The sequence below is a fragment of the Argopecten irradians genome, chromosome 9 (assembly GCF_041381155.1).
Source record: "Argopecten irradians isolate NY chromosome 9, Ai_NY, whole genome shotgun sequence".
Taxonomy (NCBI): domain Eukaryota; kingdom Metazoa; phylum Mollusca; class Bivalvia; order Pectinida; family Pectinidae; genus Argopecten; species Argopecten irradians.
In genome coordinates this window covers 22,596,570-22,730,616 of record NC_091142.1, presented here as the reverse complement: position 1 = coordinate 22,730,616, position 134,047 = coordinate 22,596,570, and the positions used below count along the sequence as shown (strand labels likewise).

At 34.5% G+C, this 134,047-nt stretch overlaps 6 protein-coding genes and 1 pseudogene across 9 annotated transcripts in view; 3 read left to right on the top strand and 4 right to left on the bottom strand.

The window, feature by feature from the left end:
* Positions 1-13,855: 13,855 nt before the first annotated feature.
* On the top strand, positions 13,856-15,702 carry LOC138330644 (acid-sensing ion channel 4-like). Its single transcript, XM_069278194.1, has 3 exons — positions 13,856-13,986; positions 14,683-14,758; positions 15,499-15,702. The coding sequence occupies exons 1-3, from the start codon at positions 13,904-13,906 to the stop codon at positions 15,700-15,702; spliced, it is 363 nt and encodes a 120-aa protein (XP_069134295.1). The 5' UTR covers positions 13,856-13,903.
* A 3,122-nt stretch (positions 15,703-18,824) lies between these two features.
* LOC138330643 (degenerin-like protein asic-2) lies at positions 18,825-31,459 on the top strand. Its single transcript, XM_069278193.1, has 12 exons — positions 18,825-18,997; positions 21,883-22,075; positions 22,708-22,750; positions 24,133-24,283; positions 24,696-24,790; positions 25,391-25,563; positions 26,281-26,352; positions 26,879-26,963; positions 27,599-27,668; positions 28,186-28,296; positions 28,843-28,918; positions 30,790-31,459. Exons 1-12 carry the CDS (start codon positions 18,825-18,827, stop codon positions 31,006-31,008), a joined length of 1,461 nt encoding a protein of 486 aa, XP_069134294.1. The 3' UTR covers positions 31,009-31,459.
* Positions 31,460-43,150: 11,691 nt separating this feature from the next.
* Positions 43,151-57,282, top strand: LOC138331800 (mesenchyme-specific cell surface glycoprotein-like; annotated as a pseudogene).
* Positions 57,283-57,383: 101 nt separating this feature from the next.
* On the bottom strand, positions 57,384-87,833 carry LOC138331801 (degenerin mec-10-like). Of its 2 annotated transcripts, none has more exons than XM_069279579.1 (8): positions 87,670-87,833; positions 86,981-87,072; positions 85,684-85,856; positions 83,431-83,502; positions 82,200-82,269; positions 81,386-81,496; positions 58,294-58,369; positions 57,384-57,492 (listed from the first exon to the last, which is right to left on the bottom strand). In XM_069279579.1, the coding sequence occupies exons 1-6, from the start codon at positions 87,759-87,761 to the stop codon at positions 81,471-81,473; spliced, it is 525 nt and encodes a 174-aa protein (XP_069135680.1). In that variant the 5' UTR covers positions 87,762-87,833; the 3' UTR covers positions 57,384-57,492; positions 58,294-58,369; positions 81,386-81,470. The 2 variants fall into 2 exon arrangements, with proteins under 2 accessions (XP_069135680.1, XP_069135682.1); XM_069279581.1 differs by lacking the exons at positions 57,384-57,492; positions 58,294-58,369 and adding exons at positions 77,390-80,297; positions 80,807-80,882.
* On the bottom strand, positions 61,776-72,562 carry LOC138331799 (acid-sensing ion channel 1C-like). Its single transcript, XM_069279578.1, has 9 exons — positions 71,860-72,562; positions 67,904-68,096; positions 67,699-67,741; positions 66,261-66,405; positions 65,124-65,218; positions 64,406-64,572; positions 63,189-63,260; positions 62,570-62,654; positions 61,776-62,039 (listed from the first exon to the last, which is right to left on the bottom strand). The coding sequence occupies exons 1-9, from the start codon at positions 72,030-72,032 to the stop codon at positions 61,966-61,968; spliced, it is 1,047 nt and encodes a 348-aa protein (XP_069135679.1). The 5' UTR covers positions 72,033-72,562; the 3' UTR covers positions 61,776-61,965.
* Positions 87,834-121,913: 34,080 nt separating the features above from the next.
* On the bottom strand, positions 121,914-125,060 carry LOC138331797 (uncharacterized). The gene is made up of 3 exons (XM_069279577.1): positions 124,916-125,060; positions 124,066-124,157; positions 121,914-123,760 (listed from the first exon to the last, which is right to left on the bottom strand). The coding sequence occupies exons 2-3, from the start codon at positions 124,104-124,106 to the stop codon at positions 122,284-122,286; spliced, it is 1,518 nt and encodes a 505-aa protein (XP_069135678.1). The 5' UTR covers positions 124,107-124,157; positions 124,916-125,060; the 3' UTR covers positions 121,914-122,283.
* Positions 125,061-126,388: 1,328 nt separating this feature from the next.
* The window catches only part of LOC138331796 (RPA-interacting protein B-like), a 13,902-nt gene continuing 6,243 nt past the window's right edge, over positions 126,389-134,047 (bottom strand). For 2 of the 3 annotated variants that reach the window (XM_069279576.1, XM_069279575.1), the window contains exons 6-8: positions 132,365-132,432; positions 128,360-128,493; positions 126,389-127,740 (exon numbers count right to left, since the gene is read on the bottom strand). In XM_069279576.1, coding sequence (XP_069135677.1) covers positions 127,711-127,740; positions 128,360-128,493; positions 132,365-132,432 — 232 coding nt within the window. In that variant the 3' untranslated portion in view covers positions 126,389-127,710. The remainder of the gene's footprint in view (positions 127,741-128,359; positions 128,494-132,364; positions 132,433-134,047) is intronic. The other variant, XR_011209724.1, reaches the window with a different exon arrangement.

The window sequence follows — 134,047 nt, the reverse complement described above, 5'->3', positions numbered from 1 at the left end:
TAGTTATAGGTTAAACGTTCAATATCATTAATATTACTATTGTTGGTTCACATCTTTTTTTTTTTTTTTTTTTTGTTAATATTATTTTATTCAGTAATACATATAAATAACAATACATTTCCCATTCGCATATCTAGGGCTCTCATTCAATTTCCATATTTGTTATATTTTAGTTCAAGTTTACCTCACTCTTCTCTCTTACCTAATAACAGATGTATTAAGAATTTGCGCTTGCATACATTTCAATCATTTGTCGCATCCTCTTAGTTCACATCTTTATAACAATCGTGGTTGCATAACATGGTTGAACAAGCTGGTTATGTTAAAAATTCATCTTATCCATATAGATCATTGGGTTATCGATCGACAGGCTTATACTGGAAGTCAATAAATCAATAAGACACAAATTCATACACACAAACATAGACATATCTATACAACATTAATGTCGTCTCCTCCGAATATCAAATTGCGACGGGACGGACACACATGGGCAGCAATTTATGTCTCCAAGACATCCCTGAAGATCATGTCAATAAAACAAACCGATTCTTCAATTTTTAAAGATGTCCAATGGGCATGTGCCATTCGTGAACTAGCTTTTGGACTCATATATCGATCCAAAAGTATTGATGGTATTGCATGTTTTTATTCTATGACTTGTGGTCATTTGGAGTTTTGTAGTCAATCATCCAAGCATAGGAAGTGACCGTCGGATAACCTTTTGTCAGGCAAAATACATTATTTGAGAATAACATTTTAATTATAAAAGTTGAAGCTCTTTTTCTGCACCGAGCCGATGATAGAGAGATATGTTTGTCTTTGTTATTTCGTGATAGTACTTTTTATGTAGTCAAATGTCACGTCATCTTTTGGGATAAACCATACTTCGATTAAGTTTTAACATTAATGCATAATTTCAAGGTATCAATATCAAATGTGTCAGTGTAAGGAAAACACTTGTTCCAAATAAGTATTAAACTTTATATACTTTACTTTTTAGTCACTTGTGGAGGCTGTTTAAAAAATAGTCTTAAAATTAATCCTTACAATTACAAATTAATATACCGTCGCATTTAATATAAGATTCAATAAGAAACCCCTTGTTAGCCATTAATATTATCATGATTTTCATAATGAAAATATTACAATATAGTTTCGAAAGTTATAATTATGATGATCTTATTAATGAACTATGCAGGATTTATTATTTTATTCAAAGATTTGAGTGGATGTACGTTGGATGTATTCCGTGATTTCAACATACAAACAATAAAAAAACAGAGGCCTATTTGATATATACTTGTGCATACAATTACGAGAACATATCCTAGGAGAAAGGGTTCCCCGAAAGAAATGGCTGAATACTGTTCGTATTAAACAAACGACATCGGATTACATTTTGTTGTTCCTTTCGAGATGATCTTGTTCTGTTTTTCTATCTCATCCAACAGTTATTTCGAATATTGTTTATATTTTCTTTACATAAATCTAATGGAGAATTAGTCAGAACAGCTCATCAATGATGCATTATGTTTAAAGTTCAAGAAATTAATTAAGATTAAAAGTCTGAATTCGACGAAATATCTATCTAATGTTGCTAAAGAACTCTGAGTGAAAACACACGAGAATACACACCTTAGGATTGTGCCATATTTTCGTTTATCTGTTAGAAATAATTCGATCACCTATGAAGACCCAGAACTATAAAAAGTATGAAATCATATTTTATTGTTATGACAGTCCCCGATTTTACATACCAGGGGTCTCTAAACAAATATATGAAATGGCGAAATATGTATATACTGATCAATACATAGGAAATTTATTAGGTCATAAACGTTACACTTGACTTAATACTCTCATTTGATATAATTTGATATTGACAAAAATGAATTTTTGGACACAAGGTTCAAAGAATACTAAAATTATGGGTTTTTTTATATCTACACGATTTGTTTGTCGCTCAGCCGTAGCCAATTTATCTACGCTCACAGGCGGCGTATTGGCTATACCTGATGATGAATCATTAAATAATCATTGATTCTTGGTTTTACTATAAGGAATTCATAAAATATAAAGATTTAGATCAAAATTATTTGACGAAGCAACACAAACATCAACGGGATATATAAACAATCACTGGCCACGGTGGGACACAAAACCATGATCGAATGGCATGTTAGTTATTGACACCAACGGAATCCGTATTCTTGGATTCATTTAAATGTGTAAACTATCGAAATATAGCATGGCTGTCAGAAAGTCTGTGTCAATCATTGATCTCTATTGAAATGTTATCAGCTATTGTAATAAAACTCCTTTGGATAAGCATCTTCAAAGTTACAAACTATCTATATGGAATGAAGTGTGCATAGCAAGGTGAAGCACTAGAACCATAAGGAAAATTAAAAAAATATTCATATATATTATACACAAGAGTGTTTAAAAATGTTAAAGTGTATTTGATAATCAAACAATTATAATTGCTTACAAAAATGTGTTACATTATGAGAAATATTTTTTTTCAGAATGTTGTCTTAATTTTGATCACGATAACTGATAAGAGACTAAAATAAAACAATAATTATGGGTTTATTTGATGTCTTACCATACAATCGATATATCAAGGAATAATTACAGTGTGAACAATCACGAATCATACGACGAATCATAAATTTACTACCAATTAAGTGTAAATCGATACTCGTACACCTGAAGACATTTAATACATTACACAGATGGTATGTAGAGGAACCATTAAAATAATGTCCTGTATTACTTAAGATGGACAAATTGACGGTGAACTTAACAGTATTAACATCGATTGTCTTTCTTATGGATGGTGACCAAATTTAAAGCAAAGATCTATTTGATTATTTGACATGTGGCGTTGGCTTGAATGCATCTTACTTAACCGTAAACATGCAATTTTTGTTTGTGAAAATGACATTCATCATTATATTATATTAGATATGCTCGGATTATCCATTATTACCAATGGCTAATACATTGTCGCGTGCAGGGCGATATATATATATTAAGCATATTGACTTGGAATTTCCTTTTATAGAAACACTGAGACAGCATTCCTGTTCTGATGTCACACTTCAGTCGATATTGCAAAGCAGTCTACTAGGGCAGTATAACAACACATTGACTTCAGTTAGATCCATGATTGATAAATATACCACCAGTCTGTCATATATTTAGTGGTTACACAACGAGTGGTTGTTGGATATGGAACTTATTTCATAGGAGTGAGTTATTTATTTTTAAATAACAAATTACACGAGCTTTTAAAAAATATCTTATGAGTGTGAAACAAATTCCAAGTCCAATAAGTTGTGTAATCTGTTTCTACCACAATGATATCACCTACAAGAAGGCCAAAATAAGATATTATTTTTTGCGGACATACAAATTGTATGCTAATAAGGCATAGGTATATCACCATAAACAAATGAATTATTATTCAAATATTTAAATTGCTTAAACAATGTATAAATAACAAATCATTTTAATTATTAACAACTAATCCATGCATACCTATTCACCGAACGTCTTTTTAATCTAGATTGCAATAGGTCTTTGAACCTTCGGACATATTTATACCTCCCCCTAAATTATCATTAAACAATTGTAACCAAGTTCAAGTCCGGTCTAGGTGGATTGATTCTACTGAGACCACCCCAGGGTTCTCGTATGGCAAATAATACTACTAAACAAAAGACAATTATCAATATTGAATGACGTGACAATGAAAAAAATAGTGTTTATCCAACACACAACACAAATATATAATGGCCTGAGAGTGGAATAACACGACGTATTGCGGTAGAAACATGTATAGCGTATAGTCATTTTAACACCAACAAAACAGTTTTACGTTCCCGGGGATTTTACGCTTACCGTCTCTAATCAGAGGAATTGAATATTTCTATATACCCGAGGAAAATTCATTTTTGCAATTGTTGTTTTTGTTTTGTTGTGCTTTTTTATTTGACACATTCCTTTCTAATCTATTAAGCATTTCTGTGTGCTTGAACTTCTCGATACTATTCCTTTCATTCTTGTACTTTCCAATTATCCCCAAAAATCATTTTGTCAGCAATACATTTGGACCCTGAAAACATTTTTTGCATCGATCCCGAAAATGGTTTTGGCAGAAACACCCATATACATTTTGGGATTGATCCCAAAAATCATTAATTTCGGGAGAAATTTTGAAAAGAGGCATGCTGTCTGCTGGTTTTCACAGCAGTTCTTAAAAACATATTTCATACAAGAGGAAATGCAGTGCCATCAATAAAAAGTTTAGGAGTATTTAGCTCCTTACACATGTATTAACCACTTTTTACAAATGTCTATTCCTCGAAATGCACACCAAAACAAGAAAACCAAACTTTTTTCCTTTTTCGTAATATATTCCGTTCCACTTGATTGGAAATACAACAACACAATTGTATGCGCTAGCCCATTGAACCAGGCAATTGCAAATGTCCCATGTCAAAGTTTGCCTTAGAATCCATCAAAAACTTATTTTCATGAGATATTCATTATTCAGAAATTTTAATGATTTATCGATATCTTCGTAGACAGGCATCCATTGCAGTAGTCGATATCCAATTGACTCGGACAGAAGGTGAAAAACAGTTGAACTGGTGACATGAAACAATAGTGTAACACGAAATCATACTGTAATTTAAACTTGAGCTGGATTAAGTGTAAAGTAAAGTTAATGTTAACAATATACCTGAAATTTCAACCTCAATCTTGGATTATACTTCCTAACAGCTCACATTGCTTTTGAATTCGTATCAAACCTGGACATGATGGTGAGTGAGGCAATAAAAGATTTTGCCGGCTACACTACCATACACGAGTGTGGTCGGCTAGGAGATTCCAAATATGTTATGCTGAAACTTTTCTGGTGTTTTGCAACTTTGGGCAGCATCGGGATAACTAGTTACCAGATTTACACTCTGTATCGTCAGTACACCGCGTGAGTATTGTATGTTGTACATGTATTTATTACATATATTTATATTTATATTGCCATGTAACATCTTACACTATATATAAACATATTTTAGAGATGATTATTTCCATATCAATTATTGCTAACAATTTCAGATGGCGCTTTATATGTAACTTTTATTTCATGTATAGTGATTTGGAATGCTGAAGATGGCCCATTGGGCTTTTTCTAACAAATTGGATTCAAACACACTGCAACCACCCCATAGTTTACAAGCATATTTCAATACTGGTAGAGTGAAAGCTTTATGAATGTTTAACAGTGTATCTCGTTTCAGCAAGTATTTCGATTTTCGGAGAGCGTTAACCTTTTTCAAAACAGATATTTTAAATTTTCTATATGGTCACCCATTTTCCTTTGGGATTGAACGTAGCCCCCAGATGTCTATGACAATTACTTCAATTCCAGAATCCCGTCAAGCTCATTTGAACTTGAAAAAAAAATCTGTTTTGCCATGATTTAAATTTACCAGCCACATTTTACATCAAGTATTTAACGATTCCAAGTCATGGTTAAAGGTAGTTTCTCCATCGATACAAGAAGACGATACTCTCATAAGTGATGTATCGTCAGCAAAAAGACAAAAAAGCTGAACTTAGATAGTCAAAAACATCGTTTATATAAATAAAAAAAAAACAGTAAAGGACCAAGTACTGAACCCTGAGGAACCCCTGCTTTAATAACACCCATGACTGCATATGAATTCGAAACAACACAAAAAACAAAACAAAAAGAATAAAATAAAATACAAGTAACATATCTTCTGTGTAATTCTCATGTCAGAAAGGGAAACGATGTACACATGTACATATGCCGGAAGTATGTCACTATCAGGGTCACACACGTGCGTATACAAACTCAAAAACACTCAGTCGCGCCGATGTACACGGTATATATACGTGAAAAATACCATAGTGATGAAAACGGAAGAGAGTAATTTGATGTAAAGTATTGTGCACATGTTCACGTGACGACGGTCTATCAAAATTACAAAACATTCATTTCAAAATATAAAAAAAATGGCTTTTATATTCAGGGATAATCGAAGGGTAAGAAGATATCATAGCTCGGGTACTGTCCTAAACGCAGCTTTTGGCTGTGTTTTGGAAACATAAGATATCAGTTTTGCCGGATTCAAATACTTCAAATGTTGACTCTTTAATGCTTCTATGTTTTGTTTGTTGCCTTTCCAGAGTAATGTGAAAAAATACAAGTAAAGAAAATATAGACAACAGGGAACAATTGTAGATATTACCACTTCTTTGGATGTGACACAGTGTAAAAAAACACAGTAACAATGCGAATGATACATAACAATTTCTTGTTCTTTGTGTTTGAAGGTTTTTAAGAACTGTATTATTATTGATGTTCTTGAATGTAGATACTACGCCAGCCTTCGTTCTTTATATTGGTAGAATAGAATTAAACTGAGTGATCAAAATATAAAATGGGGAAAAAATCAGAAAGTTTGTTCATTGTTATTTACGTTGATAAACAGATTATTAAAACAGTGTATTTCTAAATAAAGATTATATTCAGAGAATAAAATTTGACAAATTTAAAATCTATTGATATGACTTTGGGCGAAAAAAAAATGAAATATATAATATTTCTGTGATCATATAATTGTACTGCAAAATTATACCCTCAAAAAAATTCCTGGATACACGGAATGACCAACCAACGCCAACAACTAGTCTATTGCAATTTAACTTAAGGATGTACATGTATTCCTCTGAGGTTTCAATTCCCTTGAAGTCTCGTTTCGACATAGATCAAAGAACTTATGATATTTTCAAATAAAATCTGTAGCAAGGTACCAGTTGCAAATTTTGTCAAAAATTACATTTCTATTTTTAGTAGATTTTTTTAGACAGGGATTTTAAGAAATGGCCCATTTGTCTTTTTTCGCTTTGAGGTGAGCCCAAGTTTTACCATTTTTTACTGAAATTGTTTTTACTCAAATCACCACTGCGTCAGTTTTTTTAGTTGTTTCGAGCTAATTTTGCTGTAAATCTTTACTGGGTTCGTGGTAATTAAAATATTGAGCATTAATGTGTGACCTGATACGCTTTTGTCACTTTATTTTTACATTGAATGGTAAATTGAGCACTTTAATTTTTTACTCTAAACACTGAAAAGTAACAAATATTCAAATAGGACAAAAAAGTAAGCACACGGACCCCCCATTATTCTGTCTGATTTTGAAAGAACAACCCTATCCCTGTTGATATGAAAAATATTAACAAAAAATTTAATATCAAAACTTTCCCTATACATGGTTAAATCTGGCAAAAATGACTGAAAATGGTGAATTTTGTAGCTCAAAATTAAGGGGTAGGGGTAGCATATGTCGTCATTCTGAGAAAAAAATATAAGTCTTATTAATCAAAACTGGTATATTTTTAAAGAAGACTTCTGGAAAATGAATTCTACAAACATCCATAAATATCAAACATCTCATTAACAAATTGTGGCTTTAATCTCGTGTGAATATGGTCAAAACGGCAAAATTCCCGTAAAATCCAATATTTTGTCAACTAGGTATCTTTGAGTGACAATAGCTCAAAAACGAGCAAACGGACATATGTTTTTCTTCCATTTTCTTTTATGGTATGAACTCCTATTTCCAAAAATCTATATGAGAAAAAAAAGTTTAATACAAGAAAATTTTGCCTTCTCAGAGGAGTACATCCTTAATATTTTTGTGCGAATAAATTTCGCGTATTTCCAGCTGATAACAATTCGCAAAAAAAACCCAAACAAACTGACGCTAAAAATGTTTGTTTTCGTTTTTTTTTTTTACTTGTTCATTTTCGTGTTCTTTTTTGTATTCTTTGTCTCATTTTCAGAGGTCTCATGACAACGTCTTTGGAAGTACGCAATGAACAGCTTTCCCCGTCATTCGATTCTGCAATCTAAACCCAGCTCCGTATTCAGCCGTAAAATCAACCACTGAATTAATGGTCATTCTATTTGCTGTACAAAACAAAGTTGGAGTCAGTCTGTCGGAATTCGACCCTCCTGGCAAACCCACCATTGTAGGTAGCACTTAAATGTATAAGGTAGCTCCATACGATTGGGAAAATCCATGTCATTTTATTATACTTGTTTTCGTCGTGCATTTTGTGTGTAGATGTTTCATAAATTTCTAATGAAAATAAGCTTGGTTTTATATTTTCAGATATTTGCGTTTAAAATATACCATCTGTGGGGATTGCTCGCCAAAACAAGAAAATTATGTAATGTTAGGAATATTGGAGATTCCTTTCAGAAGTTCTTTACTTGTCCTGTGACAAACGTTACTGTCGATTTTTGAAATCCATTCAGAAACATAAGATATACATCATCTAACTTTCACTTCATTTTTTTGTATGATTTATATAAAAATTCAAGGCATTCGTTATCATGTATAGACAATTTTTATTTGTTGAACAAATAGGTAACTATTCCGGAGTTCAAAATAAGCGACGCAGCTTTTACGTAGAATGCGAAGCGGCGCGATTTTGTATAGACCTACCTGAGATCTAATAAAAATGTACTTTATAATTACTGTAATTGAATTTAGACTGATATTTTTCATTCTTCAGATACTATTTTTCTAATAAATATTGATACACATCAACGTAAGATTTAGTTTATTTGAAATTTATTAACTTTTTTTTGCAACCTATTATACCATTTCAGATATCAGATGCTGTAAGGAACGCGTCTAAAGCATACTCCATAAGTAAGCGCAAGAGCTAATTTTGATCGATTTTAAGAGTTTAGCGTTTCATTTCTATTGCCAACCACACTGCATATTTCTCTTACCTAGTATTTATACTAACGTGTCGGTGTGATATAGATTGATATTGTTGTCAAGAGCATTCGGCATTGTATAGTGACTGTATGCTAATGATCTGATATAGTTAGGTTATTTTTAAAGCAATAGCATTTTGGTATATGATTGTGATTGTTTTGCTGATTTCTGTTTGGTCGAATTAAGGCGGACAAGCCTGATAGATATTATGTCAACTTGAGAGCGATGATCACCTATTCAGAGATCGAAAGCACAGATCAGATAATCTGACTGTAAATTAAATCACCAGGGAATTATTTTCGCCTTTTTGACAAATCAAAATAGGATATTGCCGATCGGATCTCAAAATGTTAAAATTTACACAGTTTAATTCTCGTACATGTTCATTAATGCGTTGAATATGGCACAAACGCCTAAAATGGTGTATTTTTCTTAAACAGAAGGGGATAAGGGTAGCACATTTTGCTATACTGAGGAAATTAAAAGTCCTATTTAACATTTATGCTATACTGTAAGCATTCTTACATATTAAACAGCATCATAATAAAAATACTTCTATCTTTCGCGTATCTAAGGATTAACTTGAATATTTTTTTATGTTATATCTCCATAACATAAAACAATTATTCAAATTAATCCTTATACTTCAATTTACTTAAGATAATCTCTTCAATACTCAAAATTCATTTTGGGACTCTTTTGTCTATGAAATCATTACGCAGTCATCTCAGCCAAGCAGAAGCAACGTCACAAACGTCGACGGCATTTTTCCCTTTATGGACTGATAAAGTAAATGTTTAAGCCAATGAAAATGCTCGTAACAAGCAAAATTGAATTATATAGTCATAACGTCAAAAGTCCCATACAATCAAATATTTTGTCAAATAGGTATGTACGACTTACCTTTTTTTTCTTGTCTTATATTGGACATTATCGCTACCTATAAATAGTTGGTTTTCTTTTTGGCATTCCAAGGTGACCTATCGAGCGCCAGAAGTGTGTTCGGAGCGAGTCTCCAAACTGTGATGTCTGGGAAAGGGGGCACGGATAATAGTACACTTACTCACTCCATCGACAATATGATACTAAAATGTAGGTTTCAGGGTGAAGATTGTCAGCGAATGGGGTACGTTATATATATATATATATATAAAAACACCACTATATCAGCTCATTAATATAATGCATAATCGAAAATTGAATTCAATCATGATCAGTTGAAACATACATAATATCATATCATTAATTTGATATATGAATTCATTGTTTGCGAAAAACCGGAAGTAAAGTATGAGGAATTATTCCAAAAGTATATATAAAAAAAGCAAACGGTAAATAATGATTGTGTTTATGCTGCAAGTTACGTTATGCATAAACTATTAATACAAAAATCATAATTTATATACAAATCAAGAAAACAAAGGATTGGTATCACTTTGGGCCGTTTTGGGCTGCTTAACTAGGTCACTGTGACCTATATTTTGAATTTTTCATCATTTTTTTCTGAACTGAACTTCACAAACCCAATATTCACTGGCAAAACTGCAAAAAAAATGTTATCTCTATTCTAATATTCGGATATTCTGAATAGTATACAATATGCAGCTGACCCTAATGTATTTTCATGCAAAAAATATTTTGCTTATCACTGAGTGGCCGTAAAACAGCCCAAAGTGATACCCCTCCTTTAAAATGTTGTCTATAAATAACAGTTAATTTTTGTGATTTGTTTTAGTTTACAGTATATAACCCAACAGGATCAATTGTATGTAACATCAACTGTTTCGAAGTTAAATCTGAAAATGCTCGAGTTTACCAAGCAGGGCAAGACCAAGGTAAGATGTTAACGACAGGTATCCTCGTGAGAGGAATATTATTGTTCTGGGAGGTTAAGGTCTCAAATATATATTTCCACTTCCCATACACTACTGGGTTTTTAATTTGAATCTGACGTGGGCCGGTTGTCAGGTACAATGTATGTGCGTAGGGCGGTGGGTTTTTTCTTGGTATTCAAAATTGTCTCCGTCTTCTTTGCCCCATTATGACTTTAAATGACACTGGCTATAATTAGGACCTGAAACATCATACGAAACATGAATATAAAAGATATTCAAGACGGTTCCTTGAAAGATATGTTAAACACATTCACAATCATCTACATTACGTATACTTAAGCGTATTCAGATAAAGTTAATGATTGTATGAATTTGACAACTCTCTATAGGCCACTGGTAGTACATCACAATTACTGTCAGGTGTATATACACTATTATATTTTGATAGAATTTTAATTAACACATGTTATCATACATGCATTAAGCATGTTTGTAGCACTGACTTACTGCATTGTTTTGAAATTAACGATTGACACCCTCGGATGTAAAATCAGTAATATGCCTTTATTTGTATCAATGCAGTCATATACACTTAAAAACTTGTTTTTCAGGAATTGAGTTGACGCTTTTTTGGAACATGGCGAGTTCGTGCCGTTTATTGCGGAGGCTGTTGGGATTAACACGCGAATATATCCCAGCGACAATCAGAATATCTTCTTGGAGGAGAGCAGTGACGATATCAAACTATCGGCAGGCTTTGACATTCATATCGGATTGACACTGGTAAATAAACCTGAAATAGTTACATTGAGAGTACATGTACATTCATTGAAGTTGAGGTTTTTGTTTTAATCGAGAAACTAATCATAGGTTAAATGTATTATTTTCATATTATTACAAACGTCTAAATAGCAATGGTCGTTTAAGAACCGTCATATTTTAATTTGGAAGTGGCGTTTTGTACGTGAGTCTTTGGAAACTAAAAAAATGTGATAAAATGGAATACCCGGTATTAAAGCAAAATGTGCATAAATATTTCATCATAATTGTTACAATTGACTGGCATCGTAAAAGCAATTTAGTCAGACTATCATGATTGCAAACTCACCAATATCACTATGTCTTGATTATATAAGTCAGCTTCTATGACGTTTGACGATGATTTATAGTTTGTATGTGTCAGGCACATCAAGATAAATGCTAGTCCAAATCATCTTGCAAATATCTATTACATATATAAGATTTAAGTGTACAAAATTTATGAGTATCTTATTTTTTTTGTGCCGACAGAATATAACAGACAACCAGGAACAGACAATGCCAGATGTGATAGTTCGAAACAGTGTCCAACTTTATTGCTAATAATGAATATTCAAATATAAACTCATGACTCATAACAACATAGAAATATATTGGAAATACTATATTTTTTTATTCACTTTTTATTGATATTATTTAAGGGTTAACTTGAAGAGATTTCTTATGAAATGGAGATATAACACAAAAATTTCAATGTACTCTACTATACCACAAAGCGGTTTACGATGAGAATACACTCAGATAATTGTGTTATATATCCATAACATAAAAAACCTATGTAAATTAATCCTTATAATTCAATAAACTAAAGATAATAGCTTCAATATTCATCACTCTTTTGTCTATGAAATCATTGCGCTGTCATCTCACCCAATCAGATGCGATATTACAAACGGCGACGCCATTTTGTCCTTTATGGACTGATAAATTAAATTTTAAGCCAATGAAAATGCTCGTAACAAGCAAAATTGAATTATTTGCCTTGAAGACATAACTGAAATGTAACTTTGATTTCCATTAATAGATAATCTATGCGTAGTCAATAACAATGCTATTACTTATCTTTATTTGTTTAGGCGTGTTTGGAGGATTGTTTATCCGTCCTGGTTGAGAACAACTGTAAACATGAAGATAGTAGTGGAAATTGTGACGCTTCTCGAGGTATGTTGTATTGCACTAACGCCAAACATATGCTTTTAACATAAATGACAATTGTTTCAAAATTCGAGCGGTTCAGTTATTTGACGTTTACCAAAAGTAGCTTCTTATAACACTGACTCACACTATTATATCATATTGTTGATTAACTTGATTTTAATTCCATCTATTAAAGTAGGGCAGTGCTTATAATTTGCCAAAATATTCAATATTATTTACATGACACTTAAGTGTTATATTTCCATATCCTCCATTATACTTGACGATACATCTTTACGATACATGTTGAAAGGTGTATAACATGAACCGTTTTATCCAATTTAAGGTTTTAGAATAATCATAACCTCTTCCAGTTTTGCTAATATAGCAGTTTGGCACATAAGATACGATTTCTTCCAAATAATTTGGATGTACCAAATTGAATGAAGATACAACTAATATTGATAAGAACATTTTTAGATGATTTTACATCACATAATGATTTTGAGGTTGATAATGAATTAAATAATTTCAGTTGCATGTGTATGTAATTCAAAGTAAATTTGATGATTTACATCTCTTTATGTTGGCCAATGCAAGAAGTTTTACCGAAAATCGTTATCTACCCACTGCCCGAATTGTAAACCGCCGTGCAAGTAAGTTGAATTTTAAATCATTATATGTGTGACTTAAGCCTTAATGTCATTGAGGGAGCATGTAACTACCAAACATGTTGTGACAATCAGACTTGATGTTTGATTTGAACTAGGTTAAAGATGGATTCTTAAGTATTTGATTAATCTGTTTATTATCTTTCTCCGAAAACATGTTTCATTTTAACAATATTTTACCAATGAATCGAAGCATAGACTATTAAAACATATATTTCATTACGTGTATTTCAATTTATCAATATAAAATGATAAACCAACGTTTAGTTCTTATAGTGCGTGTTATTTACATCTGTGTTATTAATGTCATTATGTATAAACAAAACCAAGATTATACACAATTTACGAATGAGTATAGAAGAGGAGATTGCGAACATTCCTTATCACGGCATTAAACAAATCTGCAGCATCACTAGTTATAGTCATTTCCAGAAGGCGTTCTCCATATGTAACTGACAAGCGTGTGGCGTACATGGTGAGGGGAGATAACTCGCTGATAAAGCATGGTATGTGAACTATCCTGGGGTTCTTGTGATTCTTTTAGAATGTTATTAATTTGTATTTTATCAGTGAGAAGAAGTATAATCAAAAGATCACCATGGCCCGCTGGCCGTCCAAGTCTGAAGAACCACTGATTCATTCCACACTGAGAAGAAATAACAAAAATGTGACGTCACTGAGGTAAAGCATATTTTATTAAGAACTTATTTCATACATCAATATTGAAATATATCATCAGTTAATGAATCCAAAAATTATAATTTATCAGTTTTTAATGTACCATATAGCCGGCTATTTCTTTCCCTTTTTCGTCGTTTTTGTTTTCTATCTCTCTCTCTCTCTTTCTCTCTTTCTTGTGTGTAAGGGTGTGTATGTTTGTGTGTGATGGAGTTATGGTTTTGGGGATCAAAACTCCACATTTTGCGATAAATCAGCATTTTTGATTTTGATTATCAAAAATTGTTCCAAGAGTATACGTGAGATAAACCTTTATTATATTGAAGTTTGTGGACTCAAATTATCAGATTGAAGTTTATACCGCGAATCATCTGTGTTCAAAAACAAATGCGATGTACATGTAAGAAATGTTTCAAAAATTTTGGGAATCCACTATTAAACATTGTTTGATAAATAAGTATTTCATCGATGAAATCTTCACAATCATACATGTACCAATAACCCGTGTACAAATGTAATTCAGTAAATACTATGCACACAAAAGCGACTGGACATTTTTTAGTGACCAAGTTCACCTAATTCCAGTTATGTTATCTCCGACTCCTATACTGAAATAGGTCTTTTCTCCGTATGGTACCTTAACTGTCAAGCTGTCTGTGCGCTTGTTTAAACTATTAGATACATGTGTTCTTGTTTCAGGGACAATGAGATGATCGTCCGTGTCTACTTTACTTCACTTACGGTACAGGCGTTCAATGAAGAAGAGTCGTACACGGTAGGTCAAAGGTTAAAGTCATAACTACTACTTCTACAAGTTAACAATGAAGATGAGTCGTACACGGTAGGTTAAAGGTCAAAGTCATAACTTCTACTTCTACAAGTAAACATTTTTGTTTCTTTAAATAATCCGAGAATTTGTGAAACGTGATATCTGTACCTGCATTTGTACTAAAAATGTAACTTTGACCAAAAACCATTTCGATTTTAACATAGAATGTTTACAGTTTGAGTTTAAAGAGTTCAACTGTAATTAATTCTGTTATCTAGCTAATGTGAAATAGAGACCCGACATTTTTTTCTGTTTACTTTAATATGGGTTCCTGCGTATGTTTGGTATATAATGTATTAGCGTTGTAAGTTTAATGGAATAAAAAAATTGAAATATAGGTAATTGAGAATCATTGACTTGATTTCTTTGTACAAAATATTTAACATTTGTAAAATATGTTTGACAAAGATGTACAACAATACTTAGGAAAAACAGAAAAAATTATAATGATATATGCATGCAGATGACAAATAATGAATATCAATACACGAGAAATCATCTATCTTTAAGAGCATGACAGTTGTCCTATGTATTTTCACATTTTGGCATTTTCTGTAAATGAAAAAACTGTTATAAAATATCGATAAATTTCGAGAAAAGTCAATATATTACGCGAATATGTACATTATATATAAATTGTTTTGTCAATCTATATGCATTTTCTTAATATATCATTTGTTTGACAGGAGGAAAATTTTGTCAGTGACATTGGAGGTCAGCTTGGACTTTGGATTGGCATGTCGGTACTAACTCTGCTAGGCATCCTCATTATCATTGGATTGTGCAAGAAGCTGGAAAGGGAGCCAGCTCACGTAATTCCTGTAAATTGTAAATCATCACCACTGGACATGACAATTGAATACTTCTCCAACTCTGAAAAGAAAGCCTAGCATGGTCAAAGAATTCGTTCATTTTTTATCATTTATTTATCGACAACTTTCAATAGATGCCCCATTACTGTTGACATTGGTGGAATTAACTTCTATGTTATGTTCAGTAGGATAAATGTACATATCTATTGAGGTCTTTTTCCTGGATACGATATTTAGATATCATTGAAGGATAAACAGGTCACTTAAATATCACAGTGTACACAATTTAGAATCACAGGTAGATTACAAATTTAATACCAATTAAGTGAAAATTGATACCGGTAGTCCTTAAGAGATACATTATGTAGATAATGTGTAGACGAACTATTAATATAGTACTCTCTTACTTACGGAATGTACGATGACAGTGGTATGGAACAGTATTAGCATCATTTGCATTATAGTGTGTTGGACAAGCAGCAATATGGCGACCAAATTCAAAGCAAATATCTATATCTGTATATTTGAAATGTGACATCTGCATGATTACATCTTCCTAACCCGCAAACGTATAATTCTTGCTTTTATTTAAATGATATTCATGCGATTTCTTGCCCGACATTATTAAATAATATTAAATATGTTAAGATTTTCCACTATTTTTATGGGCTAATAAACTGTCATATGGATGGCGATATTTAGTATATTGATTTTTAGAAACACAGAGTGACGTCACACCTGAGTCGTCGTTATTCTAATTCTAACTCACAAGTCAATATTGTGATTGTGACATCACAGTACCTCGACGTTGAGTTATTTGGGTAGATGCGGTTGAGCTATTATCCATACACACCTATATCATTTATCACGGAGAGTTTAAATATAATGACCATGTCAAATAAAACAAAATAAAGGTCCTTTCTACTAGGACATTATAACAGCGTATAAACATCTACCACCAACATTTAATATATATATAATAGGTCAATAAAAAGGCCAGTGACAAACGTGCTGCATTCCTCAGTGCCCTCATAAGAGAAATAAATGTGTTTAATACACCTGAAGGGAGACGGTAGTATTTTAATTATATACAACATTGTAATTATATTATAGGAATAGATGGGGGGAAAAAACAATTAATTGGGTAACGACATTTTTTTATTTATTGTGGTTTTACTAGATACATTTCTTCCAAACTCAAATAAGCATTACTGTCTTATTGAACTCCTTGACACAACGGTGTATTTCTCTCACTGTGTAGTTATCAATAATTTGCGTTTGGTCTAATTACTTTTCTTCACAGTAATATATTTTTTGATTATTTTATAGCCTGCACAAATAAGATGGTAAACAATATTTCTAAATAAAGTCTGGTCTGAAAAATGTATGTACTAATGTAGTTACGACACACCTATTATTTGACATAATGCCATCATGTGTAGCATATCAATCATTATTTCATGAAAAGTACTAAAACCTTATATAAATTGGGGAATAAATTGAGGAATATAAAAATCGTGCAGTACGGTTCATATATTTTACTGGTAGATAATATCAAATATTGGTCATTACCATACATACTCGATAAACATGTCAACATGTATATCATTGTGTTTCTTAATAAAACATGATAATGCGATTTGTAAAATAGATATAGGTGATCGCAAAGAGATAAATGTGTTTGCAAACAAGACTAAATCAATAAGTGCCAAGAACAAAATGTAAATAGCACTTTATTGTAAAGATAATAATTAGCGTATGAATAATATAGTATCAGTAAGTAATGATAGAAATTACATTATGTAACATTACGCGCCACTGTTGCTGCAAATAAATTATTTTTACGTGCGGTTAAATTTGTACGATAGAAACCTCTCCTTTGAGTGATTAAATAAGTTGGTTTATAATAAAAAGGCGAACGTAGGATTCTACAATGTAAACACAGAAGGGACATAAAAAAACCTTTTCGGGATTTTTCGGGATCATTCCCAAAATAATTTTGCAAGCAATACACTTGGAACCTGGAAACATTTTTGGGATCGATCCCGAAAATCATCAATTTTTGGAGAAATTGTGAAAAGAGGCATGCTGTTTGCTTGTTTTCAAAGCAGTTGTCCGAAAAAAATATTTCGTACAAGAGGAAATGCTATGCCATCAATATGTGGAATACTATTACATGTACTTGCATTAGGGTTTCTTACAATATACGTATACGGATACGTTTTGAAAGGGCGACCATTATTCATAAAACATTGCATATTTTATATTTTGCGTGAGTTTATTCTTATGTTGTATAACACATTATCATTTTCTCCACTTCTGATCTCATGATATCAATCGGCCGCTGTACAATAAAACACACTTTAACGTTAAACGTATAATCTTTCCCAGTATTCAGGTATCGCATAGTTCGCAATGTGACACAGGTACAATATACACGGCAGCCACGCAATGACCGTGCGTATTCGATTGAGCAGGTGTAGTTTTCCAGAGATAATGATATGTTTTGTGACACTCAAAAGAGTATTGTACTTCTAGCATGCAAATTACGGCAGTGGGTGTTTATTTAAATTCAATATTTAAAACTCGAATATAGAAAATATGAAATATTTTTAGAATAATGGTCTCTCCCCTTCCAATACTATACTTATCCATATGCGCATACGTTTATCTCTTGTAAGTATCCCTAATAAAAGGTTTGAGCGTATTTAACTCCTTACTATGTATTAACAATATTTTATAAATATAAGTTCCTCGAAATGCATACCAAAACCAGAAACACCAAATCATTTTTCTCCTAAAATATAGCCGGTTCTATTCAATTGTACGCGCTAGCTATGAAAATTCCAATCAACCAATCAACTGCAAAATGTTTCATGTCAAAGTTCACCTTGTAATCTATCAGAAACTTATTTTTTATGAGATATTCATAATTCAGGAGTTTTAATGATCAATCGATATCTTCGTAGACAGCCAACCATTAGAGTAGTCGTCATTCAATTGAATCGGGCGGAAGGTGACAAACAGTGGAACAGGTGACATGAAATCATAATGTAGTACGAAATCTTTAACAATTATACTGTAGTTTAAATTTGAGCTGAATTAAGTGTGGAGTAAAGTTAATTTTAATAATCTACTTCATATTTGGATTAAACTTCCTAATAGCTCACATTGCTTTTGACTTCATATCAAACTTGGACATGGTGGTGAGAGAGGCAATAAAAGATTTTGCCGGCTACACCACCATACACGGGTGTGGTCGGCTAGGAGATTCCAAGTATATTATACAGAGACTTTTCTGGTGTTTTGCAACTTTGGGCAGTATCGGGATGACTAGTTACCAGATTTACACTCTGTATCAGCAGTACACCGCGTGAGTATTGTATGTTGTATTTGTTACATGATGCGTATTGTCAGGTAACTTTTTTGCACAATATAAAAATATTTTAGCTATGATTTTTTTTAAATATCAATTATTGCTAACAATTTCTGATGGCGCTTTATATAACTGCTATTGCGTGTATAATTATTTGGAGGGCTGAAGATGGTTGCGAGTTCCTAGTTCCGAATTCCGTGTAACTTTAACGAACTCGCAACTTGAAACTCGTTATCAACTTCAACTCTATTAGTGATTTTGACATTCATGTATCTGTCAGTATGTGTAGATCTATAAGTTAGGTTTCAGAAATTAGGACGCTGACATTCAACTCTCATAAATGATATATGTGTTTCGTCACCTTTATATATTTGAGATGACAAAAGTCTCAAGATTGAATCTATCTTGATTGAAATAAAATAGATATAATGTGTTCACACTTTGAATCGGTTTGTATTAAAGAAACTGCTTTGTTATTTTTGTTTATAAAATGGAGTTACGAATTGCTTTCATTTATTTTTGATAATTCCATTTCATCGGACATATTTTTCCTTGTCAAATACTCATTATTGTAATACATGTGGATTCTGATGACATTGGTGAATCAATCGGCATGTCTTAGATAACCTCTATCCGTAAGTAAAGGCGATTTGTTCTATTTGTTCCATTCTTTGTATCAACATCCCATAATCCTAAATAAAAAAAATATAAAAAAAAAAATTCTGATCGTTAAAAAAAGATATTTTGAAATAGCTGCCTAAATGTTTACACTGTTTTACAAACAAAACAGAAATGTCTTTTCAATTTCAAAACATGTTGTTGCAAAAAGCAAATGAATGTGGCATCAGAAAAAGCCAATTACTGTGTTTTAGTCATCTTTAAAAATGTCTTTTGCAAATTATTATCCCAGGAATTAAACAGAAATAACATTCAAGCGAACGATATGTGTAACGATGCAATCATACGGATATTTGCGTGTCATATCAAAAACAATCTTTGAATTTTGCCACCAATTATTTGACAAAAACAGTATATTTGTTTCGATTTTCAGTCACTTGAAAATTTTTGTTAATACTATATCGTCCATTCAGTATTATTAGATAATGTGTTAATGTGTTAAAACGAATTTTTATTTCATATAAACAAATTAGTATTTCGATAAAACGATATGAATAACCACACAAATCTTTATTATAGATAATTCATATTTTTTTCACATTTTCTGTGCTTCGATGGGTCCCTCTAATGGGGTAGCTTCATTTTATATCAATAGTTTGTATTTTTTGAAGAAGCGTTAACAGAGGAGATACCATTTTGTATTATAATAACTGAAGATATACATCTAAAACGAACTGTGACAACCATTGGATTTATTTAAATAAATGACATAACCACTCTTGAAATCATATCTGTTATTTTAATAGTTTTACTCGCATTGTGGATAGTCAAGAGAACAATTTCACTGAATATCAATAATTAATATTTCTTTCAATCTGGGTTTTGTTTTCTGCCGTCCATGGCCGTTGGTATCTGGATGATTTAGTTGCTGCGTTAATGATTTTTGATCTTGATCTTTACAATATTGATGAATTACTCATAGGAAAAATCCATAGTTAGTAACTACTTAATGATTTACATTTAACATCATGCATCGATGCACAAAGTGCCCTTACGCGTAAATTGGCTGCGATAGAGTGACAAAAAGATCAGGCGGTTATAAAACAGAACAAATAGATTACTATGAACCATATATGTCGAAGAATTTGTCATAAATAAATTAAAAGTTATGGGAATACTTAATGACATGTGACGTATATGAGCCACTCAAGTTTTCTATGTATTGATCCTTATATATTGATTTCACGATTCCATATCTTTTATTCCCCTGATATGTTAAATCGGGAACAGCCTTATGTATAAAATATGATTCTTTAGTTTATATGGCTTTTATATTCAGTGATACTCGAACTGATATCACAGCTCGGGTACCGTCCTAATGACAGCTTTTGGCGTGTTTTGGAAACATTACATACGATATTTTGCTGTATTAGAATTCATTTGATGTTGAATCCTTATTTCTTCTATGTTTTATTTATTGCCCGTCCAGACAAAATTAAAAATAAAATATATGTATAGAAGATATAGACAACATAAAAACCATTGTCGACATGACCATGTTGTTTGATATGGTACAGTGTAGCAAAACACAGTAAGAATGCGAATGATACATAATAGTTCATTTTTTTTGTTTGTGTAGGGGGTGGGGAAGGGGGTTACGAACTGTATTTTTATCAACCATTTGTTGGTGGGAACCCGCATTACGAGGATATATGTTCTCGTATTGGATATTACGCGTGCCTTCGTTTTTGTATATGTAGAATAGAGTTGAACTGAGTGATAAAAATGGAAAATGGAAAAAAATCAGAGAGTTTATAGCAAAACATTTTGTAATTTAGTTTTTTATAAGCAAAACTTGATTCATTCTATATGTACGTCGGAAACAAACAGCTTAACGCATAACCGATTATTTTGCATTGATAAACTCATTAGAAAGTTTGTTTTTTTAACTAAAAATTAAAGAAAATCTGAATCAATGGTTTTTCCACGACCACGTAATTACTGCGACAGCATACTCTCGAAATAACACCTGGATATACGGAATAACCAAACAACTACTGAAAATTAACTTATATTCACGTGCGATTTAATTTCTCGGTTTCCGGCTTATTGGAATTCGCGAAAAATACGATGGTTTACTGTATCTTGAGCTTAAAACCTTTAAAGAAGTATGGCATAGTTTTATTTTCATTGGTTAAGACAGTGTGGGTGTGGGGTTGTTTTTTTTTTTTTTTTTTTTTTATATTTTCTGTCTCATTTTTCAGAAGTCTCATGACAACGTCTTTGGAAGTACGCAATGGACAGTTCGTGTTTCCCATCTTTCGATTCTGCAATCTAAACCCAGCTCCGTACTCAGCCGTCAAATCAAACACAGAATTAATGGCCGTTCTGGTTGCTATACAAGACAAATTTGGAGTCAGTCTGTCGGAGTTCGACCCTCCCAAAAAACCAACCACTGTACGTATCACTGAAATGTTTAAGGTAGCTTCATACATTTTGGAAAACCCATATCATTTTATATAATGGGTCTGATTTTATGCATTTTGCATATAGATGTTTTGTAAAGAAAATAAATGGGGTTCTCCACTTTCAGATATGTCACCTTAAAATATATACCTTGAAGTTTGCTAGCCGAAAATGGATAAAAAACTAATGTTATATTAATCATAACAAAGTTTCCTTTTACAGTTTTTATATCTGTTCATTTCCTGTGGCACACGTTACTGTCGAAGTTTTGAAATCCATTATGAATCACAAGATCATAACATCATCTAATTTTCACTTAATTGCTTTTGTATGATTTATTTAAAAATTCAAGAGATTTATTATCATGTATAGACAATTTTTTTCATTTGTTAAACAAATAATCATGTAGAATGTCGTAGTACATCGGTAACCAATCCGGAATTTACGTAGTGTCATGCGATTTGCTTAAGTTTGGACCTACCTTAAATTCAGTCAAAATGAATTTTGAAATTGAAACTGAATTCAGACAGGTCCATTTTTTGTCCAATTTTAAATATATAAATACACACGTCAACGTAACATTTTGTTGATTTGATTTCTGACAACGTATAAAACTATTTCAGATATCAGATGATGTGACGAACGCTTCTAAAGCATACTCCATAAGTAAGTGCAACATCCAATTTTGCTCGATGTTATGTGTTTAGCGTTTCGTTTCAATCGCCAACCACACTACATATTTGTCTTAGTAAATATACCGGCCTACCGGTGAGTTATACAGTTAATGTTACCCAGAGCATTTGGAATTGAATAGTAACTTCATGCTAATGATCTGATATATAGAGGATGTTCCTTGTTATATGATGAATACCCGTAATGTTTCATCGAGTGAGGTTGGAACTTTGATAAGTTTCACTAGTTCGAGTTCATTTGTTTTCTCGTCCATTTAGAGAAGACCATCACTACCAAAGGTAATACCGTCATTGTATTTTACATATTTATTTGCCATTGCGATTGTTGCTTTGCACAAACTAATGACGTAAGAATCAAAATTATATGTTTTCACTGTCATTGTTGCATTCCGATTGGTCAAAACCGACCGAAAATATCACTGGAGTACAGTACATATATATCACTTTTCTGTTAACCGTAAACCTTATATTTCACTTATAAAATGTAATAAAGGTTGGTTATTTTAAAAGCAATTATAGTTTGGTACATGATTGTAGTTGTTTTGTTGATTGTCTGATTACAAATTGGTCGATACGACGCAGACAAATCTGGCAAAATGTTATATCAATCTACGAGCGATAAACATCTGTTCAGCAATCGTATTCACAGAGCAGTTAACTTAACTATAAATGGAAAAAGGGATTTCCCGTTACTTTCGGCTTTTTGACAAATCAAAATAGGATATTGCCGACTGCGCCGACATAATCGGAACTCAAAATACCAAATATTTTCAAATGAAGTTTAATACCAGAACATTTTCTTTAAAGGGTTAAATATGACAAACGGTGCATCTAAAACGGAACGGGTAGGGGTAACACATGTTGCTATATTGCGACAATGAGAGTCCTATTAAACGTTTTTGCTATACTGCAATCATTTTTCCATATACAAGTTTAAGTTAAACGGAACTCGGGTCTGATTCCTAGTTCCGTTTAAGTTAAATGGAACTGGAGTCTAGGTGTCAGATCCGTTTAAGGAAATTTGTGTTAAGGAGATTAATTCTACTCTTTTAAGTTATCTATTATAGGGAAAAATACACACAGGATCATTTTGACTTCTCAGAGGTTATAAATCATAAACTCGAATAACTTAACTTGAATATCGCCTTGCTAATTAAAGGTAATTTTATTATATTAGATATTTTGTTTAGTATCCATATTTGTATGTGTTTCCATTTCAATAAGCAATTATTTGTGTACTATTTAGATGTTAATAGCTTAATTCGATATCATTAGCATTATAGATTTTCTTTGTGAAGCATTGTATCGCGATTATCGCTACCTTTACATAGTTGATTTCCTTTTTGTCTTTCCAAGCTGACCTATCAAACGCCAGAAGTGTGTTTGGACAGAAACTCCAAACTGTGTTGTCGGGGAATGGGGAATCGGATAACAGTACACTTACTCACTCCATCGACAATATGATACTTAAGTGTAGATTCCAGGGTGAAGATTGTCATCAAATGGGGTACGATTTACAACTCTATATCAACTCATCAATGTCATGCATAATCGAACATAGACTTAGTACATGCAATAAGTTAAAATATACATAATGCCACATCATTCATATACAGTCATAGTTTTCAAAGCTTGCCAGGTATGTTTGTACGACAACAAATTAAAACCGGAGAGAAAGTATGAGGAATTGTTTCAAACTTATATATAAAAAATCACACAGTAAATAATAATTAACTATTTATGCTGCAGGTTACTTTATGAACTAAATACTAATGCAAAAGCATACATAATGTATATGCAAATCAAGAAAACAAATTAAAATTTAATATTTAGAAATATTTTTGCCCAAAAGCAACATTAGCCCAAATGCGCCGAAAGACGTTTGTGAATAAAAGCTCCATTTTGTGATTTGGTTCCAGTTTACAGTATATAACCCAACAGGATCATTTGTATGGCACCTGTTTCGAAGTTAAAGCTGAAAATGCTCGAGTTTACCAAGAAGGACCAGACCAAGGTAAGATATTCACGACAGGTGTCTGCTGGAGATAAATTTATCACAATTCTGGTTAGTTAAGGTCTAAAATATATTACAACTCCACCTACATCACTTGGTTTTCTATTCGAAATTGACGTAGGCCGGTTGTCAGATACTGAACGTAGGGCGGTGAGTTTTTTTCTGGATACTCCAAATTTTCTCCATCTCCTTCACCCTTTATGTCCTATAATAACACTAGTTATCATAAGGACCTTAACCATCAGATAAAACTGTGGAATATTCAGGACGATTATCTTAAAAGATAATTTAAAACATGCGTATTCAGATGATGTTAAGGAGAAGGATTGTATGAACATGAAAACATTGTATAGGGCACTACAGGTATGCATATCACAATTACTATCAGGTGTATGTACAGCATTATATTTTTATAGAATTATAATTATCACATTTGACCATACAGGCATTTAATATGTTTGAAGCTTTGGCCCAATGCATTGTTTTGAAATTTGACAACAACTGAAAAAAACGATTTACCGCTTTGGATGTGAAATCAGTAAAATCAAAGCCTTCATTTGTATCAATGCAGCTATATACACTCACAACCATGTTTTTCAGGACTTGAGTTGACGCTTTTTTTGGAACATGACGAATTCGTGCCGTTTATTGCGGAGGCTGTTGGGATTAACACGCGAATATATCCAAGCGACAATCAGAATATCTTCTTGGAGGAGAGCAGTGACGGTATCAAACTATCGGCAGGGTTCGACATTCATATCGGATTGACACTGGTAAATAAACCTGAAAATAGTAATATTGAGAGTACATGTACATTCATTGAAATTGAGTTATTTTTTGTTTTAATCGAGAAACCAATTATAGGATAGATATCTTTTTTTATATAAGGCTACATAAAATATGTCTATTTAGGGTTACCCAACCGACACTAATCTTTTACTCCTGACCCTAAATTAAAAGCAAGGATTTCGATCTCAGACTCCGGTTCACTTTTAGATTGAAAGACACTAAAAAAGATCCTCCCGACCTACCGACTCTACTCGTTTTGCCAACGTAACCCTAAACAGATATATTTTTTTATCTATTTATTTTTACGCCTTATTGCAAACGTCTAAACAGCAATGGTCGTTTAAGATCCGTCGGTTCAACATACGAATTATGAAATTGCTTTTTTACGTGTATCTTTGGAATATATAGAATGTGATATAATATCCGGTGTTAAAGCAAAATGTACACAAAAGTGTTACCATAATCGTTACAATAGACTCGTATCGTAATAGCAAATTGATCAGACTATTATGATTGAAAATCAATATCACTATATCTTGTTTATGTAAGTTACCTTTTATGACGTTTTATGCTGATTGATAGCTTGTATGTGCCAGACACATGTACACTAAGATAAATGGTGGTCCAAATCAACTTGCGCATATCTCGCACAAAGATCTTAAATGTACAAAATATGAGTATCTCATTGTTCTTTTACGCAGACAGAATATAACAGACAACCAGGAACAGACAATGCCAGATGTGATAGTTCGAAACAGTTCCCAACTTTATTGGTAATAATTAATAATTTAAATTTATCATAACAATATAAAATAGATTGGGTAATCTGCTTTATTCACTTTTTATTGATTAACTTGAATACATTTTTATGTTATGGACATAAAGCACAAAAATCTCCATGCACTATAAATAAACTGCGAAGCGTTTTACGATAAAAAGACACTCAGATAATTGTGTTCTACATCCTTAGCATAGAAAATATTCAAATTAATCCTTATAATTCAATTAGCTAAAGATAATCTCTTTAATATTCAAAATTCATCCTGGGACTCTTTTGTCAATAAAGATGCCGTCATCTTACCCAATCACAAGCGACGTTACAAACGACGACGCTATTTTTTCCCTTTTCCTTTATGGGTTGATAAATAAATTTTTAAGCCAATGAAAATGCTCGTAACAAGTAAAATTGAATGATTTGCATTGAAAACATATCTACAGTATAACTTTGATTTTCATCAATAGATAAATGCGTAGTCGATAGCAATGCTTTTACTTATAATGTGTTTTGCTTTTGTTCAGGCGTGTTTGGAGAATTGTTTGTCCGTCCTGGTTGATAACAATTGTAAATGTGAAAACATTAGTGGAAAATGTGAGGCTGCTAAAGGTATATTGTATTGGTGATTAACACAAAGGGCAACAGTTTCAGAATTCGAGCCGTTCAGTAATCACTATTGATGTTTATCAAAAGTAGCTTCTTACAGCACTGTCTCGACAATTCAATATTGCTGATTAACTTGATTTTAATCCCATCTATTAATATATTGCAGTGCTTGTTATTAGCTGAAATCTTCAGTGTAATTTACTTGGCACTTCAGAGATAAATACTATATATTTCATATCTTCAATTATGTTGGACTAAATTTAAGATACATGTTGAAAGGTGCAATACGTAAACCGTTTTATCCAATTGAAGGATTTAGAATAATCATGACCAGTTTCAGGTCTATAAAGTGTTTTGGTACATAATAAAATATTTATTCCAAATATTTTGGATGTTGGCCATTCGGAACTCTCCAACCGAATGGATAAAGTCGTTTAATTGTCATTGAGTGGAAACATTTGAGGTACATGTACCAATGAATAAAACTATATTCATAAGAACATTTTAGATACCTTATTTAAACAAATATCAGAAGTATTTTTCATGATGCAATAATTTTTAAGGTTAATACTGAATTCGGTTATTTCAGTTGCATGCGTATGTAATTCAACGTTATTTTTTATTTACATCTCTTTAAGTTGACCAATGCAAGAAGTCTTACCGAAAATCTTTATCTACCAACTGCCCGAATTGTAAACCGCCGTGCAAGTAAGTTGAAGTTGAAATCTTTTTATGTGTGACTTAACCCTCAATATCAATGAGGGAGCATGTAAGTACCCAACATGTTGTAACAACTAGACTTGATTTCTAATTTGAACTTGATTAAAGATGGATTCCTAAGTATCTGATGTTAATTATCATTCTCCGCACACATGTTTCCCTTTCACAACACTGTACAAGTAAATCGAAGCATAGGCTTTAAGTACTTATAGTGCGTGTTATTTGCATCTGTGTTATAAATGTCCTTTCTTATAAACACAACCAAGATTATATACAATTTTACGAATGAGGATCGAAGAGGAGATTGCGAACATTCCTTATCACGACATTAAACAATTCTGCAGCATCACTAGTTATAGTCATTTCCAGAAGGAATTATCCATATGTGACTGACAAGGGTGTGGTGTGCATGGTAAAGGGAGGTAACTCCCTGCTGAAGCGTGGTATATGAAATATCCTGTTTTTTATGATTCTTATAGAGCGTTCTCAATTTGTATTCTATCAGTGAGAAGAAGTATAATCAAAGGATCACCATGACCCGCTGGCCGTCCAAGTCTGAAGAACCACTGATTCATTCTACACTTAGGACAAAAAACAAACAGGTGACGTCACTGAGGTAAAGCATATTTTGTTAAGAACACATTTCATACATCAAAATTGAATTATAATATAGGTTAAGAATGAATTCAAAATTTAAATTTTTTTAATGTACAGCCGGCTGTTTCTTTTTTTCTCATTGCTCTCTCCCCCCCCCCCCCCTCTCTCTCTCTCTCTCTCTCTTTGAAAACCTTTAAAAGTTTTTGAAAGCACCATTTACATGAAGGGATGCGATATTTGAAATCATGATGTTCGAAAAAGAAATTCGATGTAGTAAATGTCGCAAATATTGGGGAATCAACTATTCCAGTATGTTGTTTTTTTTTAATTTTCAAAGTATTTCACTGATGAAATCTTCATGATCATACCAATATCCCGCGTACAAATGTTATGGGGTAAATACTATACACAGAAATACGGCTAAATAGTTTCTAATTATCAAGTTCAACTTTTTCCACTTATGTTATCTCCGACTACTATGCTAAAATAGGTCATTTAATTTTTCTTATGATGCCTTAAATGCCTAGTTCTTTTAGCAATTGTTTTAAATGCGTATTTGTTTCAGGGACAATGTGATGATCGTGCGTGTTTACTTTACTTCACTTATGGTACAGGCGTTCAATGAAGAGGAGTCGTACACGGTAGGTCAAAGGTTAAAGTTTACTTCTAGTTCTAGAAGTAAACAATGAAGAGGAGTCGTATATGGTAGGTCAAAGGTTAAAGTCAAAACCATTACTTCTACAAATAAACAATGAAGAGGAATCGTACACGGTAGGTCAAAGGTTAAAGTCATAACTACTACTTTTACAAGTCAACAATGAAGAGGAGTCGTACAAGGTAGGTCAAAGGTTAAAGTCATATCTACATTGTACTACTTCTGTACAAGCAAACAATGAAGAGGAGTCGTATACGATAGGTCAAAGGTTAAAGTTTACTACTAGTTCTACAAGTAAAGCAATGAAGAGGGGTCGTACACGGTAGGTCAAAGGTTAAAGTCATAACTTCTACTTCTACAAGTAAACAATGAAGAGGAGTCGTATACGGTAGGTCAAAGGTTAAAGTCATAACTACTACTTCTACAAGTAAGCAATGAAGAGGAGTCGTATACGGTAGGTCAAGGGTTAAAGTCATAACTACTAATTCTACAAGTAAACAATGAAGAGGATGCGTACACGGTAGGTCAAAGGTTAAAGTCACAACTACTACTTTTACAAGTCAACAATGAAGAGGAGTCGTACAAGGTAGGTCAAAGGTTAAAGTCATAACTTCTACTTCTACAAGTAAGCAATGAAGAGGAGTCGTATACGGTAGGTCAAAGGTTAAAGTCATAACTACTAATTCTACAAGTAAACAATGAAGAGGATGCGTACACGGTAGGTCAAAGGTTAAAGTCATAACTACTACTTTTACAAGTCAACAATGAAGAGAAGTCGTACAAGGTAGATGAAAGGTTAAAGTCATAACTACTACCTCTACAAGTTAACAATGAAGAGGAGTCGTACAAGGTAGATGAAAGGTTAAAGTCATAACTACTACTTCTGTACAAGCAAACAATGAAGAGGAGTAGTATACGGTAGGTCAAAGGTTAAAGTCATAACTACTACCTCTACAAGTTAACAATGGAGAGGAGTCGTACACGATAGGTCAAAGGTTAAAGTCATAACTACTACCTCTACAAGCATTTTTTTTCAAATGATCCGAGAATCTGTGTACCGTGATATTTGTACTTGAATTTGTATTAAAAATGTAACTGTCCAACATTTAGAATTAAACATAGACTTATTAGAGTTCGAGTTTAAAGGGTGCACTTGTAATTTAATTGTTGGCGTATGTTATCTGACTAATGTAAGATAGAGACCCGACAGCTTTCTTGTTTTGTTTACTTAAATATGGGTTCCTGCGTATATATGCTATATAATGTATTTGCTTTGTGCGTTTATTGGATGACATAGTTCTAAATATAGGTAATCAACAATACTTTAATCGATTTGATTGTACATTGTATTTAACATGTATTAGAAATTATTGCTGAGGAAGAGAAACAACTCAGGAAAAGTACAAACAAAATAAGATATACTTGTAGAAGATAAAGAACGGCAATAAGTACATGATAATGCATCTTGAAGAGCCAGAAGATGAATGATTCACGTACCACGTGATATCCGATAACATTTGCGCGGAAATATTGATTCTATTGCTGATGGAATAACGCCAAAGATGATATCCAGCGCTAACATCAGTTCCGCGGGAAGATTACAAATGGTTACGTTCTCCATTACCACTGGAGATACTATTACCGCACAAACATTATAAAGTATCACGTGGTACTTGAATTATTTAAAAATAGTTAGAATATTACGAAAATTCAATATATTGCATGAAGATAATTTTAATGAATGGAAAAACCTGACAACCCTTATATTACATGTGTCACTAGTTAAAAAAATATACATCATATATAACTTTATTATTACTATTTACAATATTTCATAATCTATCACTTGTTTGACAGGAGGAAAATTTTGTCAGTGACATTGGAGGTCAGCTTGGACTTTGGGTTGGCATGTCGGTACTAACTCTGGCGGAAATAGTCGAGCTAGGCATCCTCATCATCATTGGATTGTGCAAGAAACTGAAAAGGGAGCCAACTCACGTGATTCCTGTAAATTGTAAATCGTCACCACTGGACATAACGATTGAAGACTTCTCCAACCCTGAAAAGAAGGCCTAGCATGATCAAATAATTCGTTCATAATTTGTATCATTTCTATGTAAACAACCTTTCAATAGATGCCGGACAGCAGTTCACATTGACTGGGTTATTTTCTATGTAATGTTCAGCATGATCCAATGTACATATATATATAGTGGTCCCTTTCATGGATACGATATTCAGATATGATTAGATGACTAATATGATATTTCTCTCCTATACACACAAAAAATACGAAATGATAACCATATAAAAGATAAGTTCTATCGCTACATGAACTTAATCCCGTCGACTGCTCGTTAATTTTAATGACGTCACCGACAATGCACGCCGTGGTTACAACGCATGACGTCACGTCAATGTTTGCCGCCATCTGTCATACACTAGGGGTTGACAGAAAAATCACTAACAACTATCAGTGTATGGTTGGAAGAAACGAAATACAGTGCGCTATCATCACCATGCATTGTCAGGAAGACGTGAAACTTTGTTTGCATTTTTTAGTAGCAGATTTGCTCTGTCCCTTCTTAAGAATGTATTAAATTCCCTTAACTATTTTACTTTTAAAAGTAATATATTTATTTAAGGATTAACTTGAATAGATTTTTTATGTTATGGAGATATAACACAAAAATCTGAGTGTACTCTAAATAAACCGCGAAGATTCATATACAATAATGAGAGGATTAACATTGATGATTAAACACCTGTGATTTACGTAAATCATGGCATATATACATTGTACGTGATTAATCATCATTACCCCTTTTACAACATAATAAAAATGTTATTCCTTAAACACCGTAATTGCACATTTGTGTGTAAATAAAGTATTTCCCTTCAGTCACATTTAGTTTAGTTTGCCTACATACATGTACATGGTCTTAGATTCGATAGGCGTTTCGGTATGGAATCATTCTCCTTTATGGGTTCTTATAGATGTTCTAATTGCCAGTAAACCTTGGAATAAATATTCGTCAATATTGTCGTCAATTGATCACCCACTATCGCAACATTGTTGCTTCCTAGTTATATCGTTATACAAAGATACAAGTATACACAGATGCATCATTCTTGTGTATTAATTGAAAGTATGCGAGTGCAAACTATGAACAATGTTACACATGTGTACATGATGTCAACTGATTTAGTTTTACACGTGTGTGTTAATGCAGTTTTAATTACATTTTGTATTGAAATGTACTCATAGCATTTTGGCTTTAGTTTCTGAATGCCACACTTTAAAAGATGAATGCAAAGTCGAGGGTTTCATGGACATCAGAAATTGGAGTTCAATGCGCGGTCAAATCTCAATAATTGTATCACTGTATATCTCAACTATAGTGTCTGGATGATGTGAAACATTGACATGATTAAAGATGCTCCACAGCTGACAGAGCATACACGATACCTATCATTTGAACAATAACTAGTGTCTAATCGTGTGTATATACAACTTGTCATCTCTAATTAACACAAACTAATAATGTAAAACAATTTATTTTTATTTTGGTGCATGCGCAATCAGTACTTCATTCTACATACATGTAGTACATAGTGTCATGGAATTATTTCTTAGTTATATTAAATTTATGTTGAAGTAACATAAGAAGCTCAAACTGTTCAATGATGGTAATGGCGTAAAATGAGTAACTTTTGTAACTGAAAAAATACTAATTCTTCTGCTCATGTTTTTGATAGAGAAAACATACAATTTGTCAGAGGTGTATCAGTAAGTTTTCAGTCGAGAAATTTAAAAACATACACGAGTACAGTTAACATGAACAATTTAGCAAATTCTAGTTCGAAATTTGTATTTTTAATATTTTCATACGATGATGAAATCGGTCAAACTCTCATCTATTTAACGTGTTTTGATCACCGATTAGGATAGATGAATGTTGTAACAGAATGACTTAAAGGGGAACAACTCGTACATAAATGCATTACTTGTCCTATGATAGTTAGTAAATTTAAATCTACAGCATCTTCCACGACTATCAGTGTGTTAATGATAAATTATGAAATGATTTAAGAAATAGTTAATTTGTGTTCAAGGTAAATTTCACAGATAAGCAATGTCTAAACGTGTCGCAGTTGGAACGTGTCTTGTCCGGTAAGCGAGTACCCTCTGTATACCGAATGGTACAGTTAAATTTTATTGTGGAATTTCTTACCTTTTTTAATTTGTTATGCTTATTTGCAATAAAATTGAAACGTCTTAATACGTACTGGTTGTTTATTAAAGCTGTGATATTAAATTGATAATTTCAAAATAAGTATCTTATTTATAAACATATTGGGTTTTTTTTTGTTTTTTTTTTGTTTTTTTTTTCTTCTTTTTTTTTAAATTTTATCAATACGTACGGTGGATTTGAATATCAAATAGCGGTTTGCAGAGCAAAATAAAAAGAGTAACTCCTGAAAATGTTACGTGTTGTACAAACATTCCATCCATAAGTTTTAATTTCACAGATCAGTTGAAATTGGATTTTTGTCTCTTCCATATTTGGTGATTCAGTCCACCTGGGTATAGACAGACAGACATTCTTTATTTCCTATAAATCGAGATTGCGTACATGTCATTTTAACATTTCAATTTAACTGCAAAACGGACGTATTTACATTATAATTACAAGAACTCAGTCATTGAGGAGTACATTCATCTCCGTAAACATCCCTTCCACTGCATTGCTTAGAGCAACGATCATATTCTGCCATTCGATATCCTCCAATTGAATAAGTGTCCTTCCACCGAGAATGAATGAACACTTTTCATCTGGCTCTAATGTGTCAAAACTAACGTATTTCTCTACGCTAATACAGTTTACAATTTGATCATATAAGTTGTCCCTGCTTTTGTACAGTGATGGACACTCAACTAAGAAATGTTTTACGTCATTGTCCACTCGTTTGTTGCACAGTTTGCAAATTGCATCGTTAAGCTCAATCCGGTACGAAAGTTTGACCAATTCACAGATTTTCCACGTATTTTTTGGAAATTTCAGTGTTAAATCCCATAAGGGATTTGGTCCGAGAAAATGGTGAACTGCCTTATAATATGATAAATTAGGACGATTTTTACATTTTTCCGACCATATATCAAAGTAAAAATTTGTCACTGCGTTTTTAATGAACGATTTCCACTGAAATTCTCTATAAAATTCACCGGAGATAACAAAGTCAAAGAAGAAGGCTTCAATGCTAAATTTCACCATTGTGTCGAGGATATCCACGATAAAGCTGACGTTTCTAAGTTTTTGTGGCGTAAACATAAATGTACATAAACGAATAATAAAGAGAGTTTTCCAAACAAAAGACGACTTAGCACGACACAGCTTGTTCCATAGATACAGTTTCCTAACTTCCACATCCGACCATATATCGTCAGGTAGATCTATAGCCCTGGCAGTTATAGCTGAGGGTGATGTTTTCTCAAAGCTTTGGCATCTTCGCGCAGCGTACCGTATTGTTGTATTCAATACATCATTCGATTTCTGCGTAGTATTCGCCCAAAGTTCACATCCATAGAGCATACCTGGTATGATAATTGCCTTAATGAGATTTGCACTTTTTAGAGGGTTTAACCCGCCAGGATAAATACCTACACTTATTAAACTGTTGAGGTTCCGTCTACCTTTGTTACACGCGTTTACTATGCCAACGTCAGCTTTAAGGTCAGAACAAAAGGTAATTCCCGCGTAAACTTTCGAGTTAGTCCATTCTATTATTGCGCCTCCAAGTGAGCACACTGCTGTAGGGTAACTGGCATTTCGTTTCTTGTGAGAAAATTGCATCAGCGAAGATTTGCAAGAGTTATAGTTTAGCCTCCAGGTTTTAGCATAGGCGTTAACGATATTAAGTTGAGCTTGTAGATTTGCAATACTACCTGCCAATACGAGAGTGTCGTCGGCTAACAAAACACAAGGAACGTGTAATGTCTGAATATGTAGGCCAAATTTTGCGTCATCAAGGTCACGCGCAAGATCATTTATCATAACGAGAAACATCCAGGCTGACAATGTTCTCCCTTGACCGACCCCTTGCTTGACCGGATAGGGTTCGCTCAGTTTACCTTCAAATAATACGCGTGATGTTACGTTTTGAAATGAATTGTTTAATATTCTCCAGAATTTTCCATTGAAACCTAAGTTGTACACTTTGTGTAGAAGCCCGTCTATCCATACACTATTAAATGCTTTGGCATTGTCCAGGAAAGCTGCGAATACGTTGGACCCATTTTCGATGTAATGACAGATTGATTCCTTTACCGTGAATGCGGCCATGATACTGCCACATTCCTGTCTGAATCCTTGTTGTAATTTATGTGGAAACTGAATTTCGGCACAACGAGCTGATATGCGTTGGTAAAGAATTTTTTCAAATAACTTCTGTAGAACCGATGTTAATGTAATGTCTCTGTAGTTGTTTTTGTTCAGTTTATCTTTATTTCCGCCTTTGAATAGTGTTATAACTATGCCTTTTTTAAAATGATCGGGATATTCCTCTTTGATTAGTATTTGGTTAAACAACATAACAATCGCTTCTAGTAGGCTTTTGCCGCCATAACGGATATGTTCGATTACTATGCCGTCGTGGCCTGCGGCTTTACCATTTTGCATACTTCTGACTGCTGCTTCAGCTTCTCTTAAAGTTATTGAGCGACCACAAATGCCATCTTCATTCTCATAGCTATTTACAACCATGTTCTGAATATCCATTTGTACCCTGATCTTATGAATATCATCAAAATCATTTTCCTCAGATGGTAGAGCTAGTTGCCAAAGTAGTGATTTACCATCTTGAAATGAAGGTTCCGTTATTGATAATTTGAAAAAAGTTTTAATAGAATTATTAATATATATCTATTTTTTTACCTGAAAATGTAACTTTTAAAACTAAAACTTTCCTACACAAATCCATTTTAATCTTCAACTTGTCTATTTTATCGCCGAACGCGCAAGTTGTAAACGACGATATACACAAATACACACACGGAGAAAGTAGTATTACAACAGAACATGGAATACAGACATTCGCTGATTTAGCAATACTTATTGTCGGCATGAGAGGTGAAATAATGGATCAGCTCAGTGATATAGACAATGCAAATCGACACCTCATACGCGAGCTGCGCGACGAAATACGTGGTCTACGTGAGACAATTAGGGTTAAGGATAAGACGATAAACGCTTTGGAACGAAGGATGGAATTTGTACAAAATACTATTGACCAAAAGATGGAACACGGCGATAAAGGTACGTACGCAGAGGTCACTGCCAGCAACAAACAAGTAAGGACAGATGCCTCCAAATCGAACACAACTATGGCTATCAGTCAACATGGAACAAATTCGCCAACGAAAGAACCGTCAGTTTGTCTGAATAGAGGCAGTTCAGCCGATGAACCGTCGCGCTATAGTAACAGTAAGAGCAACAGTAATAGTGAAAATGGTGTGATCAGACAGAGCCGAGATAATCAATGTAAAAAAGTTGATAGTGAACACCGCAATGCCCAACAGAATCAGTCTTCTGAGGAGAAAAAGACATCCGCTTACGAGTTTCGCGGCGTGCGTCGTAAAGCTAGAAGCAAACGACTCTTAATGTCACGCATTACTGCAGATGGCTCAACAGATGAAGTTGAGAATTCAGTGAAGGCATACGCGGCGGAAGGAGGGGTTAAAGTGACTATGATGCGAGTAATAAAGTTTTGGAACACAGACGATCCAACGTATACAGCACGTATAAATGTATCCGAAGATAGTTTTGAAACGGCATTGGATCCTTACTTTTGGCCCGAGGGCGTTCTCGTACGCGAATGGGAGGATCGTGTCGACAACCGATATGGAAGCCGCGAAGGTGAATGGTCGAGAAGGAAAAATCGCCGATTTGACAATCAATATTCATGGTGATAAAGTATGTTACATTGGTGTGGTTCTTATTTATCCTCACCGTGAAGCTTCTTACGTGGAACACTCGTGGGGTAATGTATGGAGCCCCATTGCTCGCTGATATTTTGAGAGATACAGACATTGCTGTTATTACCGAGCACTGGTTACTTCCAGAACAGCTCAACTTTCTCGATACTATTGACAGTAATTTTGAATCTTTCGGACGCAGCGATACACGAATTCCTATCGAATTGGAACTGAGGACGCATCCGCGAGGGTTTGGTGGAATTGCGATACTGTGGAACAAATGTTTGAAGGTATCTCCTCTTCTTAATGAAGGAAACGATCGCATTATAGGCGCGTCGATACAACTCGATGACAAATCGTTTGTATATGTGTTTGGTGTTTTGATGCCGTCAACTAACTTATCGATGGTTTTATATCGAGAAACTCTTCAGACTTTAAATGATTTATACCAGTTATATAGTGAACAAGGGCAAGTTATAATTCTTGGAGACTTTAATGGACACATATCTGAACGCTTCGGTAAAAAGAATATGCGCGAAACCAACGACAGAGGAGCACTCATTGAAACTTTCATCACTGAGAATTATCTCGTATCGGTCAACTCACAAGAATGGTCGAAGGGCGGCAATGTAACGTACGTTTCATGGGATGGATTGAATAGTTCACTGATTGACCATATTTTAATAGAAGCACAATACATCGACAATGTAACACAATGTGTTATACACGACGATCATTTTCTAAACGCGTCAGATCATCTTCCTGTGTCCTTTGAACTCCGATGCGCAATACGAAACAAGCCTCGAAACACTTCGACTACGGCAATACATTGGGGGAAAATATCCTCAGAACAGAAAATCGTTTACACTGAGAAAGTCTCGCAGTCGATCAAAAAGGTTATCAATAATTACGAGAAAAACTGTAATGAGCTTGACAGTTTCGTACAGGACATTGTCTGTGTTATCAATGATGCATCGAAAACGCTGCCAGTTAAGCGATATCGTAAATACTTAAAACCCTACTGGAATTTTGGAAGTGTCAGACAATATCACAGGAACATGAGGCAATTCCGTAGAGCTTGGATAGAGAATGGTCGTCCGCGCGGTATGGAACATACAGTGTACAAAGACTATACAAGAATTCTAAAAAATATTTTCGTAACGCATTAAAAGAAGCAAGAGAACTTTACGAACAACAGCAGCTCGATAAGCTACAGGAAGCGGCCGAAATCGATGTCGGCACATTCTACAAGGTCGTGCGCGCACGTAGATGTTCAGATAAAAAAGGTTCAGGACTAAAAGTTGAAGATAAAATTATTCGTGACTCCGATGAACTGAGGAATGTGTGGTGTGAGCATTACAGGCAACTAGCTCTACCATCTGAGGAAAATGATTTTGATGATATTCATAAGATCAGGGTACAAATGGATATTCAGAACATGGTTGTAAATAGCTATGAGAATGAAGATGGCATTTGTGGTCGCTCAATAACTTTAAGAGAAGCTGAAGCAGCAGTCAGAAGTATGCAAAATGGTAAAGCCGCAGGCCACGACGGCATAGTAATCGAACATATCCGTTATGGCGGCAAAAGCCTACTAGAAGCGATTGTTATGTTGTTTAACCAAATACTAATCAAAGAGGAATATCCCGATCATTTTAAAAAAGGCATAGTTATAACACTATTCAAAGGCGGAAATAAAGATAAACTGAACAAAAACAACTACAGAGACATTACATTAACATCGGTTCTACAGAAGTTATTTGAAAAAATTCTTTACCAACGCATATCAGCTCGTTGTGCCGAAATTCAGTTTCCACATAAATTACAACAAGGATTCAGACAGGAATGTGGCAGTATCATGGCCGCATTCACGGTAAAGGAATCAATCTGTCATTACATCGAAAATGGGTCCAACGTATTCGCAGCTTTCCTGGACAATGCCAAAGCATTTAATAGTGTATGGATAGACGGGCTTCTTACACAAAGTGTACAACTTAGGTTTCAATGGAAAATTCTGGAGAATATTAAACAATTCATTTCAAAACGTAACATCACGCGTATTATTTGAAGGTAAACTGAGCGAACCCTATCCGGTCAAGCAAGGGGTCGGTCAAGGGAGAACATTGTCAGCCTGGATGTTTCTCGTTATGATAAATGATCTTGCGCGTGACCTTGATGACGCAAAATTTGGCCTACATATTCAGACATTACACGTTCCTTGTGTTTTGTTAGCCGACGACACTCTCGTATTGGCAGGTAGTATTGCAAATCTACAAGCTCAACTTAATATCGTTAACGCCTATGCTAAAACCTGGAGGCTAAACTATAACTCTTGCAAATCTTCGCTGATGCAATTTTCTCACAAGAAACGAAATGTCAGTTACCCTACAGCAGTGTGCTCACTTGGAGGCGCAATAATAGAATGGACTAACTCGAAAGTTTACGCGGGAATTACCTTTTGTTCTGACCTTAAAGCTGACGTTGGCATAGTAAACGCGTGTAACAAAGGTAGACGGAACCTCAACAGTTTAATAAGTGTAGGTATTTATCCTGGCGGGTTAAACCCTCTAAAAAGTGCAAATCTCATTAAGGCAATTATCATACCAGGTATGCTCTATGGATGTGAACTTTGGGCGAATACTACGCAGAAATCGAATGATGTATTGAATACAACAATACGGTACGCTGCGCGAAGATGCCAAAGCTTTGAGAAAACACCACCCTCAGCTATAACTGCCAGGGCTATAGATCTACCTGACGATATATGGTCGGATGTGGAAGTTAGGAAACTGTATCTATGGAACAAGCTGTGTCGTGCTAAGTCGTCTTTTGTTTGGAAAACTCTCTTTATTATTCGTTTATGTACATTTATGTTTACGCCACAAAAACTTAGAAACGTCAGCTTTATCGTGGATATCCTCGACACAATGGTGAAATTTAGCATTGAAGCCTTCTTCTTTGACTTTGTTATCTCCGGTGAATTTTATAGAGAATTTCAGTGGAAATCGTTCATTAAAAACGCAGTGACAAATTTTTACTTTGATATATGGTCGGAAAAATGTAAAAATCGTCCTAATTTATCATATTATAAGGCAGTTCACCATTTTCTCGGACCAAATCCCTTATGGGATTTAACACTGAAATTTCCAAAAAATACGTGGAAAATCTGTGAATTGGTCAAACTTTCGTACCGGGTTGAGCTTAACGATGCAATTTGCAAACTGTGCAACAAACGAGTGGACAATGACGTAAAACATTTCTTAGTTGAGTGTCCATCACTGTACAAAAGCAGGGACAACTTATATGATCAAATTGTAAACTGTATTAGCGTAGAGAAATACGTTAGTTTTGACACATTAGAGCCAGATGAAAAGTGTTCATTCATTCTCGGTGGAAGGACACTTATTCAATTGGAGGATATCGAATGGCAGAATATGATCGTTGCTCTAAGCAATGCAGTGGAAGGGATGTTTACGGAGATGAATGTACTCCTCAATGACTGAGTTCTTGTAATTATAATGTAAATACGTCCGTTTTGCAGTTAAATTGAAATGTTAAAATGACATGTACGCAATCTCGATTTAGAGGAAATAAAGAATGTCTGTCTGTCTGTCTGTCTGTCATATCAAGGATTTTTAACTACATAGGTGTACATATTAATTATTTGATTGTTATCATATTTAATTGATGTGTAATTCGTACAAAAGTCTGTCACATACACTGATATACATGTACTGTACATTGTACATGGGGATACAGGTATACACTGTACCCGCATACATAAATGACTTGTATACTGTAAACTCTTGGCACACGTACAGGTCTGTCGTTATGGTCACTATAGGCCTAGGGCCCTTTTCTCCCTATTTCCCCATCCCATCACCTGAGGTGACACCTTACCTGAGATGATCAGTCAGGCGTCACAGGTAAGGTATACCTATTTTCTTTAACCCCAGGGGGTCAATTATAGCATTCAATTCAATAGATATATAGCATGCTGTGACAGCCTCTGTACCTGATTAGTTTAGTAAAGTATAACGATTCATTCTCACTTAGCCAACATTCTGAAATTTACCTGTATTACCTGGCCAACATGTCAAGTTTTACACCTGAGTGAGTTTCAGCTATAGTCTGTTCTTACTTTCTATGATATTAAATATTTATAAAATAGAATTGGTACAAACATTCCATCCATAAGTTTTAATTTCACAGATCAGTTGAAATTGGATTTTTGTCTCTTCCATATTTGGTGATTCAGTCCACCTGGGTATGACGTCAGTTTTAACCGTAATATTTCTTCAAATTGAAAATACTTTTAAAAACACGATTTTAACATTGACTTAAAATATCCATGGAATTTTAAGTTATTTCATCACCATTTCTACAAAGACGTGATAAAACGATTGAAACGAGTTTTACTCCATTAATTATATTTGAAACCTAAGGAAAATGTCTGATACGTAATACTTTGTGAGCGTGTATAGGGAATCACCATCATCATGGTATTACGTTTTCAACTGTTGATACAAATATTTAGGTTTGTAATCGATATAAAATATTGAACTTTATGTACAAAGAAGACATTTCTCTGTTTACTTATCAGAGCACCCACTGATAACGCACAGACACACCGAAGACACATGCAGCACATTCCACCTGTGGACAACTTAATCCGGTGTATGTCATTACATCTCCTAAATAATGACTGTGCTCTACATAACAGACACTGCACAGACGCAATGACCTACAGAATAAGAATGTATTTGCTCAGTCACCCGATAATGTTCTGACACCCACAGACACCACATACATTACCCCAACCGGTATCGAACTCTAGAATGACGCGAGCTGTACATGTCTGTATCTCACGTTCAATTCATGTTGTAATATGTCTGATTATTTTTTCGTCATTTGAATTTCTCTACATTGCATCTTTCTAGAGTAAAACAATTATTGTTATTGTCATTGTCAGCCAATCAGCGATCATGGCTATCGTGGCACTATATCTCCGAGATACATTTAATGTCTATTGCGTTAAAAGCATACACTTTCAGTGTAAACCGACATAATTTTCAGATGCCGCAGGGTAAACTCTTCCTTCGAAGAGCAATAAAAACTTGCCATGTCATCTTAAACGCTACAAATCAGCCAAACCCGAATCTTACCGATTTCGCCGGCATCTATCTTTAATGACCGTATTATATATTACATTCACCAGTGTTTATACAGTCTATATATATATATTAGCTCAGTGTACCAAGACCCGTGTTCTAGAGCGTTCTAAGTAGTCGTTTGGTTGAGATATTCGTAGGTAGCTGATGTGACAGTGATTGATGCTATTGGTCAATAATACAACTATACAATACAACCTCGAGTGGTTAAGTGATTTGCGGTAATAGTATTCGTCAGTACATCCTCGATACAGAAGAATGTAGTCGACGAGTTACGGTCGCTGTAGTACTATCTACCCTAGTACTACAGCAAACCTGAAGGCTCCGTTTGTGACGAACAGAGGGCATGGTTGAAAAGAATAACAGTACATTGTTTGGATTGAAATTGGGCGTCGCTCTCTGTATTATTCATTACAACGGAAGTCTCTGGTGGTATTTGTTTAGTCAAGTTTTGTTTTCTTCTGAACTATCTTCAATTTTACTATTACATAATATAGGAGTGGGTTTCACGACTGTAGGTGTAACATTAACCCCAGGAATATCGAGAGTACCATCTGTGTCAAAGTACTAAAATTAAGTAAAAAGGTTACGACAAACATCTATTTTTGTCTTGATGATTACCTCTCGGCTACATTCAATTTTTCTGTATTACAGAGTTATCAGCCCTTCCGGGTAGGTATTGATGGTGACGTCATGTATTTGCGAAACGACGTGAATAGTACTCACAAAATAATTACGTAAGAATCTATCATAAGGGAGCAAACTCTGTAATATACGATGACGGAATGGACGGGATGGTAAACAAAGGGATATGTTAGGAATGATATTACTAAACTACATGTATAACCACAGTGCCCATGACTATGAATAATGATAAGTTGTCAACTGAGAAAATGCAAATATTTAAGGAGAAACTTGAATATATTTTTTATGTTATGGAGATATAATACAAAAATCTGAGTGTACTCTAAATAAACCGCGAAGTTTATTAAGTGTTTTTCGAGGGGGTAAATAACACACTGACCACAGGGATGTAAGTCTATGTTACGTTCAACATATATAACATCAAGTGTTCTGTGTAGTTATTACTTTCCGGTGAAAACCCAACACTATGTTACAGAATGTTTGGGGAATTTTTATACGATTTTTAGAAAAGGTCTATATAAAGCGATACAAATTATCTGATCAAACGAATGCGTGAAGATCATGTGACCATCACGTGAAAGTATATAAACTGATTTATACAAACTTCTGCTCAATGAATGTTAAAAGGTTCTATAGATATCATCATGTGTAACAACACAACGCTATATCTCTGTGTTCTGATTCCCATGCTTGTATATCTGAGTGGATCCACACCTACAAGAAATGAGAAAATTCATCTTGAAAAATTGTCCACTATTTACCTGCCCACGAAGTATGAAAACAACACAGGGATTTTTATGTATCCTTCTAACTCAGCAGAACAAACAGCATACGACCCGGTTGACAAATTCATATATGTAGTGGGTAAGTTTTGATTTATTTAAATGAATTTTAATATTGGATAACATTATAAATTTGATATCATAATTATATTAAATATTATAACATTATGTTCTCTGTTATATTAAAATACTATTTATTCCATGCATGAGTGGGAAACGCATATGTGAAATCAGACCCCGGTTTTTGATATATTAGAGAACCCCATAAACAGTATATCACTTCATCCTAAACTGTATAACATGGAATGTTCTTGCACCCTCTTGTGTTGCGTTGTGGTTATTCGCGGTTGCGACCATTAGGAACAATTTCAACGATGTTTTACCGTACTACAACCAAAACACAGGAGAATATTTATACATAACAAACACTTTATTTTGTTTACTTTTTACTTTAAATATGAGATGCATTACTATATATCTGAAATAAAATAGTTTTTTATATAAATGTAATTTAAGTGGTCGTAATCGTATTTCATTTTCGAAGGAATATTTTGAAGACTTTCACACTTGACATATCACACTTAAACTTTAAAATGAAATTCATAATGCTATATTATCTGGTAAAAGTGAAACATGATGCAGGACCAAATGTATAATTGGATAAAAAACACTTGATACATGATATATATATATTGACTTTATATCCGGGATTGTCATATCAATCTCTTGATCTTTAACTACGCCAGCTGCGCGGTAAAAGTGCATCAGTTATTCTCCGTATTTTAACAATCTTTTTGTAGCTGTTATTGCATAAGTAATGAGCATGAATATTTGTATCTCTCTTCCATGGTGTGTGTACTACATCGCATAACGCATCAACGCTTTTATAGCTTTTAACAGTTTTCTGACCATATTATATAGCATATCAGATACTCGAGGTTTTACAATCACATAGCAAAACTTTCGGCATTTCAGGAGAAAAACAGTGTTGTTATAATATATCCCAGGGGTGGAAATAATGGCAGCGATAATAATCCCTGGAATATCAAGGGGGCTGATAAAGCTGGTTTTGTTAGGGAGGAGAGAAAATGTTGTATCTTCAAATTTGCATAGGTATATTATATATGATATCAGGGATATTGAACTATAGTGCAAAAATAAATGTACTTAAATCAGGGAGCATTAAATTGAATTATATAGGTTTAATTTGCTTATGTTTTAAAAGATATGGCTTTATGACACAAGAATTAGATCCTGATTAATGTGTCAGTGTATCTATGTATCGCCTTGTTATATACCATGATATTCCAACACAGTTAACCATTTTTCTTTAGCACCTTTTCTTTAATTAACTCATTTTGATTATTGGTTGTTTGCAGATGTAATCCATATTTTTAATTATCTAATTTGATTTATTTAGCTTATTGATTTCAACCTTTGATAACACTCCTATAAAGACTCATCACAAAAGTTGTCATTCTCCTGTAAACTTTCGATCAGATAAAATTAATCCACTTAACCTTGAAAACGTATTGGCGTGCTTCGTTTGTTTGATTAATATTCACTTCTTAACTCTGCAAGAGTTCATTGCCCGGGTATCTTCGTATATGGGACATTTTGGTTTGCGTCATGACGTCAAAGGTCAGGATGACAATATCGAGTAGGACAAGCCGTCCTTGAATGTGTTAATAGTATGTGAGCCGATCTTTCATTCGTCAGCATTTTTTTTTCAATTTAACCTTTACTCAATTCACAAACCGTTTTTAAATTCTTTAATTTATAAATGCTGCAGACGCTAAGTTTTCCATCAAATTAACATTTAAATTTAAATTCATTTGGAAATATGCACACGTATACATATCGGCCAGTTTCTTTTCTGCTACTGATTAGATCATCATTGTATTTTCAATGTGCTATTTAAATAAAGATTAGGTACTAAGTGTGATATTACTTTTGTTTTAAAATGTTATGATGAACTTACATGAGTGGCGATGTGATATAAAATTTCTCAAACGAGTTCAGTAATTTGTTATGCCACGAAACTTTATGCGAGTTGAATATCTGATTATTTAACGAGTTTGATAAATTGCATATGATATATTCACGGGTGTAAGATTCTATTTATCGCATAACTTTTATTAATAGAAATATAAGCAAAACTGTAAATTTCATCTTTATATAAAACAGAAGAAATCAGGCTCGAATGTGACGTTTCCGTCTACTAAGACAATTATGCGACGTCATATATAGATTAAGACGTCAAAATATTACCTGTGACGTCACAATAATGTTATTACACATGTGTCTTACGATATTTATGACATGGCCGTATGACATGACTGGACGGGCCTGTTGTGTGATAAAAAGTATCAATACCTTAACCGTCTGTAATTATTTAGAATTATATTTTCAGTCCCCTCCTGTACTTTTATTTACCATATATCTCAAAATAAATGACAAAATTTGAATTGTCAACACGAGGCTTGCCGCTAGTATTGATGACATTATGTCATCACGTAATATTGCCTAAAGGATATGAGACATCATACCCCTCTCCTGTGGAAGGTAGAGGTTTCCAGTAACGACCACGGGATATCCCTCTGAGAATACGATTTCTTCACTGATGGTAAATGCATGCTCAAAGCCTTTACACACGTTTATGCACGTGTGATTATTCAGTTATTCAGGGTAAACTTATATTTGAAGTGTTAAGGTATAAACTGGATTAGATTTATAAATATAAAGAGCACTGGAGAACCATAAATCAGACGGTGAGATTGTATAGATCAAATAAAAGGTAGACTATCCATTCCATTGTAATTTATACAGCATACATACCTAGCTGTAATGTCAAAGTATTTTACATCACTACACGATGACCTCGTGTCACGATAATATAAGAACATTGTTTGAGATTTTATTAGATCGTCTAACCCACAAGGTCAAGTAAATCTGTAGTCCTGACACTTAGACCGCAATGAACCATAGATAAACTTGTTGCATTGCATATTTCGAAATTCGAATCATTTAGGAAGATAAAACTTAAATTAAAATATCATGACGTAACTTTTTTTGTTTTTTTTTTTTGTTTGTTTTTTTTTCTAATCATTTTGAAATAAAAAATGGCCACTGTCAAATACTTGACTTAAAAGTGAAGTCAGAACATGCTAAAGCACATATCAGTATTAGTAGTTACTCCTAGAGTATTTTACTATTATCTCTAAGAAATGTTTAACCATTGTCAGTCTGCATAGTATGACCTAATACATTTGTATATTACCTACGGTATATGGTCTCCTTGATGGTATGCTTTAGTAAGATAGCACTATAAGATACAAATGTGTGACAATGTTTTTAAGATTTATGACATCATGGAAACATCTCTCTTTCTCACGCAAAGACACACACCATCACACACACCTATACACACACATTCCCAATTAACGACAGAAGAACCTATCGCATATATGTGTCAAAACTATATTTCTACAGTAATCAATTGAAAACCACATATTGTTGTAAAATAAGCTGTGAAAATCACCCAAAGGCATAATCACCTATCACTATACTTTATTTGCAATAATAAATAAGCTATGCACTGTATTAATTCTTGTTGTTTATGCTTTATTTATGTTTAGATCAAAACATATCTGAAATATTACACTTTGTAATTATTTACATCACGATAAAAATGTAAAGTTAAATTATAGACCGACTTTGGCTTCTTGATTTGACTATGTCGATGTGTATATTACATAGTTTAATGAATGAATACATTTTCACTTCTTCACAGGAACATGCAGCATCTATCAAAGGTACACACATACATGAAGACTTTGCTAATTCAATAATTCGCATTTGGCATCCTCGAATCCGTCTCTATATATTACATAGTTTTCACTTACCGGAAGGCGTCGGTTGTGACGTCATTATTGTGCGAGAGAAACTCGTGTCGTTTTTAAACACATCACGTCAAAATCAATACATAAACGGATTACTGATGACTCTTTTTAAAATATGCAAAGAGGAAATAATCCAGGGGTTACAATATTAATGCTGCGGAAATAATGATATAACCACTGAATATCGACAATGTCTTTTTATTTTTTCTATTTATGTTTTTTTTTTACTTTTGATCATTTATTTTACACTAGATTATTTTCCTACAGGTGGTAGTGTACTACACGTATTGAATATCAGCGATGTCTCTAACCCGTCAGTGTTGTTCTGGCAGCAGTTTGATAATGTGGATCTCACCGATGTGGAATTCTGCGGGGAAAACTTGTTTGTGGCGGTCGACAATGTAGCAGACAAGGATAATGGTTATATCAATGTATATAGGAAGTATAACACTGCGTTACAAACATTACAGATGGTAAAGACCATTGTGGGTATGTGTTGGTTATGGTAGTAATTGTTGTTGGATATTATAGCTTAATCCGTTTTCGCGTATTCGTGATGTATTTGCTCTTAATGTCTATGCCTTAGAGGGATAATAAACTAAATGAGCGCCGTGAATATACCATTTATTCTAGTATTTTCTTTGTATATGGGGTTATCAGAATATGACGGAGTTAATTCTTCAAAAAGAAAAAAACGAAAAAAGCATCGTTAAATAAACAAACGTCTTGGCATCATAAAAAATAAATGATAAAGTTTGGTTATGTTTTATTTCGGGTCTTATTAAAAGTTAATGTCATTTAATAACTAGTTGTACTAAGTTTGTGCAGGACAGTAGGAGTACTCCTAGGAAAAAAACTTCGACCTAGACTACATGCTGACATATTTCTCTTGTCAGTGGGTTCACTGCCGGATATGATAAAACCCACATCCGATTGTCAGACAGTGGTGGTAGCTGTAGAAGCGGAGGCTTACTCTGACGGAACCTCCTTGGTGGATCCAGAAGGAGCCGTGGGTATCATCGAATTTACCGAAGGTGTAGATGGTGCACACAAGTACACAAAACTGGATTTCACAAAGTTCAATGATCAGTAAGTAACATGGATATATACCCTTCGGAGACGAATCATATTTGACTTATGAATAAAGTGGAACCTGGTCATATTGAAGTCTTTGTGAAATGGGGAATCTATTCAAGTTTTCCAGATTTTAATGTAACCAACGATAGGTACAACGAATATGTGTTAAACGGGATTATAGTTCATTTCAAATCAAATAGCATTTTACTATAAAAATGTTTCTACTTTTAAGGTTTTTTTTTTAAATGTGTAGTTTTGATACCCATCACCAAAGAACGAAGCAAATTATTTTTCGAAACAAGTATAATGATCTTAATCTAGTTCTGATTTAAATCATTGTTTTGTTATGACTGGAAAATAGTGATTGTGCGCTATATAATGTCGATTTTCAAGGTTAGGTTATGACATATTTTGAAATTTGCTAGTGCAGAAGAAGTTTATATTTAATTGCGTATTACATTGCAGTATTCCTGTAAAGCTGAATTCAATCTAATTTCAGTATGACACCAAATACTTCTGAGGCTGAAATACTCCTTATGTATGCTTCTTTTCCTCCCACTAGTTACGACTCAAACTTTTGTTAAAATGTATAATACTGATTAATTATTCTGTATAAATGTGTTTGATTAAACAGTTGGGAGGAGCTGGTGTCCAGGGGTGCCCGGTATATCTACAGAGAGAACAACAACCCATTTTCAAACGATCTAGAGCCTGAGTATGTATCACTGAATAAAGACGACAGCGTCGCCTATATATCACTCCAGGTATGTTATAAGTTTAATGCAAAGTTGTTGAAACGGATACTATCTTTCAAATTATACTTTAATTGCATTATGTTACTAATGACCTGTTTTGTAATTAAAACATTTTCCGACGATTTATTTTCCCGATTGTTATTCCACGCGAAATAAGCAAAAGTCAATGCGGTACGTTTGACAAGAACAATTGTAAATGGCTATCTCTGTTGTACAGGAAAACAATGCTATTGCCGAGGTAGACCTGATCAATAAGAACATCACCAGTATTCATTCACTTGGATTTAAAAACTGGACAAATTTTAAACTTGACGCAAGCGACAAAGATCAGAGTAGGTTTGCTGATTTATATTGCCTTCTGTAACTATGGCAATATGTCCGTCTAGATTCACTATCAATTCAGTTTGAATTGTCCTTCCATTTAAGTAATACTTTACCATTTGACACATTCCATGTAACTTTTTCCAAAACTGTATCTAACGATAAAAAACTGTTCTACAAAAATGAGGTAGATATTTGTAAAAAAATAGTTGAACTACTAAGAAGCTATGGCTTTTTGTCAGTTTTTCGTAACATGATAAGAATATCCTATCCTTTTATTATGCCACCCATAACAACAGGGGAGGTTACCCATATCAGATACACACTTTGTCAGTCCAGCTCCGTTCTGATTTCATATTTCAGTTGTCTAATCATATTATGGTTGGTCGTTCATACAAAAGTGTAATGGCTAATATCAAGGATCATTTTGCACATTATCATCTAGAAATCAACATTCGCCCTTGGCCTGTGATGGGGATGTATCAGCCGGACTCTATCAAGGTTATATATGTACAAGGTAAAGGGTACCTTGTAACAGCCAACGAAGGCGACTCGAAGGATTACTCCGGAATGCAGGGGACTGGAGGCTTCAATGAAGAGTCGAGGATTGCGGATCTCACTATCAACAGTAAATCACATACGTTATACACAAATACTGACGATACTAGAAACTCATTAATCACTTATTTGATTTTAATGATGTACGATTACACATTTTTTCCATGAAGTGAGGACTCATCTAAACCCCTTACGATGTGTATAGGAAAAAAAACATGACAACAATTGCCCCTTTCAACTTTCCTTCAAAGTGAATACTACGTTCAGAAAATTTGGTATACCCAATAGAAATAATTGTACATCATCATCCCTAGATTGTTTTGAACTATATGTAGTTGACCTATTTTATCTCAACTTATTACAGATTGCTGCCCACGAATTTATGCATTTATCTGAATTAGTTGTTAGATAGAAATGATGGTTTAATAATTTTAAAATTTTTGATAGAGATATTCACACATGCACAAATATCCATATCTTTTACAACTCTAGAATATACAAACACATAGAATATAGTTTCGAAGAAGTACTATTTAGAGCCAAAATATCCAATACAATGTTTAAGGGAATTAAAGCAGCAGATACTCGTTTCATAAAATACGGTATGGTCAGTTATTTTTACGTCGATGATGTTTACTCTGTACAATGTTATGACCACGAGCAAAATATTGAGAAGTGATCGATATAACATTATACAAATATTGACTTTTTGCAGGTAAACACGAGGAATTGTTAAACCTGAGAAAGGTGATGTTCCCCGAGGTCGAAGGCCGAGGGAAATATCACCTTTCAAAGGTTGAACAATTCCTCGTATTAGCCTACAAAAAGTCAATAATTGTTTTGTTATATGAAACGAAACATTGATAATTGTAAGTTTTGCTCATTGGAACAACATTTTGAAGCAAGGAACAGCGTAATGACTTATTAAACTAAAAGACAAGAATATCTTCATCCACGTATTCTCAGTAGGTTCTTTTAGTACTTCTGCTGTACAGCTTCATGATATAACATCAGAACGTATAGCTACATTTCAAATGTGCCTATCATCTTTCCTAACCCTACCTCACTGTTGTTTGTCATTTTGGATTTGACTATTGCTTAATGATCGGCAATGCTCTATTTTGATTGGTCGAAAATGTGGACAAGACAGGGAATTACATGTGTCTATTTTAACCAGATTACCGGATTTGCAATGTCAACCACTGAACAGGTGTTCATCGGTCTGAGTTCGACATTGCATTTTGTCAAGATCTGACCGAGCGGTCTAGACCAATCAGAAAACGGCAAAACTCACAGTCATATAACAAAAAACTACATTATATCGCGACAAATTAAACCCATACATCATTTTTTTTCTCATTTAAGTTAAAATTGCGAATTGACCTGCTTAAACAGCGGACTAAACAATAATACCATTGTTTATTAATATTAAAGCTTCTTCGACGATAATGACGTGGGCCAAGTTGAATGGATACGAAAATACAATACAACATGCAGAAAATTTAGGTAAGTGGTGGTACTGAACTCCTATTGAGGAAAATCTCCGAAACATCTCATATGATTAACTATTTATCGTTTGTTGAGTTATCATAGTATATTGCTTGTATCCAGTAAATTAGTATTTTAAAATTCTACTTTGGTCTGGTTCTGTTGTCCCTGCTTACAGAATATTTGTTTAGTTTTATGGGGAGAAATTTGAAGAATTGTTAATGAGTCACTAAAATAAATAACCAACACATTCATTACATTGTATCCACGGGTGTAAGTTCGTGGAAATTAGATTGACTAAGAATAAAACGAAATCAAATTCCTTTAATAACATCTTCTGTGCAATGTTTGATTTCTTTACGATTTGTTACAGGCCGATTAAAGGTATCTAACGTTGACGGCAGGTCCGGTGATACCTACGACACGCTATACACATATGGAGGAAGAAGTATTTCCATCATCGACCGACCTAGAAACATTTGAAAGAGTTTACGACAGTGGGGGTGAGATAGAAACAGTCATCGATCGCGAAAATGATGCTTTGTTCAATTCGCGCGGAGGAGATAGAAGCTACGTTGTGTCTGAAAGAAAAGACACCGTATCTGACGACAAGGTATGTATATTGCGTTAAGGCAGTTGGTAAGTATCTTTTGTAACACGATTTAATTTTTACCTTATTTCCTTGAAAAATAAAAATTAAGAGATCTGATCCATAATTATAACGACACAATCACGTGGTTTGCCCAATTGCCGTTTTCTAATTATGAATCAGATTTAATAAAATGCAAGAGGTCGGGTGACAGAATTTATTAGAATGACTCCATGAATATTGTATTTCCATTTAAAATTCCTTTGATAATTGAATAGTACAACAACATTGACTTTTTTGGAAACAGTTATACTAATATTGACCAATTAAAAAATGGGATTACAGTATTCAATCACCTATTCAATGACAATAACTTCAATGTCATACTAGGACACTACATATATGGTTAAAATAGGATACATCGGTATTTTATTTAATATTAATCCGTGTTTGCATGTATGCTAATGGTAATATAAGGAACTGATATTTTTTAAAACTTAACTATGACTTTGGAATTAAATATCCTTAAAATAGAAGTAAACATTGTCAAAAACAAGCTGATATCACTTCGGAGAGCTAATAAGGATACTATCTATTCATTGGATAATACGATAGGCATTACTATTTTAGTTGATGTAGTACAATTATTATATGTATTTATTAATGTGTTATTCTACAGGGACCAGAAGTAGAGGATTTAGCTGTAGCGCAGATAGAGGGTATGACTTTACTCTTCGTCGGATTAGAAAAACCGGGCTTTATTGCAATATATTCTATACCCGGTGATATCAACGCTATCAAGTTTGAGAGCTTGTATTCCGGTATTTCCAGAACAAACGACACTTTTGGCGCTCTCTACGACCAGAGACAGCTGAGTGAGGAAGATCCAGAGGATATTCGGTAAGGTTTTTATTGTGATTGGTTGATTTGTATTCTCCGTGATCTCGGATTTTTTTTTACGTCATTTCAAAATCAATATACCATTAGGGAATTTTAATAGAAATATAAACATAATTTAACCATTTGTTTACCTTGATTCCTTTTTAACTGTATTCAGAATACGAAGGAATTCGAACTATTTTCCCTCTGATTGATTTAGAAGATATATATTTTGAATTCCATAAACTGAATTCATTACATCACTGTTATAGCTTGCCAAGCTGTAAATAACTTCAGCTGTTCATTGAACACTCAGCAAAGATTTACAAATCAATTATATAAATATATGTATGACAAGTTCCCGATTGTTATTTGGACCGCGGTGGCCGAGAGGTTAAGATGTCTCGACATATTTCCACAAACCCTCCACTTCTAGGTCGCGAGTTCGAATCTAATGTGGGCATTTGCCAGGTACTTACCGCTTGTCGGTGGTTTTTTCCGGGTACTCCGGCTTTCCTCCACCAATAAACCTAACATGACCCTGGATTTTAAAAGGACGTTAAACTAATAAAACATTAAATAATTCCGATAGTTTAAGGGTAAATTATAGTTTTCTACAATGTAATTTGTATGGGAAAGCTACGTAATGCATTTTGGAGTGACGTTATTATTCACGAGAAAAATGTAATTTTGACATGGGAGCAAATGCGTGTATCATGCCATCCACAAAATCACAATGGCTAAAAACCTACAAATGATTTAAGTATATTTATGTCTGATTATTGTTTTATTATCTTTTATTTTTAAGGTATATTAGCGCAGCGGACAGTCCAAATAACCGACATCTGTTGACTAGTTCAGGATCTGTGAGCGGTACCATATCAATTTTCCTTGTTCAGGGCCTACCCGTGCATGAAAATGTTCAAAACAGCGGAAACCGTGTCAATGATCACTCATGCGTATTGTCCGTTGGATTGATATATATGCTAGGTAATCTGATAGCTTTTATTCTTTATCGACATTAAATAATTTACATTCTAAAATTCAGGCTATGTCCTAGTTATGAAGTTTCGACATTGATACTATCAAATTATCTTATTATAAATGAAAACGATTTTGCATCACAATCTATGAACAAATTCAAACATCATTTATTGATTCCGTACAAAACGTAAAAGACTAACAGTAAGTGATTATGCTACATCTATTTCCCACAATTCTTGGTAATACATTATGTAGTTATATGTATGTGACGAACATGCAGTATATTCTTTTAATGTTCAGAATTTCAACACTTTTCTGAACCATAAACAAAAGAGTGTCACTTTCATAATTGAGTTTCTGCTACATATTTTGTTGTAAAGGGGTGAATTGAAAGTAATTCTCCAGTGTCAGATTCAAATAGAATATATGAATTTATTCACGCTGATTAAACAATCATTCCCATACAGATATTCATCAAGTACTAAATGCATCCCCCTACATTTTTGTAGACTTCACACACGGAAAGATATTTTTTGATAACTGTAATGGATAAAATGATGTTTATTATTTCCTCAAACAAAATTTTTCCTGTGTCGTTGGTTACAATTATTTCACATACCGTGTTCATAATGATATCATTTTAATGGATGAATTATCATAATCTCTGTGTTATTTAAGAAGCTACAAAGCTACCTAATGGTATTGATTTCTAGCAGAAACATATGCAAAGGAATTAGTATTTCTCTTCCGTTACGCAAGTTATTTACTTTACACCATTACCACCTTTGACAAATTTAAGCGTTTTATTCCACTTCAAGACAAGATATTTGAAACAATTAAGTTCGTGGCAGTGTCCCCTCTATGGAATGAAGTACTGATTGTGCACCCACCAAAAGCAAACAAGTTATTGTATATTATTTTTGTGCTTATTAGACATATACATGTATTTACATACGCAAACACCAATTAATTTTTCAAATAGATTAAATGAGTGTCTTTATGTTCTGTCGACGGTAGCTCATCTTTAAGTACAATGAGCAATTTACAATATAATGCGATTTATTGGTTGATTTTTAATTTGAAAAGAGTTAATTTGTCAACGACTTCAATATTGTCTGAATGGTTCTCGCTGCTGTTATGGAATAAAATGATTGTAAATTTTACAAGATAATATGATGTTATTAAACTACAGTACGGTAGTTTGGACATGCAAGTTTGTATCAATTATTAATTAATTCGACTGTTTTAGTTGTTTCGTTTGGACTACAATGGTTATTACGTTGTGGTGCCTTTAATTGCACTAATTAACCAATTAACATATTTATTTGCCGATGCGTTCAGTATAAGATGTGATACATAGCATGGTGTGAGCAACCATTACCTCAGTTACACTCACAACACGCTACGTTATATATCAATTAGTATCAATATGTATAAGCACTCCCTTGCCACGTATCTACTACATAAACTAGCCAAAGCAAAGTAAAGTATTTGGAGGTACAACTAACTCCCAAAACGTCACTATTATGACGTCACTACTGTTAACATGGTATTTACCGTCAAAATGAATGGTACTTCTTCTGGATTAGACCGTCGTTGATAAACAGTTTTTTTCTGGTCCATCTTACGCATTATTAATGCAGAGACACCAAAAATAAATTACAAATTATAAGTATAACCTATATCCTTATGGAATCTATGGTATATAGATACCAGAGCTTTAAACTCATATCATAATGCGCATCATGAATATTGTGAGCAAAGCTCTGGCATCTGTATTGACCATATATACCAAAGGTGTATATATAGATATATATTTTTTAAAGAAATGCAGAAAAAAGCCATTTAATTTATTGAAATATTACGCAACACTGTCATTCAGTATACAAAGTGAAAGCCTGAAAAACGGTTTGATTTGATTGTTTTAATAATCAAGAGATTTATAGAATATGTCAGGGTTAAAAGGTTAAGGAAAGCAGGAGAATGACCAGGAAGATAACAGCGTCAGGCGGTCAGTACCTGGCATCGGCTCAACATGCGATATGAGCTCATGAGGTACAGAGGTTTTCCTTATATGTCGGGACATCCTGGCAAAGGACAAAAATCTGTTTTTTCCCCTATCAATTGGTAATTCGGTCAAACGGTTTGATGAAACACTCCAACAAAAACGTTATAGGAAAACATATTAAAAAAGCATGGTGATACTGACACTGACATGGTATATGTAAAATTTCAAGTTTGATTGCATGTTTCAATAAAATTTATGTAATAAGTATTGTGAGTAAGATATATCACGGATATCACACTGGAATATGCGAGGGTCTCCAAAAAGCACAAGTATTGATTAGAGGCATACGTAAAGGTAATCATCTGCTGATTCTGTGGGTCAAAATGAAACATGGCACAGGGGGTGTCCAAAACACATGTTCGTAAAAAAGGCAAACTGAATTTAAAGTAAAGAGGACATTACCTTACTTATCTTATTGTTTAATGCACATCATAAAAAAGTGACGTAATATCATGAATCAAGAAGAGCTTCTATGTTTTATTCACAATTTAAGAATTACGATACTTATAATGCATATGTTTAAATTTAAAGTAGGAAAGAAAAGAGCTGAATATTTACATCTCTACCGTAGTAAATTCGTGCATACGGTCAGACAATGAATCCTTAATTGTGGTCTACAATATTTTTCACATTTGTACAATGTATTAGTAATAAGAAAGGAATTTTTGCGGGTATGTTTAAATAGAAACATAAATAAGGCGTGGAAAAAATACAGTGCATATATAAGGACTCATGCATGTTTGTTTGTCCTTTTCAATGACTTTTCACAGCATACATTATCAAACATTTTGGTTTGCAATAGAGTATTATGGAAAATAGAATGATACGGATCATATAACTCTTATCAAAATCTTACCTCCCTGACATGTACTAGTAAACAACAACCCTTGAGTCCACGCCATGAAGGATAAATCACCATTCCAATTAAACAGGTGTATCATAAAATATCCTAACAACCTTTTTAGAACTATTAGATATTATCTGCTGAAAACAAACATTATCGAAATAACACGAATATCAGAGTATATATACACATTTAATTATTAAACTATTAAACACATTTGAGATAAACCATGTTGTAGAAACAATTATATCACATGTTCTAAATCGCTACACGTCAGTTTTGTATTAATAAAAAGATTGTCGCAGAACGTAAGGCACTTGTATATAGCATTATTCTTTAGTCAACTGCAGATGATTCCTGGCTTACGTTGATGCTGATGACTGGAGATGCATGACCTTTTCGTTTTTCCCATAACCCAGTCAAGATAAGGATGATCAACTCGAATATCTCCGCTAGTGTTAGTACAGACATGCCGATCCAAAGTCCAAGTTGACCCCCAATGTCGCTCACAAAATTTTCCTCCTATCAGGAAAATTGAAAAGGCAAATATTTGATAAAATAACCTTTCATATTCTTTGCGTTAACAACTAATAACTATGGTTATACGTTACCATACGTCAGTTTCAAAAATGAATGAATAAAGTAAATAACTGTCCTGAAAGAAAACTAATGGATGATCATTTCAGAAAATACTATTTAAAATATGTTCAATTTATCACTTTCTTAATGACAATCAATTCTCTAACGTTGATGGCTGTCAATAATTCCATGTTGCCTGTCCCGTGTCCAAGATACACCAACTAGTCAATAAACGGAATATTTTGGCCCCTGATATTATACATATGAGTGTTAATTAAGCATTATTCACCGCATGTATCAATATTTTTTTCATGAGGTCTTAATCCTTCCATATTGTAGTCTCGCATTAAACACATATAAGCTCAATTTGCAAATTATTATTTTGGTAAACGTGAATCATCCTGTCAAAGTAAACTGGCTAAGAGGATTTGCGACCCTCATTTTATTTTATTCTTTCTACAAATTTTACTTAACGTCTATTATGCATCATGAATAGATATTCAGCAAAATTTGCAGTAGGAATAGAACCAAAATTTGGGTCGCCAATTCACTCACACATTTTACTTATTTACTTTGAAAAAATAATGTGTTTTCCAAATAAGTGCAGTTTACACCAAACAAAATAGAAAGAATGTGATTTTCGGTTTATTTTGGGCTTTATCGCCACTTACACATACAAAATGTAACAAACTATTTTGGAATTTAACATCTCTGAGGTTGGGTCACAAAACAAAACTTACGTACCGTGTATGCCACCTCTTCATTTAATGTCTGGATGGTAAGTGTGGAAAAATAAACACGCACCTTCATCACATTGTCACTGAAACACAATTCGTTCAGGTGAATAAAAGCGAAATGTCCAAATAACTCATAATGCCAGCATCGAATAATTTTGCAAATTCATTTAAGATTCGTCATTGTTGAGAATTTTTTTCGTATGATACGCTTTTTTGTAAAATAGATTTTTGAACGTGGGCATTCATCATATAGTTATTAAACAAGACAAATCGTATATTAGTGAGTTGAAGTTTACATTTCGCTCAGAGTAGCAGCATACGTTACTCGTACCCTTATAAAAGACCAAAATACACCTGTAGTCTTTTTTACAGAAATGCTGACTAATTGATTATATACATTAGTTACAACACTTACTTTATGCACTGTGAAAACCCTTCTTTTTATGTATTATTTACCTTGTATGTTAAGATGGAAACATGCCTGCAGAAAGCACTTTTTAATTTCTGATAATACTGTAAAATTCATCGTCGCAGACCACGGATGATCGCACTACACTACGCTTCACTTATCACCCGTGGGCAAACTCCTCGTAAAGTCCTCGTAAGATATTCTTATTCACATAACTAGAATGGACCAATTAGAATACTCGATATATTGTTCGGAACTCTTCAGAATGAAGGCTGGTTTATTAGCTTCAAGATAAACAAAAAAAGACAGCGTCCATAAAATACCTTATACCTAATAACATTAAGACTATTAGTATAAAACACTCATATGACAATACCTATTTCTACTCTGATAAAGCATATTATCATTACAGGAAAACCATATTAAATCATATACTACTATGAACGAAGCTAACAACGCTTTTGTTCCTAGTTTACCTGGCCCATACACACACGTGTATACACCGCTCGTGCGCTCACAGTATCTTTGTTGTGCTGCCATATACAGTACATAACGCTTACGCTGATTGGATGAAATCCCATCACAAAAATGTGCTTGAACCAATCAAATTATTTATGCATATAAATTACCTACGAGGATTTTACGAGGAGTTTGTCCATTGGTGATAAGTGTGGCGTAGTGTAGTGCGATCAACAATGGGTCTCCGACGATGTGTAAAAATATGTAATGAAACTGTGGACCATAATTTGGCTTTATGATCTGACTGTATGTACATGTAATAATTTTACTGTGCTGTAGATGAAGATATTATGTTGGTTTTTGTTTTGTCAGTACTGCCAAAATCATTTTCAACTCTTTCTTGTACTTGTAAAATTGAAATTCTCAAAATGTTGGTAAATCCTGATGGTGAACTAAAATATTTTCTTGATTCATGTGTATGAAAATTACGGCATTTATAACTTTGAACAAAAAAAAAGTGTAATACTGTGGCGCAAAATGGGGTCAGTGGACTTGTGTTTTCTCCGTAACAATATGTGTTATATTTTCAATATATCTTTATAAATATTTAAATAAAAACAACACTAAACTGTTTTAAAGACCAAAAGTGAACCATTAAATACTCAGTAACACATGGAACTTCCAGCAGAGGTACAACAAAAATGATTTAGCTAAACATGCCGTCGAATTAGTGATACTGCTTCTGCTAATCGTAACCACATATTTTCAAATGACCGCTAAATAGACTAGGTTTTGACTGACTTTCATGTATCTAATATAAACACTATTTAAAGTTAATTATGCCATATTTTCATGATCGCGAATCAAGATGAGCTTTTAATATATTTTTCATCATCAAAAATAACGAACATTTTGATTATTGGAGCACGTTCAATATTTTTTTGCAAGTACAAATAAGAGATGAAACTCTTAACAGTACTGTCAGAAATCGGTACAGTATATTTACAACTATAATTCAGAGAAATGAGTACATAGGTTAGACCTTGCAGCCAAATTTTGATCTTCTAAAGCTGTATTTCATTTCACATTTTTACAGTGTTATAATATAAGCACTTGGTGACAGTTTTATAGAACATAGTTTATGTATTGTAGCTAACATTTAAAAGGCATCTGAAGCCATTTGAATGATTTAAACAGCTTTATTCATCAAACCTCATGGAGAAAGAGTTCCCTGTCAAAAATTAAGATTAGCAAATTCTGTTACTAGTGGATTAAACAATTAAGCAAAACACAATTGCACTTCGATTAAAAATATATATTATTCATATTCTAAATCCAAATGGCATAAATCACGTATTTTGATAATTTCCTTGTACCTCAGTGATGTGACCGTCCTGTTGGTATCATTAAGCATTTTGTGGATCAGCGGTGCAGTTGACCGTGACGGCCAGCGGGTCATTGTAATCCGCTGTTCATATATCTCACTGGTAAAATATAAAAATAAATCTAAAACATGTACCGTTTACAAAATGTCAATAAAACTCAATTGACTTTAAAAACATTGTTTTTATATTTAGACTTTGTAATCGTCCCTAGATTATAAAACAAAACATATCACCACCCTAAAGATACACTATGTAGCTATGTCACTATGTTAAGGAGATTGAATAACTGAAGTTCAATCGTTTGGTCTTCGTTTCGTTTTATTAATTTTGAGGCAAAGTATTTATAGTTTGCAACAGAAGCTCAGTGATTTTCATGATTAGACAATAAATGCATCCTAGACTTGGTGTAGTAATTACCATATAAATGTTTAGGAGTCCTGTTAATTGACACTAAGTTCATCCGCACGGGAAAATTGTTTTAAAAAAAGTTAAAATTTGGATGTCTTTTCTGAAATTACGACTATGTATGCCAGTTACCCTATCCGTCCTATACATATGATTTTTTATTTGTTTTATTTAATCAAGCACTGGGCATTCTGTTCATTTCAGTGACTGCGTCCTGAACATGGAGCTACGGGCGTAATGGTGTAAAAGTATGCATCAACACATTTGTACATTCACACTCATATCAAGATTTAAAAAAAAAACAAGAAATGATAAAGCAATTATGGCTTTTTAATTTCGGTAGGTTCACTACGTCCTCGTTTAAATAAATTTTTGGTCGATGTCGACCCCATTAAAATGAAACCGAAAAACAATCGCGATATTGAACCGTTAAACAGTATACCCGGAATGATTTGATCAGACGGCCCATCGGTTATGTAACCATGACGACAGACAGGACGTTTTGTTTTGATAGCGTATCAATACCAAGTACGAAGTTATGAATATTTTTCCTGCAACTGCCGCACATACTGCCGGATAACTACTGCCGTATAAACTTGCACTTTATCCGTCAATACGAAATACTTCATCCGCCAATGAGATCTCGTGAATTTGTTCCACATCTGACGGAACAGTTTCTAACTTGACCCCGAACTTTAAACTTACGGCGAATGAAACGTCATTCGACCGAAATCAAGTACATGTATATGACTGAAAACTTTCTTCCGTTTTTAATGTTATAATGGTTGCAAAGCCTCGTCATCTCAAATTTCCTTAGTCTCGCACCAAACAACCTTGTATTGTAAGACACTTACCATGTATTCTCTACATATAAGACCCACAGAAATTAGGGCTATATTTACATTTGTGTGTGCGTTCTTAGTAAGGTTGATTAGGCGACAGTACGGGTTGCCTTCGGGACTCATCAATGATAGATTATCCAATTCTTATAAAATAACCACAACACTAGGTCGTATTAAACTTACTTGCACGGCTGTTTACAATGAGGACATCTTGAATGAATCGATTTCCGCAAATTCCTCTTACATCTGGCAGCTACATAAAGAGTGTAATACATGTAATAAAAGAAGACACCAGCCCTGTTAGGATCTTACCTACACTTTCCATAATGATATTTCAGAAAATTATGCATAGTAAACTTAGTGACATTTTCATCACATATTGCAACCCTTATATGGCAGGGTTCTAGACTAGTTTTGGGTGCCAGTCAACTCTGCTGCAACTTGTTGAGGATTGGTGTCGGGCCTTGGACAACCATCAATGTGTTGTTGCAATACTGATGGATCTTCCAGACAATGTACATTGGAAAGAAATCTTATAATAAAATAATTGCATTGCGTAATGGTGACCAGAACATTGAATGTAAAGACAAATGATGTAGAAAGGCCTCCAAACAATTACCTATTTGAAAAGAATAGGAAACAACCTTACCATAGTGGGCAAACTAAATATTTATAAATCTAGATATGTTATTACTTCAAATATCAGTCATTGCCCCTTAACATGGCGTTTATGTAGCCTTAGCAAGACAAGACATTAGTAAAATAAGGACATATCACATATACTTTCGGCCGGCCTGCAGTCCCTGAAGCCTGCATCACATATACACTGGCTTGCAATCAGTTCAGTCAAGCAGTCCTCGTAACATGCCTGGAAAGAGATAGAGGACTTTAGACGATATGTATTTTGATTCAGTGATCCAGTTAAAATGCATACATGGGTAAAATACCCGTACAGCACTTAACATTACTCAACCCAATTAGTATAAGCACTTACATCTAGAAATGATATGAGAAGAAATTTAGTAAAATCAGGTTAATTCCAGTTAAGTTTAACAGCTACATTATCTATGCACTTGATTTAGATAGATATTTGCACAATTGCTTACTTATCATCGATTACGTTACACTATACCAACATAACACTCGAAAAGTAATCCTTATAATTCAATTTGCATCCGTTCAATTTTAAAATTCACTTGATGAATATGTTGTCTATGAAACCATTACGCATTAATCTAATTAATCCGTAGCGACGTTACAAACGGCTACGCTAATTTTGCCTTTATGGGCTGATAAAGTAATATTTAGCTAATGGAAACCTCGTCACCAGCAAAGTTGAATTATAAAGAAATAATTTGGAAAGCCTAGTTTAATATGCGAACTCTGTATAGGAATAACAAACCAATAGACTTGGATACAGCTGTGAACTATCACATCTCTCGTTATCCTTTCCTTGTTGTCTGTTGTATTCGGTCTGCAGATAAAGCATGGATAGTAGTTTTTAATGTTCACATCACGGCATATGGTCAAAATTATTTTTATTTGTGTAAAGGTAAAAATATGTTTCTCTCATATCTACAGGTGATATACTGGTTCATGCAGTACACTCGGGTCGCCTGAGGCTATCCATGCAATACACCGCCATCTACAAAATACTATTTGTTTTAATTGCAGAAACTAGCCAGGTTTTACTATAAAAGATGCTACATTATGACCCTCGAGTGGAATATTCCTATCATTCATATCTACGTATGAAAGAGCCGTATGACAATGTAAAAAAATCTTAAAGTTATATGTGCCGTAACTGACCGAGAATTTGGACATGTTATTTTTTCTTCAATTATCTATTTAAAACCATAAGTTTTAGTGAATAGAGCTGTGAAAATTATTCAAATGTACAGACAAACCTATATAATGCCTTACAAACGTTAGTTGGAACACATTGGTTATGCACTGTGAAATTCTTGTTTTTTTATGCCTTATACACGTTTAGAAGGAAACATACCTTCAGATATCACTTTACAATTACTTATAAAACTGTAAAAATGTGCAATGAAATTGTGGACAACAATATGGCTTCATGGTCTAACCGTATGTACTCATTTCACTACACTGAAGACGTTAATATAATGATTTTTGGCAGTATTGCCAAAAATCATTTTCAGCTCTCTTTTGTACTTGTAAAATAAAAAACCTATACATTGAAAGTATTGTAATTCTCAAAATGCTGGTTACTTTTGGAGTGGAATAACATATTAAACGCTCTTCTTGATTCGTTACTATGAAAAATACGGCACATATAACTTAAAACGTTTTCATGTAATGATTGTATGGCGGGTGAACGGGTGCAAGGGGTTTCAGGTTCAAATATTGAGACGATTTTGTAAATTTAGCATTTCAGTCTTATCGCAATGTTGCGTTCTACATATGTGCAGATAACACTAACCTACTCATAATTTAAGTCTTTTAGACTAATAAAATTAAAGTAAATAGGATAAAACTTTATGATAACTATTTTTGCTACGGTATTACTGTATTGGTCCATGAATTCCAGATAATTTGATTATTAATCTAAACTTTTAGGTAAATTTTGAAATTTATTTGTTTTATTTCCGTTACCAGTGACAGGCTAATGTGAATATCGAATCCTGCAGACAATTTGACGCCGTCGGTGCTCTCTCCAAGGATAGTACTGTCGCTGTCATAGATCCTTGTATTTATGCCAATCGCTTCCGCAATAAATGGTATGAATTCTGCATGGTTCAGATATATCATCAATTCCAGCCCTATATAAAACGAAAACTACGGTAGTTGCTACTATAAAAATTCTAGTTGTCATAATAAATATCCAAAATATTCATAAATTAGGGAACAAATACCATTCGTCAGCGATGTAGCATCTGTAAAGAAAATATTGAGAAAAAATATGAATTTTTCAAACTGATTTTATTCATTCATATTTAGAATGGTTACCATGGAAATGTTATTTTCAGTTATACACAACTAACATACAGTACTAACTGTATAAGAATATTTTCGATATTTACGATTTAACAAATAAATCACTAAGCACTAATTGATTAAGCAAAAAAGTCCTTTGTGAATTCGCGACACATTTGATATATTTATATAAGATGTTATCACACACTGTCCCGCGAGTTTTCAATTCATATATGCATGTACATGTATATGTATATATCAAAAAGATATAGTTTGAATATTCGCACAGCTTACATTATGTCCATAGTTACGTATTGTGGAATTAATGACAATTATAAAATAAGAAAGGTTTATCATAAGTGGGTATGAGTTATCTGTGCAGTATAGTACATCTTACCTTCCTCTGGTCCGGCTGTGTAGACTGAGGCATTACCAAATCGAAAATCGAAACATGAGCCGTATAACGTGTCTAGAGTGGTTACAATTGACATGCTAAAAAACCAGAAATTTAATTATAATATCTTAAATAGCCTGCATTAATGGTGGAGATGACATAAAAATAATGCTAACTATTTTTTTCTCCCTAGGATCAATTTCTGTTAATTCAGCTTAGTCCAACTCAGTGAATGATTTAATGGCCACTTGAAATAACATAAAAATAATGCTAACTATTTTAATGCTAACTATTTTTTCTCCCTAGGATCAATTTCTGCTAATTCAGCTTAGTCCAACTCAGTGAATTGAATTTTTTAATCGCCACTTTAAGTACGTGAGTTCGCCTTAAATGCGTTACACTGTCATTTTTTATATCGATAAAGTAATTCATAAAGTAAGAGCTTTACGTACAAAACAAAATTATTTAGCCCCATATAAAGGTAAACCATGAAGCAATTTGAGATATGTTGTATACGACCCTGAATAATACTTGAAGTTAATAGTCCGGCAAGAGAAGCAGTCCTAACATATCAAAACGACGGTCAAACTCTTCTTACGTTTCAAGTTTTGTCCATTTAAATAAGTATCAAGTCCCGTGTAAATTAAGCAGATTTCTAAAAACATTTGCCGAACTCTTATAAAGAGAGACTGCTTGGAAACGTCAACACACACATAGCCATCTGGAGGACGTTTTTGGATTACTAAAGTATGATATAAATTAGATTCTTTGCATATAGAGCGATTTTTACAGGAACTTTTGTTTTTCTATTTAATATTATACTGGACATATTAACCCTTGTGTTACTGACTTTAGCCTTCCTTTGCTCGACTATTCACTTTAAGTATTACAGCAATAGAACTTATTATTTTAGTGGCTTGGAAGTATTATGTTTTTAATACAAAAGACAAACGAAAAGGGTAAATTTGCATTTTAGATTACAATTTCTAACTTGCAATCTGATCAAAAATAAATGTACATCAGCCTGCCAAACTTACAATGAAAAGTTGGTGTTTTTAAATTATCTGAGCTGTTTATAATAGCTAAAATAGGGAATGCTACATACTATGATTCCATGATTAGATTATAAAATATAAATACCCTCTGTTATTGCAGTCCTGTCCCTGGAATACACACTCTAGTAGGACGTCATTAATATTGTGTATAAGAGGGTCTTCCTGAATATCGTATTGCAAAGCGAATGGGAGCTCCTGTCCGAACAAAATCCTGGCATCTGTTAGATCACCTTAGAAAGAAAAGAAAAATGTTGTCCCCTTTCTTAATGCTAATTTTGTATAATTTTTGTTTGTTTGTAAATTGCGAGGTGCATTTTTGGGAGACTGCGGTATATTCGTGGCATATCGATTTATGTAATGACTAAATAAAGTTCTATGTAATTGCTTTTAAGAATTTATCCGGCAAGTGTCAACTGACCGATAACTACTGCCGGATAAACTTGTGCTTTATCCGTCAATACGAAATGCTTTATCCGTCAATACGATCACGTATTTTTTTTTCTAGCTTGACCCAGAACTTGAATCTTCCGGTGAACAAAACGTCGTTCAGTCCCACTAAAGCGTGACGTCACATTCACCGGAATTACGTCATTTTTACGATATCGAAAATCTCGTATGGCGGTGTTGGGTTGGGTTTTTTTTCTTGACTCATGGCAAAGGTGTTTATTGTAGAGTAATTCTTTGATGGGTATTTATTGTTTTTGGAGTATTTTCATTTTGTTTCAGTGATATATCTAAATGCATAGAATAACGGATACGGGTTTTGATTGCGCTTATCCATTCCCCACGGCGGTAAAAAGTAGTACAGTCTCATTCGGTTTAGTGAATGAATCTTTACCTCCGCATCAAAGAAGCGTCTCGCTTCGAACGAATCCAAGTAAATAACTGTCAATTTGCTTTCGTTTTGAATGGCATAATGGTTGCAGGATAAACAGAATACACGGTTAGTATCTTACAATACAATTTTTATTTTGGTGCTCGACACGGAAAGTCGAGATGACTCGGCAAAGCCTCGTCATCTCGGCTTTCCTAAGTCTTTCACCAAAATAAACCTGGTATTACAAGATACTAACCATGTATTCTCTATGCAATCTCCCGTAAGGGTTCAAAATCACTTCCGATTAATTGATCGAAATGTCTATTAATCAATGTTATGTGAAGAACGACCGCCGTGAATGTGGTGCATTGTATATAAGTGTGTTTGGAGTCTTATATTTACGTCCTACTATCAACCAGAGTCTTTTAATGGCGGCCTCCCATTTATGTGTTGTGTTAAGTATAACGTGCGTGGTATGTTTTTTTTTTTTTTTTTTTTTTTTTTTTTGAAGACTGTGGTAGATATCCCTTTGCATCCTGTCGCGGAATACTTCAAATAAGCATAACCCACCTGGTTACTTTATACTGATAGCATCCGAGCCAGTCGTCTTACTTCATCTGTGTCTTGACAAGAGGCAGTACCAAGAACAATACTCAAAGGACTGGCACTTAACCGAAGGACAAATGGGAACCACTTATTTACTTACCAATATTGAATTCGTATGACATTTTTTTCACTTCATCTGATAGCTGAAAATATACATTTCAACACGATCAAAATGACATAAAATACCTGACTACCTAGCAAACAAGATATATTTTCACGTAGCATTATTTCTGACTTATCAAATCAATAGCACCATTATGGATTTAGAAGTCGGTTTTTTAAGTTAAACAATCAACGTTACGTACATCCGTGATATCTCCGGAGCTGTCGAATTCCGACAGATTTAGCCCAAAGTGTTGTTGTGTTGCATACAGAATAGCCATTAATTGGGTTCGGTTTTTCACGGCCGAGTATGGAGCAGGGTTTAAACTGCAGAAACGGAAGTTAGGAAAGGTGATGTTTCCGGAGTCTACCTCCAGGGACGTTGTCAGGTGTTTCCTGTAAATAGTCATAACATTATTGACAACAAAATAATTTCTTATTAATAAGCTAAATATCACAACATAAATTTTTGCAGTACTTTTCACGTTATGCTTCAGTGAGTTAAATCTATTCAATAGGCAGGGATTTTCACTTATGCGTAGAAATAATATCAGAACAAACCACAACATCCTAAATTACACAGACGAGAGCTGGTTTAGTTAAAATGCATACCTGCGATAGTTGTTACAGAAGGTAATTAAGTTAGTCGCTACATGGCGACGTTTACATGATTATAACGAATGTTGATCTGTATATAAAAGACGATATGAAAATATTTTTGTGAATATATGGATATGAAACATTCATTATCGATGGAACAGAAACTGTATTTACCTAATGGCTAATTAAGAAAAATCAATAAACACATATGTTAAGACAACAAAAGACTAAATCATCGAACACGTTCATGGTACAATGCTGATCATCTAAACCAGGCGACATTGGTATAACTACGCATGGTCACGTTGGAAATATCAATTGTTTATTGTATTGAATACCAGGGCTCAGTTTCATGAACATTCCTTAAAGATGCTCCACCGCCGACAGAGCATAAATGACATTCATTGTTTGAACAATAATTGGTGTTCAATCGTAAATATATGTGTCTAATTAATACAAAAACTATAATAAAATAATCTAATTTGCCTTTGGTGCATGCGCAATCAGTATTTCATTCAATATAGGGTATACTGACACGGAATTCTTTCGGGATGCAATTAATTATTTCTTCATATACTTAAAGTAAAATTAGAAGCTCAAACTTTTCAATGGTGGTAATGGTATAGAGTAAGTAACTTTTGTAACTGAAGAAAAATACTAAATCGTTTGCACATGTTTTTGATAGTGAAAAAAAACTATTCGTCAGCGGTGGAGCATCTTTAACTTTAAGGAATTCTATAACTTAGAATATTCCATAGGAACGCATTACGGATGTTAAGGAAAATCCCTGAAGTTATGGAGCCTTCCTTAAAATCTATAATGCTTTCCCATGGAGAATTTTAAGTTAGGAATTCATTAAGGCTTAGGCATTTTCATAAAAGTGGGCCCTCGATCTAGGATCTCTAAGCACTTTTTAGGGCGGAAAGACATTATGGAGTGGTATGTGATAATGTAAATATAGAGTTAAAGATAAATAAGTTCCCCAACGCGTTACTGTTTTTGATAATGCTTAACTAAACTCTCACTAAAGCTCGTGTCTTTAAAATTTCGAAATTAACTAACTCGAGTTTGATAAACAAGATAAAAGGCAGTCACGCGTTCGGAAACCTCTATTTCTAGTCACGTAGTTGGTCTTTTTTCTTTTTTTCCCGGCCATAAGTATTTGTATCCGTTCATCACTTAAATATTAATAATTTGGTTTAAGCATCATACATACAACAGTTCAGATGATAATTACTTTATACAAATTATATTATATAGTTTTTAATCACTGATATCGGTGTTTTAACCACGCACTATCCATAGTATACAGTTTATAATTATTTGATTATGAACAATGTCCATTATACATTGTATATCAGACAGAGGGGCACTTAAGTAGCAATATCGTGCGTTATACAATGGAACCAAGGTACAATGAAGTCCTCGATGAATGGAAAAACATATCTTCGCTTTATCCAAAATTCAATATAAATAAGAAAGACAATATATATGATTGAACAGGGATTCTAATTAATTTCAAATCAAGCCGTATTTCGATAAAACCGATTTCCAATTAAGTGGGTCCCACTGTTGTCCTTAAAGACATGGTATCAATATCAATTTTGTATGCACGTTCTATCCACACTGTATGTAGTTAATGGAAATCTATAATCTCGCACATGTGAGAAGCAAATGATAACCGAGTGACATATTACATTGACACAAAACTGAAACATCAGCCTCCTGTCACAAAGTTCCAAGACTTCTAGAATCCGAAAAAACAATCAGTGATATTGTATTAAAACCAACAGCAAGAAGCTTAATATTACAACCAAGAATATATGTCTAACATTTAAATTCTGAAGGGATTCTGTGTATAAGAATATGGATTATACTGAGGTTGTGATAAATACAAATATGGTGTTCCTTCACATTAAATTGTTGATTTTATTTTTGTGTTTGGTCTTTCGATTTAATCCACTGCTTTGGCTCTGGTCATTAACTGTCCATTACGTGACCAAAACTATCCATTAAGTTATTACTTGTTTTGTATGCACGTTCTATCCACACTGTATTTAGTTTATGAAAATCTATAAACTGTCCCTTATACATTACAAATCAGCCACAATGGCACTTAAGTGTCGCACATTATCCAGCTCGTCATAAATGTGCCATAATTGTCATACTTACCAATCAAGAGCACCTTTTAATTTTGTTTTCGCCATCAAAATGTATCAATATTTTGAGAATTACAATACTTACAAAAAATAGGTTTTAATTTTACAAGTACAAATAAGAGTTAAAAAATATTTTAATTTTAACAAAAGTCATTAAATTTACATTTATAGCGCAGTGAATTGAGTACTTACGGTCAGACCATGAAGCAAAGTTGTGGTTTACAACTTCATTTCACATTTTACAGTGTTCGTAGTAATTGCATGTAAAGTAATTATGCATTTGTGTTTCTATCCAAACATACCTAAGGCATAAGACATTAATTTTACTTTGTATCATTTCTATATCGTACCTAGTGTTTATAAGACATTGTACATATGTGTCTATTTAAATCATTTTCATAGGTCAAATCATCAAAGCTTATTGTTTTCAATATATTACCGAAGAGAAAAAAGCATGCCAAAATGGTCTCCACGTTACGACACATATATAGTTGTTTAATTCCATGTTTCATACTTTTCTTCACCGATAAACCTGTTACAATGTACTTTCCTACACGATCTTTGCTGCTAGTAGGACGTTCAACTATTCAAGCCAATCGTTCAACAAGACGTTTGATACTGTGCATTTTCTGTCTGGCCTTGCATGCCTAGTCAGTAAGAGCCTGGTTGAACACGACTACATATATGAAGAGCCTTGTTGAACACGACTTTATATATGAAGAGCCTGTCTGAACACGACTTTATATATGAAGAGCCTAGTTGAACACGACTTTATATACGGAATGATGAGGAGCCTCGTTGTACACGACTGTATGTTTTCCATAAAATCAAACGCATTACATATATATAATTGAGTTTTAACAGAGCCAGGAAATATAGACATGAAACTTATCACTTAATTTATAGCCTTCACAAACTTAACATGCAATTCAATTGAATGGTATCAATGAACGCAATTTTTTTATTACATGTTTTACATATTCATGTTATTATTTTAGAAGCCTCACGTGCAATACTTTGTCTAAAACGAAATACAAAGAGGAAAGAGTTTGCACATTAGAGTTACAATGTATCTGGCCCTACGGATTGTAAAGTCCTGTACTTGCATGCGTAACGTCATACTTTTCGGAGAAAATGACGCGAATCACGCCCACAAACCCACCAGGGAGCCAGCTCTGTAATATGCAAAGACGGAATAGCATATAAAGGCTTATTTTTATAAATTCGCCATAATCGCAAAGATTTCATCTGCGAAACATTGAAAAAGTGAATAATTCAAAAACACCCTGAAATCCAGCTCGCGAAAATCAAAACCGTTAAAAATGCATTGACATATTTTATATTTATTTCGTGAAAATGATGACCCACAGATATAACCGCATATATGGTATATTACTTACGCACGATACTGCTGGTAGAGCCTGGATATCTGGTAACTTGTCATTGCGATGCTGCCCAAAGTTGCAAAACACCAGAAAAACCTCTGTATAACATACTTGGAATCTCCTAGCCGACCACATCCATGTATGGTGGTGTAGCCGAGAAATCCTTTTAATGCCTCTATCACCACCATGTCCAGAAATATATATTTCCCAAGATAATACGATGAACAATCAGTCTAAAGCACGTTCTGGATTTAATAATGAAATATAAGATAATATTTACATTTCCGTTTTCTCTTTGCTATATAACCATAGCAACTGAGTAATCGTTTACCCTTGCGTAAACGCAGTGGTTACCGCGCAAGAATACACACACCGGAACACTGACCTCCGCAAGTAGTGTGAATGCGCATCCGATTGGGCCTATTGTATGTATGAATGAAATGTAAATATCAAATTATATATCAGCAAATAAAATATTTAACAAATATTGTATAAATGAAATTAAAAACGCACGTCATTTAAAATATCTGTACAAAATATGCAGTTTAAACACCAGTAAACATCAAACAATACTTCCTTAATTAAATGTTGCCTCTATAACTCCAAAAGGCTTATAATTATTTTAAATGTTATAAATAATTATTGATATTGTCGTTCGTCTTTAGTATGATCATCATTCCTTGCTGCAGAACAAACACACAATAGTAGACTGTAAGTTGGTGACTAGATACTGCAGCGGTCAGCATCTACCCGAATCTCTCATACACATTTGTATATGATTTATACATGTAACAATAAGCTCCCGGGGTATTGGATAATTGATTAAGATAATTGAATGCCATACGCAACTCTAAAATCACGTGTTACAATGCGAAGCCCATGGACATTTTCTCTACGGCGTCAAAATAGGTCGATATTGTTTTGTTATGATGGCATTCTCTTCCGAATCGTTCCACATAATTGAAGATTTATGTGAGTTATTGTTAATTGTTGTTAAAATCACACCCTAAAATCTCTAATCCCCATCTAACCTAAACCTTACGCTTTGCTGCGTTATCACATTGGCCATACCGCTGACCGCTTTGATAAACTGCAAGTCAGGTTCCGCCATGCTCATCTTGGATATCATCTCCCAAAATGACAGACTTCGTGATACCGTGCAAGCCAACACTGCTGCTTCTGACTATCACATATCTATACCTATCAATCTATTGTTTGTTTTGCTTTCCCATGTGTACAATATCAAATGTACTTTTAAACTTAGTGTTACATACTAAATATCAACCCATTTTGTTACAATCTTTTTGTTCCAAATGACGATTTTTGATAACTACTACAGCTTAAGTAATTTTGAAAATGGGGATATAATGTCTTTTTACACTAACTTCAGGAGAATATATTATGAATAATTAATATTTTAACATCAGACTTCATCTCGTTGTTAATCACTTTAGCATTGGTTATTTATAAAGACAATCGCTCTGACGATCTTACGATACATGATACGACGATTTTGAATATATATCGAGTATCAACAATTATGACTAACAATAATTAGCATTACTACCTATATACATAAAATATTCAAATATTAACGAACTATATGAAATAGAGTTGCAGTAAATGACATTATGCCGATCAACGATAACTGAGTGCGGACATTCGGGATCTACTATTGTTTACAATGTATAATGTTGTATATTGTGATAAATGGAGAATCGGAACAGCATCGATATCATACAGTTAATGGTTCAAAGTATCCATTGATGGTTCCGACCCAAACATGTGGTTTATGAAATTTAAAACAATATGGTAAGGATACACGCGTAGATACGGCGGCGTATTAGGGCCACTATATAATTTAATTTATCTTGTACGTACAAGTTAGTATCTTGTACGTACAAGTTAGTATCTTGTACGTACAAGATAGTATCTTGTACGTACAACTTAGTATCTTGTACGTACAAGATAGTATCTTGTACGTACAACTTAGTATCTTGTACGTACAAGTTAGTATCTTGTACGTACAACTTAGCATCTTGTACGTACAAGATAGTATCTTGTACGTACAAGATAGTATCTTGTACGTACAAGATAGTATCTTGTACGTACAACATAGTATCTTGTACGTACAACTTAGTATCTTGTACGTACAAGATAGTATCTTGTACGTACAAGTTACTATCTTGTACGTACAAGTTACTATCTTGTACGTACAACTTATATTATCTTGTACGTACAAGATAGTATCTTGTACGTACAACTTAGTATTTTGTACATACAAGTTGAGTTGAACTGCTGTTCATCACCGCAGAATTGAGTCACCCGCCTGATATTTCTCGTAATTAAAGATAGTCGGTCTAATTTGCATTGCTTCAAGTACGATCACAGGTTTATAAACTTATTTGACAATATTAAAAATATAGATATATATTAATGAGGACAATATCTTTTTCACAATCGTAATATGAAATTGCCGGATTATGAGTTGAAACTGTATAGTCACTTGCATTATTTTGAAACTGACACTGTATAGTTCCTTTCGAGAAAACTGTATAGTCGCTTGTTTTATAGATAAGATACATTTAGTGATAAAATGGATATGATACATCTCCGATGAATGATAAGTTTTATCTATTAAAAAGAGGAGCAAACAAATTCGTAATTTTCTTCAGTAATAAAAGTTAAATACTTCACACTTGTGCCATTATTGGAAAAGTTTGAGCATTTATTTTACTTCAGAATAGTAGTATTGAAAATAATTAAGTGCCTCCGAAAACAATTTTAGGCATTATGCCCTAATTCGAATGATTTACTGATTGCACAGACAACAAAAGCAAAACAAATTATTTCATATATGTTTTTGTGTTTATTAGACATATATACACACATCAATTATTGTCAAAATGATGATCATAGTTAATACTCTGTTATAAACATTTACATCTATATGTTCGGAAACTTATCACAGCATTACAACTCCACAACATGTCGCAAGGTATTCTTTTTTCCCTTTGGCTTATACAAAGGGTACGTAATATACGTATAGCTTCATGCGATACCATGGTGACAGTAAATCAGCCACAGCCTTTAATACCGAGAGTTTCAACATTATACTATCTTGTACGTACAAGATAGTAACTTGTACGTACAAGATACTATCTTGTACGTACAAGATACTAAGTTGTACGTACAAGATACTAAGTTGTACGTACAAGATACTAACTTGTACGTACAAGATACTAAGTTGTACGTACAAGATACTATCTTGTACGTACAAGATACTAAGTTGTACGTACAAGATACTATCTTGTACGTACAAGATACTAACTTGTACGTACAAGATACTAACTTGTACGTACAAGATAAATTAAATTATATAGTGGCCCTAATACGCCGCCGTACGTAGAAACAGAATAGCGTTATATAGTTTTGTGTCAATAAAATATTTGATAGTGCCTAGGGGGAAAGGACGACATTGAACCACCATGAAAATAAAAAAAATGTGAAAAACTGACAGGAACAGCTCAATCATTATTATCCGGATTTGGCACCGATAGTGTAAATGTGATGATATTTATTTAAGATCATAGTCAATATTCCTGTCGCTACATATTTTGGAAACACAATATCATGAGAAATAAAACTTATTAAAATAAATACCTTATTTCCAGGTTAGAGTGAATAGTCGGGCAAAGAAAACCAGTCTAAATGCGTTCATTGGCCTTCCAAAAGTTCTCACATATTAATACGACGGTCAAGTTCTGCTTAGTTTCCCAGTTCTGACCATTAAAGTAAAGAAAAGTTGAAAGCATTGAAAGCGAGGCTGCGTGGAAATGTAACCACGGACATAGTGAGCCGGGAGGACGTTTTAGAATATCCGTACTTTAAATTAATTTCTTCGTACGCAGACAGATTTTGACGAGAGATTTTATTTTTCCATTTTATAAGAAATTATACTGGATACATTCACACCATTTTTACCGACTTTAGCCATCCTTGCCCGACTGTTCACTTTAATCATTAAAATATAAAGACAAGCGACCAGAACTGGAAACATATTTCTATAAAACCACCGGCTTTGTCAAATTAACGTTTTTATATATGAATATGTAAATATGTAAATCAGACTTTAATAGATTTATGAGGTCGAGTGACAAAATTGATGAGAATGGCTTCTTGAAGATGGTAGTTCCTTATAAAATGGACAAAAATCATGCAAACTCTTGATGTATTGATATGTCATTGATCTTAAAGCATTTAAATGACCGCAATTTTAGTAAATGAAATACAATGTCTCCATCGAAGTTATAATTAATCGAGTTATTTATTTCGAAACTATCAATCACATATTCTGCCTATAATAAATGGATTCTTTCCATGTAGAGATAGAGAAAATATTAATTTGAGTATCGATCTAGAAATTTTGAGTGGTTTCATTTCCGCGATAATTTTACAGCAAAACAACATTGATTCTTAACGAAACAGGTTTAGAAATATTGAACAATTAAATTACCACCTCAAATTACATAATATATAACAATTATCATTATTTACAGCAATATCAAACGCGGAAATGCCTTAAGATACATGTGGTTCAAAATAGGGGAACATTTACATTTCCTTTAATATTTCTCCATGTTTGATAGTGTGCCAATGTTCAGATAAGGAAATGAAATTGATTTATTTGAAATAAAATTATTGCATGAAATATCCTTAAAATAAAAGTAAACAAACAGACGGCAGTTTTGACGCTCTCAACCACCAGAGACGGCGGAGTGAGGAAGATCCGGAGGATATGAGGTAAGGATTTTATGTACTCATTGTGATCGGCCGATTGATATTCTATGCTTTTTATTTATAATGTTTTCCTTTTTAAGTTTATGTACAATACGAAATAAAAAGAAGAATTATCACGATAGAAAATCATAATGGTATGATATTATCACTAGAGAAAATCATAATGGTATGATATTATCACTAGCATTTACAAAATTTGACGATCATCACCAATTTGTCCGTTTAAGATGTAGTTCTTTTGGGATAGTAATATAATGTATGATTTAGAGTAACTTCATTCATTTATAAGAATGCACATAGACAACATTCATTCCATATTAAGGCTAATCAAAACCTTACAATTTACATAAACAAAAACGTTGATATATATTAATATATCAATAAAATAAGACGCCTGTGAAAGCAGAAATGCCTTGCTACAAAGTCTCGAGTTTTTTCTCTATTTTTCAATATTTAAATATATTTTTTATTTTAATTTTTAAGTATATAAGTGCAGCGGACATACCGAATCACCGTTATCTGTTGAGTAGTTAAGGATCTGTGAGCAGTACCATATCAATTTTCCTGATTCGTGGACTATATGAAAATATTGAAAACAGTGGAAACCGTGTCAATGATCACTCATGCATATTGTCCGTTGGACTTTTATTAATATGTAGAAACAACATTTCACCATAGAAGTTTCAGCAAAGGACTCATTCAATTTCTTCATTATTCATTTAAATTACATAAACTCATCTTTCAATTCAGAACATTTTATTTCAAAAACATATATGAACATTGATTAAACATAGGAAGCATAGCGTATATTAGTTATCTCCCTTAGGTAACAACTAGTACATGAATACCAATGTATATACAAATGATATAAAGTGTTGTTAAACTATAATACCAACTATGTTGTTGATTTGGTGTATGTGTCATATAGTTATTTTGTCAAGGTGCATATCATTGTTTCAAACGATTACACGATGCCATAAAGATACTGGAGGATTTCTTTTTCGGAACAGTGAAGAATATTATCTTTATATGAATAATGAAACAGTTTTGTATTTAGTTCCCAAAATGCACAATCCTACTAGACATATTACGTGTTACCAAACAAACCGTAAATCTTATAATGTTTGTTTATACTTATTTGACAGACAGGTAGTAAAACACTAATTTCTTTATGTTTTATTAAATTAGAAGTTCAAAACTCTTTTATATTTATTCACGCTAGTTAACAGTCATACATGCATATCGTCAGCATGAATCCATTACCTGCTGCATCGCCAAACATTAATGTTATGCTTCACACACGGGAAGATAATTTTTAGAATAATTGCCTCGTGTAAAAAATGAATTTCTTTTATTGGATATACTTAATCATTATAATCATTATAATATAGCAATATTCCATGTCTGATTAATTATCTTAATATTTGTGTTCTTTAAGTACATTTTACAGAGTAATGAGATCCTTAGTAAAGCTTAATGCTTTATGTGTAGTAGACAGGCATTGTTTTATGTATAATATTCTAATGACTCCTTAGGACGTAAATGTATTCTGAATTTGTAATAGCGACAGGTTTATTTTAAAATTTGAGAATTAAGAAAATGATATAATATATGTTAATGACTTCAATATTGTGGTAATGGTTCTGACTAAGAATATATTTTTCATTCCTTCCAGTTATTGAGTAACGAAGTTGTAAATCATATATGTAAGCCGTAGTACGGTCATTTGGATATAAATGTATGTATATTTCATTATCAATCAGTTGCGACTGTTTCACTTTTTTTTCGGTTTCTATTGCTGTTGTTATGTTCGGATGCCTTTAATTGCACTAATTGACCAATATGTATCTGACGTTGTGGTTCTGTATAGGCTGTCAAAATAATTACTGTAGTGTGGGCAATTATTACCTTGTTTTTTTCTCCTGAAAATGTAACGTAACGTTCACAAAATCATGGCGGTATAATCAATAAACATCCTCAATGGCAAATAGTGAAATGTGAAATGCAGAGCTAGTCATTTAATTCATTGCAATACACTGCGGTTCTAACCATAATGTAATATAAAAAAAATAATAAATACATTAAGATAATTGTAGATACATGTATAGGAAAACACATTACAAAAGCATCGTCAAAGCAAACACTGAAATGGTATTTTTGTAAAATGAAAATCAAATTCTGCTGGCTTAATTGTATGTTTCAAAAATAAAATAAATCTGTGAATCACAATGCAAAATGGCACAGGGAGTATCCCAAAACACACATATGCGTACAAGAGGCCCATGACTATTGACACAATATAACACCTCAAAGAATATAGTAGTGGCAAACACTTAAGGTAATACAAAAGAAGTTCAGGTTCTGATATATTTGATGAATAAGACCTTGAATGAAGGTCAAGGTCATTTATTTTAATAAACATTGAGTCCCCTCATACCAACATGCTACAAGTCCAATATCATGTATCTAGGCCTCTTAGCTATACACAAGTTGTATAAAGATTTTAGCCTATTTGACCCCTGGACCTTGATTGACGGTCAAGGTCATTCATTTGAACAGACGTGGTTGTACTTCATCCACCATGTCAAATGCCCAATATCAGATGAATATACCTTTTAGTTATTCACAAGACGTTGTTTAACGGTTTTAGCCTATTAACCCCTATGACCTTGAATGACGGCCAAGGTCACACATTTGAAAAAAATTGGTAGCCCTTCATCCCAGCATCCCACAGGCCCAATATCATGTCTGGGCATCCTAGTTATTAACAAGAACGAAGCCGTTAAAAGATTGTAGCTTATTTGACCTCTGTGTTCTTCATGAAGATCAAGGTCATTCATTTGAACAAACTTAATAGCCCTTCATCCGAGCATTTCGCACGCGCAATATGAGTACCATGGGCCTTTCGGTTTTTGAGAAAAATTCGTTTAAATATTTTAGCCTTTTAGACCCCTCTGGCCTACAGGCCAAATAGGAGTACCCTGGGTCTTTCGGTTATTGAAAAGAAGAAGTTTGATTAAAAGTGTAAGCACGGCGCACAGCGGACAGCGCACGACGATGCATCATGGCAATGACCCTTGATGACCTAAAATAGCTTATCTGTTGGTATCAAAGCAGAATAAACTTAAAGTGAAGGGGATATTATCTGTTTATCATTGATATGTCAACTAATACACAGCAAAGTTTGACTCTATGTACATATCACAAAATCTAAAAGACCGTCATTTTAAACAGTTATAAAAAATCCTAAGCAAATCATTACAATTGTAATCTGTTTTCCCTTTTAAATGTAAATATTGTCGAAATACCACGAATGTTATATATTACACATTTAATGATGAAACTGTTACAGTTTGGAAGTAAGCCATGTGGTAGAATCATTATCTAAATCGCTACACGTCTATCTTGAGTTGAAAAAAACATTGTCGCACAACGCATGGCACTTGTATATGGTATTATTCTTTAGTCAGTGGGGCTACAGATCCTTGCTGGTTTAAGTTGATGGGGATGACTGGTGTTGTTTCGCTTTTTCGTTTTCCGCATAAACCAATCACAATGAGGATGATAATCTCGAATATTTCCCCCAGTGTAAGTACAGACATGCCAATCCAAAGTCCAAGTTGGTCATCAATGTCGCTCACAAAATTTTCCTCCTGTCAGAAAAAAAGACAAATCATAAACTTTAAAACGTAATATTCATAAATCACATGAAACAGCTAATAACCATGACCTTACGTGATCATACTGCAATTTAAATATTCAAACAAATAAGTAAATCATGATTATCTTATGCATGTTGTCTGTCCAGTGATCGTGACAAACCAAGTGGGCTATAAACGGACAATGTTGGCCTCTGACCTCATGAGGAAGTGAAGACGACTGGCTAGCTCATAGCAAATATGCATAATCAGATCAGATGGAATGCGTTACTGCTTTCATGGAGGGAGTCTTAATTCTAACATGCAACACTCTCCTTAAACACATATTAAGCATTTGATATAAAGCTTAATTTGTGATTTCTGTTTCTAGTCAAGTGCAGTTTATGACAAAACAAAAAGAAGGAATGGGGTTTAGTTTTATCTACAACTACACATGACGAAATAGTTCATATCTCTGTGGTAAGCTCAGAAGTTGTCACATGGACATTAACTTGGATACGTACTGTGTATGCTACCTCTTCGTGAAAAGCCTGGATGGTGAGTGTGGAAAAATAAACACGCACCATCATCACATTGTCACTGAAACACAATGCAAGCAAGCGAATAAAGACAAAATGTGCAAATACCTCAAATTGTAAAACTGATCAGAAATGCAATTTTTCTTATAACTAACATTTTTTTCTCTCTTAAATTATAGATGTTTCGAATAGGTGTTCAATGTTGAGATGGAAGACAAATTATTTATTAGTGAGATGGGGTTGCGTTTTACCCTTAAAATTCTGAAGATCAAAATGTTTTTAATTTACCTTTTGCAGAATGTTGGCCACACAATGTTATATTTCCTATCAATTTTTTATCACTTACATTTTTCAATACCTTACAACTTTAAAAAAGAAATGGAGGATAAGTGGAATTTGTATTATTTTCCGTTACAATATCTGTTATATTTTCAGTATTTAAGACTGAAACATAACCAGAGAGTGTTCTTCTTAGAATTATTAAAATGACTGCGCTTTGAATACATATCTTATATTTTTAATTAAAAGTGCATGAATCACCTACATATTGTATCTTAAGTTTACCTCAGTGATGTGACCGTCCTGTTGGTATCATTAAGCATTTTGTGGATCAGCGGTGCAGTAGCCATGGATGGCCAACGTGTCATCGTTATCCTCTGTTCGTATATCTTCTCCCTGATAAAATATCACAAGAAAATTAACAAAGTTATTACCAAGTCTAGCGATATCAACATGCTCATAAAACTATAAAAAAACATCAATATTTTTAGACTTCTACTAAATAACCACCCCAAAAATTATAAAAGAAAAACTCAACTATCTCTGGATATTAATGTGAACATGTCACTAAATAAAAATGAACTTTCGTTTTCTGTTTTGCTTTGGTTTGATTTTATTGATTTAACATCCTTGTTTGTTTGTTGATTTGTTTGATTAATTAACGTCCTATTAACAGCTATGGTCAATTTAACATCCTATAAACAGCCATGGTCATTTAAGGAAATTCCAGGTTTGCTGATGGAGCAAGGACACCGACCAGCAGTTTAAACCTGGCAACTGCCCCACAGTTCTAACTCGTAACCCAAAGGCGGGGGGTTTGTGGTAATATAACTGGACATCTTAACAACTCGCCCACAGGGACTCTAAAAACTAAAATCTATTGATCAATTCAGTACAATCTGAACTTGGTAAATGTACTGCATTTTCAAATGTAGTAATCGACAAAAGTTAGACCTCTACGGTATTGTTGAAATAGCAAACTAAAAATGGGTGTAGTTAATATACTGTATGCTCTACATTTTTCACTTTTCTCACAAAAACATTCAATACTATTACACTAAAATCAGAAACAACAATTACTGGTCTATATTGAACTTACTTGCACGGTTGTTTACATTCAGGGCATCTTGAATGTAATAATTTCCGTAAATCTCTCTTACATTTGACAACTACAAAAAACGGCCATATATATATTGATTGTAGCCAGAATATATCGGTGGCTTAAATTTTACATTTACAATTAACAAAAACACATTTGGAGTTAAGTATTTTCGTAATATTTGTAGCAAGCGAAAGATGCTAAATATATACGAAAGGTTGATTTACTGTACAGTAAAGTAAATAATGAATCTCTAGCGACCAAAAAACACATCTTTGTAAGCATTGTCTGTTCGTTATACATATCTTATAGGAACCTTGACGGGAAATGAAAGGAACTGCATTATAACCATTAATTCGTTGAAAGCGTGCTTTTCTGCATTTTTCAACATTTTATACCAATCAGTGAAGAGGACGAAATCACCGTATAACAAGCGAGTTACGTGATAAAAGACACGTGTTACAGTAATTCACGTGTTCGTATATAATAATAAAAAGATATAAAAGCTATACTTTCGGCCTCATTGCGTGCCCCTGCGCCGTCATCACATATACACATGCTTATCACTAGATGAGATAAGCATGCCTCGTGACACGCCTGTAATGAGATGGGGGCTAAATAAAGGAGATGTGTGTATTAAGAAATGCTACAATTTATGAATGACTTAGCAAATGTCATGTTAACAGCAAGCCGTAAGTTTTTTTTTCCATTTCAAAATATTTTATCAAATCGAAAAGATTCAATTTTGGATCGGGCAAGAGGCAAAGCCTATATATGTCCTCTCCACATAATTACAGTTTTATAAGACAATATATTGATTTTAATACAAAGTTAATAATAGCTTAAATGTCTGCCTGTTGATTCAATGTATTTCTGAATGCATGCACGCATTGCATAATTTAGATCATGAATGAGGCGATTACCTCCCCTTGATAGCAAGTTTATATTGTTTAATCAATTAAAATATAGTCTTTCGATTATATATCTTGGATAAAAAAGAAAGAAGTGATCAGTCATCCACGATACAAAGTTACAATTTAGTTTTGTTTTATTGAATAGGAGGTCGGATTCATTCGCCATTTTCGTCAACATAACATTATCCACACTGTATTGACAATCATTACCTAGAAATAATTTATTTGAAATAGAGACAGATGTTTGTTATCGGTAATTCACTCCATTCAATACCAAATTTAGTCTTAAAATGAGAATAAAAATAACAAGAACAAACCAGTAGACTTGGATACGCTTCTGAACTATCACATCTCCCGTTATCCTTGCCCGGTTGTCTGTTGTATTCAGTCTGCAAATACAATAATTGCTCTTTTATGTTCACCATCAAGACCATTGGTCAAAATAATGTTCTTTGCATTCTGATATAATTTTATTCAAGGAAGCGAATATTCTTCTTCCTCCAATGCCTATTGGTGTAATAGTATACTTAAGAAACCGGCAATTTGCTTTCGTTTTTAATGCCATCTGCATGTATAATGAAATGGTTGCAGGATAAAAATATGTAATGTTGGAAACATGGGTTTGTATATTCATTATTTACATAAACAAGTAATTAAAACAAAACATTGAATTCATCTAGACAAATAATAATTTGGAAATTCCATACACCGCCTACAAGGCGATGTCCTAGGTCTATCGCTACCAACGATGCACTCGATCGTGCTCTTGAATTGTGTAACTATTCATCGATTATTTCATCAGGATATATCTGTCTTCGACAGTTATATTTCTATGAATATGTGGAAGGAACATGTGTACAAGATAAAAACAGCCCATCTCAACTGCTATTATGCATGGTCATTTATAAAATTTGGTCTTTAACAAATTTGAAAAGCAATAGAAGTCTAATTTTTGACATATTTTCACAAAAACTCTTTGATTAATGTTGAAACGAGACTTCAACGAGACTGAAACCCATCAGAACAGATCCTTAAGCAATAAAATATAACAGGATTGAACATGAAGTTGATGTGAAGCCATCCCGTTAGGGCGCTATGCAAAGGAGTAGATATGATAGGACCAGTATTTGGCCTTAATTTTTCAGGCCGAAAAAAAATTTATACTCTGATCCCCATCAATTTCATATCAATAAATACTCTCATACTTGCCATTCATCAAAACATAATTTTTTATAACCATGTACACGATGTGTCCCACCTATGACGTCATCAAATTGATGATTTTCCTCTTCTCGCCAAATTTTGCTAGAAATTCATCATCTTTAGGTTAGAAAAGGCTTGAAATGGATTTGGCCGACACCTTGGAGCAACTTTACATTTTGCATGGATATGCGTAAATACACGATACACAACGTGTGAAAATCTCTTTCTGCTCCACGAAGGCCGCCACATTCATTTTTAGAGAAAACCACTCAAAAAGTATGATTTTTCAAGGAATTTTTGTGAAAAATGGCGGGAAACTGCATGTTGATGACGTCATAGTGAACATAATTGGCACATGCGGGATATTTTCGAGATGTAATGTGTTAGCAAATGTATTCAGCTGTTATATGGCAAAATATGTTGTTCATTACTGGAGAATTAATTTTGAGGCCATATTCGAGTCTTAACGTACCTTCTCCTTTACATATCTGTCGGACAGTTTATCAATTTTGGGACTTTTTCGTCTATGAAATCTTTACGCCGTCATCTCAGCCAATCAGAAGTAACGTCACAAACGGCGACGCCATTTTTTCCCCTTAATTTTCCTTTATGGGTTGATAAAGTAAATTTTTGAGCCAATGAAAATGCTCGTAACAAGCAAAATTAAATATTTCCATTACGATCATTCAAATTAAAAACTATACGTGTATATCTATTGAATTTTCCGCCTGGTCTAGTGTTGACGTCAACAAGGTCAATAAACGGGATAGTCATAGCATCAGCTTTTGAATATAGTTTTCCCCAAAACGGTTTGAAATAGCGAACAAATAAAAAGTTTAGACATAAGGACCGCACAACTTTATAATCACTTTTAAATCCTTTGACAGTTATATATAGGCATAAGTATACATTTTATACATTGTCAAATATAAAAGTTAAATATTCATTCGCTTGACCAGATGGGAGTTCATAGCCTGATATATTCCATATATACTTTCATATCCACATATGAAAGAGTCTTATAATAATGTATACACTCCTGAAATGTTTTCACGTGAATACAGAGTGATAGTGTTTGAAGGCTTTCATATTCAAATATTCAGACGACTTGGTAAATTTACCACGATCAGTCCACATTCGACATATGCACAGATACTACAAACATTCTTATACTTTGATAAGAATTTTGTATTATTGTGAAATTAAATCTTACTGAGAAATATACAAGTTAATAATTAATTGCTTTTGCTAGTCAATGTATTAGTTACACAGTGAGATTGTATTGGTACATGAATTTCTGATAATTTGATATTTGAATTATTATTTTTATTTAAATTGAAAAAAAAAATTTGCTTTATTTCCATTACCACTGTCAAGCCAATGTGAATATCGAATCCTGCAGACAATTTGATGCCGTCTGTGTTCTCTTTTAAGAAATCACTCTTCCCGTCGGAGCCATAAATTCTTGTATTAATACCAATCGCTTCCGCAATAAATGGTATGAATTCTGCATGGTTCAGATATATCATCAATTCCAGTCCTGTATGGAACAAATCAATTGTAGTTTTCTGCTATTAGTGTTCTTGTCACGGTAACAATCTAAATTATGCAAATTCGAAAATATGACCATTTTGGCAAATCCGTGATATATATATAATTTGCACTATAATTAACAGATGAAAATATCAACAAAATAAGGTAAAAAATGATCTATTTTCAAATACAATTGATGTATGCATATGTAGGATGGTTACCATGACAACTTCATATGCAGTGATGCACAATTATCATACTAACTGTATCAAGATGTACTCGATATTAAGAATTTAACAATGTTATCACTAAACAATATTTTTGAAAGTTGATGATTGTTTGATATTGGGTTTCAATATACATATTCAAATAATAAATTTTTCATACTCGTACAATTCGAATTATATCCCCAATTAAGTCTTTAATCAATTCAAGACAATCATTAAAGAAGGAGCCACAAAGCATGGCATTATCCCTTGCGCCCCGCAGTTGGTATGGGTACCCAAATACATGTATATATAAAGTTCAAAGTAATTAAAGTATAACTTTAAATGCATGTCAGTATTGTAAATCTAAAAGAAAAATACAGCAGGTGACAAATAGAAACCGTGATTTGGTATTTTTGCACAGCTAGGTTCACTTGTGTGATATATGCATAGGAAGATTCATGGAGCTGCGCTGACGGAGTTTTGAAGTTATAGTCCGTAAACAATAATTTGGTATTTTTAACTAAGTTTCCATCGTAACAGGAAAAAATACTGAACAAGGAAGGTCTAAAATAGTAAAAAGCACAACTAGGGCACTTGTCTGATATATACAGAAAGTTTCAAGGAGCACTAGTGTTGAAAGGTTTTGGAGTTGTAGCCCGGAAACAAAATGAAAAAATAATTTGGTATCTTTGACGAAGTTTCCATGGTAACAGAAAAAATATTCAACGTAGAAGGTCTACATTAGCAAAAGGCACAACTAGGGCACTGTTATATAAAGAAATTCCATTGACATACATTTAACGGTTTTTGAGTTATAGCCCGGAAAAGAAGCGTGGATGGACGCACAGACGGACGGAGCCCAATTTAAAATTCCCCATAAACGCTTTTCGTGGGGGATGACAATGAAATGCTTAGAACTTACCATCCTCGGGTCCGGCTTTGAGGACTTGTTTCTCAAATCGAAGATTAAAACAGTTGCCGTATAACGTACATGGTGTTGTGGTAACAATCATACTGAAAACAAACCACAGGGATCTAATTTCAATACGTTATGAATGGCAGTGTTAAAATAGCAATACCTCCTCCTAAGGGTCAAAGCAGAATGATATAAAGAACAATGTTAACTATCTCAGCGAGTTCATTCTCCCGATACTTTTTATCCATCTTATCCAACTCGGTGTATTGAATATTTTGATCGCTATTGTTAGTACAAAATTTCGCCTGTTTTGTGTTACACTGTCAAAGTTTGATATCAAATTAAGCAAATATTGCACTTTTAAAAAACGCAAGAAAATTATTTTTTGTACCAACTATAAAGGTAAACCGTAAACAATTTGAAATAAATTGAAGGTGGCCCTGAATACTACATGTGCTTAGGTATAACTACATGGGTACCGTATCCTTCTAGTGTCTTGGGGGTATAGTTTGAATATAAAAGGCAGCTAAGAATATTTGTATTTTCGAGAACGAATACTAACGTCAACAGTCTCCAAAAAATACTTGCAGTCAAGATCCGCTGCCTTTTAAATTTTCTTAGCTGTTTATAATACCCAACAGAATGTTAAATGATATAACAAGCATTTCATGCATAAGAATATATATGACAAAAACCTTCTTTCACAATCCTCTCCCTGGAATCTACACTCTAGTAGGAAGTCTTTAACATAGTGTATGAGAGGGTCATCCTCAACATCATGTCGCATAACTGAATGGAGCTCCTGCCCGAACAATCTCCTAGCATCTGTTAGGTCACCTTAGAGAAAACAAAGTGGTTGTTCATTTATTAATGCTAATTTGGTATATGTTTTGTTTGTTGAATTAATTAAAGTCCTATTGACAACCAGGGTCATTTATAGACGGCCTCCCATGTATGTGGTGTCTTGTGTGTAAGAAGTGTGAGGTGTGTGTTTTGCAAGACTGCGGTATATGCGTGGTATATGGATTCCTGCAAAGTCAGGTCATTTTGTATATGAAGTCCTAGACTGAAAGGTTAGAACAAACATTTTGATGACGTCATAAACAATCGACCAGCTCTCAATCAAATGGCGATTTTTGAAGTAATTATAATATATCTGCTTCTGTCTCCCATACCTCATATACCTGGTAGGTTCTCATTAATTTCACAAGTCAAAAGCTTGGATGTGGTTCTAAAGCTAATTTTTACAAGAGCTGTTGGAGAACAGCAAAGCTCGCCTATTCAGAAGAAGTTGATGTTCAAGTATTTACTATTTAAACATGGAAATATGACAAATTAACAGACTCAAAAAAAACCTAAAAGGCCACAAGTTGGTTGTATTATCACGTTCAGCATCCATACACATTAGGAAAATAAAATCATAAACATTTATGATGACTTATGCTTAAACAATCGACAAATTAGAAACTTGCTCAAAAACTTTAACATGGAAATATGACAAATTAACAGACTCAAAAAAAAACTAAAGGGCCCCAAATTGGTTGTATTATCACGTTCAGCATCCATACACATTAGGAAAATAAAATCATTAACATTTATGATGACTTAAGCTTAAACAATTGACGAAACAGAAACTTGCTCAAAAACTCTAACGTGAAATGGGACGCCAACGCTGACGCCGACGCCGGAGTGACAACATTAGCTCCCCCTATTCTTCGAATAGGCGAGCTAAATATGAAAACGAGTGCCCTCGTACAAGCAGAAATGGTAAACATTTGTGCTGGATATTATATACCCAGTTTTGGTCGATGTCTAAATATTTCCGCCTTAAAAATAATTCTATGTAATACCTTTTATCGATTAGTTTTAGTTGTAGGATCTAATACGATAATACTTTGGTTAATCTTTATAAACACCGAAAACCGGTTACGAGGGCACTCGTTATCATACATCGATCTTGCTCCTAGGTCTATACATGCCATGTCTATAGTGCTTATCAAGGTGCATTTTATCAAGGTGCAAATTCATGATTATACACCCAACTGCTCAATGTCACAAAAGACACCTAACAAGAACACTCTACTCTGTTTTTTTATACTGACAACAGACGAACCAGTCTTCCCAGTTCCTTTTTATCTCAGCAAAGGGACAGAACCCGGAGAATTTCTCAGAGGCAAGCGCTCAAAGTAAGGCTTCTCAACGGAGACGTTAGGAAGAAAAAAGAGAAAAGATCCCAAATTTGGTTGCCTTTAACAATATCATGCAATTAGGCAGCAGGGTCAATTAAGGGAGATTTTTTATAATGACATAAGGAGATTTTTTATGATGACAAAAATAGCATCAACACTCACCAATACTGTAGTTTGAAGACAAGTGAGGCGGTGCCAAGGGAGGCATTAGGAAAGATTAAGTCATGTTAGGAAGAGGAGAAAATATAAGATCCTAAATAACTGTAAGCAAGGTATGGTCTTTTACATGTAAATTCTGGAAACCATACATGTTCCAGCCGTTTTACAAATAATACATTGTTATTAATATTTACAAAAATATCATCGATATATGGCCGAAAAATCGAAATGTCCTGACAGTAAAATCCATTATAACTCTTCGAATTATAAACTTCAGCACTAACTGTTTTTTCACCGGACTCGTCATTGGCTATCGTGGACTACACACAAGTGAATAAAGCTCGGTGCTAATTTTAGACAGCTGATCAACAAAACAATCTAAACTGGCGTCACCTGTTTATGTAGCAATCTAATCAATATATTAGCAGAAACATATGTTCAAACGGCATCTGTCTCAGAGCCAGTACAACTGTTAGTTTTTTAAGCCATAAGTTACGCTTCTTGGTTCTATTGCCAGTCAGTCGCGTTGATATACAGTAAAACTCAGGAGGCTAACAAAATCAATCAAATCAGACAGCAACAACAACAACCTGCAACATCAATATTGCATGAACTAAATTATGGAATATTCTTTCATACATACGGTTTTCACACTGGATGGCCTTATGAAATACACTCACGTCTCCTGAGGCTGTATTACATCACTATCCGTGCAACAAAGCCTCGTGACGCCAATTTTCTCGTTATATTTTAACATTTACTTTTAAAATCTTGACTGTTTTTACTATAAAAGATGCAAACAACTGAATTTGCGTTAAAAATATCACATAATAATTTTGCAAGTATGGAGTAGAGGCGAGAACTATGTGCCGCCAGCCGGGCTCTAACTCGCGACCCCGGACTTCTACCGACTGAGCTAAAGGAAAATTCTCCCTGGCGTGATGCTAGAAAGCGACCTATCACTATTTACAAACCTGCTACAATATATTTTTTTTATTTCAAGGGAGGTCACTCTAAACATTACAATGTTACAGGGTCAATATCAGATATCTAGGTCTCTCGTGTTACAAGGTGTTAAGGCTATTCACTTGATAATATGTGTCTATGTCTCTTAGTTATTGATAAGAACCTGCATTTTAGAGTTCAGACTATTTGATTCCAGTGACGTTTAATGAAGGTAAATGTTATTTAAATTTGTTCATCCTTCATCTCAGCATGTCACATGTCCAAGGTCAGTTTTCTAGGCCTCTTTATTATTGCCAAGAAGTCGTTTTACTGTGTTTACCTATTTGATCCCTGTGACCTCAAATAAAGGTCAAGGTAATTGCATGATTTGAACAAACTTGGTAGCTCATTATCCCTGCATGCTACAATAGCAATATGAGTAGAGCTTTCTTAGGAATTAAGGTTACAAAGTCGTTTGAATGAACAGCGGACGTATGGAGCATGGCACATGACGACAGACGAAATATGATGACTATATAGATCATCAGCTGACCTAACAATAGTTTTAAGGTTTTTAGATTGCAACTAAGCCAAACACACAATATTTGCATAATATTTGTCCCTGCAAAATCACTTCATAATCGTTTTAATTTGAAGTTTATGGTAAATTTTGTTTTCCGTCTTTTCATCAGTATTTGGCACTTATTAGGGTTATTAGTGTTGACAGAACATATGATACTGATTTTACCAATTTTAATTTTTTTCGTGGATTGTCAGAAATTAGAATACTATACATTAACGTGGATACACTCACAGTGACTAAAAAGCGGAACTGGAAGTGGAGATCGCAGATAGGATTCCATACATTGTATGTGTGACCGAGATATAAGATATACCCAAAATCAACCCATATCAATAATGACAACCAAGTTTACTTAATAGACAACTTTAGTGCATATTTCGGGGAAACATCGGGAAAGCGTGGAGTTGTTATATTTATTAAATCTTCAATTTTCCATGAAAATATAAAGTTTGACTCAACCTTTGAAGAATTTGTTCTCTGTAAAATCAAATTGAGAAGAGGAGATACCTTATTAGTAGGATGTATATACAGTAGCCCTAATAGTAACGAGGAGAACAATAACAAATTGTTAAATTTCATGGAAACAATTTCACAAGGGAACTACACGCATATACTTTTGGTTGGAGATTTTAACTGTAAAGACATTGATTGGGATGCTAATACATCCTTTGTATGTGAGCTTCATGTCGCCACAAGTTTGTAGAAGCAGGTCAAGACTGTTTCCTCACACAACATGTCAAAAAACCTACCAGAATGAGAGTAAACCAAACACCGTCATTGCTGGATCTCATTTTAACTAACGAAGAAGGAATGATAACAGAAATCAAATATAATCCAGAATTGGGAAAAAGTGGCCACCTTTTACTGGAATTCAACTTGACTTGTTACTCAGAAAATTTGGAATCTAATATCGAAAAACGCAACTTCCACAAAGGCGACTATAAAGCAATCAATGAAGAGCTGACTGAACATGTCATCAATGTAAATGCAGACGGACATTGTAATAATATTGTGGATCTTCTAGCTACCAGTATAAAGAAACACATACCAGTACACAAGAAACATATTAATGAACACTGCAAGTAACCGTACATAGATCGTGAGGCAACTGATGCTGTTCGGGAAATAAATAAGGCATGGACAAAGTACCTTCATTGCAAATCGAATAATAACTACCAACTTTACAAGATCGCCAGAAATAATACAACAGCCGAAATGTTACATTCCCTTTAGAACACATCGAAATTACAGAAGAGTTGGTGTTAAAGGCAGTTTCGAAACAGAAATCAAACAAATCACCAGGACCAGACGGAACCCATCCAAACTGATAGTGGAAACAAAAAACACCCTAGTTAAACCGCTAACTATCATCTTTAAGAAATTAATGGATGAAGGAATATTGCCATCTCAATTGACATTTGCTAATGTTTGTCCAATCCACAAAAAGGGATCAACCTAAAACCGTAACAAATATCGACCGAATAGCCTATCATCAGTTCCATGTATCATCCTTGACAAAATAGTCGAACATGATAGCAAATCAACTTTTCTCACCTGATTCATGTCTGGTAAATCATGCACAACACAACTCCTGGATTTTATGGAAAATTGGACACAAACATTGGATAATGGTAGTATTGTGGATGTAATATATTTAGACATCAGCAAGCCTTCGATAAAGTGTCACATAGGCTACTCTTGCACAAAATAGAGGCATATGGGATCAGAGGGAAAATCCTTATATGGATACGCAAATTCCTAATCAATCTAAACCAAAGAGAAATCATTAACGAGGAAATTCTACAAGCAAGAGAGTCAAGAGCGGAGTACCACAAGGGAGTGTCCTCGGACCTATTCTTTTCCTGATTTATGTCAACGATATCCCTGAAATTGTGAACTGTGTGGTTAAACTCTTTGCTGACGACACCAAACAATATTCTAAAATCAACAATGCACAAGATTGTCAAGAAGTCCAACTGAACAACATTGACAAGATCACAGACTGGACAGACAAATGGCTCATGAAATTGAATAAAGATAAATGCAAACATATGGAAATAGGTAACCTTCCCATAATCAACCAATACTGTATAAAAGATGGCAGTATAAGGATATCCGTGAAAAAAACGATTACGGAAAAGGATCATGGAGTTTTAGTTGATAACAAACTGAAGTTTACCAACCACGTCAACAAATCTGTAGCAAAAGCCAACAGCATTTGGGAACTATCTTCAGAACCTTTGTGTAATTTGAAAACCAAACTTTTACCACACTACAAAACCCTTGTCAGACCTCATTAAGAATACTGTTCTGTGTTATGGTCTCCATGGTTAAAGAAAGACATCAAAGCACTAGAAAATGTCCAGAGAAGAGGAACCAAAAGGCTAATTAACCTCAAAAACCTTCCATCAGGATCAGAGCCTTGAGAATTCCTACTGGAATACAGACGATTAAGGGCAGATATGGTGGAAACCTATAAAGTCCTCAATAAAATACACATTGTCAACAGTGAAAATATGTTCATCCCAACGAGACACGCTAGAACAAGGGGACAAGACAAAAAGCTGTTCAAGAAACCCTTCCGTCTTAACACATCAAAGTATGTTTTAGTAACAGAATTATTGAGCCCTAGAATTCCCGCCCCAGAGAGATAGTCAACGCAGAAAACATTAACATCTTTAAGGACAGACTAAACAATCACTGGAAGAACCGCGTCATGAAATTCCAACCATCAACCTAGTGCAACTACTGATATATATATACTAATATATATGCATATGCTAAGGCAATCACACGTATAACTTTCAACCATTTATGTAAATATTACTATATATCTATATAAGCCAAATATCGCTTTCCAAGTATGTTGGACTGATGAGATACTGATGAGAAGGTGAAAAAGATGGAGCAGATTCTTTAAGGCTGTGGTTGTCGAGTGGTTAAGATGTCTCGACATATTTACCACAAGCCCTCTACCTTTGTGTAACGAGTTTGAATCCCATGTGGGGTAGATTCCAGGTACTGACTGCTTGTCAGTAATTTTTCTTCGAGTATTCCGGTTTGGCCGCGTAACTCTTTTTTATCGTACCTTACGTTTCTTCATTTCATACTAAGTCGAGTTTGATAACCATGATAACTAACAGTCACGCCTGGGGAACCTCTATTTCTAGTCACGTGTCATGCTTCATGTTCAGCACAATGGAGGTTTTACCGGTCACGTGTCTTTGTGTGATGTCCTTAAGATAAGTTTTCAAACACAAATAACCGTATCCGGTCACACTTACATTTAAATGTTATTTTGGTTCTATGCATCGTATATCCAGCAATTCAGATTACGATCGATTGGTACATACAAATAAATTTATACAGTATTGAATTATACTAGTACAATATTATTCATATATATATATATGTTTTATGCACGTTCTATTTATAGTATACAGTTCAGCAGTATCTATGAGCAATGCCAATTATACAGTGAATATCAGACACAGAGCCACTGAAATAGCAGTACCACGCATTATATAATTTGTCTTTAAACAACCGAATTTGATATTGATGTTTTATGCATGTTCTATTCATAGAAAACAATTTATCAGTGTCTAGTTTAAGTTAAACCGAACTCGGGTCTGGTTCCTAGTTCCATTTATTAAACAGAACTAGGAACTAGAAACTCGCAATCATCAGCAGCCTTAAAATAAATTCTGTTATTTTCATATGAAATCGCGGACATAACCAATTATACATTATATTACTCACGCACTATACTGCTGGTAGAGTCTGGAGATTTGGTAACTTGTTATCCCGATGCTGCCCAAAGTTACCAAACACCACAAAAGTATCTGTATAACATACTTGGAATCTGCAATCCTACCACACCCATGCATGGAGGTGTAGCCGGCAAATGAGTTTAATGCCTCCTTCACCACCATTTCCAGAAATATATTTCTCCCTAATAATACGATGAGGAATCAGTCAGATGCACGCTCTGGATTAGATAATGAAATATGAGAAATTAAATCTTGTCTCTATAGCAACATCAAAAAGCGTCTGATTATCTTAAATGTCGTAAGGAAATGTTGTTTTCATATCATCGTTCGTCTTTGGTATGATCATCTTTCTTTACTGTGGAACAAACCCACCATAGCAAACTGTAAGCTGGTCTTGAGATACTGCAGCAGTCAACATCTACTCGAATCTCCCATACACATTTGTAAGGATTTGTAGCAATAAGCTCTCAGGGTAACTCCAGTACATAACGCCCTAGTTGGATACCGATGAACAACTCGAAAGTCACGTTGTGGAATACAGAACACATGGACTTTGTTTCTACGGCATCAAACAAGTCGATGTTGTTACGATGATAATCTCTTCTCCGAATCACCATACATAATTGATGTTTTCGGTTGCATTGTTATTGTTGTTAAATCACACCCAAATAGTTCTGTGTGTCTATGTATCACTTAGGTGTACCTGAACATAACTGAGTTGATAAAAAGTGTCCATGAGGTTTAATCTCAAGTATTATAGTTGATTAGTAGAAGATCAAACTGTTTATGACGAGACCAGGCAAACATCCCACTGAAAAAAGGCGACAGCATACGCCTACAAAACTTCATTGTAACAGATACATTCGATGACGAAGAGAAACCTGTGCCTGATCTCAAGAATAATCAAACCAAAGCACAGATTACAGACGTACATGAAGTTGGGCATCCAATCACAGTAATGATACACATTTTAGTTGTTTTTATGTGATATTACAAGTTATTGTTCTTCCATATAATCATACAAGGGAAATGCAGTCACCCACTTGGTATTGTAAGGACTTTGGAACATTTTTTTTTAAATTTTAGATATCAAAGCTACTTGGCAATTGCCTCCCGATCTCCTACGATATTGTCGTAAACATACTAGTTTTTAACAAAGGATTTCCGGTTATTGCGATATTTTGCGCAATTTGGATCAATTTGAAAAATCCTCCACTTCATCAAAACATATCTCAAAAAGGATATATACCAAGTACATTTATTCACTTGCACAGTGTGTTTAGCTAACAACCGATTGCAGTGTTCTGGTGACTGTATCATTACGCCAGATTTAAGGGGACGCTTTAAAACGTGTTTTATATTTGTTATACATGTAAATGGTACATATTGACATACTTTGGACTTCAATACATTTATCTGTATTATTTATCATTATACTTTAAATATCACGATTTTCATAAAAAACACAGAACTGAACTTGAGAACTTCATGCACTGGCGTACTGATAAGTAGGGAGAGCTGAAAGTCACTTAGGAATGTTAGGTCTTTTTGCCCAGCTAAAAACTACCGCTGTTGAGGTAAGTTTACAGCTCGGTGAACTTAATGAGATTGTCTCCTCTCTTCATCCTCTCAACAGCCCAATAAAACTGTGATCAAAATCTAGCTGGGCATCTGACCTATCAGCATTACTGCCATTCTTTAAAGGAGACGTCAAAATCACCTGCTTTGATTAAACACGCATTGAGTACGAGTACATAACAATAGGCCCAGAGGGGCTATATCGCTCATCATGTTTGTAATGACAAATAATATTCTGAATATAGGTTCATTGTTTATTTCTGAAGAATTTAAATATTTACCTCTAGTTTTCCATTGGGATCCACTCATTCTGCTACAAGAGGTCAGAGCCACACGTTATGTAAATTATATCCCCCTTCCCAAGAGGATGATTCTGGCCATTTGGTTACAATCCTGTATAACTCTATGACTAGTAACAATGTAAAGGTATTACCTCTATTTCCTTATTGAGGCCCGCTCCTAGCTCCTGCCTCCGGGGGTCAGAACCAAAATTTATACAACCTCCAGAAGATGTTTCTGGCTAAATTTGGTTACAATCCATGCCGAAATCTATGATAAGTAGTGATTTAAAGAATTTACCTCTATTTCCCTATTGGGCCCCGCCCCTCCTGCCCATGGGGGTCTCTATGACAAGTAGCGATTTAAGGGATTTATCTTTATATCTCTATTTATACAATCGCAACTTTAATTGCACCCGAAGATTTGTTAGTTTGCAGCAATAATTTCCTAGGAAATAAGAATCAATTTTATAGGGATTTATTTAAAATACGTTATTATTGATTTTCAAATCTAAAAAGCATAAATCAAAATCAAGATTACCCTTACATGAATATACGTAAGCATATTTTCATGCAGATGAATATCCAATGTTTTCTAATATGCTATGCGAGCTAGATGTTTATAATGTATTTGATCAACAAATATTTCTGCGAAAACATTCTTTTAATTTTTAGATAATTGTGCATCTTGAGGAAATTATGATCTGTAACTTCTATAGCGAAATGTACCAATAGCAAAAATAATATAATCCGTTTGACAGTCAGTAACATCTACATTTGTCTGTTCTACTGTATCTAGTCATGTCTGAACCATGTAACCTGGTAACGCCGCTGAGATAAAGAAGGTGTTTTTTAAACTATTTTTAACGTGCAGCAAATTGTGGCCTATTGAATTTTTAAGTAGATTATAAATAGAAATCCAATAATCAATTACCACCACTTTGCCAGATCAGATATGAATTTCAGGGCATATGTTTCGTTTGAGAGCTTGTACTCCGGTATTGCCATGCCAGTACAAACAACAAATTTGGCGCTTTCTACGACCAGATACGGCTGAGTGGGGAACACCCAGAGAATATGAGGTACAAAGGCTTTTATATGCACTCACTGTGATCGGTCGATTTGTACAAATGTATCTGCACTACCTCAAACTTTCTTAATTAACTTGAAAACAAAATGGCATTGCCTTTACTTATCAGGTATCCTTTTTAACATTATATACAATATGATATACTTTGAACTATTTGCCCTCTGTTTGACACTTATAATCTATATTTTGAACTCCATAATACAATACTGATTACATTACATCTTTGTTATAACTTGCCAATGTTTTTAATAACTAAAGTTGTTCATTGAACGCTCAGCAAAACGTGATAAACCAATTTCATTTGTAATTACATTATAAGTATTACAATTTCACGTTATCACGAGAGAAAATCATAATGGTTGAAATTATCACTAGCATTTACAAAATTTGAGGATCATCACTAATTTATCCGTTTAATATGTAGTTCTTTTGCGATAGTTATGTAATGTATGATTTAGAGTAACTTCATTCATGTATAAGAATGCACATAGAAAGCATTCATTCCATACTATGACTAATAAAATGTACCTTACAATTTACATAAACAAAAACGTTGATATATTTATATATTCCTCCCGAAGACCTCTGTGAAGGCAGAAAGGCCTTGCTACTAAGTCTGTTTCTTTTTTTTTTCAATAAGTTTTTTTTAAAGTCACACAATATGTTATATCAACAAAAAGTAAAGGTGGATTCGATCCCAATAATGTTAGTATTCGTAGATGTAGTTGAAATTAGTTATATCAAAGAATAGTTATAATAAGTTGTTGAAAGTCGATACTTGCAAACATGCCATCATTTTAAACTGGTCGCCATCGAAGTTACGATTCCGAATGGAAGTAGGAAAGTCTCGGAAGAGTCCGGACAGACGTTACGTAGTTACGGTAGTCACATGACGTTCTCGCCAACGACGTTACAATGTCGGATGACTCCGACTTGTTTGACTAAATGGGATCCACTTAGCGATGTTGAATATTTCATTTTTATCAAAAGTTACCGAAACATTATCGCTCATCTTGACTTCCATTTAGTCCTGTCTCTGCATGATTTCTTCAAATTCTTCTAAATCATGAAAAAATAAGACAGATACGGATATTAGGACTTTAAGGATGTATTCTTCTGAGGTTTCAGTCCCGTTGAAGTCTCGTTTCGACAAAGATCAAAAAAGTTATGAGATTTTCAAATACAATCTATCAATATATTTAGCAACTTGCCAGTTGCAAATTTGACAAAAAATTACTTTTCTATTTTTAGTAGATTTTTTATATGGGGATTTTATGAAATGGCCCATTTGGCTGCCATTTTGAAATTGTCTTTTTTTGCTTTGAGAAGAGCCATGGTTTTACCATTTTTTACTGAAATTGTTTTTACTTAAAATAGTACATCCTTAAGGTATATAAGTGCAACGGACAGTCCAAATCACCAACATCTATTGAGTTGTTCATTATCTGTGAGCGGTACCATATCAATGTACTGATTCTGGGACTACACGAAAATGTTGAAAACAGCGGAATCCGTGTCAATGGTCACTCATGCGTATTGTCTTGAACTTATAATTATGCTAGGTAAACTGATGGCTTTAATCTTTATCGACATTAAATATTTTACATGTTTAAAGGAAGTTTGGGTCCAAATTTTGAAGTATCGACATAGATACTATCAAATTGTCTTAGCACAGTACGAATGAAAACGATTACACATCACAATTTTTGACAAATTCAAAAAATCATTTAATATATAGAAGCAACTTTTTACCATACATTGTATAAGTTTCCACAAAGGATATATTTAAGTTCATTTAAATCACATTTACTTTTTTTATTTTAATTTCAGCAAATGTTATTTAAAAAGATATACGAAAAATGATTAAAAATAAGAGGCGTAGCCTATATGAGTTACCTCCCTTAGGTAACAACTAGTACATTGATATATACATATGATATAAAGTGTTGTTAACTGCATTATGTATATTACCAATTATGTTGTTGATTTGGTGTATGTGTGATATAGTTATTTTCTAAATGTGCATGTCATTGTTTCAAACGATTATACGGTGCCATTACGATACTGAAAGGAATTGTTTTGAAACAGTGAAAACTATAATGTTTATATGAATAATCAAACAGTTTACATCATCAGCCCTACATTGGATTTGAACTCACAACCAGGGCTTGTAGTTATATGTCGGGGCATTTCTTCCCGTCAATAGGACATTCGGTCCGATTGTTTGATGAAATCCCACAACCTAATAAGTAATGGATTAAAATAGATAATTAAATAGATAAATGTAAAATTTATAGGAGAACACATTACAAAAGCATCGTGAAAGCAGACACTGAAATGGTATTTGTAAGATGTAATTCTGCTTGCTGTATTGTATATTTCAAAAATGAAATATATCAGCATGATATAGCGCGGATTTCACAGTGCAACATGGCACAGGGGTCTCCAAAACATACACGTATCAATTAGAAACATTCATAATTCATATAGCGCGGATTTCACAGTGCAACATGGCACAGGGGTCTCCAAAACATACACGTATCAATTAGAAACATTCATAATTCATATAGCGCGGATTTCACAGTGCAACATGGTACAGGGGTCTCCAAAACATACACGTATCAATTAGAAACATTCATAATTCATATAGCGCGGATTTCACAGTGCAACATGGCACAGGGGTCTCCAAAACATACACGTATCAATTAGAAACATTCATAATTCATATAGCGCGGATTTCACAGTGCAACATGGCACAGGGGTCTCCAAAACATACACGTATCAATTAGAAACATTCATAATTCATATAGCGCGGATTTCACAGTGCAACATGGTACAGGGGTCTCCAAAACATACACGTATCAATTAGAAACATTCATAATTCATATAGCGCGGATTTCACAGTGCAACATGGCACAGGGGTCTCCAAAACATACACGTATCAATTAGAAACATTCATAAACTACATCATCTGCTGATTCTGTGGGTTACAATGGAAAATGACACAGTGGGTATCTCAAAACACATCTCTTCATGAACTAGCTTAAATATATGTTGGTATAAAAGCGGGAAAAATTTAAAAGAAGGGGATATTATCTGATCTTTCTGATTGTTGCTTGCACATTAATGTTCTGTTTATCCGTGATATGTCTACTAATACACAGCAACGTTTGACACTATGTACTTGTCGCAAAATCTGAAAGAACATCATTGAAGATGAGGACTTTGTTACATATATCGATCTCCGTTCCTTTTAAACACTTACATTAGAAAAAATCCTAAATTATGTTTTCCTAAAATGTAAACATTGTCTAAATACCACGAATGTATACACATTTAATGATGAAACTGTTACAGTTGAGAGTAAGCCATGTTGTAGAAACATGTTCTAAATCGCTACACGGCAGTCTTGTGTTGGTAAGAAGATTGTTGCACAATGTAAGGCACTTGTGTATGGTATTATTCTTTAGTCAGTGAGGCTACATATGCTTGATCATTTTCGTTGACGGGAACGACTTGCCCAAGAGATGTTCCACTTTTTCGTTTCCGCATAAACCAATCACAATGAGGATGATAATCTCGAATATCTCCCCTAGTGTTAGTACAGACATGCCAATCCAAAGTCGCAGAAGAAGCTTCTATTGAGTAACCACCTCTAAAAATGATGAAACAAAATAAAACTAATTTTTGCGCAAACGCGAAAAAGACTGCATATTATAATTTATTAGCGGGGATATAAAGTAGCGCAAATCAGTGGTTCAATAACGGAAATACCCTTTTACAAAAGTTAGCTATGTACATGAATTAGAGCTGCAAAGACAGCGCGCAAAGCGCTAAAATAAAGCTACCGCTAATATAAGTACGTTTACAATATGTGGATAAGACGCTGAATAACTAAGACTGAACTTCATTCGTTTTGTTATATCAATTTAACGCCCTATTCACAGCCAGGGTCATTTAAGGACGTTTCATGCTTTGTGGTTGAGGAAGGCCATCGACCAGCAGTCAGTACCTGCATTGCAACTGCCCCACATGGGATTCAAACTCGTGACCCAGAGGTTTAGGGCTTGTGGTAATATTATCTGGACATCTTAATAGCTTGGCCATCGCAGCCCACTAATCTATCTATCAATTCGCTAGAATATGAACATGCTAGATGCACTGCATTTTCCATTGTGGTAACCAAAAAGACCTTTATTGATGTGATAGCAAAACAGAAAAGGTTTTAGTTAAAGATGCTACACCGCCGACAGAGCATAAACGGTAGTCATCCTTTGAACAATAACTGATGTTTAATTATACATGCACGTGTTTCATTAACGCAAAAAATACATATTAAATCATTTGTTTTGCTTTCGGTACATGCGCAATGAGTACTTCATTCTATATAGGCCACAGTGCTTTTTTTCGGGACGCAATTGATTATTTTGAACATTTTTAATTGGAAGTAAAATAAGAAGGTCATACTATTCAACTACATGTATGGTAACTTGAGTCATTGAACAAAATTACTTATTCATATACTCTTGTTTTTAGTATGTATAAATTACCATTCTTCGGCGGTTTAGCAACTTTAATATACTGTATGGTGTACTTTTTCACTTTCCTCACAAAAATATCATTAGTCATACTGTTACACAAAAATCAGAGATAACATGGTTAAATACAAGACATGCATTTGTCCATTGAACACTTTTTAAAGTATTTGGATGAATGAAGAGAAATGTTTTAAAGGTGATAAAAACAGAACGGACATGGAAAATGAGATAATACGCTAGAAACATTTGTAATGCCTATCTAAACATATACCAGTTTGATATTTGCTTATATTTTGTTTCTAAATAGTAAAATTAATGAAAGCAATCTTCACATCTTTTCGACGACAGATTTTTTTCTATGACTTACCTCCCTTGAGTTCCGATGAGTTGTGACGTCATCTGAGCCAATCAACTACCGGAAGCCGGTGTGCCGATCGCGGAACTGTCAACATTTTAGTCACATGTCTTAGCACTTACGGAAATACACACGGAGAAAAATATGTTATATTTCGACTTATTGGGTAGCTTGATTTATCCAATACATAATGACACATTATTGACGTCATCACCTATGAAATGACGTCACTACATGTAAATAATGATGTCATTAATGTCGCGGGTACATATGTCATGTGGCGTATGGTGTGCCAGGGGTTAAACCACGAATGAATAAGTAGTTCTTTCCTATTCAGTATTGGAGTTATACGACAGTGCATGTATGTAATTTATAGTTTACACATAAAATTAACCGAGGAGTTTTGATATACATATATTCTACTGGTAATTTTATGTGCGAAATAAGATCGTAGCAAAAATTGGGGCCCACCTCTTTAGACCTACGTTTTAATAGAAAAATCATCTGTTACAAACATACGGAGACATGAAAAATACATGCATATTATAAGAAAAAAAATCAATAATTTATAAGTTGTGTCTTTTTGCCCCCCATTTTCGTCGACTGAAATGTTCTCAAAATGCGCATTAAAAATAAAAGAGGTCCTTCTGCACATTTTTCATACTTCATTTTAGGGATTTTCATATTTATTTTGGGTTACACAACAATGTGCCGGTGGTAATGAAACCGGTATGTTCAGATCTAGTCCGCTAAACCTGCCTATATTATTAGGCTTTTTTAATTTATTTATTTTTTGCCTAATATATAGGGAAAAAAAAACAACTAATAATATAGGCAGGTTTAGCGGACTAGTTCAAATCGAGCAGGGTTGCATAATGATATGACGACATTCACAGTTATCATTATTTAATTGCAGGAATTTAAATTCGAAAAATTACCATGTTAAGAACGCTCTAAAGTCATCAAAATACATCGTAAAACTCATCTCAGCAATCGTAAATACATTTAGTAATATTTTTCCTTCTCGGGGGAGACCTTAGGACCCCCAAAAAACAAAATCTCTCGCCTTAAGCCCTTGCAAAATCATCATCGGTCTCCCCCGAACCCTCAAAACACCACAATGCTTGCAAATTTGGCCAATTTTAGTACTCATTAATTTCCTGTTATATTCTACATAGTACACTTGCGTATATATATGTAGAATGCGAATTTTACCGATTTTTTTTATTTAGACCCCTAGATCGTCTCATAATGGTCAATAGGCTATCTAGTGTGCTGTGGTCTGTGCGTATACTTTTAAAATTTCCAAAACTACGCACGGTTAGAAAATATAATGAAGCGGTCTTGTAAATGATTTGTGTTTTATAAGAAATATATGTTGTTTCATGGTCCTGTGTTAGTTGAACTATTACATGTGTATCTTGTCCACGAGTACATGTCATCCATATTAGGTCATTGTATGTAGAATCTGTGTTTTGTGTCCCGTCTTTTTTATCGGCCGTGCGTGTATTGTTACTACTGTACATGTTATTCTATTTCGTACACATCAGTAAAACTCATTATAGAACTTTAAGAAAATAAATAAGTCTAGCCCTTTCTGTGCGGTGTTCTGAAGGATTAAGCTTCAAATAGGAAATATAGAGGTGTGCAGTACGTACATAAGCCGGGATAGGGGCACGTTTATCGCGGTATGATAGGGTTTTGGATAGGGTATGAAGGGTGGCGTTTTTTTTTTATAAATATGCATTATATGTACATGTATGTGCATGTAGCATGTAGTCTCATTGTAATTTGGGTCCATTTTCTTGTAAAGTCATATTTCTTCTTGTTGGTTTAACTTTAAAGTCTATGTTTTGAGTTTTAAGTTACAGACAAAAGTCAAGCGCAACCCCCTTGAACCTGAGTCAGTGACACACACGTACACGGTGTCAAATGGCTTTTAAAGATGCTCCACCGCCGACAGAGCATAAATGATATTCATCATTTGAACAATAATTGGTGTTTAATCGTGTATATATATATATATGTCTAATTAACACAAACAATAATATAGAATAATTTATTTCGCCTTTGGTGCATGCGCAATCAGTACTTCATTCCATATAGGATATAGTAACACGGATTTTTTTCGGGATGCAATTAATTATATTTCATGTTTTTAACTTGAAGTAAAATTAGAAGCTCACAAACTTTTCAATGGTGGTAATGGTGTATAGTAAGTAACTTTTGTAACTGAAGAAAAATACTAAATCGTCTGCTCCTGTTTTTGATAGTTAAAATTTACCATTTGTCAGCGGTGGAGCATCTTTAACATACTGAACATAACAATTTTATAGCCCAGAATATGACGATAAGAATGAGTAAGCTATGGTTTTTATTATATCATTGTATGTTATAGATTATATATTATATACGGATTCATTTCCACTATTCAATATAGCAACTACATATGTACACGTAGCGCGACTGTTTTAAATATCTATAATCGCCAATACCGCAACACTGCCCCATTGAGTTTCCCGGCTCTTGTCACAGCTGTTGGTCTCAGATGACGTCACGAATCTACGGCCACCTGGTGATATCAGGGGCGATAAGCGATGCGATTGTTCTAGACAAGGGTCGTTGTGGACTTCGTTTCAAGCACATTTTATGGAAATTACGTCAAATACAACCTGTATTTTTTGTTGGAAATCATAAAGTGCACCACAATAAACAAATATCAACACAAAAATAGCATATTTAAAATCTGTTTTTATCACCTTTAATCCATGAAAAACACGACAAGCATAAGAGTCGTTAAAAATTACTAACTTTCACGCATCGCTCGTGTTTATTCGCTAATTTCGCATACATAAAACATATCCACACTACAACACCATGATCTGTTCGTTTTTGGGCATTTCAAACAATTTCTTAAATTCGTCACAATAAATGCGATTAGGACAAATGAATGAAAGCCATACAGCAATAAATACCAAATAGTTACTTAATGTAGCTCCATACTTATGGGGAAAAACATGTCATATTTTTCTTATAGGTCATGTACATTATAAATACGTAAAGAAAAAGTAGAGTTCTCAATTTACTTTTTGAGATATATGAGCTTGAAGTATACTATCAAATTTGCAAATAGAAAATAGGGAAAAAATAACAAAAAATTGTTTTCTTTAATATCAGAATATATGTAGTCTCAATCCTGTTGACATTTTGTCTTGAATCTAACGATAGAACAAAATAAGAAAACGATTGTTATTTTTACAAATGCTAACAAAATTTTATTATTTTTTAGTACTGTTTCTATACGTAAAAATATTGTTTTGGCATATTTTCTCCATTGCACATCAGCTCCTGTTGTTTTGTATTTTATGACTTTCTCCATATTTTGGGTTTTACGGAAAGCTGTATGCGATTGCTTTTGAATTCGGTCCAGACGTGTCCACTTTTATAACCTTTTGCGACGAAGATTACCTCCGGTGTTTGAAAATCTATTCTCCTTTATAACCGGGACCGCAAAAACCTTTGAAATGTCATTCAATTTTCTAATTTAACCGCAACACTTGGCAATATAACACTTACTTGCACGGTTGTTTACAATGAGGACATCTTGAATGTATTGATTTCCGGAAATTCATCTTACATTCGGAAACTACAAACAAAACGGAGTAATACATATATCAATATTACACATAGTACAGGGGTGTCTGAACTTTTACTTGTTTTGAAATATATTTGCGGTCAATTATTTTTACGATTTTTTCTCGCCCGCGAAATACACAAAATGTATACGGAAAAGTTGCTTTACAGTACAGTAAACACGGTTATAAGGAATTTCTGGGAACAAACAAACCCACGTCGTTATAAGCATATTTCGTTATACACATATTTGATGCATCCCTGACAGGAAATGAAAAGTACTGCATTATGACCATGGATTCGCTGTATACGTGTTCGTTATACACGTGATTTACAGTATTTACCAACATTTTATACTGATCATTGAAAAGGGACGAAATCACCGTATAGCAGGAGAGTAACGTGATAAAAAGGCGTGTTATAGTAATTCATGTGTGCGTAAATAAAGGATCTTACATGGTTAATTTCATATGAGATTTTATGAAACGAGTCTAAGAAGTTTTAATTTTTGCGAGCCTTGGCGAGCAAAGATTAAAACTTCGAGACGAGTTTCATTAAATTTCATATGAAATGAAAACAAATTTAAGATACGTTTTATAACATAACTATAAAGGCCGCTGTTTGTCCCGCCGTCCTCGTAATCCTGACGTTACGTCATTTTTCCTGACGTCATTTTACTGTATCTGTCTGACGTCACAATGAATTTCCAGCCAGGTCATATTACACTAGTGACATATGCAAAAATGTTACACGGGCGAAAACACTGGATATCAGGCGGGTTATGTGATAAATAATAATATCAACTATTGTAAATACCTTTGCTCGCCTTGCAATCGCCATAACATATACACTCTTGTGCTACCAGTGCAGCCAAACAGACATCGTGACACGCCTGTAATGAGATGGGGGACTAAATAAAGGAGACGTGTGTATTCAGAAATGCTTCAATTTCCAAACAACTAATCTGATGTCGTGTCAAAAGTAAGCTATGTGTTAGCCACGATACAAAGTTATAATTAAGTTTTATTTAAATAGAGAAAAATATGCGTTATCGTTAATTAATTGCATTCATAATGTAATAAAATGTATGTGACAAGTTCGACCTTGAGAAACATGTTGTTCACTTAGCTATAGGATGGAACTGAAAATGAAGTACATCATTGATTATACAGTATCTTAAAAAAAAAATCCAAACATAATTTAATGGTGAACATATAGTATTAAAATATGAATTCTAAGAATAACATGGACAAACCAGTAGACTTGGATACGCTTCTGAACTATTACATCTCCTGTTATCCTTGCCCGGTTTTGTATTCAGTCTGCAAATACAATAATTGCTCTTTGATGTTCACATTCACGACTATTGGTCAAAATATAACGTTTGTAGTATTCTGTAGTTATTTTATTCAAAGTAACGAATATTGTTTTCTCTCATACCGTGTTAAACTGGCTGGGTAAATGCATATTTATGGCGCCTCATGATGTATTACATGGCTACCCAAACAATATAACTTTGTGGCGTCTTGGCGTGAACAAAATTACTAATATTCTTGGTAAAAATTTAACATTTTTGTCCAAAAACTTGGCAGGCTTTTCTATAAAACCTGCAAATATTAGGGTTTGAATTAAAAAAATATTACGCAATTTTCATCTATGGAGAATTGACTTTCAGACACGATTTATTTCAAAATGGCGGGATATCATACTTTGCGACCCTCGGGTTTAATATCCCTATTCTTCATATCCACATGTGAAAGAGTTTTATAATCATGTAATCACTCCAGAAATGTTTCACGTGGATATATAGTGATAGGTTTTGAAGGATTTCATATTTGTAGCACAGCGTTTGTGTTATTGTCGTGTTATATTAAATCCCTTATAGCTACATACATCTGAATCAGCATCTATTAGTAATGTTGTCATTCTCTAGTACCTGTAGCGCGATGTCACGTGATCTTGTTGTGTACCCGTCTTACCTGTACACGTGAGTATGTAATATCTTTGACGTGATGTGTTGTTTACTGACTGTAATAGTACAGATTGGACATGACGACGTGTCTCGTGCGTCTTTTCCCGCTTTTACTCTTCCTTTCCTATCTGTCGCATTCCTGGCGGTAGGCCGCCGGAGTAGGCACATCTTCTTCTCAGATTTACAAATCCATAACTACATAATTATGCATCTTTTACTAGGTATCTGCGACACCACATTTATGGTAAGTACAGTATTGCGGTCAATATTAAAATAATTTGTATTATTTCAAAGGGCCTTATTATTATCAATTATAAGAGGCCCATAGGGCCTGTATCGCTCAACTGGTTTTTTGTTAGTAATTATCACAAAACTCTGACAATTAGAAAAATAAGCAAAATTGACTCCCAAAGTTTAATTTTGAATCACAACCATACAATGATGCTATTGATACCATACAAATATGCTATCCAATACATAGGTTCAGAGACAAAGTAATTTATATGAAAATAGTAGCCTAGTTGACCTTTTTGACCTCGCATCTATTGCCGTTTCAGGCCCCTGGGGTCAGCCCTATCATTTGTACAATTTCAAATCCCAACCCTATTAGGATGCTACCATTGCATTATAAGTGCTCTTCCATTCTTAGTTGCAGAGAAGAAGTCGTTTATATGGAAATAGCCAAATTGACCCCTTTTGACCCCACCCTTCAGGCCCCCGGGGGGTCAGCCCCATCATTTGCAAAATTTTGAATCCAAACCCTATAAGGATGTAACCATTGCATCATGAGCGCAATCCCATGTTAAGTTGCAGAGAAAAAGTCATTTATATGGAAATTGACCACTTTTGATCCCGCCCCTCAGGCCCCCGGGGGTCAGCCCTATCATTTGCTCAATTTGGAATCCCCAGCGTACAAGGATGCTACCATTGCATTATGGGTGGTATACCATGCTTAGTTGCAGAGAAGAAGTCATTTATATGGAAATAGCCAAAATGACCCCTTTTGACCCCGCCCCTCAGGCCCCCGGGGGGGTCAGCCCTATCATTTGCATAATTTTGAATCCCCAGCCTACAAGGATGCTACCAGTGCATGATGGGTGATATACCATGCTTAGTTTCAGAGAAGAAGTCGTTTATATGGAAATAGCCAAATTGACCCCTTTTGACCCCGCCCCTCAGGGCCCCCGGGGGGTCAGCCCCATCATTTGCACAATTTGGAATCCCCACCCTATAAGGATGCTACCATTGCATTATGGGTGCTATACCATGCTCAGTTTCAGAGAAGAAGTCGTTTATATGGAAATAGCCAAATTGACCCCGCCCCTCAGGCCCCCCGGGGGTCAGCCCTATCATTTGTACAATTTTGAATCCCCACCCTATAACGATACTACAATTGCATTATGAGTGCTATCTCATGCTTAGTTTCAGAGAAGAAGTCGTTTGTATGGAAATAGCCAAATTGACCCCGCCCCTCAGGCCCCCGGGGGGTCAGCCCCATCATTTGTACAATTTTGAATCCCCACCCTATAAGGATGCTACCATTGCATTATGGGTGCTATCCCATGCTTGGTTTCAGAGAAGAAGTCGTTTATATGGAAATAGCCAAATTGACCCCTTTTGGCCCCGCCCCTCAGGCCCCCGGGGGGTCAGCCCCATCATTTGTACAATTTTCAGTTAGTAGCCCATAAGGATGCTACCAGTCAAATTTTGTTGAAATCCGACCAGCGGTTATGGAGAAGAAGTCGATTGTTGACGGACGCTGGACGACGGACGACGGACGCCGGACGACAGACGCCGGACGCTGCGGTATCCAATAAGCTCACCTCGGTCCTTTGGACCAGGTGAGCTAATAATAAGCGTTTATTTATTATCCCCGTTTACTTGTGATATAAGCGTTAGCTTTGTGTTTCTCGCGGTACCAGAAATTACATATTCACTTGGAAATATTACCACATTTTACATATGCAAAGAAATACAAACATCAATTTATTTTCAATTTTGATTATTGTGAAATGAAATATATTTCAAGTAAGATATACAAGTAAACAATTAACAATTTATTAGGTACACAGTGAAACTGTATTAGTGCATGAACTTCTGATAATTTGATTTTTGAATTGTTTTTTAATTAAATTGTAAAATATATTTGTTTTATTTCCGTTACCAATGACAAGCCAATATGAATATCGAATCCTGCAGACAATTTGACGCCGTTGGTGCTCTCGTCTAACCCGTCATGTTTCACGTATGTGCCATAAATTCTTGTATTGATACCAATCGCTTCCGCAATAAATGGTATGAATTCTGCTCAGATATATCATCAATTCCAATCATATATGGAATAACATAAATGGTAGTTTTCTGCCATTAAAGTTCTTGTTGTCATAGTAACCATCCCAAATATTCATGAATTAAGCGAATTTGAAAATATGACCATTTCATGAAATATTCCTGGTATTTCTACAAGACACAAAAAGGCGCAATCACGAACAGATCAATTATTTAATTTGAAAATCCAGGCACATAGAGATGCATATTTAGGAAAAATATGACGTTTGATCATGGCATGTGCTCTATGATTTATAAAAAAATAAATAAAAATAGATCCAGAATGATCAACGTTTCAAATTTAGTTTATATATGCATATTTAGTATGGTTACCAAGGCACTTACACAACTAACATACTAACTGAATCAGGATGTATTTGATATTTAAAATTCAACAATTTAATCACTAAATAACATTTTTGAAAATTTGACGGATTGGGAGGAAGAGGAGGGGGGCAAAGAGTCCACACCACACTTATAGTCCTCCAGACATTTCCCAAAACCATTGCTTTTCATAAGGCTTCAATATATATATATTCAGCACGAAGTATGTTCCTGGTTACGTCTGGGGATTCTTTTGTACAACTGTAACTAATTTTCAAATACTGTGTTTAGCACAACAGGATATGGATTAGCCACCGATTATTAGACATTTTATAATTACCTTTCTCAGGTCCGGCTGTTTGGACTAAGGCATTATCAAATCGAAGATCAAAACAGGCGCCATATACGCTATCTGGTGTGGTGTCAAAATGTATACTGAAAACAAACCACAGGGATCTAATTTCAGTATTTCATAAATGGTTCACAATAACTTCTTTGTTTTGTTTGTTTGTTTGATTAATTAACGTCCTATTAACAGCTATGGTCATGTAAGGACGGCCTCCCATGTATGCGGTGTGTTGCGTGTGTGTTGTGCGATGTGCTTGTTTTGGGAGACTGCGGTATATTCATGTTGTGTCTTCTTGTATAGTGGAACTATTGTCCTTTTTATAGTGCTATATCACTGAAGCATGCCGCCGAAGACACCAAGCAACACACCCCACCCGGTCACATTATACTGACAACGGGCGAACCAGTCGTCCCACTCCCTTTTTGCTGAGCGCTAAGCAGGAGCAGAAACTACCACTTTTATAGACTTTAGTGTGTCTCGGCCAGGGGACAAACCAGGAGCCTTCCTCACAGGGGGAACGCTCAACTCAAGGCCAAACGCGAGGCAGTACCAAGGGAGGCATTAGGAAACATAGATTCAGTTAGGTAGAAGAGAAAGGATAAGATCCTAAATTTTGTCGCCTTTTACGACCATGCAATAGGGGCAGCAGATACAATTCTAACGCCCTACCTGCAGGGCAGGATTAGTAAAAAAAGAGTGAACATATCAAAACTTACATTTTCACTCCAATGAAACATCTATTTCACCATAAAACTTTACATTTCACTGCTAACAATGTAATTATTACAATCAAAAGCCTTTCAAACATGTAAATTATGGGCATAGGATATAACACTTTATTAAAGCTTATTTACGACGCAATACATTGTCGAAAAAATTTAGAAAAGGCAAGTCCTTCTACTAGTAACATATAATCGTTAAAATATTCATACGTGTATAAACAATAAAAATCTATTATCGTTTTTATTAAAGCTGTATAAGACTTCATCGGCAAAATATTGAACGCCAGAACGCGAAATTAAAAATCACTAATTAATTAGTTTCTTATTTTCAGATGAAATTGCGGACATGAACAGTTATACAATATATTACTTACGCACCGTACTGCTCGTAGAGTCTAAATATCTGGTAACTTGTCATTCAATTCTGCCCAAAGTTACAAAACACCACAAAAGTCTCTGTATAACATACTTGGAATCTGTTATACGACCACACCCATGCATGGAGGTGTAGCCGGCAAATGCTTTTAAAGGCCCATTACCTTTCCGGAGCAAAATATAAAGGTTTCTTAAAAAAACATTAATAACATCAGAAAATGCGTACCGATGACCTAAAATAAGGTTACGACACCAAGCATATGCAAGATTTCCTGCGTAATATATGAAAACAGTGGAGAGTCAATTCGCTGTTTTGCCGTCTGGCGCAGTGATAGTCAACTACCGCCCGGTATTTAGGACGACGGCGGGAAACATGATACGACCCGCGTTATGAAAATAAACATTTTATTTATTCTAATCAAATCGTTCGGAAGGTGATGATAAATGTAGTATTAACAGTAAGTTAATAATTTTTGCGACTCTACAAAATTATCGATCTTGTTTTACATTCCCATTTCAAAAATTTAAAACCGTTTCGGAAAGGTAGTGGGCCTTTAATGCCTCCTTCACCACCATTTCCAGAAATATATATCTCCCTAATAATACCATGAGCAATCAGTCAGATGCACGCTCTGAATTTAATAATGAAATATGAGATATAAAATGTTGTCTCTATAGGAACATCAAAAAGCGTCTAATTATTTTAAATGTTATAAGGAAATGTTCATATCGTCGTTCGTCTATAGTATGATCATCTTTGTTTGCTGCGGAACACACCATAGCACAGTGTATGCTGCCGATTAGATACTGCAGCAGTCATCAACAGCTACCCTATCTCCCATTCACAATGTATACATGATTTGTAACAATAAGCTGCCAGGGTATTGGATGATTGAGTAAACTCATTGAATATCATACAGTACATAACGCTCTTTGCATTAGTTGGATACTTAATATGAACTTTAAACTCACGTGGTGCTATGCAGAACACGTGGACATTGTCTCTTCAGCGTCAAAACAGGTCGATGTTGTTATGTTCTTCCTAATCACTATGCATAATTAACGTTTTCAGTGAGTTATTGTTATTAAAATCATACCCTTAGTTCAAATATAGGGTTTTATACCTTGTTTAAGCTAATATATATAACATATATCAATACATAGGTGCACTTGAACATAAATTAGTTCATAAAAAGTGCCTATACATCAAGCTTAACCTTAAGTATTATTGTTGACGTGTAGATTGTTGTGTTGTTTGTATTTTTTGGCAAAATGTACCAACAATTGTATAGTTTAGTTTAGTCCGTACTGAATATTAGCCGTAAAATATAACAGAAAGAACCATTTCGTTACGTAGAGAAAACTTCACATACATATCGGACGATTCATAGATGTTAGAAACAAATCATGTTATAGTCCACACAGACAGGCGTCTTGCAAATACTGTAAATGCACTAATACATGTAAATACTCCAATCTGTACTCCTGCAAAAATACACAAAACAATTTACTTTTTACTCCACATACCACATCCCATGATCAACAATGGAATCAGCTGGGAAAATGTAAATGGAAATGAAGAGAGGCGACCTCAAATTTCTTTTTAAACGGCGACTTTTGATAACACGTAGCTTAAATGATTTTATAATAGGGTTATGTCTTTTTCGATATTGAGATTATCTTGGCTTAAAACATGGCTATGATGTCAACTTTTGTTGTCCTAAGTATTTTATTTAGACTATTGTTCAAGTACTTGTTCTGTCTGTAGATTAGTAGACCTTTCACTGTACATTAGTTTACCTGTAGCTGTAGATTAGTTTCAACTAATCTACAGTTCCAGGTAAACTAATGTACAATGAAAGGTAGAGAGTGACACTACATGCAGCATTGTAAAATTGGACAGATAAATAACAAGTAGATGTAATCAAATTCAACATAAATGTAATAGAAAACTTCAATAACACATATTATTACATATTTTCTGTTTTATATTTTGATTCGTGGACATCGGCATAAATTCAATCACATCAACCACAATTTATAAAATTACTCCTTGTGTTGAAAATCAAGACTCTTTAGTATTTCGACAGCACAGGCATTCATACAACGATGTTTTGATTTCAAATAAAAATGTGTATTTCTTTCTTTGAAAATTGAATGAATACATACACGTAACACTTAAATCCACGTTTTCCGAATTGAATAATTTCGGTACAATTCCTTATCCAAGAATCACACAAAGCCTAATGAACAAATTTGAAATTTTAAGCTTTCTTTTCATCACTTTGCCGTTTTCACTGAATTTCAATGTAGTTTCCTTTAGAATCCACTAAATCTTGATATTATGTTTTAGGACCAATCATATTCTTCATTTCATAACGTAGAGCGGTATATTCAAAATCAATACGTTTCCATGCTAATCCTCCATATCTTGTGAATTTCCGACAAGTTATATCCAAGTGAATGGTCTGTCTCTGACATAAAGAGCAGTTGAATTAATACATCACAAAATAAACTCTCTTATTGGAAATTTGATAAACATTTTAGATACATGTAGTTTGACTTCGTAAAGATCTGATCTGCACTGTCTGCCATGTTGCCTCTTGTACTGCTCCACTCAGAATGAAGAGAACTCAAACTAATAACATTGGTATGAAATTCCATGAAAAATTCATGCGATGCATGCACGACCATAGTAGACATATTACAACAGTTACTGTGCTGACATGCTCAGTGTCAAAGGTGGTTGAAGGCCTTACCTGTAGCTGTAGACTAGTTACACAATAACCATAGTTAGCACTGTACATCAGACTGCCATGTTTTAAGTAAGAGAAACACCTCAAACTGTAGATTAGTCAACTACAGTTTTCGGTGTTTCTCCTATACAGACTTGTAGAGGCTTATAACTTATACATAAATAACCAATAGATGATTTTATCATTTTGTTTGTTTGTTTGTGAGGACGGCCTCACGTGTATGCTGTGTGGTACGTGATTTGGGAAGAAGAAAGAAAGAAAATATAATATCCTAAACCTAGTCGCCTTTTACAATCAGGCAAGATAGGCAGCAGATATAGTTCTAACGCCCTAACTGCAGGACTGGTATATCCTTAACTTAGTCATATTTTACAATCGGGCAAGAGAGGCAGCAGATACAGTTCTAACGCCCTAACTGCAGGACTGGTATATCCTTAACTTAGTCATATTTTACAATCGGGCAAGAGAGGCAGCAGATACCGTTCTAACGCCCTAACTGCAGGGCTGGTATATCCTTAACTTAGTCATATTTTACAATCAGGCAAGAGAGGCAGCAGATACAGTTCTAACGCCCTAACTGTAGGACTTATATATCCTTAACTTAGTCGCCTTTTACAATCGGGCAAAGAGAGGCATCAGGTACTATTCTAACGCTCTAACTGCAGGACTGGTATATCCTTAACTAAGTCATATTTTACAATCGGGCAAGAGAGGCATCAGGTACTCTACAGTTTTAACGCCCTAACTGTAGGACTGGTATATCCTTAACTTAGTCATATTTTACAATCGGGCAAGAGAGGCAGCAGATATAGTTCTAACGCCCTAACTGCAGGACTGGTATATCCTTAACTAAGTCATATTTTACAATCGGGCAAGAGAGGCATCAGGTACTCTACAGTTTTAACGCCCTAAATGTAGGACTGGTATATCCTTAACTTAGTCATATTTTACAATCGGGCAAGAGAGGCAGCAGATACAGTTCTAACGCCCTAACTGTAGGACTGGTATATCCTTAACTTAGTCATATTTTACAATCGTGCAAGAGAGGCATCAGGTACTCTACAGTTCTAACGCCCTAACTGCGGGGCTGGTATATCCTTAACTTAGTCATATTTTACAATCGGGCAAGAGAGGCAGCAGATACAGTTCTAACGCCCTAACTGTAGGACTGGTATATCCTTAACTTAGTCGCCTTTTACAATCGGGCAAGAGAGGCATCAGGTACGATTCTAACGCCCTAACTGCAGGGCTGGTATATCCTTAACTTAGTCATATTTTACAATCGGGCAAGAGAGGCAGCAGATACAGTTCTAACGCCCTAACTGTAGGACTGGTATATCCTAAACTTAGTCGCTTTTTACAATCGGGCAAGAGAGGCATCAGGTACGATTCTAACGCCCTAACTGCAGGGCTGGTATATCCTTAACTTAGTCATATTTTACAATCGGGCAAGAGAGGCAGCAGATACAGTTCTAACGCCCTAACTGCAGGACTGGTATATCCTTAACTTAGTCATATTTTACAATCGGGCAAGAGAGGCATCAGGTACTCTACAGTTTTAACGCCCTAACTGTAGGACTGGTATATCCTTAACTTAGTCATATTTTACAATCAGGCAAGAGAGGCAGCAGATACAGTTCTAACGCCCTAACTGTAGGACTGGTATATCCTAAACTTAGTCGCTTTTTACAATCGGGCAAGAGAGGCATCAGGTACGATTCTAACGCCCTAACTGCAGGGCTGGTATATCCTTAACTTAGTCATATTTTACAATCGGGCAAGAGAGGCAGCAGATACAGTTCTAACACCCTAACTGCAGGACTGGTATATCCTTAACTTAGTCATATTTTACAATCGGGCAAGAGAGGCATCAGGTACTCTACAGTTTTAACGCCCTAACTGTAGGACTGGTATATCCTTAACTTAGTCGCTTTTTACAATCGCGCAAGAGAGGCATCAGGTACAGTTCTAACGCTCTCACTACAGGGCTAGTCCTTGAATAAGTCAATATGACGCAAATAAAATAAACCAAACGTCCCCGAAACGTTAACAAAGAAACGTTTTGTAAAACTGTTTTCAAAAGAGCATTGAACACTTTTTTTCTTATGCAAGAAGATGTACAATGTACATTTGTAGTGGATTATCCCCGGTGTCTTTTTAATACCACTATAATATCAGTTCATTCACTGTTTTCAGTAGACTATTCTATTTGCTGTTCTGTAGACTATTCTATTTGCTGTTCTATCAAGGTTTTAAATCATTCAGTTATTTTTTTCTATTTCGCAAAAACAAATGATAGCTATCCCAATATTTGTTTATACGGATAACCTTGAAAGTTCATTTAAAAGTTACATCTAATATTGTAAACGATATCAACGATTGTGGTGTAGTAGTTAAGCCACTCGCCTTTCACCTATCCGGCCTGGGTTTGATTCCCAGTTCGGACGTGAAAAGGTCAGGGGTCATCTACCCGATCACGTGGGTTTTCTCCGGGCACTCCGGTTTCCTCCCACTCTAAGACCCCTCACGCGCTTTCATCCATGCCATCGAAAGTGATCTGTATAAGTTATAACTTGTTTCGCAATCGATGTAAAATAAAGTTTATATTTCTTAATGTGTTATTTCTTATATGTTAATATTTATTATTATTATTTTTCTGGATTTTTTGTCACTTCTCATTGGTCAGAAGTACGCCACGTGATCACCGATAAAAAACTATATTGCACGATTTTTCCGGATATAGTTTATAGAAAAAGTATATTGCACGGTTATTTTTAGATAATACACAACCCTTATCATAAACAGGCTTGTTGAGTCAGCGCCGCATGCCATAGTAATAAACGTTTGAATGACTTAGGGCGAAGTGTAAACACAACAACATGGCAGACGACACCAGGTTTCCACACCTTTCGTCGGATGATATCAAATATATTTTGGACAATGCAGACTCAAACAACACTAAGAGAGCACAGGGCCATGTATAGTTTCTATGAAAAAATAGCCAGAAATACATATAAATAACACAAGGGATTCATCGATCGCTTGCCAGAAATCTGACCTATTTTTTTCTAACTCGGTATTTTTATACTTAATCGTCACCTACCTACGTATTTATAACACCGATATCTTCATAAAGGTTCAATCTTTTCATCCATACCAGTGTTCACACGTCTCTTTTTCTCTACAAGTCGTAATACTACTTTAATCGGGACGTGCATTGCTCATTTCGTGCCATTTTGTTTTCGGTCTCTGGCGACCTTGACACTTTTCGGAGCTCCTCTGCTCTCACCAATGCAGGTAAGTGTAAAAAAACAAAACGTAACGATTGCTAGACTACTCCGGAACTAATCTATCAATCGTTACTTTTTGTTTTTTACACTACGTCCTCGGTCGATATTTTTTCTTAAGTCGTAATAACCATGAATCGACCTCATCAAAATGCTATATTTGTATATTATATAAAAGATATCAACATTATCAATAAAATAAAAAGTGCAACCATTAACCAGGATCATTCATAACCAACTTAAATTGACTCGATACTTCAGTCGCTTCTCATTAAAATTTGTATTCTTATTGATTAACATACCAGATGATAAAGGAACGTTCCGAGACGTGAATATAGTTATGTGTACTAATCACTTCATCATACAAATTAAACGAAATTAGTGTATTCAATTTTATTATTATTATCGTCTAACAATGTAAAGAAATCAAGCCTTACAAATTCAAAATAGAATTTTAATCATTTTCAAATAATACAGCTATACCTTCAGAACTAGATTTTGCAATGATACAAAGGGGGGTGGACTTTTTACATTTAACTTTGGTAGTAGTTAATGACTCAATATTACTTTTCCAAATACTGTACAGTTAACGGATGCGTCTGGATATTCTGCATTGTATTAGAAAACAAGCTTGCTGATATTTACATACTATATATACATCCTAATGTATATTGATTTTATTATATTGTTTTATATAAAGGATCATGCAAGAACGTTCTGGTTTACTTTTGTGATGGATGGAAATCGGAGTTTTCGGTAAAAACCATTAGAATACAATCGGTAGCTGGCAACTGTTCCAGGGCCCAATATCATCAACATTCCTTAACTTCAAAATTGTCCATAAGAAAGCATTACAAAAGTCGATGGGAAAATCTAATGTGAAGGAGATTTCTCAACTTTTATAATGCTTTTTCTATTGACAATTTTAAATTAAGAATTCCATAAAGCTAATGAATGTTGATGACACTGGGTACTGATGGATTTTGAGCTCGCTCTCCAAATATTTAGCTCCTAACGGTAATACATTCCCTGACAATCTATCCATACAGTCGTCGTGGTGCTTTTAGACATATTAATTTACATTTCATAATGGATAAGGATACTATGTTAATCCCTTATATCACTACGCCATCACATAAACACATTGCTGTTCAATAAAACTTAAGCATTGTTTATTTATAAAAGACAATCGCTCTGACGCTCGTTTATAATACATGATACACGACGCAATTTGAAAATATATCTGTAAAACCTATAATTTTGTTTGTTTGTTTGATTTATTAACGTCCTATTAACAGCTATGGTCATGTAAGGACGGCCTCCCATGCATGCGGTGTGCTGCATGTATGTTGTGCGAGGTGAGTTAACTGGGAGACTGCGGTATGTTCGTGTTGTGTCTTCTTGTATAGTGGAACTTTTGCCCTTTTTATAGTGCTATATCACTGGAGCATGCCGCCGAAGACACCAAGCAACACACCCCACCCGGTCACATTATACTGACAACGGGCGAACCAGTCGTCCCACTCCCTTTTTGCTGAGCGCTAAGCAGGAGCAGAAACTACCTTTTTTATAGACTTTGGTGTGTCTCGGCCAGGGGACAGAACCCAGAGCCTTCCTCACAGGGGCGAACGCTCAACTCAAGGCCAAAATGAGGCGGTGCCAAGGGAGGCATTAGGAAAGATAAAGTCAGTTAGGAAGAATAGAAAAGATAAGATCCTAAATTTAGTCGCCTTTTACGATCATGCAGTAGGGGCAGCAGGTACAATTCTAACGCCCTACCTGCAGGGCCAGTAAAACCTATAAACAGGTATAGCTGCCAATAATAAGCATTACGGGTGGTATCCATTTCCATCAAATATTCAAATAATGTTGGCTTATCCATTTTCAAATAAATTGCAATAAATGTCGAACAACACGATTTCGTGTATAAATACTTATAACGGACACGACTGTTCACAACGTACAACGCTGTGTATTACGATAAATGGCGAATAAGAATAGCATCAACATCACACAGTAAATAATTCAAAGTATCCATTAATGGTTGAGAGCCAAAGATATGGTAATTTGATTATAAAATGTAAAACATTATTACCAAGAAACAAAATATCGGAATATAGTTTTGTGTCGACAAATTATTTACGCAGCTCTCTACGCGGCCGGGCGAAGCTCTACTAACCAAAACACATGTGTGAGCATATAGATTTCAAAACAATTCAATACTCGTGAACTTTGAATTCGTATCCCGCGGGAAAAGTCTTGCGATCCCGCGGGAAAAGTCTTGCGTCTCCACGTAGACAGCTATTATTTGAAACTGTCTCTTAAGAACACTACAAAGGCAAGAACGACACAATAAATGTCCTTGTCAAAATGATATACTTTGTTTCTTTGTTATATCTTTAAAAACATTGAATGAATTTTGCTTGCGTTTAGACATTCGAATAGTGGGAAATAACATTAACATATTTGTTTTATGATTATTTGAACGTCCTATTAACAGCCAGGGTCATAAAAGGACGGCCTCCCATGTATGCAGTGTGTTGCGCGTATGTTATGCGAGGTGCGTGTTTTGGGAGACTGCGGTATATTCATGTGTCTTCTTGTATAGTGGAGCTGTTGCCCTTTTTATAGTGCTATATCACTGAAGCATGCCGTCGAAGACACCAAGCAACATACTCCACCCGGCCACATTATACTGACAACGGGCAAACCAGTCGTCCCACTCCCGTTATGCTGAGCGCTAAGCAGGAGCAGCAAATACCACTTTTATAGACTTTTGTGTGTCTCGGCCAGGGGACAGAACCCAGAGCCTTCTTCACAGGGGCGAGCGCTCAGCCAAAGGCCAAAAGTGAGGTGGTGTCAAGGGAGACTCTAGGAAGAACAAAGTAATTTAGGAAGAAAGAAAAGATAACATCCTAAATTTAGTCGCCTTTTACGATCATGCAATAGGGGCAGCAGGTACAATTCTTACGCCCTACCTGCAGGGCTGCGTGCGTGAAGTACAAGGTGCGTGTTTTGGGAGACTGCGGTATGTTCGTGTTGAGTCTTCTTGTATGGTGGAACTGTTGCCCTTTTTATAGTGCTATATCACTGAAGCATGCCGCCGAAGATACCAAGCGACACACCCCACCCGGTCACATTGTATACTGACAACGGGCGAACCAGTCGTCCCACTCCCTGTTTTCTGAGCGCTAAGCAGGAGCAAACTCTACCACTATTATATACTTTGGTGTGTCTCGACCAGGGGACAGGACCCAGAACCTTCCTCACTGGGGCGAACGTTCAACTCGAGGCCAAAAGTGAGGCGGTGCTAAGGGTGTCAGTAGGAAATATAAAGTCAGTTAAGGAGAAGAGAAAAAATAAGATCCTAAATTTAGTCGCCTTTTATGATCATGCACTAGGGGCAGCAGGTACAATTCTTTCGCCCTACATGTAGTGCAGTCATTACAGTGTAACATACGACTCTGGCTTTTAATATCTATAATAAAACTAAAATTGCAAAAATAACGATATTGCAATACATTTACATATGTATATAATCTTACATTTGTATTGCTCAGTTTTCACTTCAAAACTTAAACTTGACTGTTTGTTTGTTTGTTTGTTTGTTTGATTAATTAACGTCCTATTAACAGCTATGGTCAAAACTTAACTGTTCATTCGACATTCTTACATAGCCGTAATTTAAAAAAAATTGTTAAGACATGATCAGAATATTAATGTATGTTTATTAACTACGTGTCGTTTTTAAAGTTAATCGGAAAGAAAAGTATGTACACCGAATGCCTATTGAATAATTCAGTTCCATTTCATCACTCTACAAAAGCGTCCTTCCAAAAGGAAATGTATCTATAACAAAAATATCAAATTGAGTTTGACAGTCAGTAACATCTCTATTTGTCTCTACTGCTGTAGACATGTTTGAACCATGAAACTGGTAAAGCCGTCTAGGAGAAGCGGGTAGATTTTAAACTCTATGTCTGAAAAGTCGCATTAAATTGTGACCTGTACTTCAAACGAGATTATACATGACGTCTAATAAACAGTTATCACCTTTTTGCCTGATCACATATGTATTTCAGGGATACGGATACACTCGAATAATATTGGAGAAGTCCACCATGGCTACCCCTCTCTCGCCGGCATACATAATATTCCCCTTGCCTGAATAGTCTCCGAGATTTACCGTTTTAATTGGTTTCCCGGCAGATGTCAGTACTGTGAGCTTTCTTTCCATATCGCCTATATAGACATACAGCAGGCCTGCTCTATAGGTCAGACCATGAATTGTTCCGGACGCAGTGTATAACCATAATGGTTGTCCTTCCCGTGTGAAATAGGCGACAAAGTTGTTTCCCGCCATGTCTGTCAATCGTATGGCAATACGGTCATGGTTCGGTATAGTGAAGGATTCGAAATCTGGGAATAGATTTGTACCATGCAACTTCTCGTAGTCGACATCAGTCAAACTTAAGACCTTTAAAAGCTGTCCGTCATGTTTAATTAGATGAATGCGGGTGTTCATGGCTAGTGTTGACTTGTCTTGGTCTGAACCGAGTGACAACATGTCGGCCGGAGCGGCAATGGTAGAGACAGCCAGACACGTGTCATCCATTTCCCTTATGACGTAATACGGAAATTCAACACGTGACGTCCTCGTGATTTTTAGACCAGTCGTGGTACTGACACGCGTGAGGGATTTTTCAGTCGGCTGCGTCACAATGACGTCATCCGTTCCTCGTAATGCAGCCAATCCATGTGGACTATGGATCCTAACCCAATCAATCATCTCTCCCTCGAGATTGTACCTCTTGACCTTTAACCTTTGACGGTCAACAACAAGAACGGTATTGGATATCAGAGCTACATCACTAAAAGAGCATATTTCATTTTTCCACGAATTTCCCGATTTAGCGTGGATTTCACAAATAGGAGCTACATTGGAATTTTCAATTTCATCGGTTTTAACTCCAAAACAGATACGATTCCCTCCGTCGCCTAATTTCAGTTCCTCCGTTGAAACACCTTTCGAAGACACTATATCTAGGGAATGATCACAATCAACCAATGTTCGACACATGGTGACGAACTCGTCGTCAGCTAGGAGATGTAATGTATTAGACTTCTCCGCAAGTAGAAGATCTGGCATAGTCGCTTCGTACTTTCCAGAACTGTTTCTTAACATGTCTAGTTCTTTCAGAAGATCCTCTTCAGTATACTCTCCAAAGCATTTTGACAGTTGATTGTAACGAGCAATATCAGATTCCATTTCCTTCTTTAATGTTAGTGCATGTTGAGAGCAGGTATGTTTTGACCGACTAGAGAGATCTTGTCGAAGTGTCTGAAGTGAGTCTTTCATTTTCATTGCTGCTTTTTCGAACAAGACCCCTATTCCATCGATACTTTGCGATACCTGTTTGGTTGACATGTGAAATAACTCCTCTTCTTGTTTCCGCTGTTCGATGACGTCATCAACACGTGGTTGGAGTTTATTAAGCTTCTTGACGAGATCCTCCATACATTTGATTATTGAAGAAGTTGTCGGCCTTTCAAGCCTAGAGAAATCAGGAAAACAAAAGCCCTCAGTCAAATATGTATTACTTTTTAAATACAGTATAATTGTTTTAGCTATTATTCACATCACAAGAGGGCCCAGGTAACCATATTAATTGTAATAAATTATAATCGTAATAGTATTTCTGTAACGTTACTAGTCAATACCATGTTCTTTAACTATTATTAATAATATTTTTTCGTGGTAATACATCAAACATCATCCCTATCACAGGAGACTTTTGATCCTAGTGATATAGCTACGTTGTTTAAAAAATACTTTTCTTCTTATACAATATAGAAATACCTTTCCTCCTTGGTCGCTTTGGAGCAGTTATAGTTTTCCATGACACCAATCTGGCATATACCTCGAGATTAAGCTAAATGTGGTGGGTAAAGCTAAAAAAATAAAAATTAACGGTGAACAGAAATTTAAAATTAGTTGAATTGTTTAACCCCGAGAAAACCAATAGTAACCAGTATCCTGTGGCATAGTCTATACTCTGGCAATAAGAAGTTCCATACAAATATCACATGGGCCCGGCATGTTCACATGGTCCTAGTTTATTATTTTTCAGTCCAGTAGGAAGGGAGCAAATTTTAATTAGTACATGCACAATCTTATGTGTATTCTAGAATTCACGAAACCGTGAAAATGGAGCAGCCCCAAATCCGAAAAAATTATGCATATAATAACATTAAATTGGTATCCGCTTTATACACTCTCCTTGATAGTTTCTGCTCCACTGGGCACGAACGAGACATTGGAGTCGATGTGTAAATATTTCATACCAAATTTAGATTCTCAAGATACAATCAGGAAAGGACACACAACTTTCAAAGTAGGATACACGTGTAATAGTGCCTGTCTGGTTTGATGATAACTAGTGTGAGTCTAATAGGATTTTTATATTATTTGTTTTATTAGTGTTCTCGGACTGTAAAAAGGCCAGGACAAGCATATACTGTGTTACGTCTTATAATGATAGAACCCGGAAGTCAAATGGCTTCTGTATACACATTACACAATTACACATAATAAGCGCTAAGTACATACAGTGAAAGTATTAGAGTTGGTTTAGTTATTTCGTTTTCTAACAGGCGCTGATTATATTACTTCTGACAATATATAATACACTTACAAACAATATACTTACATTTGTGTTGCATGGGAGGCGTGCCGCTACATATGTGCTTGACACATAAACCGTACCGTAACTGGAGATAACTTGAAACTGATACGAGGTACAAAGGCCGAATTGTAGTGATATGTTCAGGGATCCCTAAACCAGGAAGATTTATATTTTTTGAGTAAAGGTACCTGTGTGATTCACGTGTCATATTGTCAAACCGACACCCAAACACGGAAAAGGAAAATATGTTAGCAAATTATATTTTTGTTAAGGTTCATGTAATGGCTTTAAACAGTGATATTTTGCAAGCCTAAAACGCATTACTGTGCTGCAATTGAACAGAACTAATTTCATTAATTGTTGGTATATACCCTGGCTAACTGTCAGTCTTACTGTTGATATGTAATTTGTGGAGCTGCGTGTAAAATACAGTAAAATATGAGAAAAATATATTGTTCTGGAGAAGACATAGAACTGGTGTGAATTGCATTGATGGAACCAAATAATCATGCCATCGTGTTCAGTTGTGAATATGCCAGGTACTCCAACAGTTTGTTTGGCAAAATCGGACCAGCAAATAGCGCAGGAGCCTAGTGTAGTAAATGCAAATGGCTGCTATAAATGGCGGATCGAAAATATCGCATATAAGAAGCCATCTCAATGGCCATGGCCGAGACACACCAAAATCTATATAAGTGATAGTTTCTGCTCCTGCTAAGCACTCAGCATACTGGGAGTAGGACGACTGGTTCGCCCGTTGCCAGTATTTGCTTGGTGTTTTCAGCAGCATGATTCAATTAATTAGCACTATAAAACGGGCAACAGTTTCACAATACAAGAAGACACAATAAGAATATATTGCTGCCGAAGACACCAAGCAACACACCCAACCTGGTCACATTATACTGACAACAGGCGAACCACTCCCTTCATTTATATGGGCCGACCATCGCTTTGCCATTTATACGTCCTTGTTTGGATAGCTGTAGGCAATCGACCTGCAGTGTGCCGTAGAACAACGAGATATACAATATTTAGAGCATGAATGATAATACAATTCCCATTCTCCACCAATTGTTTCTGAGGTATAATCCAATTGCTAAACACAACATATCATATACACTGTGCAATTGATCCAAATTACTGTGTAATTTGAATTTCCTGTCAAAATCAATATTATACTTGTAGATGTCTATTACAAAGTGTATAATGGTATAAACTTTGGCATATATACAGTCAACCCTGTCATAGCAACCATCTTAAGTTTGTATAAAGATAAGAAGATCATTTTTTAATTCCCTAAGGTCGCATATGGCACATCTCAACTCAATTGTTTAAAATACCACTAGGCTACCAGTACTTTAATTTTTCGATGGTTTTTTTTTCTGAATTTAATTCGGTGGTTTCAATAGACAGGTTTGACTGTATACTTCAACTTAAACAGTATGAATGAATGCAAACAAATAGCTATATTTCAACAAACAATAATTTATTTAACAGATTATTATGATTTGTACAAAAAGTGGGTATGTATCATGATGATAATAATAATAATTTATATGTACATAGTACACACTTTTTGTAAGTTAAACCTTATCACAATATGTACATTTACAAATATCATCACATAGTTCAACGTATTTCTACAATATATACATGTAGCTCGACTGGAAGACCAATCCTTGTATATATCGTATATTTTATGTTCATTAATTTTTAATACATAATTCCAACATATATCCATTAGTCTTCACTCACAATCACATTTATCAGTAAAATTTCAAGTTGCATCAGTGGATTATGGGAGAAAACATGGAAGCAACCCTCCTTGTTCATATTATAAATAGAGAGGCTATTTTATAATTCACCATGTTTTAAAGAGATAGTGATCAGTATAAGTTGTACGTAAACGTTATCTCGACATTTTAAATACTTGTAACAATTTTATTCAACTAGTCAATTTTCATGTAATCATTTTGATAATGATATTATCCTTTCATACAATACCAATACTAATTCAATCTGCTGGCTTATAAATACATTATATAGGTACATGTTAACTTTTAAGATGTAAGGTTTGAAATGGCACTTTATTAAATCTTATTATGAACATTTAACAAACTGTATCACATTTGGTAACTTTCATGCACACAATTATTGACTTTTATAACACACCCAACCACACACCTTATATACATATACTTACTTTAGTATGGTTTGCCTATATTAGTTTAATGTCCTAATAATCACAGACAGGGTCATAAAGGACATGCCAGGTTTAGATCGATCATGGTGGAGGAAAGCCTAAGTACCAGAGGAAAATCACCAGCTAGCGGCCTAGCAACTCCCTCACATGGGATACAAACTCAAGACCCAGAAGTGCAGAGTTTGTGTTAATGTCGAGACACCTAAACCACTAACCCCACATATACTCAAGACCCAGAAGTGGAGAGTTTGTGTTAATGTCGAGACACCTAAACCACTAACCCCACATATACTCAAGACCCAGAAGTGGAGAGTTTGTGTTAATGTCGAGACACCTAAACCACTCACCCCACATATACTAACACACCTATAATAGAACTTACTGATGTGTTTGTCATATTTTTTTTCACTGGCTTGTTCGTTGAAAGTAAGTCACAGTGTTGTTACATGTAGGTTTGAAATTTTAAGCTTTACAGATAGTTATTCATAATAGCACTCCACAATTCCTAATCATTTAAACAGATGCTGTGATTGTATAGGACTAGAATTACTGTATAAGTAAAGTTTCCTGTATCACCATGGATCCGGATTTCTCTCTTAGATCAACTTTCTGTTTATATCACAATAGACATCCAATCACAGACCTGGAAACAAAACACAGACAACTGTAAATACTGTATCATCAGTGAATAAAGTCTACAAACAAAGGAAAAATCATCTATCCTTAGTTGCACCTAATTTTTCAAAAAAAAAATTGTTACATTCAGTTGCTATACATGCAACATTGTTGAGTAAAGAGCCAATGTCTTATTTCCAACAAAACCAAATTAAACATAAATGTTTTCATAACATACAAGACTCATATGATATACAATGTAGCAATTATTACCAGCATTATTTGAAACATAAAACTTATATCACTATTGTAACAAGAAATATAATTCCTATTCTGTATTTGCCTATTACAGAGTTATCTGCCCTTGTGGGTTAGAACGATTGTTAGTTTTGCTACATCATGTTTTTATGAGTGTAACATCAGACTTTTTAAAGAAAATGTTGTACTGTTTACTCACAAAGTTATGATGTCAGAATTAATATCTACGCGCAAGGGAGATAACTCTGTATTATGAAACAACCTTCAGAAACTTAAATCTCTTCTCCAATTTGATCAACTCAATTTCAAATTCTAATTGAATTAAGATTTTATTTTGAGTGATATTTAAAATCATAAATTTTCAATTAATTCCTAGAGAAATAAAGTACCTTGCAAGACATAAGGAGATTTTGAGTGCCAAGATCTTGTACAACAGCAAACACAGCCTGACCCTCACACACAGCTGAATGTCCCGTCATACCCTCTTCCAACAAATGTTTCACATGTACCAACGTTAAACAGTCTTCCTGTCAAAACAACAAATAATTCTAACTGTAACAAATAAGGAACAAGAGTAGCATATTCAATAAATCAAAATTACCATCGTACATATTCAACCCAATAAGGGCTTAATTTCTTTCTGTAACAATTTCGTGAAAGGTTAGTCCATATTCATTTTTTTCAATTTTGAGCGCTTTGGGCACTTATTGGGTTGAATACGGTATAGGCTTAGATATACAATTTTGTATATAAACTCTTGTAAGTAGAAATAACTCAAACAGCAATCTGATTAAAATACAGATCCTTATTATCACTGTGTTGGATAAGAGGATCTGGCAACACCCCATTAAGGGTCATGTCCAGGTGACCTTTGGAAATGGCCAATCAAATTGCTGCTGCCAGAATCTTGAATGTGACTTTATGGGGACGAAATTGATTGAAAAAGCTGTCGAAATATTTTCGTGTACGAAGTCATCTCGCCTACACAGCATAACAAACCTAATTGTATATACTGGGACAAAATGACATTATCAATTGATGTAACAATGTGTAGAAAATACACTGGATCTGAAGTACACATGGTACAAGGGTCATCCGAACAGGACCCCTGCTGGGATGTTGTCAGATCCTCTATGGAATGGAGTGGTTGTAAGGATCTGTATTTTTATCAGATTGCTCAAACATTTATATAAGTTCAATTTACACTACCGTATTTTCCGGACAATAAACCGCACCTGTGTATAAGCCGCAGAGGCCTTTTTTACGATTTTTTCAGGTTTTGTACACGTATAAGACGCACCGTAATATAAGCCGCACCCAAAAGTTAGGCCCATGCACCCACGTAACCATCTGTGTTTCATGTTTCTGATACGATCGATCTCTATTGAAGTACGGTAATGCTTGTCGATGTTTATAATCACGAAAACTGTATGTAAACTTAAACTGTAAATATATAACAAATAAAAACTCACTATGGTGTAAATATCTTTAGCAAAATGGACTTGGTCATGTTTCTGTTCGTTGTTTATTCTGCCATTACGTAAGCCTACTTGTGTGTAAACAAACATGGCGGCCGTACGAATCCACGCTTACTTTCACTCATTATTTCAGCATGCCAGTTAAAATACTTTCTTCAGTATGGATATGATTTTATTTTATCTCTATTTTGATATATTTCGCGAATTTATTATATTGATGTGTAAAGGATTACTATATTATCAAGGCTTGCATCATTAACCTGACTTCGTTTAGAGTATTCTCGGTCAATTTGCCATCCCATGATGCAGTTTAACGAAGCCTTATTTTTGTAAACTTCCGCAAATTATTTCATGGTGTTTGCTACAGAGATCGATTAAATGATTTTAATATGACTGTGCGGTGTTTTACACTCGGTAAAATGTTCTTAATTACATGTGATTTACGTGTATAAACTTGATTGCTGATTATTTCATTAAATTCACGGCGACAGGATTCTGGGAAATTCCCCTGTTGACCGACATTTGGACATATGTGAACACGTGTGCAAGTTTGATTTCATGCTTACTCTCGCTCATATTTCAGTACGCCGATAAAATACTTTCTTCGGTAACGTTATGCATAGGAATGGATTATATATCTTTTTTTTATATATATATATTTTATGAATTAAATATATCTTTGTGAAAATAGTTACTGTATCAATCGACTTCGTTTAGAGTGTTCTTCCACTGTTTGTAAACTAGGTATCCCATGATGCAATTCACCGAAGCCTTATTTTTGTAAACTTCCGGATTATGACCTCGTGGTGTTTGCCGCTACAGATATCGATAATATGGTGTTTTATAGACTATTTGATGCTCATAACATTGCTATAATGTTCTATATAACATGTAAAACACGCGAATAAACTTGATTGCTGATTATTTCATTGAAATCACAGCGACAGGATTCCGAGAAATACACATGTTGACCGAGTGTAACATGTGTGCAAGTTAGCAATAGCAGTCATTCAGAAGATCGTTTTCTTGCTGTCCGCGGACATTTCTTGCACACACATAATATTTAAACAAGAGGCCCAGAGGGCCTGTATCGCTCACCTGGTTTGTGATGCCAAGTAATGTTTTGAATACAGGTTCATTATTTCTTTTCTGTAGGAATTTTAATATTTACCTCTAATTCCCCTATTGGGCCCCGCCCCTCCTGCCCCCCGGGGGTCAGAGCCAAAATTTATACAAGTTCTGTTCTCCTCCCCCAAATGATGTTTGTGGTCGAATTTGGTTACAATCCATGCAGAACTCTAGGACATGTAGCGATTTAAAGGATTTACCTCTATTTTCCCCTATTGAGCCCCGCCCCTCCTGCCCCCGGGGGGGTCAGAGCCAAAATTTATACAAGTTCTGTTCCTCTTCCCCAAATGATGTTTGTGGTCAAATTTGGTTACAATCCATGCAGAACTCTAGGACAAGTAGCGATTTAAAGGATTTACCTCTATTTTCCCCTATTGAGCCCAGCCCCTCCTGCCCCCGGGGGGTCAGAGCAAAAATCTATACAAGTTCTGTTCCCCTTCCCCCAAGGATGTTTGTGGTCAAATTTGGTTACAATCCATGCAGAACTCTAGGACAAGTAGCGATTTAAAGGATTTACCTCTATTTTCCCCTATTGAGCCCCGCCCCTCCTGCCCCGGGGGGGTCAGAGCCAAAATTTATACAAGTTCTGTTCTCCTCCCCCAAATGATGTTTGTGGTCGAATTTGGTTACAATCCATGCTTAACTCTAGGACAAGTAGGGATTCATAGGATTTACCTCTATTTCCCTTATTGAGCCCCGCCCCTCCTGCCCCCGGGGGGTCAGAGCCAAAATTTATACAAGTTCTGTTCCCCTTCCCCCAAGGATGTTTGTGGCCAAATTTGGTTACAATCCATGCAGAACTCTAGGACAAGTAGCGATTTATAGGATTTACCTTATTTCCCCTATTGGGCCCCGCCCCTCCTGCCCCCGGGGGATCAGAGTCAAAATTTATACAAGTTCTGTTCCCCTTCCCCCAAGGATGTTTGTGGCCAAAATTGGTTACAATCCATGCAGAACTCTATGACTAGTAGCGATTTAAAGGAAATGTTGACGGACGGACGGACGGACGGACGGACGGACGGACGACGGACGACGGACGCCGCGCCATGACATAAGCTCACCGGCCCTTCGGGCCAGGTGAGCTAATAATATATTTAATTTGATTGATATTTGATGATTTTTGACGTTTTAATTATTATTTTCTTGGTAACAATCCTGCAGCAAATCGATAGCGAAATCAGTCCGCCATTTTGTTGTGACTGTAAACAACCACGCTTCAGTCGGCCGATTTTCCGTGAATTAAACAATTGATCATGTATCTGGTACGTTATTATTTATATCTTTATTATATTTTTATCACATATTATATAGTTTAAACATTTTTACAGTGATTTTTTTCGATGTATAACTTTACTAAACCGCCATTGTGTTGTGACTGGAAACAACCACGCTTCAGTCGGCCGATTTGCCGTGAATTAAACAATTTTACGAATCAACATGAATCTGATACGTAATTATTTTCATCTTAAATATATTTTCATTGCATATTTTATCTTTTAAACACTTTTTACAGTGATTTGGCCGATGTATAACTTAACAAAACTGGCGAGTAAAACTAACGATTTCCACACGTGAATCACGACGTACTCATGCAAAAACATAGTCAGATTTTGGTTTTCGTCCACGGATAAGCCGCACTATGTATAAGCCGCACTGCCGATTTTCAGGTAAAAAAGTAGCGGCTTATACTCCGGAAAATACGGTAGTTTTCAGCATCATTGTAATACATTTGTAGAGATCTACTTTGAGGGAGATAATCCAAAGTCCTGATTCTTTGTTTTGCTTTACTTGCCTCAGTATTGACTCTCATTCCACACCGACAGAATATCACAGATTTGTTGATCAATAAAGGGCTTCTGTAAAAAAAGAAATAAAATTATGTTTGCGATGCACCCATGTTTATTATGTAAATATTGTAGGAAAATTAATTAAAATTAGCTTAAGTGTTTTGATGTATCAACTGAAGGTGCTTGTTTAAACAAATTAGTGTGCATTACTTTACATATCTTTTTGTGTTTGATATTATATGTATATGATAATTAACATCTGTGATTTTTTACTAGGTTCCAGCTAGGTTTTAAAGTAATATATGTAGGTCTTGTATGAGAACTAGTATGAACTTGTGGGCTCTTAGATGATGACCCAACGATGAAATGTAGAATCACTGATAACTCCGTAACCTTTTAACTCTTTCTGTGTGTTCATTCTTTTCTGATTCCCTGCCGGATGTAGTTATTTATAGTCTCACCCCTGGAAGTTTTTGAGAAAATGCCTGACAAAATGTCCAGTTATTTATTTAATTTAAACATGCTAAGGTTAGAGCTATCATTTGAAATAATGTTATGAAGTATTTAAAACCTGCATCAAGATTTAATTTTGATATTGTATTAAATCTGGAGCGAAGGTGCAACTAACCACCATTTTGTTTATAACTTCTGTTTAATTTATCTTGTTCCTCTGCCATTAAAACAACATACTGAACATGGTCAAAATAAATATTTATTTACCATTCAAAATGTTTATTTGGAACTCAACATACTATTCATTTATCACAGTAATTAAGATTTTAATACAAAAGGAAATGTATTAGAAGAAAGAAAGTAAACATTGTGACAACGAGGAAGACGGAGTGTAAAATTGTCACGCACATTGTACAGTAGACAACAGGGAAGACAGAGGATAAAATCCTGTCAACTTTTATATTTACAGTGTAAATTCCCAAAACTGAACCTTCTCAAAACCGATCACCTCTAGAAATTGAACATGGATGTCATGTATGGAATGAATTCCTCTTTATTAATAGTAAATAAAACTTCCCAAAACCGAACCCTCCCAATTCCGAATACCAGACCGATTTTGAGATCGGAATAGTCAAAAGTAACTAAAATACACTTCTAATACCGGCCTTACCTGAACGACACCGATAGTTTGCATTGAGGTCTGATCAACCGACCATGAAATACACATGTACCTGTATCCATAGTTGTCGCATGCCATGTCTTGGGGCATGTATACAGGTGTGAAGGCTATAGGTATATGTACATGGTAATTATACCAGAGATGGTGGTGTAATTATTTAATCATGTCTATTGTTTAGATATTTAACGAAGGTCCACCACATGCACTGGCGGTTTGTTTACAGTAGGAAAACAAGTAGAGCTAGTAATAAACAGAAAATTTCGACAGTCTCACATGAGTTATTTAATATTTACTAGAGCTGTTATCATATATCGGCATCGCGATATATCACGATTGTAGAGAAGAGACGACGATATCGTTAAAAAAATTATATCTACGATATCGTCGTCAGCCGTAACCCATCATGTGTTAGTTGGAAAGGAAAGAAAAACATTGCACTGTCGGACACGGACAGAATCTGATTGACTTGTAAACAAACATCTAATTAAAAGTATCACAAATAAACGTTTGTTTTGATTAGGGTTGTTACGAGTACCCGGTTACGGGTCGGGT

Coding starts and splice junctions, on each gene's coding strand:
- LOC138331799 (XM_069279578.1), bottom strand. CDS start 72,032: ATGGTGGTGATAGAGGCATTAAAAGGATTTCTCGGCTACACCACCATA. Junction 65,219..66,260: donor CAGGACTGCAATAACAGAGG/GTATTTATATTT, acceptor CTGGTTTTTTAG/CATGTCAATTGTAACCACTC. Junction 62,655..63,188: donor AGCTGTATCCAAGTCTATTG/GTTTGTTATTCC, acceptor ATCTCTTTCCAG/GCATGTTACGAGGACTGCTT.
- LOC138331801 (XM_069279579.1), bottom strand. CDS start 87,761: ATGCGACATGATGTTGAGGATGACCCTCTCATACACTATGTTAAAGAC. Junction 83,503..85,683: donor TTCACATTGGCTTGACAGTG/GTAATGGAAATA, acceptor TTGTATTTGCAG/ACTGAATACAACAGACAACC. Junction 82,270..83,430: donor AAGCGTATCCAAGTCTACTG/GTTTGTTCTTGT, acceptor CGTTTTTTGTAG/TTGTCAAATGTAAGAGAGAT.
- LOC138331797 (XM_069279577.1), bottom strand. CDS start 124,106: ATGGAAAACTATAACTGCTCCAAAGCGACCAAGGAGGAAAG. Junction 123,761..124,065: donor AAAGCGACCAAGGAGGAAAG/GTATTTCTATAT, acceptor TGATTTCTCTAG/GCTTGAAAGGCCGACAACTT.
- LOC138330644 (XM_069278194.1), top strand. CDS start 13,904: ATGGCCCGCTGGCCGTCCAAGTCTGAAGAACCACTGATTCATTCCACA. Junction 13,987..14,682: donor AAAAATGTGACGTCACTGAG/GTAAAGCATATT, acceptor TTCTTGTTTCAG/GGACAATGAGATGATCGTCC. Junction 14,759..15,498: donor ATGAAGAAGAGTCGTACACG/GTAGGTCAAAGG, acceptor TTTGTTTGACAG/GAGGAAAATTTTGTCAGTGA.
- LOC138330643 (XM_069278193.1), top strand. CDS start 18,825: ATGGTGGTGAGAGAGGCAATAAAAGATTTTGCCGGCTACACCACCATA. Junction 26,353..26,878: donor AACAGTTCCCAACTTTATTG/GTAATAATTAAT, acceptor GCTTTTGTTCAG/GCGTGTTTGGAGAATTGTTT. Junction 28,297..28,842: donor AAACAGGTGACGTCACTGAG/GTAAAGCATATT, acceptor TATTTGTTTCAG/GGACAATGTGATGATCGTGC.